The sequence below is a fragment of the Telopea speciosissima genome, chromosome 5 (assembly GCF_018873765.1).
Source record: "Telopea speciosissima isolate NSW1024214 ecotype Mountain lineage chromosome 5, Tspe_v1, whole genome shotgun sequence".
Classification (NCBI taxonomy): Eukaryota; Viridiplantae; Streptophyta; class Magnoliopsida; order Proteales; family Proteaceae; genus Telopea; species Telopea speciosissima.
In genome coordinates this window covers 24,128,618-24,272,796 of record NC_057920.1, presented here as the reverse complement: position 1 = coordinate 24,272,796, position 144,179 = coordinate 24,128,618, and the positions used below count along the sequence as shown (strand labels likewise).

Here is a 144,179-nt window from a genome sequence, read left to right as displayed (position 1 = left end):
TTACTTGGCTAGGCAGGGTTATAAGATGATTTTGGGTGAGAATATAAAATATAGGAAAGGAGAAAAATAAAGGTAAAATACAAGGGGAGGTAAGGAAATATACATGGAAGCTTTGGCTGCTTTGAAAGGGTTAGTACACATAATGTAAAGAAAATAAAAGCTACATCATGTGAAGCATACAAATGGTGACAATATCAAGGCTAAGATAGATATGATGAAACTATGGTGAATAAAAGAGGTGATGGGAATACAATAGAAAAATTAAGGTCCAGATTACATGCACGTTATGGAGGAAAATTAAGACATAGGAAAATGGAGAAACTCATAAACATATAACATGACACATGAATCATGACCGAATAGGAGAAATAAATCAAAATATCATGATGGCAGACATGCAAGACTTGAACTAAAAGGTGCATGAGAAAAGAGGAAAAGAAAGATATGAGACATATAAACGCATAAAAGATTCATTGTATGAATAAAGACATGGGGAGTCTTAGACTATAGGGGATTTGGGTCATGGATAGAAATAAACATGTAATAAAAAAACAACAAGAGTGTGTGTGATCACCATCTAAATAGATGGGATCACTCGCCACTAGGAGGTGCAAAATAAATAAGAGAATAACCGTCAAATCAAGCAAAAGCAAACGAAGAAATAAAGATTTACCTAGTTGGGGTAGTTCAAACCAGAAGAAGTAGAGGCTTCCCTTTGTGACTCAGGAGATTGGTACGTAGAGATAGTATCGCTGATAGTGATGGATTTTCTTATCTCTCTTTAGGCAACACTTCATTGTCAAGCACTGAAATTACCAAGTATTATAACTCTAAGCTATGAGCTTGAAGCCTGAAGTCTAAAGACCAAGTAGTGAACTCAAGAGGCAAATGCTATCGAGCAAGGGACTAAGGACTGAACATGGGCCAAAGACCAATTGAGTAGGGACCCTCCTCAATATGAGAAAAGATGTATTTATAGTTGTGGAGGGGTGTATGCACTCCCAAAGTCGTGCTAGGTTGCTAGGTTTGATCCGGATAGTCGGAGAGGAATCAAAATGGGTGTTTTTGCATCGACGGTAGGTGTTTGGTCAAAGTAATGGCCAATGGGATGAGAGAAAGTAGTTTGTTGATAAAGGGGGAGTATCTTGGGGCCTAAGGAAGCCAAAATATGCATCCAAGTTGCCAAAATTGGGCTTGGTTGTGAAAGGAATTGAAATCAAAGTTAAACATGGCAAGTTTGGGTTTCTCGAATTTGCATAGGGTTGACATTGAACTGGAGTCGAGTCGACATCGAACTGGAGTTGAGTCGACATCGAGGAGTGGTTAGGTCGACATCGAGTGGCTGTCGATGAACAGCTGTCGACATCGATGGAAGTAATTTGGGTGTTAGTGTGAATATTCTGAATGTCAATGTAGGATAGACAATAGAAAGGCTCTGTTCGATAGTCAATAGGGATGGGTCGATGTCGATTCGGGGTCTTTGAGTGTCGGCCCTGATTTTGATGTCGACGGGATGGATTCGGGCTGTTTGGGCCAGGCTGGTTCCAAGGGATCTAGGTCAAGGCTAGCCTTTCCAAGGGATCTTGGAGGGCTCTGAGGCTCTGATTTTTGCTCCGGCAAGGGGTTTAACGATCGATGGACGGATTTGGGCACTGCACACTTACGCTACATCTACAAATACATCGACTCTATACCTTGGTGGATGTTCATCATCGTCAAGGGAAACCCCTGGGGGGAAGGACAAAATGAGATGTCTACAATCATCTAATCCTTTTTCGTTGGGTTCTGCCCATGAAAATAGGCAAAACTAGCTTTTTGGGGTCTATCGGACTCGCCGATGCCATTTCAGATTGGCTTCCAGATTTTCCGATTACCGATCCAATAGTCTCTATTTCTATTTGAGAAAAATAAGCTTTATGGCTCTAGGGGCTAACGGAGGTCACCGGTACCTAGAGGATTCGTTTCTATACTCACCAGTTAACGATTTGATAGTCTCAACAATTAAAATAAAAACAAGCTTTTGGTTCCAGAGGCTAACGGAAGCCTCTGATAGCTCAATCCGGTCGCTGATTGGCTAATCAAACATTCTGCTTACAAATCTGGGTTTGTTCCACCCTGCGCGAAATCATCCAAACTTTGGGGATTTTGGGGGGTTTTCATTCCTAACTCCAAATCAAAGTCTTGCAGCTTGATTTAGGGTATATCTTCACTTCCTAGACTATCTACAATACATATATTCAAGAGATTCCTTTATATTTTACAAAAATTCATCCAACCCTTTCTTACCTTGAAGACCTCCTCCTTTTCAAATCCTAGGTCGAGTTCACCTTCGATTCTTCCGTCATCTTCTTCAATAGGGACTGAAATAGAGTAGGATATAAGCTAAATTATCCTATACATGTACTAAACAAAACTCTAAACCACTAGCTTAGAAACCAATAGGAATATGGTGATGATTTACCTACTCCTCCCATCTTTGAAATAATTGGAGATGAGGGATTCATTCTACTCCCTAGTGTGGTAGGGAGCTTTTCCCTTCCCAAATCTTGGCTCAAGATGCCATCCACCCCCATGATTCTTCCTTAAGCTAGGTTATTTCCTCCCTTTCTCCTTCTCTCCTACCAAATCCTTCCATCTTAATGACTCAATAATGAATCCATCTACTCCTCTAAACCTTAAATGACCAAGTCATTTGGTCAACATTGAACCGACCTAGCGGGTTACCCATGGTTCAATACCAACTTCACACTTACCCTTACCTAGACACATTGGGTATGGCAATACAATCTTATTAAAATACTCTTAACATTTAGGGTCTCCATAAGTTTCTTAAGAATGAGGTTCGATGTCTCACATGACCTTTTTTGCCGTCAATTGCAAGGGTTTGAAGAAGTTCTTTTGTCATTACTGCAACTTTGGTGCCAAGGGCATAAATGTGGTCCTTGATCACTGATCCTCCCTCGAAGAACTCTCTGTCAAGGATCTTTTCAGTCTTTTTGATCATTCCCCAACCACAGTTGTCGGACCAAGTGTCACTGCGTCCTCCCTTAAGACCATCTGCATTAAGGAGTTCGACAATGGCTGGTTCTTCGAACCTCTAATTATTAATTCCAAGAATCTCAGGACCTTGAAGATCATCGACTGCATTGGGGATTGGGATAACCTTTTCAAAGCCAAAGTAGAACAAGTTACTGGTCTGGTTAAGATCTATTCAGACAAACTCGAACTAAGAGACAAGGGCGATTGGATTGGTGACAAAGTCCTTACTGCCATCGCCAAAGGGTTCCTAACCTTATAGAGTTGGTTCTCTATGGTGTCAATCCTACTTATTTGAGTTTGGGCCTGCTCGTAGCCAATTGCAAGAATCTCGAGCTCTTAGAACTATGTTTGAGTGACTCGATTGGTGACGTTGAGATTTCATGCATTGCTTACTCAATGTGAAACATTGAAGAATCTCTATATCATGGGCTGCCCTGTCACAAATCATGGGATGGAAGTGCTTTCTCATGGCTTCCCTAATCTGGTCAAATTGGTTATTGAGGATTGTGGTGGAGTAACTTATGATGGTGTGGCTCGATTGAAGGCATGTCGGAGTTCATCTTCTGGCAATTTGGATATACTTTGTAATTAAGAACCAGTAGTTTTACATTGACGGATGAATTTTGTTTATCTATCATGCATGTTGGATTGATTATTATTGCTCATAATAGTATAATACCTTTGGAACACTTCTACACTACTAGTATTATTTCCGATTTTGTCATATGAAATTATTGGCTATGAGATTTTATTGGAGGATTATAAGAATGACCAATATTTTGGAAAAACTTGGGAAGCATGCCAAAATGAAAAGATTCATGATTTCTTTATGGATGGCTATTTATTCAAAATAAATAAACTTTTCCTACCTGTCCTGAAGGATCAAAATCATTTTTGAACTACATGGTTGTTGTGGTTTAGGAGTTCATTTTGGTAGGGACAAAACTGCATCATTAGTAAAAGACCGATATATTTTGCCTAACATAAATCATGAAGTGGAAAGGTTTGTTAAACAATGCATTGTTTTCTACCAAGCTAAAGGGAGAGTTCAAAGTCATGGACATTAACAACCTTAGCCTTTACCAGACTATCCTTGCCAATAGGATGTGAGAGGTATTCACATATCCTATTGTTAGTTATGGCTTGTCTAATTGCAGTGTAATTTCTCTTGCTTGATTAATGCCTTCATATATACATATTTGCATCTATAAATATATATGTGTGATTTTTTTGTCTTATTTATCTGAGTTTGACTTAATCAAGGTTATCTTCTATTGGTTTCTTGTGTGTAGGGATTAATCCATGGCCCGACAAAGAAGGAATGCTCCAGCAGCCTTACCGCTCCCACCCCCGGCCTTTAATGCCGAAAGGTTTATTTCAACAGAGGCCGAGGGCCTATACCATGAGCATTTCCATGACAGGAAGATTTTAGTGGAGAGGGATGCAGTGGTGGAAGAACTGGTTGCCTTTAAGGTGGATATTAGGTTCAACAGCTTAAGGTGGACCAGCGTGCTGACAAATCCTGAGTTCTACTACCCCACCCTTGTCAGAGAGTTTTACTCCAACCTAGTACTTATCTAAGAGGATGCAGACAGCCTTAGATTGACTTCCTTTGTGAAAGACGTGCCCATTGGCTTCAATGAAGTGGAGTTGGGGATACTTTTGAACATATCTTCAGAAGGAAACAAGGTGTATTATCCTTCTAGGAGTGATCCCAAAAAGGTTCTTGTCTTCGACTGACTGTCAGCTCCTGTATCAGACGCTTATAGATTATGTGTTTGATGATAGTGATGACCTCTCTAGATTTGGTCCTTCTTAGCGGGTCCTTACATACATCGCAAAGACAAAATTGGCCCCAGCTAGAGGATATAGCACCAAGTCTCCTCTGATGGCAGCATTACTAGCATACTCACTCTACATCGGCAAGCAGACTTGTCTCCCCTATGTCATTATCCAGCACATGGCACATGCAGTCACCAATCCTCGCCGAAAGAATTTGCCCTATGGAAGGCTGCTCACCTAGATTTTTCTTCATTATGGAATAGACCTCAACAATGTGACCCATTATGCAACCTCCGAGGAACCATTTGGGTTCAATGTATTGCAGCGGATGGGCATACCATATGATTCCTATAGTTTCGAGGAGCCGGTCAACTATGGAGGGGGTCGAAGAGCCCAAGGGATTGAAGATGATGATGTGGAGGTGGTGGGATCCAGGCAGCACACCACAGGGGCCACCATTGCAGAGGATGCAAGTGCAAATGTTGTTCTTGTTGCCATTAGGCGACTGAATTTGAGGATGACAGAGGGATTCACAGAAATCAAGGGATAGTTCTCCTCTTGTAATCAACGCCTTGAGAGGATGGAAAAAGAGCTTAATGACATCAATACCATCCTCTTCTATGGCAGGTACGAGAAGATAGATGACCGTGATGGCATAAAGAGCTAGCCCAGTTGCTTATGTTAAAATCAGAAGTTGTTTGATTTAGGATTTTTTTTTAAAGGTTTCTTTCTCTTTGAACATGTTGGAACTCTTTTCTTTTTCTTCCCCCCCCCTTCCCCCTTTTTTCTTTTTTTTTTTGATCAACTGAACTTTAAAAGCTTTGATGGTGGTTTGATGTTTATGTTTTGTTTGAAAGAAGGTGTAATTACCTCCAAGGGAGGGCCTGAATGTATGGACAGGAAATGTTTGAACTCATTGCATATATACATATATTTCCTTTCAATTTAGGTCCCTTTTGGATTGTTATGCTTATTTCCCTTTTGCGATGTCCATGTAATACTTCCTAGGGATATAACAATGTAATCCAACAGTTGACACCCGGACATGCACGTACCTCAAGTCCTAAATTTGTTATTTAATTTGTCTATTATTTTCTAGAGTTCATAGGTTGCACCCTAGTTAGTCTTCTCCCTATGTCTGCATATACTCATTTATGATCTTGAGATTTTTAATTAGAATCTATTTATAAGGAGTAAATCAAAAGTCTACGCTAGACTGCAGTTGGTGCAGAGCATCACGCTCTGATACCATGTTGTCACGCCCCCATCCCAATAAAGAATATATTACAAGAAAAGGGATGACTGAGATGACAAGTGTCATCCCAAAACTATAAGGATCACAGATATAGTGTCCCAATCCACAGTCTATACCCAATATCAAAAGCATGATAGTGTCAGAGTGCGTAAACCAACGAAATAATTCATTCAAAAAATGAATAGGGGTCAGTGGAAGCGTAAATCAATTTAAAATCGAATAATACAAGGTGTTCATTGGCTAATGATAGTGTATACAGTAATTACAACTTTCCTATACCATCAAGTAATTACTCCAAAAAGTATGCACGGAATTTGTACATGACTAATGATAAACATAAAATAAAAAGTAAGACTATGCCCCAAGGGCATCACCCTTGAATGCACATCAACATCCAAGTCCAGCCACTAGCTCCACTCGATTCGCATAAAAGGAGCACATCAAGAGATTACTTGCGTAACAACTAAAAAGAGGTTGCGCAACGAGGTTAGCTCCACAAGCTAGTGAAAGAGCAAAGGGGAATGCTCACACACACAAACAAACAATTTCTACAATTCATGATGCATGCACATGTTAGATTCATTTTCCACCAAGCGCATAATACTAAGTCAAGTATATGCTACTATGATAACTCGAGAGACAATGTGGGTCACTTGATTTATCGCCATAATGAAACCTCAGTTATCACAAGGGAGCCTACGCCAGTTGAAGCCACCAAGACCACCCAGTGGCAGACCCAGATAGCCATTAATACACATGACCTGGCCTTTCTCCCCCACAGGCAACAGGTGTTCTGACTACCCAACACATAAACCCTTGTTGGTAAGGGTCGTAGCTTAAGGAGACAAGAATCCTAACCACAGATATATTATATGCAAGTCCTATCGTCTTGAGAGGTATTCCAGGTGCATCAATGTCCCATTCCATCTAGTACCTGGGTACTAGGATGGCACAGCACATACAGGGCAGGATGATAGTCAATTATTTCATAAACATTTATGGGGTTCCGATACCGGTACTCCAGGCATCGTAACCCGATACAATAAAGAAGCAATTCACCCAAAACCCACTCACAGTAGTTCGGATCTCGCTCAATGTGTTCGGTAAGGATTACCTGTAAATACGCTCTCCTGTACGAGTTAGGCGGCCTAAAGATGCGAGAGCAAGTATTAGAAGGTGTGTGGAGGGGTCCCATGCTATCTCCCCTAGGTTAAAGTTGGGTTTTACACAAGACAACACGGACGGACTCACGTATGGAAGTAATAGGGTGAGTCCGTCCCTGGCTCCGTTCAGCCCAAAAGGTCAAAGTAAGAGAAATGGATTCATGGACGAAACCTCCTCATGAATCCGTTCGTGCATCTGTTCGATCCCTGAGACATTCCCAAGAGGGAACGGAACCACAGACGGAACCAGTAGGTGAATCCGTTCTTGGCTCCGCTCATGCCAGTCACCAAAATGTATTGGACGGATTTACGGACGGAACCACAACACTAGATCTATTCATTCATCCGTCAATGCTCTTTTCGAGACTTTTAAGGATTTTCCTCTCCATCTTGGAACCTGGAGTTCACATGGCCCTCAAGGTCATGGAGGTGAGTCATAGGCCTTCCTAGGGTCATTAGAACTTAGTCCCACCTCATGGGTTCAAGGTCACACACGGATTCAACTCCTTTGGTCCAAATATAAGATTTAGGGTTTGGAAAACCATAGAACAACAGCAATGGCTATAAATAGGCTGAGTGGAGCTAACATTAGGGGTAGGTCTTCATTAATAGAACCCCATTAAGGGCTAAGCTCCACCTTGAGTCCTAAATGGAACCTTAGGTCAACTCTTCCTTAGCAAAAATCTATTTAAACCCAAGAATAAATGGAGAAGGGGGAGATGTAGTAGGATGGAGGCATACCTAGGTGAGTGGAGCCCAAACCCCAGCTTCAGCCAGCCTTGAAGATCCACCTTCCACTCTCTCCTTCCTCCCTTTTTCTTATTTTCTTCTATCCTTGTCCGGACAGCAGGAGGGGAGGAGGTAGGACAACAAGACCTCTCTTCTTGCTTCCCCTTCCTTTTTCTTCCTTCCCCTCGCATTCCTCTTCCTTTCTTCTTCTCCTCCACGGTTTGGCTTGGAGGGGGAGAAATGGGAAATCTAAAGCTAAGCCCTCCTTTTATAAAAGTGGATTTCCACCAAATTATAGCCATGCCATCCTTTTTTCCAACACCGTTCTCTTTCAATAATTCTAATTCCCTTTATATCCCATACATTTGGTATTTACCCATAATACCTTTGGAAACTTCTGGTAAATTATAATTTTGCCATTCCTTCCTTTTTACTTACCCATAGCACCTTTGAAAAATTCTGGAATATTATGTTTTTGCCCTATTTCTTACATCATCTCTATTATGTCCACGTGTACTACACGTAAGGAGGGATTATGTACAATACACCTACAGATATTGCAGAACGCAGAACTTGCAGGAACATTGGTGCAAAACATAGAAGATTAGTTTTCTCCACCATTGCTATTGGGTATCCTTTGTTATTGGGTTGAGTTTGTCGTAAGGGGGAGATTGAAGTATTGAAGAGTATTGAAGATATTTGGTTGTTGCCTATTTGAGGACTTTTAGTTGGGTTGATATAGTATTTTTTCCGCTGCCTAATTTAGTTTGTTTTCGCTACTTGCTACTCTAGTTATTTCACTTCAAGATTCTAAGTCACTATGACAATCTGAGATTCATCACTGGATAGCTATTGAAGATCGTTGAAAGCTGCCTTTTTTGAAAAATATTCCAGTCCCGATTTGCTGATCATGTCTGTCCAAGTTTTGAAGATCTATTTTTTCAAGTTCTTGAAGGTTTATTTGGGAGCTCCATTCATATGTCAAGCTGGATTCTATTGCACCTTAGTTTTTTTTTCATTTTGTTCAAGTTGGGCATTAGTACCTTGCATGCGCCAACTTGAGGGGGAGTGTTAGCATGATTATGGAGTACCTTTTTTCTTTAGTTCAAGCTGAATTTTCTTTCTTTAATTCTTTGTATAATCCAGCTTGAGGGGGGAGTGCTGGAATATGTACTCTAGAATACCGTGGGGGTATTCTTGTCCTTTTGGGGTAGTTTTTTTGTTATTAAGTGTAAGTTGTCTATGTGAATTTTAGTCCCACATCGCCTATTTTAGTCTCTTGTAACTTTCCCCTCTATTATAAATAGAGGGGCTTACCTATCAATTAATACAAGCAATTATTCTCTCATTCTCTCTTTTCTAGCCCATGATTCTGCCAACAAAAAGAAATGGGCCTTAGGGCTTGTTTGCCTAGGTCTCCCAAAGTTAAGAATCCCTTTAATTCAAGTTGGGCCTTAGGGTTAGTTTGGTTAAGGTTCCAAGGTCCATTAGGTTCAATTAGTTAGGATATGTTTGGCTTAGCCTAAGGTCCTAAAAATGTATTTTAGTCTAGGGCTTGTTTGGCTCAAACCAATAAAAGAGAACCCTTATTTATTTTAGTTAAGTCTTGTGGGCCCACTTCATGGCCCAACAAATTAAGTGAGGGTAAGGGTGGGGGTCTATCTTGTCCGAGGACTTAGTCACTGTGTCTGGAATACGGGGACGTGGGTCCCACATGAGAAAACAATAAAAGGACAAGAAACAGCATGGATGGATCTACGAATGGAACCGATCTTGTGAGTCCGTTTGTGACTCCGTTGCTGCTGTAAGAGCTAAAAACACAAAGAAAGTTGCGGGGCTTTGACCCACACTTCCAGGACTTCGAAGGGGACCAGTATACCAAAATTTAGGGTTCAGGGCTTACTTCACGGTGTGGTTCAATCGTCCATCAAGGTGTGAATACAATCCTTGTGTTCGAGTCTTTCCTTCCCCCCCCCCCCTTGACTATTACAGTCCAAGGTCACAGGTGTTGACCATTGGCATTGTGGCAACACCCGTCAGTAAAAGTTCAATTTGACCTGGGATATTAGGGTGTATTTTGGGTACGGGTGTAACATGATTCCTCTCTTAAATATCTTTTCACACTAACCAGTTTCTTCCTCAAGATTTTCACCAAATTTTGAGGGAAGATAAAGCTGGTTTACCAATTTTTAGTATGTAAGTTATGTTAGCATCATTTTAGCGAGGTGGCTTTATGTTAACTCTAAGTGAGTGAGTGATCTTTCCTTTGGGTAGGGATAAGGCGGGTTATGTCTCCTCCCCCCCCCCTCCCCTTGTCTTTCATTTGTTTTACCGCATTTTAATAAAGTTTAGGGGCTTCCCCGAGTCCTAGAAAATCTTCGCGTAATATATATTCCCTCCCCCTTTATTTATTTTACAGCATTTTAATAAAGTTTAGGGGCTTCCCTGAGAGAGAGAGAGAGAGAGAGAGAGAGAGAGAGAGTTCTGCTGATTGCAGACATCCACAGATATAGTCTGTATATGATGGACTTCTTTCAAAATGTCTAAGGTATCTACGGTCAGCCGATGTTAATCACGGATGTCCATGCAAGAATCTATGGATTTAAAACATATTTTTGGTGAGTTTTAAAATAAAAAACATATATCATTAATTACTTTGTAACTTCTTTTTAGTAATCCTAAACTGGAGTTTAATCACCCTAGTTTGCTCTAATAGTTTTATTTAAAATTCCTAGAGACTTTAATATGCTCGATCAAGAAAGTTTGTTATGAACAATGATCTATAAACACTAAAAACTAAATGACTAAATCATTTATTATTTGAAAACTTCCCTCAAGAAATCTTAAACTAAAACTTAATCAATTTTATTTGCAATTAATGACTAGTTTGTAATTGCTAGAAACCTTTAAAATTCCCAACAAAGTTTTTTATGATAAGTAATCTAAATAAATGAAGAATGAATGTTTTCTAGAGTTCAATTTAGAAAGTTGAAAAGAACAATTGTATTACATATATATACTTGAAAAACGTGCAAGATGACAATCCTTGTTTTATTGTCCTCTTAGGCTATGTTTGGATGTCAATATAAAAAAAATTCAAAAAATTTTGAATTTGAGTAGAGAAACACATAAATCAATCATTGCATCATCATGATTTTTTCTTACAAGATAGTAAAATATTGTTGTTTCACATGTGTACTTGAAAAACATGCGACACAAATGCAGTTCTGAAAATACCATAATGGCAAATCACTTTCAAATAATTTTAAAAATCCACTTATACCCATAATTTAAAGAACTTTTAGAAATAAAACAAACACAATAAAGAGGAGACTACATATTTTAAGCACACCTACAGAGGTTTTATTCAAACAATCCCTTTAAAAAACAAGTTAAACCCTACTAAATCCTTTGTGGCCTGGGGTTGTGCAGCCATCGTGTTGCTTACAACTCCCAGATCACCACCTCAGCATAGATGCCCATCCAATGGTTGGGTATGGAGCTCCTCAAAAATGCCGCTCAAAATTCAAATTTGAAAGGAGCTTGATACCTCAATCCTCATAACTCTCTCTGGGGTTGTCTTATGAAACAGAAATACTTTTCCCACTACTATCATTCTTCATGCTTCTGTTCCATCAACGGCATCCTGGGGAGAAAGGCAAACAAATTAACAGATGCAGGTAGCCTCCAAACCAAGGATGCACATGAAGTAGAACTTTTTGGAATTTTAAAAGGATGGAGAAAGGCAAAGAAATTGAATATTAGGATCATGGAAGTATGGTGTTGCAGTAAAAACCTTTGTAATTTATTCAAACAAACAATCTCTCTATGCCTCCCTTGGAATCTTGTTGATAACTATATAGAACTAGCTGAAGAAACTGAAAATTTTACTTCTGTTATATTCAGATGTTGTAACGATAGAAGTTCCAACACTTCTATCCACTTATAATCTTTTTAGTTTTCTAATATATTTTTTCTTTCTCATTAAAAAAAAAAAAAAATTGCATCCTGTGGTTGAAAATCTATCATGTGTGCTCTTCCACTTTTGATGAAAGGATTATTCTTCCAGGTTGGGAATGGCCAAACTATACAACTGTGGCAGGACTACTAGATCTCAAACTTCCCTCCCTCTGCTGCCCCATTCCCCCTTCCACAAGATGCCCCCTCATTGGTCACACAGTTAATTGATCATTTCCCTCGATCCTAGAATTCAGTGTTAATTTTCACTGGTGGCCCCCAGATATCGCACAAGAGATTTTGGTGATTCCCCTTCCTTATTTTCCCAGGGATGATAGAATTGTTTGGTCTCCCACTGAGAATGGTAAATTTACGGTAGCGTTAGCCTACCGTTTTGTGATCCCAGATGATTGTCTTCCTCAACAGCATTGGTGGCTTAAATTGTGGCATGCTCCGATGGCTCTGAGAGGTCAAATTTTTATTTGAAAGTTAATTCATGAGAAAGTCCCCACTATAGACTTAACTCATTCTGAGGGGCCTAAATCCCTCCACAGTGTCATATTTTCAGGTAGCCTTCCTTTTCCATTAATCATTTAATTTTTTTCGTGCCCAATTACAAGAGACATATGGGAAAATGTGGGTTTACCCTTGTTCTCTGTATACTCTAACATCAAGGAAGTTGCAATCTCTATTCTGCAATATCTTAATTCATAAGTGACAAGACGCAAAGAGGGAGTATTCCTTCTAAACCTCCTGTGGGTCATGTGGACATCTTATCTGGACTAAATGTATAGACAAAAAGCTCTCACTTTATTTGCCATTATACACAGAGCTAAGGTCATTACGGAAGAGTTCATCCAAGTGTTTCCAACAGGCTTGAGGACAAGTCATAACTCTTTGATATCCTTAAAACCATCTCCTACATGTTATATAAAAATTAATATAGATGGTGCGAGTAAAGGTAATCCTAGTTTAGCAAGTATTTGTTAGGGTTTAGGGTTTAAGGACAAGGCTGCTTAGAGCAATGCACCCTACATATCAAGTTTGGAATAATGCAGGTTGCTGCCTCCAGCTAGTATTTATAGGAAAGACTAGGGTTTTTAGGTTAGATCGGTTGTATCCAGTGGGGCTCACCACACCCTGATTCCTTATTCAAGTAGACTTATATTAGGATATATTTTAGGGTTATAGAATATACCCTACAATCTCTTCATATGTTCTACATATAGTCAACACCAAGAATAGATAAACATTGTTCAAACGAAATATTGAATCAAATAAACAGAATGTTTAAAACTTTAACGATCACAAAGTAAACTTCAAGAAATGAAACCTTTGAGTTTTAGATTGAATCTAAACCCAAACATCTAGAAGTTCCACATGCGAGTGAACTAATTAAAAAATAAAAAGATCCTTGTAATCCTTAATGACTTTACGCATCAAGTAAGTCATCATCATCGAGATTCAGATGTAAACGTTCTCCTCCATCTTCGCCATCCTCTGTAATTTATCAAATATGAATTTCATAAGAAAAATGAATTCAATCATTTGCATAAAGATATAAAAGTATCTAGTTCAACAAGAAGAACTTAGTACAATTCATATAATGGCTGAAAATGAATCAAAATTCAACAATAAGCATTACTGTCAAGTTTCTATACAAGAACAAGACCCTATATTGTCTCTTTCATAAGGACCATATCATGTTTCCTTTTGGAATATTATAATCGTCATATCAATCACAGATGTTGTATCATCAAGTTTGGAATGACATATCATACTATGAAGGACTGCAAGTCAAGCATAATATCAACGAAACATATCAACATAATTTTCATATTTCTTTGTGGAATAACAAAATAAGGAAACGACATACAGAAATTTGCTACTCCATCCAATTTGGAATGGTTTCACAACCCTCCATACTTAGTAATCTTACCAAATAATCTGAAATATATAAATTATCACAAATGCTTATTATGGCTAGATGAGATTCGAATAATTCAAAATAACATAGGATTAGATTAAGACCTGCCTAAAAGGTCTTTAATCGCATTTCTCTCGCAGTTTTTAATATTCGATCTTTGTTCAATCCCTTTGTAAGAGCATCTGTCATATTATCCTTTGATTACACATCGATCAAAGTAATAATTTCGTGTTCTGTCAAATAATTTAGTTTGGCTTGTTTCAGCCTGATATGCCTCATCTGTCCATTAAAGAGTGAATTATTAATTATTGTTTTTATAGCTTGATTATCACAGAATATAAATAGAGAGTTTAACTTCAAACTTCTCAATGGAATATTCATAATCAGATCTTTGATCCATTCTGCTTCATCTCCTACAGAAGCTAGAGTAACAAGTTTTGATTCCATAGATGACAGAGCAATACAAGTCTATCTCTTGAATTTCTATGGAACAGCTGCTCCACCCAATGTAAAGACATATCCACTAGTAGATTTACTGTCTCTCAAATCTGAGCACAACGATGCATTAGAATATCCTTCCAAAAATTGGAGGATGTCCAGTATAGTGTAAGTGATCGAGCTGCATTTATATATGCATTTCTTGTTTAATTTAGCAGCTCTTGTCCAATAATTATGGTTTATTGCATTAAAATACTTGAATTATTGGTTATTACAGTGATATTGGAGTTTGTAGATATTTGATGCTAAAGGGGTCAGCTTGGGAATACATTATAGAAGAGGGGCTTGAGTATAATTTAGAAAGATGAAAGATTTAAAAGTCCTATTTATCTCTCCTTCCAATCATCACTTCATGATTATTCTCCATTATCTCTTTTTTTTTTTTTTAATTTTAAAACCCATCTCATTATCTCTTTCTCTCTCTCATCTCCATCTCATGCGTAAACCTCTCTCTCTCTCTCTCTCTTTTAGTTTCCTATTCCAACTCCATTATCTCTTTATTTTTCTTATTTTAAAAATCACCCCATCATCTCTCCATCTCTCATCCCCATCTCATACGTAAACCTCTCTCTCTCTCTCTCTCTCTCTCTTTTACTCTCCTATTCCAACTCGAATCTCCATTATCTCTTTATCTATGCTAATTTCTAAAACCCATCTCACTTATTCACGGAGAGAAAGGGACTGATTTAAAAACGGGGGGCAGAATACAGATTCATCATCATTCCCCCACCGAGAGCAAGAGAGGAGAGAGGGTCTTAGGGTTTCTACTTGGAGACGTTGAGATCACCATTGCTGTCGTTGCTGCCATGAAGATCGACTGTAGCTGTGCTTCCTTGATCGCCATGTGTAGCTAAATTCCCAACCTATTCTCAGGGAGATGAAACTCTGTGAAGTTAATTTATTTTATTTTCTTTGCACATTGACTATTTGATGTTAAGACTTCTGTAATTCTTTGATTTGGTTTAATGATGACATCTAGTTAAGATCTTTTGTTTCTATGATTCAATTGATTCGTTCAAATAGTGGTTTTCTTTTCCCATATGGTTATACTGAAGATAGGTTATAACTGAACGAACTAAGCGTGCTAAGCCTTGTAGCGAAGGATGATAGTACTCATTAAGATACCCTATATCTAGGAGGAACCCTATACTTTGTGGTGTCATTGGACTTGTAGCCGCAGTAAACCGTAATGTGCGAGATAGTGAATAAAATCAATCTAACAGAGTGAATTCGACCTGAGGATAGTTCTTCTCATCTTATCATTCATATTATTCTTTGTTTATCGTTGTTCTAGGTTCAATTTAATTTCTAGTTACCTTTAATTAGCTTAATTCCTTCTTTGCAATATTTCTTCCAGTTCCCCGTAGATCGACCCCTTACTTGCTACTTGCTAGATTAATTTAGGATTTTATTTTTGACCGATTAACGACACGATCAGTTAGGTGTACCTTAGAGTACCCTTAAGGTATCTCATGAGCCTCGTCAAAGCATCCCAATGCTCTTTGCCAGGATTACTAATGAATCGACTCAGCATGCCTACCGTAAAGACTGTCTGGTCTAGTACAACTCATTGCATACATGAGACTACCAATTAGTTTAACATAATCCAGCTGATTCATAGTTTCACCTGTATTAGGTTTCAACCATTGGTCATAGTCATAAGGTGTCTCAATTGGTTTGCAATCACTGTATCCCCATTTAGAACGTAGTTTCTCAATGTAATGAGTTTGGCTAAGAGCGATCCATTGCCTATTAAAACTTACTTTCATACCAAGAATGGTATCTACTACACCAAGATATTTCATGTCGAACTCTTTGGACAAGGTTGCTTTAATGTCACTCACTACAAAATGATCAGAACCAAGAATCAACATGTCATCCACATATAAGCAAATAATCGTAACCTTCTCAAAAGTAAAGACATTTATGCGAGTTACTGGTATACAAACCAAAGCTCTTTACTGCTCTATCAAAATTTTCATGCCACAATTTAAGTGTTTATTTAAGACAATATAGAGATTTGTTTAACTTACAAACTCTCTTTTCAACACCTTCCATGACAAACCCTTCAGGTTGGTTCATGTAGATTTCTTTCATTAGGTCTCAATTAAGGAATGTCATTTTCACATCTATTTGATGCACAACATAGTGCTCAATAGATGCCAAAGTAAGAAGAATCCTTATTGTAGCCAAGTGACAGGCCGGTGAGTAGATATCAAAACAATCTATCCCATTAACTTGAGTATAGCCCTTAGCTACTAAACGTGCTTTATATCTGGCTATAGATCCGTCAGGTTTAAGTTTCTTCTTCAAAACTCATTTACAGCCTATCATTTTAGACCCTTTAGGCAAATCAACGAGCTATCAGGTCTTATTATGCATTAAAGAGCTCATTTCTTCATTAATGGCCTCTTTCCATAATAGTGAGTCCCTAGATTTCATCGCTTCCTAAAAGTTGGAAGGATCAGCCTCTAAATGGTAAGTCACAAAATCCCTACCAAAATTCTTGGGTACTCGAACCCTAGTAGAAACACGTCTAGACTCTGATTCAGGGAGCATTGTGGGATGAGTGTCAGAAACAATTAGTTCAAATTCCAAAGGTGATTCTGTAACTATTCCTGTTAGACCTGGTAAGGTCATGCCTTTGTCTTTGAGAAATTTATCCTCAAAAAATACAGCATCCCTAGATTCTATCACCTCATTAGTTGAGAGATCCAAAAATCGATTTGCAGCACTATCTTCTATACATCCTAGAAACATACAAGTGTTGGTTCTAGTTCCCACCTTAGGTCCCCTAGGGTCTAGTATCCTTACATAAGCTATACAACCCCAAGTTTTAAGAGTGTCAAATCTACAGGGATGGTTATCCTAAATTTCATAAGGAGTAGAAGTCAACTTAGAGTGTAGTAACCTGTTTAGAATGTGATTGGCAGTCAACACTGCTTCTCCCCAATAACAAGTAGGCATGCCAGCTGTCAATAACATGGAGTTTAAAATTTTGGTCAACGTCCTATTCTTATGTCAGCTATGCCGTTTGATTGAGGCGAGTAAGGAGCAATAGTTTCAAGTATTATGCCCTGAGAGGCACAAAATTCCTTAAACTCTGACAATTTATATTCTCCTCCTTTATCACTTGTAAGTCTTTTAATCTTTAAGTTCAACTGATTTTCTCCTCTGTTCTTGAAATTTTTAAAATTTTCAAAAACTTCATCTTTCAATTTTAATAGATAAATATGATAATACCTAGAGAAATCGTCTATAAAAATGATTAAATACTTTCGAGCACCTCTTGTAGTGAAACTTTTAAAAACACAAAGGTCAGAATATATTAATTCAACAAGTTGTGTACTCCTAGAAACCGAACGGAAAGGTTTTTTAGTAATTTTGGTTTGAGTATACACTTTACATCTGTCAAATTTAATTGAAGTGTCTAATGGCAAATTATGAGTTTTAACTAGTTTGAGCAATTTCCTATACTTCACATGTCATAATCTACAATGTAGTGTTTTAGGATCAAGCAAATTTGAACTACCTTGATTAATTGTCTCATTTGCAAAACTTAATCTATATATGTCATTAACTAAATAAGCACAACCAAAATAATGAGAGTTAACAGGAAAAGTTACTCTACCACCATGAAAAGAAACACACATGTCAGCATCACATAATAGGCTAAATGCAATTAAATTCTTTCCAAAATCAGAAACTACTTTAACATCTTTTAAAATTAAAGTCTTACCTGAAGACAAGACCAGATTTGCAGTTCCTTTCTGAGTCACCTCCACTAATGCTCCATTGGCAACTGTAACCGTCTCTGCTACTTTGGCTTTCTCAATCAGCAAGTTCCTGTTGTTGCACACATGACAGATAGCTCCAGAATCCAACCACCAATTGAAGAAAATCTAGCCTTACCCTTTCTAACCATGGCAACAAAATTTGTAGGCTCAGTCTTATCTACCATCATGTGGACTTCTTTCTTTGGTGTATCAGAATCCCCCTTTGTAGGGTGTCTACACTCAGATGCATAGTGACCCTACTTACCACAGTTGTGGCACTTGCCCTTCTTTTTGAAAGTAGTCTTTGTTATGACACATGAAGATTTAAAATCGATCCATGGTCATCAAGACCATGGAACCGTGGTACAAAGAAGAACCACAATTCAAAATAAGTCAATGCTGACTCATGGCCTATCCTCTCCCAATGCTCAGCTTACACACAAAACACATGCTAATTTCCTAAATGGAAATAATTCAAAATACCAAGGAAAGAGAGCAGATATGTCTCCTATGTCTCCCCCTAATTATCAGCTCCAAGATTAAGGATTTTATTCTAATCCTATCCCTAAAAGAAATCCATCGGTTATGGCAAGAATGGATTTAAATAATGTAAGAATAAGTGAAGAAAGGTAGGTGAATACATTCTTCTCTCTCAAGTAGAGAATCCTTGGACGTAGGTGATTTACCACCGAACTTAGTAAAATCTTGTGTTCTTCTTGTCTGTCAACCTTTCTTCATGTCTTCTCCAAACCTTAACATGGCATCAAAAGCTCAGGCTGACAAGGGACCTTTTCCCACCCTCACCACCCTCAACAATCTTCTGACCATCAAACTCTCTGATTCAAACTACATGTTGTGGAAATCCCAGGTTGAATCACTGCTCACAAGCCTCGATCTCTTCTCCTTGGTCGATGGCACCACTCCATGTCCAGCGCAAATGACTCCTGCCACAGCCACTGCCCCTGATGTTCTGAATCCTGCATATACTACATGGAAACGCCAAGACACCATGCTGGTTTGTTGGCTCATTGCAACCCTGACCGAGCCTATCCATTCTCAAGTTGTGGGGTGCAAAATCTCCAATGAAATCTAGACTGCATTGGCTGTACTCTATTCCACTGCATCCACCTCTCAAATAATGCAACTGCGGTACCAGCTCCGCCAAACTAAGCGCGGGAATTCAACCATTCATCAATATCTCCTTGCTGTCAAAAGAATCATAGATCAATTGGCAGCGTATGGTAAGCCTCTAACTGATGAGGAATTGTGTTTACAAGTTTTAGAAGGGTTAGGCCCTGCTTATCAAGGGTTTATGACTGCAATCACAACCCAACAAACCCCATTACAATACAATGATCTTCGTGGCATGTTGTTGACCCAAGAAATTCATCTCAAAGATGATGAGACTCTGCCCAACTTGTTTGCTCCTAATGCTAATAATGCTACAAATAAGAACACCCGTGGTGGTTGTTCCAATTATCCCACTGCCAATCGTGGCCGAAATGGAGGACGAGGACGGTTTCAAGGTGGTCATTATCCACCTAATCGTCACCCATCCAGTCATTTTGGTGGTCAAACTTCTGGATCTCATTCCCATGCTAAGGATCGTGGTACAAATCCACCAACAGTTGAATGTCAAATTTGCAACAAAGTAGGGCATCGAGCCCTCGACTGCTACAATCGTTACAATCATGCTTATTCATAGTCCTATAACTCTCCACCAAGTGCAAACTATGCAGACTATAACTCTGGCCAGCAGCCTGACAATGTGTGGTATCCGGATTCTGGCGCATCAAATCACATAACTGCGGATCTGGAAAATCTTCACATAGCAGCCCCTTACAAGGGCAATGAGCAAGTTCAAATTGGAGATGGATCAGGTTTGTCCATTAAACACACTGGATCTTCCTTCCTTACTGATTCAAAAAGCAATAATTTCAAGTTTAAGGATATATTGCATGTCCCGCTGATCTCAAAAAATTTGTTGTCCGTGTCTCAGTTTACTATAGACAACAATGTTCTATTTGAATTTCACCCATCTTGTGTGTATGTGAAGGATCGGCAAACAGGGAAATGCCTGCTGCAGGGCCAAACTAGAGATGGCCTTTACCAAATAGTTTTTAATAAAAATGCATAGAATAAAGGACCGTCTGCACATCTTGGCGAACGGGCGTCAATAAATCAATGGCACCATTGAATGGGTCATCCAGCTCTTAGGATTGTTCGTTTTGCTTTAAATAAATTTCAACTACCTGTTACTTCTGATAAGAACTATGTGATTTGTGATGCTTGTCAACAAGGCAAAAGTCATAAACTGCCTTTTTCCCCATCCCCTACAATTCCTACTGCACCTCTTGAATTAATTTACTCGGATTTGTGGGGGCCTTCACCAATTACTTCTTTAGAGGGGCATCAATATTATATTAGCTTTGTTGATGATTTCAGTAAATATATCTGGTTATATCCACTTACTTTGAAGTCTGAAGCTCTAACTGTTTTTCAGAAATTCAAAACTCTGGTGGAGAACATGTTTAACCGAAAAATAAAAAGATTTCACAGTGATTGGGGCGACGAATTCTGGTCAATCTCCAAATACCTAACTGAAATGGGAATAGAGCATTGGCTTTCATGCCCTCATACCCATGAACGAAATGGGGCCGTGGAAAGAAGGCATGCATAGACATATTGTTGAGACGGGTCTGTCACTAATGGCACATAGCTCTGTCCCACGACATTTCTGGCACTATACATTCTCTACTGTTGTCTTTCTCATAAATAGAATGCCTACATCAGTTTTGCAAAATCCGTCACCTTTATTCAAATTGCATGGAATCCATCCTCAATACGATACCATGAGAACCTTTGGGTGTGCTTGCTACCCGCTATTAAGACCTTACAACCACAACAAATTGGAGTCTAGGTCTTTTATGCACGTTTTTCTCTGCTACAGCAGTCGACATCGGGGTTATATTTGCTATGATCAGAAGAGAAACCAACCTCTTATTTCTCGTCATGTTGTGTTTGATGAGACCAAATCCCCATTTAAACCTGTTCCACATTCATCTCCTACACCAAGCACCCCATCTATTTTAGGGCCACCTCCCATAATACAATGGATGCCACACCAACACCCATCAGCCCAACACCCTTCCGGCTCCACACCTTCAATGGGGGTACAACCAACTCCAGCTCAGTCCACCACCTCAACTCCTACCTCTACACCATCCATTGATCTCTATGTAGAGTTACCAACCCCATCTCCAGAAAGTCAAAATCCATCACCATCTACAGAAAATCAAACTTCCCACCACACACCTACTGAGACAGCATTGCTCCCTGCACCTCAACACCCAATGGTAACTCGCACCAGAGATGGCACTATTAGGCCAAAGATTTTTTCTGCAACTCAAAGTTCTGCAGATCCACATCTTGAACCAACCAGTTTTGGGGCTGCCAATAAGATCCCACACTGGCGTGAAGCTATGGCCAATGAATTTAATGCATTAATGCACAATGGAACTTGGATGCTTGTGCCCCTACGCAATGATATGAATGTGGTCAGTTGCAAATGGGTTTTTCACACAAAAAGAAAAGCCGATGGGTCACTTGACAGGTACAAGGCCCATTTGGTAGCGAAGGGATATAATCAACAAGAAGGGATTGATTACAATGAAACATTCAGTCCTATCATCAAACCACCAATAATTCGGTTGGTGCTTGCCATAGCTATTTCTAAGGGATGGCCAGTACGGCAACTTGATGTGCAAAATGTGTTTCTGCATGGTGATCTCAAAGAGGATGTCTATATGAAGCAGCCACCAGGCTTTATTGACCCTACATATCCAACCCATGTCTGCAAGCTGCGCAAGTCCTTATATGGTTTGAAACAAGCCCCGAGAGCATGGTTTGACAAGTTAAGTTCCTTCCTTTTGGAAAATGGATTCAGGGCTTCAAAGACTAACACCTCGGTCTTCATCTCAATACAGACAATGGGGACCATATATATCTTGATTTATGTGGATGACATAATCCTAAATGGGACTAGTGATGCCTTACTCCAACAATTTTTGCACAAAGTAGGCATGGCTTTTGCAATCAAAGACTTGGGGAGACTCAATTACTTCTTGGGCATCAACGTTGAATGGATGACTGATGGGATTGTCATGTGTCAAGAGCAATACATTTACAACCTTCTCCACCGTACAAAGATGTTAGACTATAAATCTGTTTCGACCCCAGCAGCCACTTCATCCACTCTCAGTCAATATGGTGGGGAACCCATGATGGATCCTACACAATATAGAAGTGTAGTGGGAGCACTGCAATACGCAACTCTCACAAGACCAGATATACAATATGTTGTCAATACATGCATAACCCCAGCACAACACATTGGATGGCTGTTAAGCGGATATTGAGATATCTCAAATCAACAATTTCCCATGGCATTAAAATTCACAGTAATGCAAAGATTGAACTATCAGCCTTTTCTGACGCTGATTGGGCAGGGAGTCCAGATGACAGAAAATCAACTAGTGGATATGCAATATTCCTTGGTAACAACATCATCTCTTCGAGCTCCAAGAAACAATCCACCATTGCAAGGTCCAGTACAGAGGCAGAGTATAAGGCATTAGCAAGTGCCACTGCAGAAGTGACTTGGCTCCAATCCTTGCTCAAAGAACTGCAAGTGTATTTACCACATGCCCCTACTCTATGGTGTGACAACATTGGGGCAACTTATCTAACTGCCAACTTGGTCTTTCATGTAAGGACGAAGCATGTGGAAATCGATTTCCACTTTGTTCGAGACAAAGTTGCTAAGGGAGATCTCACTGTCCGGTACATATCCACCAAAGATCAATTGGCTAATGTGTTTACCAAGCCTCTATCTTCTCAACGATCTGTGGCCATCATAAGCAATCTCAAAGTGGTCTCCAACTCCATGAGCTTGAGGGGGAGTGTTATGACACATGAAGATTCAAAATCGGTCCATGGTCATCAAGACCATGGAACCGTGGTACAAAGAGGAACCACAATTCAAAATAAGTCAATGCTGACTCACGGCCTATCCTCTCCCAATGCTCAACTTACACACAAAACACATGCTAATTTCCTAAATGGAAATAATTCAAAATACCAAGGAAAGAGAGCAGATATGTCTCCTATGTCTCCCCCTAATTATCAGCTCCAAGATTAAGGATTTTATTCTAATCCTATCCCTAAAATAAATCCATCGGTTATGGCAAGAATGGATTTAAATAATTTAAGAATAAGTGAAGAAAGGTAGGTGAATACATTCTTCTCTCTCAAGTAGAGAATCCTTGGACGTAGGTGATTTACCACCGAACTTCTTCTTGTCTCTCAACCTTTCTTCATGTCTTCTCCAAACCTTAACAGTCTTTTTGGCCTCCAACTGCTTTGGTTCACTTTTAGGTGGTTTGGATTTCTTAGGAAATTTCTTAGGATGTGTAACCATGTTAGCAGCTGACTATTGTTGTTTAACCATCTCCAAGTTATTCCTAGCTCTATTCTCATCTTCGATTCGAATGAATCGTTTAAGATCATCCAGCCCCACTTACACTTTCTTTCTATACATTTCAATTTTAAAAGAATGCCAAGTCAAAGGTAGTTTAAAAATAATAGCACAAACTAGGAATGCATTACAAACAGGTATTTTTTTCTAGGTTTAATTTAGACCGTAAATTCTCAAGATCAGTTACTTGAGGGAGGATTGCCTTGTCTTCCTGAAATTTGAAGTCCATGAACTTATCCACCAGGTGAGTTTTGGATAGTTCTTCCTCCTCCTTAAATTAAACATCTAAATTATCTCAGATCTCTTTTGCAGTTTCAAGTTTATTATAGGTCTCTATAAGTCTATCTAACAAGCAATTAAGTAAATAATCTTTACAAAAGTCTTCATCACTAACCCATTGAGATTCCTCAATATCAATACAGTCGTTAAAAGTATTCGTTACGGTATAGAATACATTTAGATATTTTAAACTAAACTGAGTCTTCCGTTTTCATACACTGAACTCAAATCCACTAAAGGTGTCCAATGTGATCATCTCAAACGGAACAGCATGTTTCTCCATCTCAACGATTGCTATATATTTTTATTAAAAAAAAATTTAAAGTGAGAGAAGAGGTGGAAGATACGACGGATCAATACAACTGTTCGGCGTTGGCGCTAGTCACTAGTGGCTACTGGTGCTGGTGGATAATCGCTGGTGATCGAAGCCAGAAGAGTGCAAACCTCTTTTAGTTTTCTGGTTTTTTTCTTTTTAACGATCAAATCAAAAGCTTTTGAGAAAAACAGACAAAATTCTTTTCAATTCAGAGCAATCAATGCTTTGAACTTTTTTATTTTATTTTAATTAAAAGCAATCAAAACAAACCAGAACGATGAGACTCGCTCGACACGAACACCGAAACGTCTTTGGCCTTTTTTACTTTTTTGAATTGAATCAAACGATGCGAGATGATCGAGACCAACATCGAAGCCGAAGCCAATTGTTCTTCTCCAGAGCCGATCATACAAACCAGAACTGCAACGTATGATCAAGGAAAAAAAACAAAAATTATTGTTTTAAGATTGTTAGGGTTTAGAATTTAAGCACAAGGTTGCTTAAAGCAATGCATCATATATATCAAGTTTGGAATAATGCAGGTTGCTGCCTTCAGTTAGTATTTATGAGAAAGACTAAGGTTTTTAAGTTAGATAGATTCTATTCAGTGGAACCCAGTACATCCTGATTTTTTATTCAAATAAACTTATATTGGAACATATTTTAAAGTTATAGAATATACCCAACAATATTGGAGGGGTGTGTAGAAATGCAGCTAGTCGGCCTATCTTTTGCTTTGTATTATGACTATTAGAACATCATTGTGGAAAGTAACAATCTGATAGGTGATTAATCTTCTCAATGGAAAAGCTCAATCTACTCCTTGGAAACTCTCCCATATTGTGACTGACCGGTAGCCCGATCCACTAAAGTTAACTTGGAATAATGGGCATGGGGATAAGATGGAATTATAGAACAGGTAGGAAACCACCGAAACCAAAACCAACAAACACTTTGACAACTGTTAGTAGGATATTTTTTTGGGATTGAATAATACAATAGAGCTAAAAAGACAATCGAGGATTTGAGGGTAAGGCTTGGGTTTTGGGTTGTGGACTTTGTGTTGGAGTTGGGCATTCTAAGTCCCATCAAAAGGTATCCCTTATTAGTTGTCACACTCCACATGGTTTACCCTTTTAAAGTGAGGGGATCAGTTGAACGGCCGAATGGGGCTGCAACAGGTGGTGATGGAGAGTTTTTAGAGGCCAGTCAACAGTGACGGGGAAGGCTTTTGGTTTAAGTGTGTCGCCGTCTCTCCTTTGGTCTCCTAACTCGGTAGCAAAGACTTGGTTTTCTATTCTAAACTAATAAAAATGTCTTCAATCTTTTATGTGGCCGTTCATTCATGGCTCGTTATCCGATGTTGGATCAGAAGAAACAATGCCTCTCTCTCTCTCTCTCTCTCTCTCTCTCTCTCTCTCTCGCTAAGTTTGTTATTGCACATGGCGAGGGTAACCTTTAGTTCATGCACCGAAAACAATTTGGGCCAACAAAAGTCCCACAGCATGACATGTATTCATTGAGTTTGGAAGTCCAAAATGGCTAGCTTTTTGTCTTTTGCGTAGTAAAAATCCAAATGTTTTTTTTTTAATGAAAAAGAACTATACAAATATTGTTTATGCTCTCTATTATTGGGAGCATTGAATGGAAAATTACTCATTATTTTCGTGAGGTTGATGTGATGGCTGCTGTTTTTTGCTAAATCAGCCGTCAAAGTTTGAAACTTCAAACTTAAGTTCTGACTGATTCTTGGCCATCGTTGGTTGATGAGGATCACAGATTTGTTGCTTAGGGAAGATCAAGATTCTGGTGGAGTTAGTTTGGCTTTTGTATTCTGTTATTTAACTCTAGGTTGCTTTTGATCCCTGTCGATGGTAATACCTTAGATGGGGTTTTCATTTGGCAGTTTTTGTTTGGTTTTCTGATTTTTTCCAGTTTTGATTGTATTCTATTTTTCTCTTTTGAGTATACACAACCTTTTAATGAAAAAAAGAGAGTTGAGAAGACCTACTTGAAGTAGCAAAGCCATGGGTTAGACTAGACTTAACATGTGATCTACTAACTTTTTATTTTTTATTTTTTTTGGGCAAATTTCACAGACACCCCCTATAATTATTTGAAATGGCAAGTATATCCTAAATTTTATAAAAATATCACAGATACCCTTACTTTATGACTTTATTTTAACTTAATCCATTTCTAACGACCTGCACAAGTAAGTCAGTGTTAACTCTTTTATAATGACAAAATTACCCTTACCACATGCTGAACTTCCCATAATACCCTTAAGATTAAAACCTCACATACAAATCAGTCTCTTCACCGTCTTGCCGTTGCCGTTGCCGTTGCCGTTGCCGTTGCCGTTGCCATTGCCGCTGATTGTTGCCACTGTCGTTGCCGCTGATCGCTGCCGCTGTCGTTGCTGCTGTTTGCTGCATCTTCTTCATCTTCTCTTACCCCTTTTATTTCTTCTCCCCACTGCTGAACCCACTGACCCACTTTCTCTTCCATTTTGTCTATTTGTTTTTCTGTTTCCTAAAATGCAAAATACCATCACCGGTCCCATTTTCTTCTCTAACACCCCATTTAAACCTCTTTTATTTCTTTATCTCTCCCACTCAACCAAACCCAAGGGGAAGAAGGACATCTTGGAGTACCATATTGATATGGTAGCCCCTGAATATAGACAGTATGATTACTTTAAATACAGAGAGATGTTGCTCATGGATATTTTGTTTCCACACGATTTCGTAGGCTGAAGATCAACTTGGTTGGGTGATCTAAACTTTATTCTCAACACTTAGCTGATCTCGTAGGCGTTGATATATTAGGTGGCTTAGATATCTTATCTAGTCTGGTTTGTTCTTGTAATCAACGTATCCTGGTTGGACCCGTGAATTATAGTTTTTCTATTGAGTACATTAGTTTTCTATTAACTTTCTGAATTCAATCATATGTTCTAAAAGGAAAAGTTTTGACATATTTAGCCCCATCTTCTCGCAGAGGCTGCAAAAGAGTGTCATATAATTCTGGATACAGTTGAATCTGCTTTACCCACTGGAATGCCTGAAGGTATTCCAACATCTGAAACCCTTTTCATTTTCTCTTTGATTGACGGCAGAAGAAGCAAGATCAGGGAAGAGGGCCCTGGGGCTTCTTCTTCTTCTTCTTTTTCCTCTTGCAACTCCACCCCACCCTGCTCTTTTAACCTTGTATGAAACGCAAGCTCTGAGTCTAAGATGAATAGTGAGACACAAAGAGAGAGAATAATGCTTGCTTGCTTGATGATGCAAAGTTGCAGAGGCTTTTTTTTTTTTTGGTCGAAAGTTGCAGAGGCTTAAGAAGTGAGGCAAAGAAAAGAAAGAGAGGAGAGGGGGGATTGGGGAAATACATGCAAAAGGAGAAAGAAGAAGAAGTTGGTAGCACTTCATGTCCTGCAAAAGCGTCTTATGTTCCTCCACACCTCCGTAACCACCCACCGGCCACCGTATTCAATGGCTCTTCTGTCAGTAATGATTGACCAAGTTTGATGCTGCTTTAGGTGGAAATCGTTGGGGAGGTCCAAGGTCTGATCTGGGACGGCCTGGCTACGGTGGCATTAACTTTGATGCCTATGAAGATATTCCGAAGGAGACCAGTGGGGATAATATGCCACCATGGAGTTCTCTGTTCTTCTTCTTTCTTCGTTATTTATTTTCTCTGTTCTCACTTTCCCTTACTTCCACCCGCTAAATTTTTGGATCCAAAACGAAGTAAGATCCGCTGAACAACAAAATGGAAGCTGATTTGGTAGCTCAGAAGTTATTTTGTGGATGAGTTGATGCAAGTAATCGTCGCTGGAGAAGAAATCGCCGGAGTTGATTGTCGACAGCTGGAGCTGGAGCAGTGATGGCCGCCCACGGTGGTTGTGCTCTCCTACGGTGCCTCAACGCGCTCCAGTGGAAAGAGAAATGTGGAAGATGATAGATTTCTAAGTAATTTTTAGGAAAATTTACTAAAAGGGTAAAATCGACATTGTCACTTTGGATGGTAACTCTTACTAAGAGGGTAAAATTGTCATTTTATCTTTTGGGGTAACCTTGCTTAACGTCAGGGGGAAGGTTGATATTTTTGCAAAATTTAGGATGTACTTGCCATTTCGAATAGCTATAGGGGGTGTCCGTGAAATTTGCCTTTTTTTTTTTTTTTTATGAAAGATCTACTAACTTTCTTAATAATTACAACACAAAAGTTTTCATGCACAGCAGTAGGGGTGTCAATTTCAGGCCTGGCCCGGCAAAACTGACAGAGCATGCTCGGTTAAAGCCCAGCTCGACCCAATTACTAAACGTGTCCGACATGTTTAATAATCGAGTGGTCTCGGTGTGGGGTTCTAGCCCGTCGGACGCCCGATCAAACCGACCGAATCTAGGCCCAACCTTGCCCGCCCGATTTTATATATATATATATATAGAAAATAAAAATCCTATAAATATCAAACCAATCTCCTGTTGTTACTCTATTGTTATTTATGAAAGGTTATGTTATATAATGGATAATAGTTTTATGTTTCAGATGTAAAACATATTTTCATTTTCTTGGTGAATACTACTTTCTGTTTATGCAAAATGTGATCATAATGCGACCATTATTTTGTCAATTCAACAGTTGTCATGAACGTGAACCAGCCTGACCAAGCGTGTATTCAAGCCCTTTGAATTGGACAATGCCTTTCCAAGAAGCCAAGACTATATATATAAGTCCGTCAAGGACCCAAGCCTAGGTCTTGGACCTAGAGAAATGAGACCAATTTTTGCTGCACCGTTTAGAGTCCGTTTAAAGACCAACTAGAGTTAAATAGACCCAAAACCCATTTAAGGTCCGATAAGAATACCCGATTATAGCCCGAACCCGTCTAGGCCCGGCTTGACTATTTAAACAATCAGACACGGTGCAGCCTACAAAACTGGTGAGGCCCGGCTAGGCCTGACAGAGCCCAACCGGTTGACACCCCTGCACGACCTGCATTAAATGCAGTCAAATTGGTATTCAATCTGAAATGCAATAGAAACCCTTGTCCCTTGTTTGATGGAATTGATGAGAGAATCTCCTGTGTACGAATACCTTCCCCTAATTACAAATTGAAGTTTAAATGTAAATGAATATCTGATAATAAGGTAAATAGAGACTAGGGTCAGTTCTTGGTTTGATCAGACTTTAACCACATATCCATTTGAACCAAGTCCGTCTAGATTTCTATACACTCATACCTTTCCCTGTTGCATATTTGATTCCTTGTTCAATTGTTTTCTTTTCAAGTCATGATCAATAATACATATAGTTCATTATTTCTAAAAGAAATAGAAAATATGGAAATCCTAATTCCTTTGTGTACTGCAAGAAACTACAATCGGAGATGATATGCTTTATGATCATCTACTGATTTTAGTTAATTAGTCGGATTAGCTTGACAAGGGTGAGTAGACAAAATTCAACAGTTGGGTGAAAGTGACATGAAATCCATCACAAAATATGAGACAATAAATGTGTTGGACCTAGAAGGTTCTAAATATAGGACATATATTTTGGACAAGAAAAACATTAATGTGGTTTATATATAAAAGGAGTCTTTACAAGCAGTAGCATCTGCATCACAAAGTTGCAAAGCCACTGAGAGGTACATGGCTACAGAACCGAAGACTCAATCGATAGGGCCGCCTTGGCCAAGTAATCCGCCACCGTATTGGAGGATCTTGAAACAAAAGAAAAGGTACAGGAAACAAAAGTCTTTTGCAAATATAATATGTCCTGGCATATGCTAAAAATTTCCTGTTCCACCTGTGAACCTACGCTTAATTGATTAATCAGTTTTTGACAATCTGATTCAACTATGACACAGGTAGATCCAATAGCAGCCGCCTGTAGAAGACCTGTCCGGATAGCATATGCTTCTCCTATAAGAGCTGATTCACATTGAATATTGCAAGAGTAAGCCGAGATAGGAGAGCAAGTCTCATTTCAAATAATAATACCTTTGCCCCCCCCCCCCCCCCGTTTTGTCTTACTATGCCAAGCAGCGTCACAGTTGATTTTAATTACATTTGGTGGAGGAGGAAACCATGCCGAGCTTGCAAGATTTTGATGAATTGTAGAGCCAGCCTTTGCATGTGAGTGAGTTTCCATAGTAGAAATGTGGCCTCCCAGAATTCTTTATGCGCCTTCTCTGCAGTGGTAGAAATATCTTCAGGAGACCAATTGTGTTTTTTGAAAATGAGATCACTTCTCGCTTTCGAAATATACCAAAAGATAAAAGATGCGAGAGAAAAACTTTTTTGTGCCAACTTTTTGTTCTCCTAATAAATGATATCCCAACATTTAAGCCAATCCTCAAACATGGATTGTCAAGTTGAGGAGTTAAATGATTCAATGAAGAGCCAAACCAAACAGCCCTAGAGAAAGGGCAAGATAAAAGGATATGATCCACCTATTCAATAGGATAACCACAGCGTAAACAAGATGGATTAATAGGCATTTTTCTCTTGAGAAGGCCTTCACCAGAAGCAATTTCATTAGCACAACTCTTCCAAAGAATCATTTTAATTTTTGGAAGAGCATGGGCATTCCATATTCTTTTCCAGTATTGGTCTTCCATTACTTGAATATTTGTTGCAGCTGTTGAGGAGGATGGGTTATTATGAAATTGTGTATCCCTGTGATTTGTAAGTATATGATACATGGATCATACAGAGAAAATACCTGATTTGGTGCCTCCCCAGATCAATTTATCTTCCTGTGGGTAAAGGCTGAGATGAATTTTGGGAATCTCTTTTATATTTGCAGGTAGAAAGAAAGCATTTAGAATATCCACTTTCCAAGATCTTGTATGATGATCTATAAGTTCAGATACCTTTTCCAATGGACAGTTGTATGGTCAGCTAGACCGAATTTTAAAATTTGTTGATGTAGGAATCCAATTATCTGTCCATATAGAAATATTTTGGTCATTACCCACAATCCAAAGTAGTCCAAGAGAAAGACATTTTCTTCCCTCAAGTATACTTCTCCATCCTCAGGACGGTTGGTAACCAATTTTAGCCTGCATAAAATCAACATTGAAAAAATAAGAGTTTTTCATTACTCTAGCCCATGGTGAATCTGGATAACACCATAGCCGCCATGCTGTCTTAGCCAGAAGTGCTTGATTATGAAGATGTGGATCTCTGAATCCAAGTCCCCCTTTTTGCTTGGATTTGCAAAGTCTTTCCCATGAGACCCAATGGATTTTATGAGTATCTGAGGAATCGTCCCAGAAGAAATTTGAGGTGGCCTGTTTAATATCATCTGTAACAGATTTAGGAATTTTAAAATGGGACTCTGCAAAATTTGTCATAGGAAGCACTGATGCTTTAATAAGCACCTGCTTTTTTGCCGTAGAAAGAAGAGATTTCTTCCAACCTTGAAGTTTAGAGAGTGTTCTTTCTTTAATATTCTGAAACAGCAATTTCTTAGTCATACCAAATTTGGTTGGTAAGCCCAAATATTTGGAGGAACCGTCTCCATATGGAATCTTTAAAACTCTAGAAAACCACCTTTTGAATTTATGATGAGTATTTGGGCTAAAAGTAATGCATGATTTTTTCAAATTAATTTGCTGCCCAGAAGCTGAACAGCATAAGTCTAAGCAAGATTTCCATGCCAATACTTCTTTAATATGTGCTCTTCCAAATAATAAACAGTCATCTGCAAATAACAGATGAGAAAATTGATCACCCCTCCTTTTAACACGGATTCCTTGGATTTCATCATTATGCACAGCCTTTTTGACTATGGCTGAGAGTGCTTGAGCACAAATAATAAAAATGGTCGGGGAGAGGGGGTCACCCTGTCGAATACCTCTGGTAGGAGATATTAGGCCACTTTCCGAACCATTAATCAACAAAGTGTAGGAGATAGAGGTGATACATGACATAACAAGATTAACCCAATTTGCAGAAAAGCCTAGTGCCAGAAGCATCTTTTCTATAAAAATCCAGTTGACTCTATCATATGCCTTGTGCATATCTAATTTAATGGCCATGAACTGAGAATGATGTTTGCTGATTCTATGTTTAATATAATGAAACAGTTCATGTGCAATAAGTATATTTGTCAAAGATATACCTGCCAGGGATAAAAACTGACTGAGATGCATCAATTATCGAGTCCAGCACTTTTTCGAGGCACAAAGCAATCAACTTTGTTATAATTTTCACCATCATCAAACATAAACTGATTGGGCGACACTGGTATGGAGAGTCTGCCTCCTTGGATTTAGGAATAAGGCATATGAGGGTTCGATTTAAGGCTTTAGAAAGATTTCCATTAATAAAGAAATCTTTAACAAAGTCAAATATATCTTCTTTTAAGAAAAGCCCAATATTTCTGAAAGAATTTGGGAGGAAAACAACCTGGCTATTTGAGTGGGGCCATAGAGAATAATGTTGCTTTCACTTCCTCTATTCCTCTATATCTGGGATCTGACATAGAGCAAGGTTCAACTCCTCAGTAATAAGAGGTTGAATCCCTTGAGTGACTTTTGAAATCGCCTCCATATTGATAGGATCAGCTGTATATAGGTCTTTAAAATAGCTGCATAACAACTGTGGAACATCACCTTAAGAAGAAGTTCACCGACCGTCAGGGTATTTCAATTTCAGAATTCTATTATGGTGTCGGCGTTTAATAGTGTCATCATATGAAAAAACTTGGAGTTGCGATCACCATCTTTAAGCCAATCAATTCTTGATTTCTGTTTCTAGAATAATTCATTATTATGATGTGCCTTCTCCAATTCCTTGAGGATTTCAGCTTCCTTAGATGTGGAGAAACTAGATTGAGATTGATTCACTGGTTCAACATTTAAATTAACCAGAACTTAACAATCAAGAAAATCATTTCATACTTTTTCCCGTTCTGAGTTTTCTTTTTGTCCAAGGAAGAAGTCTATTCTTCTTTGATCTGAATCGTCACTATACTGTCTACGTCCCTGTAACTTCCAATAAATATTTAGTTTCTACTGAGTTAATCCGCTAATTTGGCGTGTTGTTCCTGGGTTTTCCACCATTCTGGTGTGATCCAAACAAGGTTTGTTTGCTACTCTTCTAACATTATGTCTTCTTCCCAACGAGACAATCTTTCGCACCCTCTTCCTTCGTTGTCTGATCAACTGTCTCAACCGGCTGCTGTAATCCCCGAGGTACCCCATAAGGATGAAAAGGAGGTTTTTCTGGTGGATGACGTCTCCGACGAATCCCATACTCAATGTTTGGACCTTACCTTAGTGGGACAAATTATGGCGGGCAAACCATATCGACGCCAGGCTATTGATGAGGCACTGCTTAAAGCCTGGAATACAAGGTTTCCCGTTAACGTGGTCACTTATGCGAAGGACACGTACTTATTTCAATTTAAACATGGTTTAGATTTAAAGAATGTTCTCAATGAAGGGCCCTGGTTAGTCTCGAATAATCTTATCATTTTGGAAAAATGGCTTTCCACCGAGGATTGGAAGTTCACTCATACCCTGTTCTGGATTCAATTACATGAAGTCCCAGATGAATTGCTCACTCTGGATTTTGCTGAAAAAATAGCTCCTCGGTTTGGGTCACCAATGGCAGCCATGATTATCTCTTATATGAAAGGGGGTAACAGAGTTCAATATATCAGACTCAGGGTGATGCTTGATATTACTAAACCTCTTAAGCAGAACTTTAGGATTCAAAGGTGAGATGGGTCATGTCAGATGCTGATGATAAAGTATGAAAAGCTTCCCAAGCTTGTTCTGCTTTTTTTTGTGGAGTTATTGGGCATGATTATCAACGATGCACTCAACTATATGAGACTGAGCTTCATCACCGCAGTCTTCATGGTTGTGATATGATGCCACCGTGCCCAGCTTTCAATTGCCGGTATTATACTTCGGTTATCAGGGGAACCAACCCGGATAGTCGAATTTGTGAAAGAGCATCTATACAATATTTTCATCAGCTGATCACTCACCCCCCAGGTGCAAGGATACTGGCCGGAGATTGTGGCCTCTCCAATGGGTCCAACTTCGCCGCTGGTTGCTCCGGCGACAACTCCCACCACCATAGAGCCTTCTCGAACTTTTGAGCCGATTGATGATTCTCAGGTTTCACGAGTGGACTCCACAACAGCCATTCCATCGAGTCTAGATTATTCCTCAGCTGAGTCAGCACAATTCATGCATGTAACTTCTCAACCCTATCCTCCCATTTCCATGCAAAGCAGTCCTCGATCAATTCAACAGATTAATGACAACCCTATCTTTCCTCAACAAACCCCTCCCCTTTCTAACTTCAATCTTATCCAATCTCCAGAAATTTCTCACTCAATTTTGCAACTACTCCCTTTTCTCTCCAACGTTTCCATCTCTCATCCCACTACTTCCCTAATATCTCTTCCTAATCCAATAACTACACCCATTCCAACACAACCTCAATTGGTTCAACCACCTCCCATCAATCTTAATGACCCACCACCACCCAATGAATCTAATTCCAGCCCCACTCAACCCTTTTCTCCATATACAAATCCGAATCCCTCTTCGACCCTATTGTCACCTTTGTCCAAAAGACCACGCAGGGATTATGATACTGCTTCTGACCATGTTGCTGGCTCTACTTTGGCCCCTTCAGAACCGCATCTTAACTCTCCATCTATTCTATCTTACGATCCCAAGGTGGCTGAGGGTAAATCAGCCCCACGGGTCACAATGAAACTTTTAAGTTGGAATTGTCAAGGTTTGGGGAGCTCCTTGACAATTCAATCCTTAAAAAATCTCCTCAAAACTAAGAGACCCCATATTGCCTTTTTTATGGAAACTAGAAAAAATACTAAAAATCTGGATCCTTGGAAGAGATGGCTAGCCTCGCATGGTTCCTATATTGTTGATCCTATTAATTCAGCTGGCGGTCTGACATTATTCTGGTACAACGATGTCCAAATTGATATCCTTAATGCAACAGTGAATTATATTGATGCAAAGGTTTTCATTCCAGGATATCCCTCATTTTATCTGACTTGTGTTTATGGGGACCCAAGGAAACACCTTAGACATGTGGTGTGGAACTCTATATCATCATTATTTGGCTCTCAAAGGCATGATAGTTGGCTTATCGTTTGGGATTTTAACTCTTATCTTTCATGGACAGAGAAATCCAGAGGCAAGCAATCTCGACACAAAGATTGTGACATTTTTCAACAATTCATTAATGATTGCAATCTCATTGATTTGGGTTATCAGGGACCCCTTTACACATGGAGTAATAAGAGGAATGGATCTGATCTAATTAGGGTTCGATTGGATAGAGGCTTTGCTAATGCTAGCTGGATCCAAGACTTCCCTGGTTATGCGGTCTTCATTAAAGCAACGATTGGTTCGGATCATTCACCTCTTTGCATAGATACCTTTGGTTGTATCCCAAAAAAGGCGAGGCCTTTTAGATTCGAAGATATGTGGTTCACTCATCCAGATTGTGGGAAGGTGGCTCAGCAGGGATGGTGTTTTTTAGCTTCCGGATCCCCGGCACAACGTCTCTGTATCAAGCTTGCTAACTCTAAGAAGGTGTTCAAGAAATGGAATCGGGAATGCTTTGGTAATATCCATCTTCAAATTCAGAATTTAATTGAGGAATTGTCTGCTCTTCAATCTCAATCGAGTTTCTCCACATCTAAGGAAGCTGAAATCCTCAAGGAATTGGAGAAGGCACTTCATAATAATGAATTATTCTGGAAATAGAAATCAAGAATTGATTGGCTTAAAGATGGTGATCGCAACTCCAAGTTTTTTCATATGATGACTATTAAACGCCGACACCATAATAGAATTCTGAAATTGAAATATCTTGATGGTCGGTGGACTTCTTCTGAAGGTGATGTTCAACAGTTGTTATGCAGCTATTTTAAAGACCTATATACAGCTGATCCTATCAATATGGAGGCGATTTCAAAAGTCACTCAAGGGATTCAACCTCTTATTACTCAGGAGTTGAACCTTGCTCTATGTCAGATCCCAGATATAGAGGAAGTGAAAGCAACATTATTCTCTATGGCCCCACTCAAATCGCCAGGTATTGATGGTTTTCCTCCCAAATTCTTTCAGAAATATTGGGGCTTTCTTAAAGAAGATATATTTGATTTTGTGAAAGATTTCTTTATTAATGGAAATCTTTCTAAAGCCTTAAATCGAACCCTCATATGCTAATTCCTAAATCCAAGGAGGCAGACTCTCCAGACCAGTATCGCCCAATTAGTTTATGTTCGGTGATGGTGAAAATTATAACAAAGTTGATCGCTTTGCGCCTCGAAAAAGTGTTGGACTCGGTAATTGATACATCTCAGTCAGCTTTTATCCCTGGCAGGTATATCTCTGACAATATACTTATTGCACATGAACTGTTTCATTATATTACACATAGAACCAGCAAACATCATTCTCAGTTCATGGCCATTAAATTAAATATGCGCAAGGCATATGATAGAGTCAACTGGACTTTTATAGAAAAGATGCTTCTAGCACTAGGCTTTTCTGCAAATTGGGTTAATCTTGTTATGTCATGTAGCACCTCTGTCTCCTACACTTTGTTGATTAATGGTTCGGAAAGTGGCCTTATATCTCCTACCAGAGGTATTCGACAGGGTGACCCCCTCTCCCCGGCCATTTTTATTATTTGTGCTCAAGCACTCTCAGCCATAGTCAATAAGGCTATGCATAATGGTAATTTTCTCATCTGTTATTTGCAGATGACTGTTTATTATTTGGAAGAGCACATATTAAAGAAGTATTGGCATGGAAATCTTGCTTAGACTTATACTGTTCAGCTTCTGGGCAGCAAATTAATTTGAAAAAATCATGCATCGCTTTTAGCCCAAATACTCATCATAAATTCAAAAGGTGGTTTTCTAGAGTTTTAAATATTCCATATGGAGACGGTCCCTCCAAATATTTGGGCTTACCAACCGAATTTGGTATGACTAAGAAACTGTTGTTTCGGAATATTAAAGAAAGAACACTCTAAACTTCAAGGTTGGAAGAAATCTCTTCTTTCTACGGTAGGAAAGGAGGTGCTTATTAAAGCATCAGTGCTTCCTATGACAAATTTTGCAGGGTCCCATTTTAAAATTCCTAAATCTGTTACAGATGATATTAAACAGGCCACCTCAAATTTCTTCTGGGACGATTCCTCAGATACTCAAAAAATCCATTGGGTCTCATGGGAAAGACTTTGCAAATCCAAGCAAAAAGGGGGACTTGGATTCAGAGATCCACACCTTCATAATCAAACATTTTGGCTAAGACAGCATGGCGGCTATGGTGTTATCCAGATTCACCATGGGCTAGATTAATGAAAAACTCTTATTTTCCCAATGTTGATTTTATGCAGGATAAAATTGGATACCAACCGTCCTGGGGATGGAGAAGTATACTTGAGGGCGGAAAATGTCTTTCTCTTGGACTACTTTGGATTCTGGGTAATGGTCAGAATATTTCTATATGGACAGATAATTGGATTCCTATATCAGCAAATTTTAAATTCGGTCTAGCAGACCATACAACTGTCCATTGGAAAAGGTATATGAACTTATAGATCATCATACAAGATCTTGGAAAGTGGATATTCTAAATGCTTTCTTTCTACCTGTAGATATAAAAGAGATTCTCAAAATTCATCTCAGCCTTTACCCATAGGAAGATAAATTGATCTGGGGAGGCACCAAATCAGGTATTTTCTCTGTACGATCCATGTATCATATACTTACAAATCATAGGGATACACAATTTCATAATAAGCCATCATCCTCAATAGCTACAACAAATATTCATGTAATGGAAGACCAATGGAAAAGAATATGGAATGTCCATACTCTTCCAAAAATTAAAATGTTTCTTTGGAAGAGTTGTGCTAATGGAATTGCTTCTGGTGAAGGCCTTCTCAAGAGAAAAATACCTATTGATCCATCTTGTTTACGCTGTGGTTATCCTATTGAATCGGTAGATCATATCTTTTTATCTTGCCCTTTCTCTAGGGCTGTTTGGATTGGCTCTTCATTGAATCAATTAACTCCTCAACTTTACAATCCATGTTTGAGGGATTAGCTTAAATGTTGGGATATCATTTATCAGGAGAACAAAAAGTTGGCACAAAAAAGTTTTTCTCTTGCATCTTTTATCTTTTGGTATATTTGGAAAGCAAGAAATGATCTCATTTTCAAAAAACACAATTGGTCTCTTGAAGATATTTTTACCACTGCAGAGAAGGCGCATAAAGAATTCTGGGAGGCCACATTTTCTACTATGGAAACTCAGTCACATGCAAAGGCTGGCTCTACAATTCATCAAAATCTTGCAAGCTCGGCATGGTTTCCTCCTCCACCAAATGTAATTAAAATCAACTGTGATGTTGCTTGGCATAGTAAGACAAAACCCGGGGGGGGGGGGGCATAGGTATTATTATGAGAAATGAGACTGGCTCTCCTATCTCGGCTTACTCTTGCAATATTCAATGTGAATCAGCTCTTATAAGAGAAGCATATGCTATCCGGACGGGTCTTCTACAGGCGGCTGCTATTGGATCTACCTGTGTCATAGTTGAATCAGATTGTCAAAAACTGATTAATCAATTAAGCGCAGGTTCACAGGTGGAACAGGAAATTTTTAGCATATGCCAGGACATATTAAATTTGCAAAAGACTTTTGTTTCCTGTACCTTTTCTTTTGTTCCAAGATCCTCCAATACGGTGGCGGATTACTTGGCCAAGGCGACCCTATCGGTTGAGTCTCCGGTTCTGTGGCCATGTACCTCTCAGTGGCTTTTGCAAGTTTGTGATCCAGATGCTACTGCTTGTAAGGACTCCTTTTATGTATAAAATTTCTTTTGACCAAAAAAAAAAAAGTGATGTGTTTGGGTGTATTTATATGTTTGCTAATGTGTTAAGAGTTTGTTGTTACTCAAGTAATTGAGGTGGAACTATTGAAGGCAAAAATGACATATTGATTGGAAAAGAATTACTAAGGATCGACTTCTGCAAGCTAAAGACGGTCATCCGTGGTATTGAAAGATTGAAGAGCTGAAAGCTACATAAAATTGGACAATTTTTCAAGACAAAAAATTAGGATTTGAACTTAATTGGTTTTTTTATGTAATCCTATTGACTATGATCCACAAGATGAGAAAAGTCCAAATAAAATTACATCGAAATGATCTAAATGAACAAACCCAAGAAACTAGGTGGTTTTGACTTAGAAAAGTGTCTAAGTTACTGATCACAATCTTCCATGAGAAGTGATGGACGACCAAGCCTAAATGAGAAAATGAGAAAAATTCTAAGTCATCTATGACGAACAACCATGCTTAAAAAGAAAATGTTCGCAAAACGACTTAACGGTCTTCCGTGATGAGCTTCTGTCTATGTCTGAGAGCAATTAGACCAAGTCATCTAAGGACAGACGATCGTGTGGCCTTCTATGACCATCTTCTGTCTGAACCCGAGAATGATTATCTTGAGTCCTTGCAGCTATGGTTTTCCGAGATAACCATGCGGTCTTCCATGCGATAGAAATTAATGTTGTATGGCTAAACTTTGACTGAGTCTTAACTAAATATTAATGGACCACTTGGACTCGAACCACTTGTAATTCCTAAACATCTTCACTACTGTTGATGAACTCCAATAGCTGGCTTTTTCTTGATAATATATGTTGAATATTGGAAACCAAAATAATTTAATACTTTCAAAATAACTTGGAATGAAAGTGGACCTCCAACAACTAATTTTCCTTATAACTGTAAATATGATTCAAATCATTTGAATGAAAAACTTAGCTTGACTCTAACAGCTAGTTTTGTTGACCCCAATGACTAGTTTGTTGTTTATAAATAGGCTGAGTCATTTGATGTATCTATATATATACATATATATATGAATCAACACAAGCATACTACAAGCTTAATCAATCCATCATCTTGAGGAATTGTTGTGTATTGAGCTATAGTGTCTACATCAACTTGAAAAGGGGTTGTGAACAGAGCTGCATCGACTTCTACATCTTGAGAAGAGTTGTTTGGTGTTGATCATTTGAGCTAAAAAGGTGTACAGTAATAGGCTTGAAAGAAGGATCGAATTTACTGTAAATTGAGTTTGTGTAGTTCATCTTGCACTTCATGAATTTCAGAAAGGAAATCTTGGACCTATGTGGTGTGGATGGAAATACTTGGCCTATGTGACCTGGATAAGAAATCTTTAGCCTCTGTGGCTCGGGTCTTCATTCTGAGGGACTGTGATTGAATATATAAAGGTTTGATTCTTATCAGAAAGGAATCCATAGTGGAATAAATCCTTAGTCCCTGATCAAGGTAGTTGATATAAGATCATTAGGATCCAAACAACTCTAAATTGCTACTCTCTCTCTCTCTCTCTCTCTCTCTCTCTCTCTCTTGCAATTGTTTGTTTACATATTGTCCTTAATATTTGTTGTATAATTTGTGAAAAGAGTTATCATCCAATTCATATCCCTCCTCTTAGGTGTTGCAATTCGATCCTACAAAATGTTGGGAGTTTGGTATTCTTTAAATTAAATAAAAACTGAGTTCCTTTTCAAACTAGATAAAAATAATTATAGAACTCATGATTTAAACAATACACAAATCTAATTTCGAAAACTCACTATTGCTAAACAAATCTATAATCAAATTTTGAAATGAAGCTGCAACCAACCTTTCTACTCTTATTCCTAAAGAACTAGCTAGCCAAATCCTTTTTGAAATAAGGCAGCAGAAAAAAGAGATCCCAAAAGGACTCGATATGGCTATTACATAATGGTTACGAAGGGCCGATTTGGTAGCTAGTCAGCTCACCAGATTTAGAGAATGGACAGATTATTGATCATGAAATTTTGATTTGGGAAATTGTGTTCTCACAATATGACTGACAATACATTGAGGAAATAAAAAGAAACTAAAAGTGGTATATTCCAATTATTATTAAAATCCAAGAGCACAGATACAAAACTATAAGATTGGCTAACCAGAAAACGGGTAGGAATTTTAAAGTCTTCCAATGTAGGAATCGAAAGGTCAGACCAAATGTCAACATTGGGTCCTATACCTATCTTCTAGCAATGATATACAAAAACCCTAACATTGTCTTCTCTTAAGAGACTTACAGAAATCAGTGTTTCTGAAATATTTGATTTTTAGCATCTTGACCCATATAAGAGATGGATTATTCAAAATTCTCCATACAGTTTAAGGAGTAATGTTTTCTTATGAATCTCTACACCTTGTAATCCAAGACCTCTCATAAGTTTTGGTTTACATAATTGCTTCCAGAAAATATGAACCAATTTTCTTTTGTACTTATTGAGGTTGTCCCACATCGGTTGTAGTTGCTCAGACTATCAAGTATAAAAGTCACATGAGACCACCTTACTTTGAACCAATTGGTTTTCAGATGGAAGTTTAATATGATATCAGAGCGGGTATGTTGGGCCTCCATCGATGATGGGTCCTGCTCCAACCCCTAAGATAGAGCCCACAAGAAGGCTTGCACGTAAGGGGGAGTACTAATGTAATCCCCCTTTTTTTTCGGTAGAAAAGTAATCAATTGATTAACGGATTAAACTCAAGTCTTCTGCAACAACATCTACAGATAGACAAGAATCAGAATTGGGCCAAACAGTCCTGTCTGCAATAGACTGGGCCCTCCTGGCCAGGGAATCTGCTACAACATTAGCATCCCTTGGAACAAAGAAAAATTGGCAAACATCAAGGTATGTGGCAAGATGCCTAATATCATCAATAATTGGGCAGATGGATAAAGGCGGTTGCTTAGTGCTATCCTGGAGGTACACGACGAGCTCCCGATTATCACTCTCCACCATAACACAATAAGTGCCTTCCGATATGGCCTCCAGAAGTCCATCACGTACTACAATTGCTTCACCTTCAATAACACAACTGAACCTGTGGTGGCTTGAAACTGCAAGCTGAGGTTGCCCCAAATGATTGCGCAAAAGGAAACCAATTCCACCCCTCTCCTCACCTTGAACAAAACTTGCATCACAATTTAACTTGAAGAAGCCAAGAGGAGGAGGAGACTAGGCCTGGTGCGGTGGTGGAGGCACTAAAGTGACTGACCCACTAGCAGGGGGCAAATCTCAGTAGGAGGCCTATTGGCTGAGAAAAACTCGTGGCAAGCCATCTGAGCAGAGTCCAAAACTTCAATAGGGGTAGAGACTTTCCATCCAAACAGAAGATCATTTTATCAGCACCAGATAGCCCATGCAATAAAGGAGCATAGCGCAGTGAAACCCCTCGCAGTTTGCTTGTCCAGAGCTGAGAAAGAATGCCAATTCTGAACCCAATGATGAATCTTTGCCGCACCATCCATTGGAATAAGATTTGCAAGGCTGGAACCAAACCACACTACCTTCGCAAAAGGGCAGAAAAGTAAGATATGCTCAATGGTTTTGGGTGTTGCTCCACACTTGATGCATTGCTTATCCACTGGGATTTGTCTCACATTAAGAGCCGAGGCCGTCTGAACATGCCCTCCATAAGAAACTCTTGAGTTTCGGTAGAGTAGCGCAGCCCCAAATAGACTTCCACATCGATGAAGGAACATCCAGCTAGAGGTTCAAATTCGATGAAGAAGGTCTCCCCAACTCCTTGGTCATCCACTGGTTACAGAGAAGATGGTAAGCACTCTTGACACTAAAGCTCCCAACCTTTGAAGGCCCCCAAACCTGTCGATCATGTGTGGCAAAGAGACTAAGTTAGAGTTGATAAATGGCTTGCTTATCCTCTGGATGGATGTAACGGTTGATGATGGCCTCATCCCAACATCGATTGTTGTTATCAATGAGATTTGAGACTCGGCTAAAAGGACAGTCCTCCAGGGGCGGGTGTTGTAGCTTGTAGTTTGGTAGATTGGGTAACCAATTATCATTTCAAATATCAACATTTTCACCTGTGCCAGCCCTCCACAGTAGACCAGCCTTAAGCACCCGTCTCCCTTTCATAATACTCCTCCATGCCCACAATGGGTTTGCCCCCAACTTTGCCTCCATGAAATTATAGTGTGGGAAGTAGATAGCCTTAAAGAATTTGGCCCAGCAAGACCCTGGCTCATTCCAAATCTTTCATGCAACCACATCAGGAAAGTAAGGCTTTTTTGTGTAGAGAGGGTTCACGGAAGCCAAGTCCACCACTGTCCTTATCTGACCCATCTCCCCAGAAGAATCTGGTGACTTCTTTCCTGATGTGGTTGTGATGTGGAGCAGGAAGTTTAAAGTGTGAGCAGGAAGTTTATAGTTCGCTAAAGAGAAACCCACCAACTTCAATCGGGTCTCTTTACTTGCGTGAGACAAGAGCCTATTTTTCCAACCATTGAAATGCTTCCCTGACTTATTAGTAATATCATGAAACAGCTCAGCTTTAGAGGTACCAAAAATAGTAGGTAAGCCAAGGCACTTACTGGGACCCTTCCCATTGGGTATCTTGAGGACCCGTGAGAACCAGCGCCTAAATCAAACATGCACGTTTGGGCTGAAAGAAAGTGTAGACTTCTTGAGATTAATAGCTTGCCCACTTGCATTACAATAGACCTCTAGGCATTGTTTCAGCTGATAGACCTCCTCCAACTTCACTTGTGAGAACAGCAAATAGTCAGCCATGAAAAGAAGGTGTATAATAGGGGTCATGCAGGAACCTAGATACCCTTGATAAGACCAGATACCTCTGTCGATGAGATGACACTACTCAACGCCTGGGAGCATATGATAAAAAGGGTTGGGGACAAAGGGTCACCCTGTCGAATACCCCTTGAAGGTATAACACTACCATGAACTGCTCTATTAATAACAAGCCTATAAGTCACCGAACACAAACAGGCCATCACCATGTTCACCCAATGGCTAGAAAAACCAAAGCGGTGAAGAAGCCGTTCAATGAATTCCCACTCCACATGGTGATAAGCCTTCCGTATGTCCAGTCTAAGCGCCAGATACTTCTGTTTACCCTTCTTCTTCCGATTAATATAGTTGAAGACTTCATGTGCCACAAAAATATTATCGAAAATAGAACGGCCAGGGATGAATGCAGACTGAGCTGCTGAAACCAGGATTTCCAAGGCTTCTTTCAACCTATTCGCCATAATTTTAGAAATGATCTTGACTACGACAGCGCAGAGACTGATAGGCCTATATTGATCTGCACTTTTCGGGTTAGAGCACTTTGGTACAAGACATAAATAAGTGTCATTACAGTGTAATGGAAGAGTGCCAGAATTGAAGAAATTACAGAGAAAATCATAAACATCAGAATGGGTAAAGTTCCAAAATTTTTGAAAAAATACGGGGGGGAGTCCATTAGGACCTGGTGCTTTCAACGGTGCCATAGCTATGAGGGCTGCTTGCATCTCCTCAAGTGATGGAATGGCACATAGTGCCTCATTCACCTCAGGTGAGATCTGCGGCTGGATTGACTCTAATACAAGTTGAAGTGCGTCATGATCAATACCTTCAGACTGAAAAATATTGCTGTAATAGGCTTGCATGAGATCATAAACTTGTTCATCAGATTGTATCCACTCACCATCAGCCTTCCGAAGTCTGAGAATCCGATTCTGTCCTCTTCTTTGAATGGTGGATTGGTGGAAAAATCTTGTGTTTCTATCCCCTTGTTGAAGCCAGGTGACCCTAGACTTCTACCTCCAAAGTTCCTCTTCCTTTTCCAACTCCTCATTAAGCAACATAGAGAGTTCCTGCTCCTTACTATGGTAGCCATCAAAGATAGGTCCTCCTTGAAGATCTTCAAGCTCACCTTTCAGATTTTGGATTTTTGTTTGAACATGGCCGAATACTTCTTTATTCCAACGCATGAAAATAGGCTTGCATTTCTGCATCTTCTTAAAAAGAATAGGAGTATCATCAGTTGTAGGCACAGGGGCCCAAGCCGTCATCACAGTTTGCTTGCACTCAGGGTGACGGAACCAGATGGATTCGAACCTGAAAGGTCTCTGGCCCTTTAATTTCCCACCTTCAGTATCAATAATTAACGGATAATGATCTGAGTTTAAAGCTGCCCGAACCACAACAGCTGTATCAGGAAAGGTGGTCCTCCATGCATGGTTTGTGAGTGCTCTATCGAGCTTGATAAGAATATTAGCTCCCCCTTGCTACTTATTACTCCATGTGAATTGGGGCCCATGTGTGGGAAGATCAATAAGCTCACAAGACTCCACCATGCTTCTAAACTACGTAATCTCCCTAGCAGTAGGACGGTTTCCCCCTTCTTTCTCCTTTCATGAGAGAAAGGAATTAAAGTCTCCATGACAAATCCAGTCCGTATGCCTCCCCCTACCCAAATGAGTAACTTCAATCCAAAGCTGCTGCCTATTCTCTTTAATGGGGTCTCCATACACTAAGATTAAATAGAACTCTGTCCCATTATCAAGATGAACCATAGAGTTCACATAATGCCAGTTGGAGTGAAGAATCTCAATATTGATGTAGTGTTGCCAAATCAGAGCTAAGCCTCCTGATGCACCTTGGGAATCAACTGAAAAACAAGAATGCATACCCAATCGGCGCTGCATCTGCTCCATCTTATGTTGTCCACATTTTGTTTCAATTAAGAAGATAATGTCAGGCCTAACCATACGGGAGAGGTTGAGAAGTGATCGAATTGTCGGGGACCTCCTTGAGCCCCGACAATTCCAACTGATGATCTTCATTTGTCCCCATGGAGCTGCCTTTCCCCAGCTTCCATGGTTTTGGAGTCTAAAAAAGACACCGATTGTATAGGTGAAGAGTCCACATGATCATGATGATCCCCATCCATTGATTCCAGTCTTGGCTGCTTTTGTTTATCCTTGGGAGCTGGCGTGTCATGGGTAGGGTGCAGATTGGGTTAGGAGGCGATGGCTGTGGATACATGAGTTTTAGAGGTATCCATGTAGGTGGTGGCATGAGGTGGCAGAAGCAGGGGTGGAGATGGTAGAGGAGTGGGCTCAGGTAATGTGGGGGAGGGGATGTGAGACATGTGGGCCACAGGCGGGTGTTGGTTATGGTCACGCGGAAGGGGAGTGATGGGGTGTTGGTGAGGTGATAGGTTAATACCCGATATATGTGGAAGTAGTGCAACAAGAAGGTTTGTGATGTTAGGATTCTATAAAAGGTTGGTCACTTCTAGGTTATGGGGAGGAAATTCAGAGCCAGTCACAGGTGATGGGAGGTGATGAGGCATAGGCAGATAGTTACATGGAGATTTGGGTTGGTGGAGGCCATGAGTGGTGGGGTAAGTGGGAAGAAGGTGGGGTAGTTGCGTGCACAGACTGGATGCCAGGTGGACTAACCGTTAGGGCAGTTGATGGAACTGCCAGGAGAGAATGGCTTGCCTGCAGTTGGTCACCTCCAACGCCGGTGCCGGCAGGGGCCGATGGTAATTGCAAGGGCAAGGGAGGCTGAACATGCTAGTTTCCAGGGGTTGGTGCAGCATGTTGTCTCCCTGGTGATACCGGCACTGCTTGTATTTTCTCCAGTTGACGCTGGTCTGGAACAACTCCTTGCATATCATGGCCAATGTGGCTGCCTGGAAATTCTGGGCATTTTGAGGCCAAAAAACACCCATGTATCTTACAATGAAGGATCTCGGCATCGAACAGAGCGACACAGCGTTTGATTTCATGATCCACCATTCCACAGTGATAACAGAAGGTCTGCAACCTCTCATATTTGAGAGAGACTTTAGCTTGGGATCCCATCCTCCTCTTAATCTTCACTGAACTTCGGAGAGGCTTAGTGATATCAATACTGATACGACATCTAAGGAACTGCACCCTAACCCCAAATTGGACTCCCTGGAATATCATAACTTGACCAAGCATACCCACCTTTGCAGCAAGTTGTATGGCAATCTCCAAAGTCATAAGTTCCACATTTATGTGTGAAATCTTAGGGCCATAAAGCATGCCTTTTTATACTTGGAACGGAGCTACTCGAGGTTTTTATTTATGTTTTTAGATTTTAGGTGAATTCTTATGAAAATGGAGCAAATGATGCTAAGAAGCCATTTTTAAGCTATTTAGTGGTGTTTGGCAGTAGCCGGAAGCGCCCAGGAGTCGAGAAAATCAAGTTTGGATTGAGCACTAAAAGAATCACGCCAATTAGTTAAATTTGAATGTGATTACAGTGGGTCCTTTAGCATAATTTTGAGGTGTTAATAGCATGGATACGTAGTCTACCGAGTCAGCTTCGCAACGGTTCAAACGGCACTTGATTCCGAGTTGAAACGAAGAAATTACGGCCGTTTCCGTAACGACACGCGAAATGGTCTGTAGGGGTTTGTTTGTAATTATTGAAAATCGATTGGGGATAAATTAAAGCAGAAGTTCAGATTTGAGGGGCTTTAGTGCAATTATCAAAAGTTATCTTTCCTGTAAGCCGAAAGATTCCATTTGGAAGGCTCTGGAGCAGTCCAACTTCAACTTGAGATATCTTGGGCTCCTGAACTCCAAATTGGACAAAATTTGGGTCTATTTTGGGTGATTTTTCGCAAGGAATACAACAGTGAGGCCTATATAAGCATCCCATGCTCCACATTTTTTGAAGGACAGAATGGGGATTTGATTAATTCTTGAAAGGAGTCCTAGTCACCACTCTCTCTCTCTCTCCTCCACTTTTCAAGGGCACTTTTGGAATTGTACTATGGATAGATTTCTTTTGAAAAATATTCTCTCATCCATGGAAGGTTGGAAAGTCAAAGATGCCTTGATCTCATTACTTGGAGAAGACACCTACAAAGAAAAGGAAGCACAAGTATAGAATTAGAAAGTTATTTTTTGAAAAATAGAAGGTTTATGTAGCTAAGATTTTAATCTCTCCCACTTTTTATTTTTTTCTTTTTTCTTGGGGTTCAGGCTTTATTGAAAAGGAAGGAGAAGGGAATATTTCTCCTACCTCTTTCCTCTTCTCCCTTCTCGTCTCCTTCCCCCTATAAATACCACTTGCCTTTTAGGTTGTAACTAGTTAATTTTTAGTTAGTTCTAGTTCAATTTCAGTTCAATTAATTAGTGACATTTCTTCTTTTCTTCTTTTCTTCTTCTAGTTTTTGGTTTTCTAAGTTCTAGTTTGATTTCATGCTTTCAATTCCATGGTTGTAATGCTTTTGATTCATGCTTTAATTTTATGTCTTCAATATGATTGTAATAATTCTAGTTTAGTTTCAAGCTTTCTAATCTAGGCTTCTAAATTCTAGTGAGAAGATTTAGAAGACTTGAAAGAGGAAGTCATGGTAGGATTATTCAAGTGTTCAAGCTTCTTCAACTACATTCATACAAATTCTAATTAGTTCATACAATTCAACTTTGGTAGAAGGGAGTATCAATTTCTTATTTTTATTTTTGTGTTCTTCTTCTTCGTAACCTCTTAATTCTTCTAGTTTCTAATTTTTTCTTCTTATTTTCTACCTCTTTCTTCTTCTAGTAGTATTATTTTATTAGTATTTTCATATCCATTAATCCCTCCATTCTATTAGGAATTTTCATTCTCCATTATTTTTATTTTCATTTTCATTCTCTATCTCTCTAATTCAATCATGCTTTTAAGACTTTTATTTTTTATTATTATCATGCATTATGGTAGGATTTTAATTTAATTATTTTTGTTTTATTTTTTTTTCAGATTTGATAGCACCATTTCAAGTGTGATATCAACTTCAATCCGATTCAAGCTTCAATTAGTTAGTTCTATTTCTTTGATTTTTAGTTTTTGATTGCGTGGTTGTGACAATGTCCTCCAATTTCGTCAATCCGCGTTAACTACATAATAGGTTAGATGGATGTGTGCTAGGACGTAGATTCTTGTGAGTTAGGATCCGTTAGTTTAATTGCCGTTAGTTTAATTCAACAATTTAATTAATTTGGTTTACTTTGCATTGCATTAAAGTGATTAAAATATGGTGGCGTATATCTCCTTGAGTTCGACCCGTAGCTACGATTGATCCGTACGCTTGCGGTTATTATTTTGTGCAAACAGTACATTGTAAAACTGCACCCAAAAGTCCACCTGGTTGAAGGACCAGTCTTCCATGGGATTCCACTTCTCCAATATAATCAGGTTCCCCCCCCCCCACCAACCATGGTCCTTCAGTAAGCACATTAGAGACATCGATGGGATGCTGGAATTGAAACAGGAAACGATTCCCATGCAGTGGAACAACTGTTACTGGGTAGCGTAGATTCCATGCATTTGGTAAAGCCTCCGAGACTGCCTGCCGGCGATAAGGTTTACTTGGGATCACTTGACCGACAACAATATTCCCGATTATGGCTGAGGTTGGTGTCCAATGTATCGTCCAAAAGTAGGGAGTCATCGTCCTCATCCGACTCACCTTCTGAGGTTGCAGTAGGGGGTTGTCGATAAAGGGGTGTTGGAGGGTTTGGTGGTAGTGGGTGTGATGGTGATTCAGGTGGGCGAGGAGGGTTTGGAGCAAGAGAAGGAAGCGAGTTGGGCTGTGGGGTAGGCTTCGTCATGGAGGAGGAGCCTTCCATGGTGTGTTGCAGCAGCAGAGTGGGAAAGGAAGAACACGGCAATAACCGGAGAGGAGAGCACACACTAGGGCGGATTACTACAGAGTAGGCTTATGACTAAAAATTAAAAATTGCCAATGAAGGGTCAGACTCTGCGACTATGAGAAGAGAGAACAAAAGTTAACTAATTGTAACACAATTTGGTATTAAATTACACGGGCATAATTAACTTCACAATGCAATAGGTAATCCCCCTTAGTATGATCCACATAAAAAATGGTATGGAATTGACTTTAATTTTCTCCAAATCCAACCGATTTCTACAAGAATCACTTTCCTATTTTTGAGGGGAAAATTAGCTATTATTTTAGCATTTAAAAGCAAGCATTACCGTGTTGGAGAGCTTGCCAAGAATAGGAGATCTTCAATCCTATCTCCATTCTTACAAGTTAAGAGTCGAAATTACCTTGAAGTTTATCAATTCTCAAGCACTTAGACAAAGACACCTAGCTTGGACGAATTTCACAAGGAAGCCTAGCCGCCATCCATGCCACATAGACTGCCTTGGGATGAATATATATTTTATTTCATTTGTTTTTAGTATTTCATGTGTCTTGGACCACATCCACGAATTGGGTACATTGGCTAGTTATTTATCTATTTTCTTTCTTCTTTTTGTGATTTAATATGTAATTAATCTTAACCGTAGGATTTAATAGGCTTAGAAATTAGAATTAGGTTTTATTTTGGTTTCTTAAAAATGTAAAAACTATGCTCATTGAGAAGGTGAAAAATTGATTAATGAAATATTTCCGTTAAGTATTTTGGAACCTTGTAATGTTCTACCCCGTAACCCTGGAAAATTACGTTGCATTCTCGAAGAGTTGCAAACTTCCCGTTTCCTTGAAGAATCACGCTAAACACGTTGAAATGTCTTCTTGACTCTCCCGATCCGTATCTTCCAACGAGGGTGCAATAGGGTCTTTCAAAAGAATTATCTACACATTGAAAATATATATATATATAGAACCTAAAAAAAGAAATGTCAAACGGATTGGACGTACAATAAATATTCTCTAAGTGATTTGCAAAAACCTTTGCAATTTCGTTTGGGCTGGAGACCCAACACCCATTGGCAACCTTGATGCTCAAGATACAGTTTCTCCTATGATTCAGATTAGCTATCTATTAAAAGTATTCTTTATTGAATGAACAATAAACAGAGTATCTATTAAGATTTGGATGATTAGATCCAATACTGAACGCTGAAGGTTAACAATCCCACCCTTGCATGGTACATTGATCCAAATTAACCTTAAGGCAAAAGGTTTCGTGCACAGCCGTGCATGGTGCATGATCGTATCTACAACCATTGGATGGGATTAGAGACCATGTATTATATATAATCATGTTCATCTAACTGTTGAAAGGACTGCTGTGTACCATGCTAAGCTGTGTACGAAACCTCTCTCCTAATCTTAAATTTTAGAAGCATAAATAGTTTTTTTTGATAAACAAAAGCAGATATAGTTAAAAATGGTTTTTTACCTCTAAAATTTTCAAAATAAAAAAGGATTTCAATGAAATCACTAATCAAAGTCACCACTCCATCCAACAAACTAATGAACGAAAATAATTGAATAAAAAATAGATGATCTCACAGAATTATTTGAAGGGGTATAAAGACATAAAATAGTCCAATTAAAACTACAACAATGGTCATTAATATTTACTGTGATAAACGTATCATCATAGACTAGAATGTTTGCAGAGAATTCCAAATGATTACATCATGGTCGCAATCATTGAACCTTGCAAGTAGTGTTTTAATAAAGGAAAAATCTTGTTGTAACGAAGATTGGTGAAAAAATTGTAACCCTAAATCTTTTGCCTTTATAGTATAAAACCTTTTGTTTTTTTCCAGCAAGGGAATATTCTCTCATTTCACATGCATATTGCATACATGAAAAATGTTTAGCTTTTAATAATGACATTATGATAAGTCACTTTTAAAATAATTTTGAAAATTCTATTTTATCCTCACATTAAATTACTTCTGTGAATAAAACAAGGGGCAATGATACAACTTCTCATTTAACCATTTTCATGATAAAAAGATTCACCCTTTAGTAAATGCATAATACAACGCAACCATGTGTCGTGTATCCACTCCATCTGGTATCCACTATTACCGTTTTGGCCACATGTTCTCTGTGTCGGGGCCCGGCACAGGCTGCAGGGGAAATGGCCATCGTGCCCTCCTAAATGGCAGGCCCATGTGTCTGGGCACAAGGCTGTATTGCGGTACAGAGAAAATCAGCCCTACCTTTTTTTATAAAAAAAAAATTATCATAAAAACTAATCACAAAAAAAATTACGAGTTTGTGAACCACAAATATCAAGTTCTTATCAAGTTTTAATTTAGATATAAAAACAAAAAATTTTAAAGTAGTGTAAAGATCGAACAAAAGAGAAAATAGTTCCCATGGCCATTGGTATTCTTCTAGCTTCACCATCCACTTAACGTAGTCATAGCCCTCAGCCCACACGTCTACGATGTTGCATCACGGAGACAGCTCCTTGTAGTCCTTGTTGTAATCCCATTGATTATGAACTTTAGCTGGGAAAAGAAGACTCAAAATAAATGTTGGAAATGAACTAAGAACAAACTTGATTAAAACACAACATCCAACCTAGGAGAGCAAGGTTGTTCTCCAACCAAACAACCTAGTCTTAACCCTATTAACATTAATGTTGTGCAAGGCTAAACTCTTTGCTTGAGGAATATAACTAAATAGATAGCTTTTTACTATTTTCGTAGACTCCCAGAGCTTTACAAATCTAAGATCGTACTATAGCGGAAGTATTTTTACTAAAAAAGATACCACTCTTCTCAATTTATTTGTTGATCAAAGAGGTGTTCAAAAAGTTCCATAACTATACAAATGACATAGATATTATGCCTCGATGTCTCGCAAAAGATGAATGTATCATTAGCAAAAAAGAGATGTGGTGTCTCAAGAGCAATTCTTCCAACTTTAATACCTCTGAACAAACAAAGTTTCCGATAGACAATTAAAGATTGAGAAAACTCTTCCATGGCAATAATGAACAAGTATTGACTAAGGAGACACCTTGTCTAATACTTTTGGCTAGTTCAATAAACTCAAAATATCTCCAAAAGGTCTCTTTAAATTGCCTCATTGCAACCTATCTAGGCCTTGGACATATCCAATGTCAAGGCTAACCATCCTTGTTTTCCCTTATCATTGTTGAGATAGTAGAACACGAGCAATAATGATGTTGTCAGATGTTTGTCTTCTTTTGACAAAACCCGTCTGGCATGGAGATATAAAATTGTCAAGAAAAACCTTTTTAAGCCTATTTGCCTGCGAGCGCAATGATTTTATAGGAACCAATGCACAAGCTAATGGGTCTAAATTCTTCAATAATCATGGTTGTAGGCTTTTGAAGCACCATTGAAAGGAGAGTTTGGTTAATCCCAAAAGGTCAAGTATTGTGTACAAAGAAATTAGAGATTTAGGTTGTCCCTAACTCCTTTGAAGTGTGCGGCTCCGAGCGATGGACATTTTCTCGTAAAGTTGCCCGTGGACTGTATCAGAATCCCCCATGGCTCAATCTAAGGATTCAGCTAAGCAAAACTGCAATAGTTCTAACAGTCAAAATGGTGAACATGTACCATCACCTACCAAATCATCCTTCCACATAGCAAGTACCATACAAGAATTAACATATCCTCATGACCATGGGCTACTTGTCAAATGTATATGCGGGCCCACCCAAGCTTACGAGAAAAAGGCGTTTCATCGAAGCCCAGCCCAACGGAATTTGCAGCTTAGTAGACTAAATACACATTACCTTGGACATGAGGATGTCTATAGATTAGAACACCAATCCAAAGAAAAGTTTAAAACCACTCAGCAAATAGATCTGTGGATCTTATTCCCTTGATAGAATTAAGAGAATTGGAAAGGAAAAATGAACTGGTTTTCCCGGACGGACGTCAAGAAAGAATCTTCTTTATGAACACCAAGATGTGACACATGGCAATTAGATGTAACTGACATTTATGCATTGGTAAATGCCAAGGTCCCCCATTCACATGTCAAGTTTCATCGGAAACAGAGTTTGCGAAGTGATAAAACAAAGCATCAAAAAATTAGGAGGCTAGACTTAATACTTTTTAGAGTACCAATACGCATGCATGGACATACAGGAGGATACATATCAGTAAAGTGCGGTTATCTGCTAGAATTTTGCATTGAAATTTTACACGTGGTCAATCCAAACCACTCCCTCGATATCCAACAGTTAGATTTGCCATATCACTCTTCCATATGGCAAAACTAGGAATGCATGTAAAAGAGATTCTTTCTCAATGACCGTTTGAGAAAACTTTTGCAAAAAAAAAAAAAGGAGAAAGAACGCTATCTAGGCACGTATGGAGTGCTGCCCCTACGCCCAAACACAGGGCAGGTGATATGATTGCTGCACCCCATGGAAAGGTGGAAATTTCTAGTAGGTCTTAAATGACTTCTGATTTCACCTTACACACACATGAGAGAGAGATGAAAGTGAAAGAAGTAATGCAATATTAGGTTGAAGAATCAAGTGATTTAACATTTAATGGCATGTTGAAACTTTTACAACCTCCCATAGGAGTTCAGAACAAGGGCGGTTTTGAACCTCTCTTCCCCAAGACTCCACTATTTAGACGCAGGTCACACAGCTCCTCCAGAGAAAGTAAATAAAAAATAGAACTTGGAAATTTCAAACAAAAAAAATGGCTGAAGACAATGAAGAAATTAAAAATTAAAAAGAATTAAAGATCAATACAAATCACTGTTTTAATTTGGTAATTGAAACTTTCAACTTTAGAGAAGCCAGATATTAAAAACCAAGTAATAATTGGGTGTCTCAAGCCCACAGAAAGTGAAACTCAACAAGCCTTGCAGTTCACACTCCTAATATTCTATTTTCCATTGGAACCAAGATAAAAGCGTAACAGATAAGGATCAGGATAACCATCATTCAAATTCAAACTCCAAGTTGAATGAGTCATCGCATGCTGGAGTGTTCCTACCTTCTCAATTTTGGAAGCCCCACAAGCAGTATTTCACTGCTGCTGACGGACAAACTTTCTCAGTGGACCTTATTTCCAAAGGCCCTGTCCGTTTTAAGATTTTCCCTTCCCTTACCCTTAGCCATACTATTTTAGGTTCTTCCCTCCTTGGTCGTGATGCCCTCATAGGTTTTGACCTCATTTGCCGTCTACCCCATCTCCGATGGAGTATCCATGGCCTTAGCCACAAGAAGATTTTTCTCCCCTGGACCACTGTATCCAATTTATTACTAACAACTCCTATTGCAGATATCAAGCAGCAATTTCTCACTCAATGCAGCGCTGATTCTCACACTGAATTTCTTACTAAGTGTGATCATCCTCTCTGGCATAACCCCAAGTTCTTCATCAGGCTTCCCTTCAAGAAAAACGAAGATGCAATTCCGACCAAAGCTAGCCACTCTGGCATGAAGCCCGAACACCTCACCAGTGCTCGTCAGGAAGTTACCCTCTTACAGGCCCAAAACCTCATAGAGAAGACATCTTCTCCTTGGGCTTGTGAAGCATTTTATGTCAACAAGCGAGCTGAGCAAAAGCGAGGAAAACTCCGATTGGTGATCAATTATCAGCCCCTTAATGCTTTCTTGGCTGATGACAAGTTCCCTCTGCCTACACGGCCAGCACTCCTTCTACAGCTCTCCAAAGCTACGATCTTCAGTAAGTTCGACTTGAAGGCCGGTTTTTGGCAGCTTGGCATTCATCCTGATGATCGTGCCAAGACAGGTTTCTGTATTCCAGGTGGACATTTTCAGTGGACTGTTCTCCCTTTTGGTCTCAAAGTTACGCCCTCCTTATTTCAACAGGCTATGCTGCAAGTCTATGCGTCCATACAGGATCATGCTCTCATTTACATTGATGACATCCTTCTTCTTCTGCGTCGGCTTGGGAGTCGGAGCAGGGGGAGCTGGAGCAGGGTCATCAAGATCATCAACCTGCTCAAACCAGTCATCCGGGAGAGAGACTGGGATAGCAGTACACATGTCTGTCGGTCTGGGATAAGTGACCAGAGTGCGACCATCCACAAGAGGCTTGTAGACGGGATTGGTCGCCGTCAAGGGGGGAGTTGCAGCCGGGATATTATGTGTGGATTCATATACCGTGATCCATGATTCAGGAATTAACTTAAGGAGCTCTGCGTGGTCGATCTGTCTAGGAACATGAGTGATCGTAGGGATCCGATCTTCGCCGATCTGGACGAAGAGAGCTGCATCGTTGCTAGAGAATCCTGTGTTGAGATTCATGGCATGATTCTGAAGTCTGTAACAGATCTGGTAATGAAGAGTGGCTGCAATCGCCGTTTCTTTCTGTGGTGCACCAGTAAGCTGGATCAGGAACTGCCAGGCATCAGGAAGGTTGGGATCCTAGAGGGAGATATTGTAATTCGGATACATAGTATAGAAGACAGTGCCATCGTTCAGGGTGGTCTGAACATCGGTGATCGTGGCATGCGGAAAATTACGGAACCTTGTGTCAAGTAGGTTCAAACGCATCGCCACAGGGAGACCTTTCCGGCCATGGAAAGTGGTAGCAATCTTGACAGCACCCAGATGTAGGTGGGTATAGCCAAGATGGATCCATTGGCGGATCAGCTCAGGGCTGATATTAACCGAAAAATACTGCTCTCTTCCGCTGGCGGTGACCTGATTTTGAGAGAAAGGGGGAGCCTGGACATACTCTTTGAGACCCTGGGTCTTCTTGGGAGAGATGATTGTTCGGAGCTTCCGTGTCACAGAGGTAGAGGTCTAAGGAAAAATATCATAAGGATTGATGATGGGAAAGTTGGTAGGGTGAATCTGCTGTTCAGCTGGAGTATAGCTGAGTTCATACAGATAATCAACCTTGGATGCATGAGAGGTTTTAAGGGTAACCGGAGGGGCAGTTGGTGGAGTTAAACTCATTTTGTTGGTGAGGGGATGGCTTCTGTTCTGAAGAGATGCACTTGATACTTATCCGGATACGGGTTTTGTAGATCGGAAGAGTTAGGTCAGAAGATAGAGGAACAGTATCCCCATCACTGAGTCTAACCGGAGGTAATCTGAGCATGCCAGGATTTATAGTGGTCACTGCCAACAACCCACACCTTGCTCAAGGAACTTTTACCGATCAGAACAGTGAAGGAGACTGAAAACTATCAACCCCTGGTTTTCTGATGCAGAGGATCCGTCGGAGACAGCAACTACAGAGCATACTTAGGGACATGAAAAGATCATAACACCATATCCAAAATAAATAACAAGGAGCAGAGCCCCGAAGAACAGAAGACAAGAGAAAGTTTAGCAAGCCATTGGCTCTGATACCAAATTCAGAGTAGTAGTTCTATTACTTGCGGAAATTATTTTTTTACAAGAGAAGAGTAACCCTATAAATAGGCAAAATACAAACTTAACCATAGTAACATACTAACCATGGTAACAGACAAACTTAATCATGGTAACATACAAACTTAACCATGGTAACATACTAACCATAGTTATTACAACCAACCCACAAACTATAGTTACTTTAAGACTAAGTACAAACCAACCGACAAACTATAGTTACTTTAGGACAAAGTACAAACAAGATACTATGGAGCACTAATCGGTGTCGAGGCCGCTGTCACTGGAATAGGGGATGAACAGATCGAGAGCATGATCAACTTCAAATTCCAGGTGTTCGCTCAGGAGTCGGTGGATGACTGGGTGCTGAAGTTCGTTGTTGACTTCTCAGGCGGTACGGGTGCTTTGGAGAAGATAAGTAGGCAGAATAGCCGGGTCGACATGATTATGGGCGCACATAGTAGTCATGAAGGCAAACCATTTTTCCTTGTGGGCATCAGACTCATCTCGGTGGATGAAGAGATCCTCTTGACTAGTTCCATGGAGGAAGAAGATGGGATCATAGGCAACAAGATGGTGTTCGAGAATAGGAGGAGAAACCAGGTCATGATGGATGAAGTCAGGGGGTCTATGAAATATGTAGGTGACGAAGGGGAGATCATCAAGGGTAGAAAGCATGGATAGCCATTGAGGTATTGGAGCAAAAAGGCGGAGAAAATGGGCTAAGCATTGGGGCCTTTGGAGACGGAAATAGTAACTGCCAGTAGGGTTGGAGAAAACTGTGGAGACGGTGCTAAGGTAATGGTAGAGAGTGTGACGATTGAAGGTCAGCGCAATCCAATGGACTGCGAGGAGATGCCAAAAGAACACAACACATTCTTTGTCAAAAAGAGCTGGGTTAATGGTAAAAAGAATGAGAAAAGGATAATCTGGATGACAGACTACCTAGTCGTATTGGAGACCATTCTTGTGGACGATGGAAAATAGGACAGACTGGTAAGTGGAGATACTATTGGCTTGTAAGGTTCGAAGGGATATTTCACTGAATAGGGAAATAGGGAGAGTTGGGAGAAGGGTGAGTAATGGGTCTACTGGTGGTGGTGGAGCAGAGGAAGAAGATGCTCCTGTATGGACGCATAGACTTGCAGCATAGCCTGTTGAAATAAGGAGGGTGCAACTTTGAGACCAAAAGGGAGAACAGTCCACTGAAAATGTCCACCTGGAATACAGAAACCTGTCTTGGCACGATCATTAGGATGAATGCCAAGCTGCCAAAAATCGGCCTTTAAGTCGAACTTACTGAAGATCGTAGCTTTGGAGAGTTATAGAAGGAGTGTTGGCCGTGTAGGCAGAGGGAACTTGTCATCAGCCAAGAAAGCATTAAGGGGCTGATAATTGATCACCAATCGGAGTTTTCCTTGCTTTTGCTCAGCTCGCTTATTGACATAAAATGCTTCACAAGCCCAAGGAGAAGATGTCTTCTCTATGAGGTTTTGGGCCTGTAAGAGGGTAACTTCCTGACGAGCACTGGTGAGGTGTTCGGGCTTCATGCCAGAGTGGCTGGCTTTGGTCGGATTTGCATCTTTATTTTTCTTGAAGGGAAGCCTGATGAAGAACTTGGGGTTATGCCAGAGAGGATGATCACACTTAGTAAGAAATTCAGTGTGAGAATCAACGCTGCATTGAGTGAGAAATTGCTGCTTGATATCTGCAATAGGAGTTGTTAGTAATAAATTGGATACAGTGGTCCAGGGGAGAAAATTCTTCTTGTGGCTAAGGCCATGGATACTCCATCGGAGATGGGGAAGACGGCAAAGGAGGTCAAAACCTATGAGGGCATCACGACCAGGGAGGGAAGAACCTAAAACAGTATGGCTAAGGGTAAGGGAAGGGAAAATCTTAAAATGGACAGGGCCTTTGGAAATAAGGTCCACTGAGAAAGTTTGTCCGTCAGCAGCAGTGAAATACTGCTTGTGGGGCTTCCAAAATTGAGAAGGTAGGACATGGGGAGCTAAAATGGTCATAGAACATCCGGTGTCAAAATAATCGATTACTTTAACAGGGCGGTCCCATGTAGTGGGGGAAATGTACAGAGGAGCCTGGGGCAAGGGTGTTTTGGTAATTGCCAACAGGGATTGTGAAGAAGGAGGGGAAGATGTTTCTTGTGACACAACCGGGTAGATGGGGTCAAAACCATCAGACTCGGATCTGGGTGATGAGATTTTGGAGGAGTCGTCCCAATTTTCCAGAGCAAACAGTAAGTCAGGCGAAAAGTCATCATCTACGGAGTAGAGAGACTCAACATCTACCTCTGGATCATTTGTTATAGAGAACTGGGCAAGCATGTGCAAGAGCTTGGTCTTCTTTGTCTTGTCAGGACAATCCTTAACAAAATGGCCAGTCTTGCCACATGCATAACACTTAGTAGAGGTCTTTTGTCTGAACTTCTTTCTTTTGAAGTACTTGTATGGCTGATGTTTGGGCTGAGGCCATCGTTTAAAACGGTTGGACCTGTGAGTCCGGAAGTGAGGCTTTGCAGGATGAGAACGGACTTTGGAGAAATGAGATTTCTTCTTAGTGAGGCAAGAGCATGTGGATTCCTTGCACTTGATCTTGAGGTAAGAAGTGTCACATGCATCAGTGAGTTTGTGGGTGGTCTTTTCCCACTGTTTGAAGAACAGCTGCTGGTCACAGAGCTTCTACAGAGCGCTGAGAATTTCCTGGTAGAGGCGACCAACTGGGGCTTGGTCAATGCGAAGGCCAAGTTGCTGCAAAGATTTTACAGCATCTTTTCCCAAGGGATCTGGGAAAGAGTTGAGGAAGACCTGTTTCATGTTGGGATCATCCAATCCGCCAAGAATGTAGAAACGGTCAAGCATTCGAGTGTAATGCTTAGCAAGGTCAGCCTTCTAAAACGAGCAACACTTCATCTGGAAATATTCTTCACGGGCTTTGATGCGATTGTTTTCAATAGGGCCGATCATCTCATTATACAACTGGGCTATGAAAACATCGATAGGGATCTGTGTCCACTGAAGCTAGCGATAACCTCCAAGAGCCATGAACCATTCCCGTAAAGTACCATGGGTACGGGCGAGGAACTTAGTGAGAACAGTGTTATCTGTGGCTCCTTCATGCAACATCTCTGCAGTGAGCCAGGCATGAAACTCAGAGATCCGCTCAGGCCACTTATGGAATGGGAGGCCGTCAAAAGTGAATAACTACTTGGGATCCTGATTTGCAAAAGGGTGAGAACCAACCCTTTGAGGAAACTATGGGGGCTACTGCTGATGCTGTGGAGGTCGGGTGGAACCAATTTCACTGTCATCACTATGGATAACAGGCTCAATAACTCCTTCAGTAGGGTTTGATGTAGGAGGTGGATTTGTCTGAAAAACAGGTAGGGGATCCTGAGAAGAATCAGTATCGGAGTAGGAGGAGGCCGAGGAAACTTTGGAGAGGGATAAAACCGGGACAGGATGAGGGTGAGACAAAGTTAATTGGGTAAGGTAGGTACTAAGAGTATTTGGGTTTTCAGGGACAGGGACAACAGTATAAACGGAATCGAAGGAGGATGGTTTTGTCATGGGAGGAACCCAAGGGACGAAACCAGGGGGTCCTGGTAGGTGTCCGAAGAGGGGCTGAAAAGTGGGTTGAACAGTGGGTCTAGGTGTTGGTGTACTATAGGAGGGAAAAACAGGTTGAGGACTCAGAACAGGAGGAGAAGGTTGAAATCTTTTTATCTTGGAAGATTTTGCTTTGAGGGCTGCTAAATTTCTTTATTGGTCTTGCAATTCCTTAAACATGGCTGTAGGAAAGCTATGAGGAGCTGTATGAGTATGGTGAGTTGGGGCGGTGAAGGAATCGGAGAACAACGGGTAATTATAGGAAGGGAGACTGGATGGTAAGGGAGTCTGAGCCAGCCTGAGTTGGTCCTCCAAGTGTTTCTTTTCCTTTTCCCGACCAGAGATGAGGAAGGAGGCATAGGATGAGTCCTTCACAGTCATGGCAATAGTCATGAGCTCTTGATGGAGAGTTTTGATCCGTGTTTTGAGGTAACGGATGTCAACCTCGTTCTGCTGGAGAGCAAGAGTATGGTGCTCCTGGTAAGAAATCAGTTTGTGCAAATACTGATTCTGGACCAGAGCATTTTCTGCTTGCCAATTGAGTTGAGCCTCAACGGAGGAGTTGGATGCCATTTGAGCCAAATTATCAAGGATGGATGGAGGAGTGATCTTCCACTTATGGCGTCGATGGTCCGCATCCTCATAGTCAGCAGTAGGAGGGAAATTCCTGCTGATACCATCAGAGCCAGAAGCCATGAAACAGGGAATGGCCTGTTGAATCTCAGTCTGCCAGAGCATCATAGGGGGAGTAACTGGAGGAGGAGGTGATGCCGGAGAGAGGTCTAGTTTGTACTGAGGAGTAACAGGAGATGGCGGTCGAGGTGGTGAACAACAGTTCAACGAACAGGGCTTGCCAGAGCCGTAATCAACGATGAACTGGTAACGACCTCGATCTTCGCCAAGGGGGCCAACATTAGGGCAACCAGCCTGATAACGGAGCCATAAGGGATCTGGGTTTTTCTTCTTCTTCTGTGTCGGCTTGGGAGTCGGAGCAGGGGGAGCTGGAGCAGGGTCATCAAGATCATCAACCTGCTCAAACCAGTCGTCCGGGAGAGAGACTGGGATAGCAGTACACATGTCTGCCGGTCTGGGATAAGTGACCAGAGTGCGACCATCCTCAAGAGGCTTGTAGACGGGATTAGTCGCCATCAAGGGGGGAGTTGCAGCCGAGATATTATGTGTGGATTCATATGCCGTGATCCATGATTCAGGAATTAACTTGAGGAGCTCTGCGTGGTCGATCTGTCTAGGAACATGAGTGATCGTAGGGATCCGATCTTCGTCGATCTGGACGAAGAGAGCTGCATCGTTGCTAGAGAATCCTGTGTTGAGATTCATGGCATGATTCTAAAGTCTGTAACAGATCTGGTAATGAAGAGTGGTTGCAATCGCCGTTTCTTTCTGTGGTGCACCAGTAAGCTGGATCAGGAACTGCCAGGCATCAGGAAGGTTGGGATCCTGGAGGGAGATATTGTAATTCGGATACACAATTTAGAAGATGGTGCCTTCGTTCAGGGTGGTCTGAACATCGGTGATCATGGCATGCGGAAAATTACAGAACCTTGTGTCAAGTAGGTTCAAACACATCGCCACAGGGAGACCTTTCCGGCCATGGAAAGTGGTAGCAATCTTGACAGCACCCAGATGTAGGTGGGTATAGCCGAGATGGATCCATTGGCAGATCAGCTCAGGGCTGATATTAATCGAAAAATACTGCTCTCTTCCGCTGGCGGTGACCTAATTTTGAGAGAAAGGGGGAGCCTGGACATACTCTTTGAGACCCTGGGTCTTCTTGGGAGAGATGATTGTCCGGAGCTTCCGGGTCACAGAGGTAGAGGTCTAAGGAAAAATATCATAAGGATTGATGATGGGAAAGTTGGTAGGGTGAATCTACTGTTCAGCTGGAGTATAGCTGAGTTCATACAGATAATCAACCTTGGATGCATGAGAGGTTTTAAGGGTAACCGGAGGGGCAGTTGGTGGAGTTAAACTCATTTTGTTGGTGAGGGGATGGCTTCTGTTCTGAAGAGATGCACTTGATACTTATCCGGATACGGGTTTTGTAGATCGGAAGAGATAGGTCAGAAGATAGAGGAACAGTATCCCCATCACTGAGTCTAATCGGAGGTAATCCGAGCGTGCCGGGATTTATAATGGTCACTGCCAACAACCCACACCTTGCTCAAGGAACTTTTACCGATCGGAACAGTGAAGGAGACTGAAAACTATCAACCCCTGGTTTTCTGATGCAGAGGATCCGTCGGAGACGGTAACTGCAGAGCATACTTAGGGACATGAAAAGATCATAACACCATATCCAAAATAAATAACAAGGAGCAGAGCCCCGAAGAACAGAAGACAGGAGAAAGTTTAGCAAGCCATTGGCTCTGATACTGTAATCTGTTTTGTAAAATTCAAACACGTTGCTGACGGACAAACTTTCTCAATTGATAAGGAAGATTTTTATAAAATTCAAACTACGGTTGTAAAGAATAATTATAAATGTACATTCCTATCACAACAATAGCGATAAGGAAGATTCCCATTCAAACTAAACTTCTCACTTGGTATCATCCGCTAGTGACCAAGGTCATCGATCAAGATGAATTCTTCTCCAAACTCAACCACCACTCCTTCGCCATCTCTAAATCAACAGTTATCTCACCTATAAACATCATCTTCCTTCTTCCTATCAAACTTGACCGTTCCAACTATTTGTTGTGGAGGTTGCAATTCCTACCTTTGCTTCATGCCCACGACCTCTACGGGTACATTGACGGCACCAACATTAGCCCACCACAAACTTTACCTCCTTCTCCTACCTCTACCTCCATCACAGCCCCACCTCCAAATCTTGCTTATACGATTCGGCGCAAACAAGATCAAATCATACTTAGTTGGATAATATATTCCCTGACGGAGAGCGATCTTACGCAGATCGTCGGTCTCACCAGTTCTCATGCAGCCTGGAGTACACTCGAACACATCTACGCATCTCTATCACAGGCCCGCATAATGCAACTGAAAATATCAGCTACTCTAGCTGAAGAAAGGCACCCTTACCATGGTTGAATACCTTCAATGGGTAAAAGGGCTTGTTGACAACCTCGCCGCTGCTGCACACCCAGTTTCAGAACCAGATATCATCCTCAATATTCTTCAAGGGCTTGGCCTTGATTATGAGTCATTTGCGATGTCTGTCACCACTCGCATTGATCCAATCCCACTTGATGATTTCACTGGCCTTCTATTAAGCCAGGAAATCTTAAAGGATTAGTGCTCCTCCCATCTAGAACTACCCACGGTTGAGGCAAATGTTGCTGCAAGGGGTCAAATAATACATCAAATAGGGGACGTAATTATTCCCCAAATCATGGTCGCAGCAGAGGTTATTATACCAAAAACTATCGTGAACAAGGAAATTCATCCAACAATCAGCAACAAAGTCCTCCATTGCTGCCCACTCCAGGTGCCCCATGTCAGATTTGTCGTCGGACAAATCATACGGCTGCCACCTATTACAATAGGTTTAATCCTAACTATCAAACCAACTCTCAGCCTGCAAACAACGCATTTACTGAGGCCAACCTGGCAGCACCTATTGTTCCCTTTGGTTCTGCATGGTACCCAGACTTTAGAGCATCACACCATATCACATCTGATATGGGAAACATGACGATCAGCGCACCCTACAGTGGGTCCGACCAAGTGAGAGTTGGTAATGGGGCAGGTTTGCGAATCGCACACATTGGCACCTCTCATATTTCATCTACTTTTCATCCATTAACTTTGAAAAATGTGTTGCATGTTCCATCTATTACAAAAAATTTATTGTCTGTCAGTAAATTCACCGTTGATAATAATGTGGTTTTAGAATTTCATCCCAACTGTTGTTATGTGAAGGACTCACAAACGGGGACCATACTGCTCCAAGGAACAACTGAAGCAGGGCTTTATAGGCTCTCTAAGGCAGCTCCACAACCGATTAGCAATAAATCACTGCCTACTACTTATCTTGGCGAGAGAGTACCTAAGTCGATTTGGCATGATCGAATATGACACCCATCAATAAAGTGCATGGATCATCTCCTACACCGCTCCAATCTACCATTTCGGGCTTCTTCATCACCATCTATTTGTGTTTCCTGTCAGATGGGAAAGGCTCACAAGCTCCCATTTGAAGCTAATAAATCAACGGCAAAGTACCCCTTTCAATTGGTGCACTCTGATATCTAGGGCCCCTCTCCATCACCATCGGTTCAGGGATTCCAATATTATATCTCTTTCTTTGATGATTACAGTAGATTCACCTAGGTTTATCCAACTGTACGCCGTTCTAAGGCTTTCAACATCTTTATGCAATTTAATTGTCAAATTGAAAATATTTTCAATTCAAAGATCAAGGTTTTTCAATCTGACGGAGCACGAGAGTATCAATTCTTTGATGGATTTTTCAAACAAAAAGGAATTACTCACCAATATTCATGTCCCCATACGTCATAGCAAAATGGGAGGGCAGAGCAAAAGCACCGCCATATTGTAGAAACAGGGTTATCCCTTATGGCACGAGCTTAGGTTCCCTTAACATTCTGGCCTGCGGCTTTGGAGACAGCAGCATATTTGATAAATTGGCTACCGACGCCAGTTCTTCAAAATCGGTGTCCTTTTCAAGTTCTATTCGGCACTGAACCAAAGTATAATATGCTTCGCACCTTTGGTTGTGCATGCTACCAATGGTTGTGGCCATACAATAAGCACAAACTGCAATTCAGGACTACTCAATGTGTCTTCCTTGGCTACAACAGTAGTCATAAAGGATACAAATGTTTCGATCCTACAGTGGGGTATACATATATTTCCCAGCATGTGACGTTTGATGAGACCCTATTCCTATATGCTCTCAAGCAAGCCATCCAACCCCAATCGTCTATACCTACACCGGTCATTGTAACCAATGATAATATCATTCAAATTCCAATTGCAACTCAAGAGGCCATTCCAACCCCACCACCTTTCCAAATAGCCAATACCCCACCATCTCATTCATCTCCATCTCATTCACCTCCATCTCATTCCACACCTACTACAAATCCCATGTCTTCTAGTGAACCATTAAATTTGCCAGAACCATCACCTCTTAATAGCCATTCACCATAAAATGACCATGTGTGTCAGCCACCCGTTCCACAACCCATTCGCCATGTCTCTCATTCGATGGTCACTAGACTACAGTCTGGAGTCACCAAACCCGTGGAGAAATTAAATCTCATGGCGACAAAATATCCTCTTTACATGGTGTTGCTATCAGAATCTAATTCATTTGATGAAGAGCCGACTTCATTCACCACTGCATCAAAAGATCCTAAATGGAGAGGAGCAATGAGTGATGAATTCAACGCCTTAGGAATGGCACTTGGCAATTGGTACCTTACAAGCCTTTAATGAATTTGGTAGGCAATAAGTGGGTTTATCAAATAAAAAGGAACTCAGATGGGTCCATCAATTGTTTTAAAGTTCGTCTCGTGGCAAAAGGGTTTCATAAAAGAGAAAGTGTCGACTACTTCGACACAGTAAGTGTCGTAGTCAAACCAGCAAAAATACGAACCCTATTGTCTGTTGCAGTCTCCAATGGCTGGGTTCTACGCCAGTTAGACGTACAAAATGCATTTCTAAACGGCGATCTAGCTGAGCAAGTCTTCATGACACAGCCACAAGGCTTCATTGATCCGGCATACCCCACTCATGTGTCTCATCTACAACGTGCTTTTTACGGCTTAAAACAAGCCCCACGGGCCTGGTTCAATAGACTTAGCAATTATCTTCTCTCACTTGGTTTCAAACCATCTACGACAGACATTGCGTTATATGTTCATACTTGGAAGCACAATGTTATTTATCTCCTTGTGTACGTTGATGAAATAGTTGTGACAGACACAAGTTCATCGATGGTTCATGACCTTATTCATACTTTGGGCACAGAGTTTGCTACTAAGGACCTAGGAAATTTAAACTATTTCCTAGGGGTTGAGGTCCTACATACTTCACAAGGACTCCATATGTCACAAGCCAAGTACATGCTGGATCTGCTTCACAAGGCCCACATGGAAGGGGCCAAACCAATGCCCACGCCCACGTCAACGCTGCCTCTTATACCAGCGTCAGTCCATCATTTGAGGACACTACGTTGTATAGTAGTACAGTGGGTGCATTACAGTACTTGACACTCACTAGACCTGATATTGCATTCGCAATAAATAAGGTCTATCAGTTCATGCATAATCCAACAACGGACCATTGGGAAACAGTGAAAAGGATCCTTAGGTACTTAAAAGATATGGTGGATCTTGGCATTCAAATTCGGCCTTCAAATTCCATGACGTTAAATGCCTACAGTGATGCTGACTGGCAGGAAGTCCACATGACAGAAGGTCAACCAGTGGGTATTATGTCTATTTAGGTCCAACCTAGTTTCATGAAGCTCAAAGAAGCAACCAACTATGGCCAGATCTTCTACCGAATCAGAGTACAAAGGGGTTGCAAACGCTTTGGTAGAATTAATGTGGATACATCAATTGATGGTTGATCTAGGCTTCAAGCCTCAACCTCCGACGTTATACTGTGACAACATAGGCGCCACGCATCTGGCTGCCAATCCACTATTCCATGCACGCACAAAACATATTGAAATAGACTACCATTTTGTGCATGAACAGGTTGCAGGAAACAAGTTATCCATTCGGTATGTTCCAAGCTAGGACCAAATTGCAGATGTTCTAACAAAGGGACTAGCAGGACCTCATGTTCGAAATTTGAGAAACAAGCTTACTATTTGCAACCGCCCATTTTGCTTGAGGGGGAGTGTAACAGATAAGGATAAGGATAACCATCATTCAAATTCAAACTCCAAGTTGAACGAGTCATCGCATGTTGGAAATATCTCCAGCTCGTTGAGCAATACCGTTCCATGAAGATAGGAAGAGTTTGGGATAAACTCAAACATGTTGATTGTAATATATTTTGTAAAATTCAAACTACAGTTGTAAAGATCAATTATAAATATACACTCCTATCACAACAATAGTGATAAGGAAGATTCCCATTCAAACTAAACTTCTAACCAAAAGGAAAAACATGATAATCAATTCAAATAAAAGTGTATGTTACCAACATTTTTTGATATCAGTCATATGAGTTGAAGATACGCAAGCGTGCCAAAGTCATAAGGACTCAAAAGATAACTCAATGGATTGAATCTAACTTCTAATCAAGAGAATGTGAGATCTTTCCACTGCCTCGATTGGTCCAAAGACTTTTAATTGTAAAAAATTGCGATTCCAAGAAGAACTTTGAAATCAAATTGCTTACATGTAGTAACGTATCTATTGAAGTCTTTACAACTCGTCAACTCCAAACTGGTGAGGCTTACAACTTGATATTTAACTTACACTAACACTAAAACTACTCTAGGACCAAATTGGTCACTTACCAGTAAAAAATTTATTAGAGCCTTTACAACTCTGTCAACCACGAACTGTTGAAGCTTACAACTTGATGTTAATGGGTGTCTTTTGAAACACGGACCAAAAGACATATTATTGGAGTTGTTCACCAATAAGATCTAAATTTGAAAATCTACTTTTAAAATAAAAGAAAAGATAAAATGTAAAGATTGTTGTGTTGATCTGGAGATCCCTTCCTCTGTTGTTAAACTACTTTTTATAGCCATTCGTGGCAGTTCTGATGTTTTTTGGTAGTTACCAAGTAGTTACACAACTGCCCACTCCCTTGAAGTTTGGTTATAACTCCTCTTGCTGTCGTTCATCGTATGTTGATCATTCGTTGGTCATTGACCATTTTTCGATCATTGACTGACAATCGATCTTGACTAAAATAGGTTCGACCTATTGACCGAAATAGGGTATAAACAATGCCCCTCATAATCCCTTTGAATGGAGTTACAACTAACATGAGTTCAATGGGACTATGGACATGCTTTATATCAGTCTTATTTTGATCTTTTGAAGACAAAAATATTGGAATGCACTACATAAGTCTCAAGATAATTTTAGATCCTCAAAGTTTAAAGAGTTGGCATGAAGACTTTTCATCTATTGCAGTGCAGCCTATGTAGGCGGCTACATGTTGGATTGCACATTGGTCTTGTCTCCTTCCAATTTAATGCTAGAATCTTTCTTTTTTTTTTTGTAATAATTTATTTCTAGAATCAACAGACTTTTTTTTTAAAGTTCCCATTGAAATGGTTCAAAGCAACCTCAGCCAAACGATCCGTTCTCTCTACGTGTCGTCCTCTGTACCTAGCAGTACACCACACTGCCAGATATTCGAATTGGAGAGGATTTTTATCCCAATCAATTCTTCCCTTTCTCATCTTGATAGTGCTCACTTGTAGCTTGGAAACTTTGAGGATTAGAAGACTTGTTCCACACCAAATGTGCAGTTCTAGCAGCAACTTCTATCCTTGCATTATTCTTGTTGCATGTTTATGCGGTATATGTTCATAAATCATGGAAACAGACGAAGCAGCACTTACTTACCCTGCAACCATGCCAACCGTTTCTTACCTTTGAGAAATAAGAAAGTCTCTCTCTTTTTCTTTTTTTGGATAAAAAAGAAATTTATTGAAAGAAGCCTCTAGGGAGACGAGTACAACAAGCATCAAAGAAAAGGTTACAAAGCAAAAAATTAGGTGGGGAGATCCAAAATCTAAATTCAAAGGAGTTAACTCCAATGGAAACCAACATGTCTGCTGGCTGCTGTGAAGTTCCCCTCTCTGAAGGTGTGAGTGAATTGTACTTGCGTGAATTGATTTGCGAGGCTTAGACGATCTATTATAATGTGAGTGATTCACCAGGAATTGATTAATTAAGCCATTTGATGTTGTTAATGACCATGAGATGTCACTTTCAATAATTATCCTTTGAAATCCTTTCCTGAAAGTCTCTCTCAGGTTTTCCTTTTTTTTTCAAAAAGATCTAGAGCAGTAAAGTAGCGATTGTTAAGGATACATGTTAGACCCGCACCCGAGATCCTATTGTAATAATGTTATCTTATGCCACATAGATGGAGCTGACGTCTATGCCGGTGAGCTCTTTGCAATGGTCATCAAACTGACCCACAAGATCGTTGATCAATTCATGGGTTTTAACTATCGAGGACTGGTTCCTTGACCAAGAGAGGGGAAAGTTCATCGATGATGAATTCATGGATGACCCTCCAAGTACTTATCCCAAGAGCGAGGAATTTCGAAAGAAGCACCCGATGTCCTGTCACATTGATACTACGTGTCTTAGCGATGTAAGTGTTGAAGTTAGGAGACTCATTGGGATTTCGGAAGGCACACCATGATGGACAAGGGAATCATTTTTTTTTTTGGGTATGCTTCTAACCCTACACCCCTCTTTTTACTTTCCCTAGAAGTCTTTGAAGTACTGACCTAAGCCCAGAGCTTGTTTGAGGCTTAAAAAGGCCTTACAGCAGGGCCGGATTCCCACCCAGATTCTCTCATAGGAGAATCCGACCAAGGATCCAACCTTACGGTAGTTACTCTTTTGAGTCTTGGTTGATGGGCCCCACTTGCCTCGTGATCCGTGTGAGTGTGGGAGGTCCCCAAGTACTGTGGACCCCCTTCTAAGACCTATTTCCCTATGGTGAATTGGTGAGTGATTGTGGATGGGCCCACAAGGTCCAACCTAAGCTAAAATGGGTTTTTGGATTAGTTGACTTAGGAATAATAGATTTTGGGTTCTTGGTGCTAAGCCAAATAGGCCTTAGGGTATGACTTACCTTAAATAGGAACCTAGGGCCATCTATTGGCTCTTTTTCTTGTTCTTACCCAACAGAATCGTGGGAGGAAGAGAGAAAGAAGAAGAAGGAAGGAAGGAAGGAAGGAGAAGGAGGAGAAGAAGGGGGAGGCTGGTGTCTTGGAGGCTCTCCATCCTTCAGGTAAGGTCTTCACTCCCTCTTCCCTCTCTTTGGTTTTGGGTTTGGGAAATGACCTTGGGGTGGTTTGTGCTTAGAGTTTCATTTGGAACTTGATGGATGTTGGAGTTCTTGATGTTGGATCCATTTATAGATCTTTGTATCTTCCCTTGCATGATTTATGAGCCATGTATAGAGCTTAAGGTTATGTTCTCTCAAAACCTAAGTTTAGACCTTATGGAGGATCCAATACATGGAACCCTTCAAACCCTTGATGGGAATAGGTCCTTATGACCCTATTAAGCCCTAGGACACCTCCCCTTAACCTTTGAGACTTTAAAAGCACAGCATGGAAGAAATCTAAGGGTGAAAGCCTTTAAAATTTGGACTTGAACCTGGTCGGATTCTCAATCAAATTCTCTACAGGAGGATCCGATCAAGAATCTGGTATAGGTAGTACCCTACTTAAAACTTTGCTTTTGGTGGATTCTCACCCGGATTCTCTCCCAGGAGAATCCGACCAAGAATCCACCGTTGTTTTTTGAACCTACGCATAGGGGCAGCCTAGGAGGGACCTCTTGGGGCTTTCCCTTATTATTCTTAACACTTGTTCCCACCTCCGTAGGCTTCTACGCAACCTCAAGGCGATGGATTTTAACAGCTTTCGGCGGCGAACCTTATAATCGAATCGCGAACTAACAGTGAGTGGGTTTGGGTTTGATTTAATTTGAGAATGCTTTGCACTCTATCTATGCTTGTATGCCATCTTCCATGCATTTATCATTTTGCATAAAAACAACTATGATTGTGGATATATTGTGATGTGGAAGGTATGGATGTGGTGTTTGTTGGAATGTTTATAAGGGGATACGGTGTCGGGTATGCCGGTATCGGACCCCTATGATATGATATGGTTTACCTATCATGTGTCGTGTTGAGCTGGTACCCAGGTACTATATGGTATGGGACGTTGATGCACCCGGAATACCTCTCAACACGATAGTTTTGTATAGTACTGCGGTTAGGGTTATGTTCCCCTTGCTACGACCCTTACTAATAGGGGTTTAGGTGTTGGGTAACCAAGGCCCCTTGTGTGCCTGAGGAGGATACGAGGCCAGGTTAGAGATGACCATTAGTTATCGGGGTTTGCTTCTTGGTGGCGAGTGGCTTCAACCAGCGCAAGACCCAAAGTAACAATTGAGGTTGCATCGCAGTGATAAGATAAGTGATCCGTGATGTTTCCCAAGTTGTTGCAGTAGCAAAAACCTAGTGACTTAGACATGCTTGCTGGGTAGCTAATATTATTAATTAATTCATGCATCATGGAGTATGTGTAATTGTTTGTGTGTTCCCCATCCCCTCATTGGGCTCAGTGGAGCTTACCCCTCTTTGCACAACCTTTTTAGATGTGTTGTAGGTGATGTTGGTGGTGAGCCTTGAGGGTTCTTTCTATTGGATATGTTTTGCTCGGGGTTGCTGACTTGTAGTCGTTTGACTTCGGACTATGATGTTGAGTTAATGTTGATGATTGTGCCATAAGGCACTTGGATCGAGGATCTTATCTTTTGTTTCTTACAGTTTTCATCTTTTGCATTGTATACACTTTTGTAATCTTATTTACTGTTGTTTTAGTTTTTAGTTTATCTTTTGGGATAAAATGTAATATATATAGCTTTATCTATCACTTAGACTTTTGAACCCCTTTTATAATTGTAAATGCCTCTGCACTCTAAATTTCTACACTTGCTTATGGTAAATGTGTTTCCTTTCCACACTCTAATGTACAAGTGAGATTTTATTGAGTTGATTGTGATTCGAGCCACTGCATCGAGATCCTGGTGGTGTGGGATGACACATGTTGTCCTAGTCACACCCTATTTATTATATTTTATCCCTTCTTGGGATGGGGGTGTGACAATACATGTCTCTAATGTGTCCAACTGTCATGTATTTTATTATTTTCCTATTTAGGCCTTAGGGTTCCTTTTGTATCATATATATATATGCTCTTTGATTAGTGATATTCTCATTCGATTTTACTTTCCTACATGGTATCAATCTTGCCCTAATTGCTCTCATGAGTTCTTTTCCATGGCCGCTTTATCTCCCACTGTGATGAGCAGCATCTCAACTTTGCCTCATCTTGCCTCTTTGATTTATGCTTCAAATGTAACACCATATCTCCCTTTAAAGCTTGGATCTTCAAACTTTCTTCTCTGACACACTCAGTTCTTGCCGTTGTTGCAGGGTTATGATATATCTTGTTGGCAGATTTGCAACTATGAGGGCCATTTGGCTTCACAAAGCCTGTCGCGTTTCAATCATTCATTTCTTGGTATGGGATGCTTGTCTACCACTGTTTCCTCACAATTCTCACATCACTGGATACTTGATTCTGGTTCTAACCATCATAATACTGCAAATATGAGCAATCTTGCTTTGAGCACCCCATTCGTGGGATCTGGCCAAATAATTGTGTGAGATGGTAAAGGTTTGCCTATTACTTACACTGGTTCGACAGTTTTTCACTCTCCTACACACACCTTTGTACTTTTAGATATTTTGTGTATTCCTTCTATTCATTGGAACCTCTTATTTGTGAATAAATTCTATCATGATACAAATATTTATTTTGAGTTTCATCCTACGTTCTTCGTGATAAAGGATCAGAAGACAAAGTAGACTCTGTACCAAGGCCAGAGTAATAATGGTTTTTATGCGATTTCGTTGGTACCTACTATACCCCTTATTTCTCACTTGGAAGTTAAGGCTCCTATTAGTGAATGGCATAACAGACTTGGTCATCCATCTCAACCCTTGGTATGCAGTGTTACTAATACTTTTCATCTTCCTGCTTCAAGGTCTTCAACCATTGTTTGTGATGCCTACAATTGTTCCAAGAGTCATTGGTTACCTTTCACTTTTTCTTCTTCAATGAGCTCTACTCCCCTGGAACTACTACACTGTAATTTGTGGGGCCCTGGCCCTATGTCTTCTGTTGATAATTTTTGGTATTATATTGTGTTTGTTGATGTCTTTGGTCATTATACTTGGTTGTACCTTGTTTTGCATAATCTAATCTTCTTATAGTGTTTACTCGTTTTAAATTGCTGGTTGAAAAGTACCTTTCTCTTCCTATAAAATGTTTGCAAACTGATGGTGGTGGAGAATTAAAATTGGATCATTTCTTGGGTTCTCATGGAATCTCTAGATGAATTTCTTGTCCTCACACTCAAGAACAGAATGGTTGTCGAAAGGAAACATCGCCATGTTGTGGAGAGTGGTAATTTGCACTTCTATTTCACTCTCACATTCCATTATAATACTGGTCTCATGCATTTTTAACTATAGTCTACCTCATCAATAGGTTACCAACTGCTTTACTAGGGAAATATCAGTCCTTTTCAAAAGCTGTTCAATACTCCTCTCCGGTATACTTTTCTTAAGACTTTTGGTTGTTTATGTTATCCTTTGTTTCGTTCTTATGCCTATAGCATAGAGGATGGTGTTTCATAAAGAATAAGATGATGGATTTGGAGCATTTGATGGATGCAATAGAGAAGTGCATTTTTAGCATTGTGTGATCGGCGTATTCCTTTAAAACTTAAAGGAAAAAATTTATAAGTTAATCATACGATCAATTTTGGGCAATTAAAAAGCATCATGTAGACAAACTCAGTGTTGCGAAGATGGGGATCTTAAGATGGATGTGTGAAAAAACTAGGATGGATAAAATAAAGAATGACTATATTAGAGCTGATTTGAGAGTGGCTCCGATACATGATAAGCAACAAGAAAGTCATTTAAGGTGTCATGACCATGTTCAACAAAGGCTTTTGGATGTTTCAGTACGGAGGAATGATTTGATTTTGATTGAAGGAACTAAAAGAGCTAGGGATTGACTTAAAATCATCCTAGAAGAAGCAGTGAAGAAAGTCATGCATCTCAGGCCTTGTATAAAGTATGACTTTGAATAGAACTAATTGGAGTGCAAGGTTCCATGTAGGTGACCCCATTTAATGAGGCTAACTTTGGTTCACGCATGATAATATTCTCGTATGTGAACCTAAGCCGAGTCCCATTTAATTGGGATAAGACTGAGGCTCTCTTTGGTATCATTTGTATTTTTTATTTTTGCCTATTTAACAAAAATCATTTGTGAAAACCATTTTTGGTCAAAACATAAAAATCGTTTGGTAAACAATAGACATAATAGATTGTGTACTAAGAAATAGGTTTGGTATACCTATGTGCTAAATGATTTTTATAATGTCACTTGTCTAGTCACCGTAAGCCAAGTATTCGAAGAACCCAAACAACACATACACAACTGTTATCCCTGAGAAAACCATTGCGAGAACCCATGGAAATTTCCTTCGCTCACTCATCGACGACTCTAATGCCAAGGTCAAACCAAAACCTTCATAACAGAACACTGCAATGCCTCCGACGAATGGCAGCGTAGCTAGGCTTGTTATCATTTTTCTCTTAGAAAAACCATCGAACAATTGGAGGTCTTGCTTGACCACGATCGCCATGGCCAGAGTGTTACAGATATCGACAATGATACTAAACGGGGCGAGAGCAGATAGGGAACGAATCCAAGAAAGAGCGATTTTGATTGGGAGAAGAGGGAATATAAAGGAAGAGAAGCTGAGGTGATGGGTTTTGAATATAGATGACGACAAGTTATGGTCGATGAAGATCAGATAAGCTACAAAACCTCCGGATTGCAAGAGAACTATGAGGGACTCAGTGAGATACCGTCCTTTTTTTTCGAAGGCTCTGAAACCTAGATCGCCATATGTGTGTACTTTATCCGATTCATCTTCAGATGATGAAGAAGAAGCTAATTTGCCTCTGCACTGAATGAAGAGAAGCATACAGTAGTAAATGGAAATACTGGCGATGGTTACTCTGAGAGCTTCGGCAAGCCAACCTACGACCCTGAAAGCGTAAGGGAGGCCTACGACGCCGGTGCCAAAGATGACAACGATGATGTTTCCAAGGATGGTATAATGGAGGGCCAAATGGTGCTGTAATGGAGGGAGATCGGAGGCCGCAAAGAGTTGAGTTTAGGGTTGAAACAAGAAGAGAAGAGGGGTGAGAGATGAGAGATGAGACATGAGAGAGAGTGAGAAAGGAGGGTTTTGGGAAGTATTAATATATTTCGTAGCATTTTACATTTTAACCTCAAAAAAGAGTCGTTGCAAACATGTGCATATTTGAACTTTAAAGTGAGCGCATAAATAGCGAAAAACAGTTTTAGACGAAAAATCATAAATGACTCTTAACCTGTTTTTGGTTTTTTTATTTTTTCAATCCTTTTTAAATAGAAACAGACTCCATAAATGATACCCAAACGCAACTAAAAATATATTTTTGACCAAAAATAAAAAATACAAAGCATACCAAAGACGCCCTGAATTATTGTGGTTGCTCACACGTTTGTTCCGGTGCTGCTGAACGCATCAGCTTCTCCTTCTCATTTCAATGCATGCAGACGCGTGCAAACATTACTCTACGCCAACCACTGAGGTGATCACCCATGTGCTTAATCAAACAGAAGAGTGCACTGCACAGGGAAAGCAATAAAGAAACGGTCGTTTCCCCAATCCCCATCGGGGAAACAGAAACGAGATAATATTTTTCTTCCAGAAGGATGATAAGTGAGAATATAAAACAGTGTGGTCTATGGCCACATATGATGCATATGCCTGTCTACCGTTGGAGTATCTGATCAAAACAACATCTCGGGCATAAGATTCCAATCCTTGGGGTCTGTAGTTTGTAAAACTGTCGTCTTTAGTTTATCTATAATGTTCGTCTAAAGAAAGGAAAGAGCAGATCTTTCCTCTAAGAAATTAAAAAAAAAAGAAAAAAAGAGAGAGAAAATGCTACATTGGCATGTGTGATATGCTGTCCGTATACCTGACACAACGACGGCCATGGTTTTAGTGCACAGTATTGGAACGGGTATCGATCAACTCGAAAACCAATATGGTACCGACAAGGATCGAACTAATCAGACAATTTGCCCTTGACCATCCTTTAAAAATAGATTTTTGACCAATTTACCCCTTGTTCGTACCGTGTCATCGATACGGTATCGACACGGTATCATATTAGATAAGGTGCAAAACTGATATGGATTGCTCGATACAATCGATACGATACTGATACTTAGAACCATGATGACCAGCGAAATGACCCCCGCACCCTGAGAATTTTGCCTTTCCAAGGGATACTGTGGCCATTTTACCGACCATTGTGTCCGAGTGCAGGGTCGTCGGGCAGGACCATGCTGCTCAAACATGGTGTTATGCACAATGACCACCTTACCCCCACTCGGGCAAAGCATTTGGGCAGGGGTAAGGCGGACATTACACGTAGCACCGTGTCTGGGCAGTATAGTCCTACCAGGCAGCTCGGCAGTAGAGGATCCAAATTGACAGCCCACCGCATGAGCCCAAGAAACGTTGTTTCTAGAAAGAACAAAAAAAAAAAAAAAAAACTCACACCTCATGCAAGCTGAAAGTTTGAGATCTCTCCCCTGGACGTCGACCCATTCAAGAAAAAAGCAACCAGATTGACACCTTCTCTCTATAACACTAAAGACTAGAGAGAGATGCAAAGACCGAATTTGGATATTCTGTTCATCAAGTCATCCCAACGGCGATAAGTGTCAGTTGTTTAATTTAAAGTTGATCTCATTTTCGAAATTTCCCTTTTTAATAATGACGATGGTTCAGAAGTTCGGCATAACTGAATAAATTTATGCGAATATGCCTTCGAAGTGTTTGTTCTTCGTCGCTTATCGTGGCTTCGGTGGTTGAGTGTTCGTGTGGATTTTTAGCATTTCTAATGCCAGACTTCAATTAAATTCGTGAGATGGTTGCTGTTCGATGATATTGTGAGGTCCTTTCTGTAATTTGTTATTGGCAACGACGAACAGATGAATTTGGTGGACTGGTTGTTGGTATTTGATCCGTAACTCATTGTTTCGATCTTCGAATCGAATAGCTTCACAGTTTCTTGAGCAGAGAGATGTTAAGGTATTGAGATCTGCGTCGTTGAGAAAATCGAGTAGTGGAAGGATGTACGCGGTGGAGAGGCTGAGTAGTTACATCAGCCGCGGTGTTTATACGGTTGCTGGCCCTTTTCACCCTTTCGGAGGAGCTGTTGATATAATTGTTGTCCAACAACCTGATGGAAGCTTCAAATCATCGCCTTGGTATGTCAAATTTGGAAAGTTTCAAGGGGTATTGAAGACGAAGGAGCAGGTGGTTAGTATTATTGTTAATGGAGTCGAAGCCGAGTTTCATATGTACTTGAATCATAAAGGAGAAGCTTACTTCCTCGAGGAGTTGGACGGTGAAGAAGGGGACTCTGTTTTGTCTCCTCCATCTTCCTGTGATGAGATGGAGGAGCAGTCCCAGTCTGAGAATGGAAGGATTAAAAAGTCTAAAATTGATGATTTTGATGCTAATCAGCCAAGCACGGCCGCTCCAACTGATGAAGGGAAGGCAAAGGTTGTGACAAAGATGAGATCTCGTCGGTCTGGCATTTTGGGGCTGGTTTTCGGACAGAATTCTATAAAGGAAGACGGTAATAGGAGCGAAGGCAGCATCGTTCGTGCCGAACGGTCGGCTTCACTGGAACTTGCAGAGATTGCAGCTGACCTTTTGGAGCTGAAATGGTCTACCAATCTTCCAACTATTGTGCCTAGGATGGGCAATGCTTCTAAGTTCTCTGTGCCAGTTGATGAGGCTGATAAGGATTTGCAGGCTAATAACGAACAAAGCCCGGGCAGCCCGTCGCTTCGTGATAGCATTAGCAATAATTCTGATTTTTCTACTGCAAATGGTGAAACTGATCTCTGCAACAATAATGGGTCTGGTTTTAATAATCGAGAGAATCCTGATGATGTGATTAGTCCAACGGAGATACTTTTGACAACCCAGGAACAGGGCATGGAGATTTCCACATTAGAGATGTTTGATATGGACAGCCGGTGTGAGGTAATCTCTGAGGTATCAACAATTATCAACAAATCTTGGGCGGGGAATGCTGTTTCTGAGGAAAGGGCTGAAGGTTCAGTCTCCAAGACTAATCCAGATTTGGTCGAGATTGAACTGGGGCAGAGTACACACTCTGGTATAGAGCAGTCTTCTGATGGACTATCTACTATTTTAAGCACTGGTATTCTTCTGGAGGAAACTGGAAATCAAAACTCTAATTCCTACACATACATTGAAACGGCAGACGTCTCAACTGTTGGGATGAATTGCTCCTTTCAACAATCGACTGAAACTCTGGAATTTTATTCTGGCGGATGTGAGGAAGTAGAGCCTCATTCTCAAGTTTTATATCAGCCTACTGAGCTTATACCTGAGGTAACCCCACATCAAGATTCTAGAGTACTCACAATCAAAGAAAATATTACTGATACAGGAATTGTAGGAGATGGAGATTCCTCTAAGTTTCTTAACACTCGAACTGTTCATGAAAATGAGTTAACCTCAGATGACTCAATTGCAGAGTCCCTTGTATCACGCAATTTGCATGTGGCTACGTCTAATTCTGTTGAAACTGAGACATTAGAAGTTAATCACCAAGATACTGTAACTGAGGGCCTTTCTCAGAATGATAATTTGGAGACAGAACAAGTCAAGGTTTTGGAGAATGAATCCCAAGTAGCAGATCTTTCTTGTTCTCGTATAACTGAAAATTCAAAGTTGCTAGTTTCACTTAATGAAGAGGTTGGTGTCAATGAAATCCTTGATTTGCTTGAAGAAGCAGTGTCGCAAAGTATGGGCACCTCTTCTGATGTGAGCAGTTCAATTCTAGTCCAGTGTAAGGAAAATATTGGTTTAGATGATAAGACAAAAGAGCACTCTCCATCATTAGATTTTGTTTGTGATACTCAAAAACCACTTTTAAACTCTGTCCCTGTGAAGGAAAGCATTCCACCACCAGAAAGTTTGGAAGAAGATCAGCTTCTATTTGGTGACATTGATGGCCTTGATCCCATCGGTGTCCAACTTAAGGAATCAGTTTCTCAGGAATCCATAAAGATTGAATATCATCCATCTCTTACGTTGGATGGCATTGAAGATGTGCATGAAACAGTCGATATAAATCATGATTCATCTTCGTCTCGAGGCAAGCTTGCTGACATATACCCTGCTAGTAATTTTGAAGGTTTGATTGAGGAATCAGGGACTCAATCAAGTCCAATTAGAATTCCAAAACCTCATAAGGTTTCTGGAGAAAATGGTTTGCGGTTGCTGGAATCTTTACCCATTATACGGTCCCACATTGATAGTCTAGAAAAATCTGATGCTCATCACCCTCTAAGCCATTCTCTAGATTTAAATTCTGGGAATTTGAGGTTAGGGCTTCTTGTGCAAGATGTCTCGTCCTCTTTAAAGGCAGATGCAGACTCTGAACATAGCTTAGCACACAAGCATCCCAGAATATTGGATACTCAGGCCACTGCGGAACTCGAACGTGCATCAACCAGCAGTAACGTTGGTAAGAGAACTTTAGCTGTTTGCCTTTTCCACACTTCTTCTGTTTAGAGAAATTTTAAGAGAACTTTAACTGTTTGCCTTTTCCACACTTTTTACATGTAGAGAGATTTTAGAACTTTTTATACTGTGGGAACTCGTTTATATCCCATTTTTAATGCAGAAATATCTCTATGCAAGTACTTGCTCTATGTAGGAATGGGAACTGATGCTGCTTCTCAAGCATTTGATGCTGAAAAAGTGGATCTGGAGAAGTTCATTTCTCTGGGTTCTGCACCTATAAAAAATGATAGGCTTATTTTCAAAATTTGTGGTTGTTACTTCACATTGGATGCACCTGCACCCATTATTGTAGGAGTGGCTGCATTTGCATGTGAACAGGTCTTTGATCCAAAAGGCATGGCTGTTGACCTAGTTGAGAAAATACTTGTAGGGGAACCAGAAAGAGCGCTTGCTCGATCTGGTGGAAGCTGGAGACTCTGGCCTTTCCAGTTCGGAAAATCAAGAACCATGAACTCTGTGCGGCTGACTCTGGATGGCCCTAAAGATTCTAATGCTTCAGATTGTGCTGGTGATTTTATCAAGGATAAAAATGCACCCAAAACAAAGGTCACTAAAAAGAAGGTTAGAATAATCATTCCGACATCTGAACAGCTGGCATCCTTGAATCTGAAGGAAGGACAGAACATGATAGCCTTCACATTTTCAACTACAATGGTGGGGAGGCAGCAGGTTCTTTACAATTGATTGGTCCATTTGTAGTAGCATGACTAGCATCTTTGGCTAAATTTTTATTTACCATGCGATGTTCTGTATTTATGCTTAACTGAAAAGTTTTATTGAACAGGTGGATGCTAGAATTTATTTGTGGAAATGGAACACTCGTATAGTTGTCTCCGATGTTGATGGCACAATTACGAAGTAAGATCTTTCTAACTTGATCCGTTCAGCAGATTTATTGCACAAACCTTTTTGTAGCTTGTTCAAAATTGAAGGATCATATTTGGTAGTTCAACTTTCTTGCTTGTTACTATGCTTTAGTAATGGCAGCTCTATGAAACCTGGTTATATCAGTTGGCTGGTTATTCCTTTCTTTCTTGATGTTTACTCACTCCAAACGATACTGCTTTGGTTATTTTGAATGTTCATTGGTCTTGTGAACTTTCACCACTAAGCACTGGCATGATTAGCCCCAGGCATTAAAAAAAAATGAAATAGGAACATTGGCATTCTTATGACGGTCTTTTGTCAATTCTGAATAAAATGACTATCTCAGACACACAGTAAAATCTTTGTTGCAAGAGGCCTTTTGCTTATGTTACCTTTCCTTGGAATTTTCTGCTTTTTCTTTTTGGTTTTTTTTTTTTTTTTGGGGGGGGGGGTTGAAGGAAACACACACACAAAGACATGAACATGTGTGCACATTTAGGGAATCTAGTTAAGCGATAAAAGTTGAAGCTTCTGGATTTGCTAATGGTGATATTTACTCATTTACTGATCCCGTCTACAAAAGAGTTATCAAGGTGAAAAGCAACTCAAACATCCCCCCCCCCCCCTTTTCCTCCAAGCATCCCTCTTTTTGGAGTAACTGGTGCAGCCTAATCTGAATGGTAAGCTGTTTCACTACAATCCAACGGACTGGTTGAGCTGATCTGGTTCTTTCGATTCTCATTTTGTCATGTGGCTCAACTTGTCAACCTGATTCATGTGTCTACTATTTTGAAAATTTCAGCTGTTCTAGTCTGAGTTTAATAAATTTACAGAAAAGTGCTCACATATGCATGTTCTATTTAGTTGCATAGGGTGACAGTGAATCTAAACCAGAGGATCATGACATAAGAGACATGTGGTTGCCCTGTGCAGTTATGCCTTTCTTTGATACGCTTCAACAAGTACAAACCACCCGTCACTAGATAAGGCGGGCGGAATAAGCCATTTAACAACCAAAGGAGAAAGGAAAGGTAACGGGGAATTCTAATGCTATTTCAAGAACCTTTAGCCAAGCCATATGAAAAAGTGAAGATTTTCTGTTTCTGCTTGACGCTAGGACATCCCCTGGAAAGATGCATCCCTAATTAGACTGCAGCATTGTAGGATTGGTAACCATCTCTACTACTTTGGATAAGGCTTAGTTGGGTTGAATTGTATAAAATCTTTAGTTCATTAATTTTCCAACAAAACCAAGATTCTGCAATCTGACTAATGTAGAGCTAAGTCACAAGTGATCTTAACCCTAGGATTTCTTATACGAATAATTCAGAACACTTAACACCCAATTCCAGCAACAATACACAATAAAATCATACAATAATAGGTGAACTGTAGGGTATTTCAACCCTTACAACCCTCAGTTATACCCAACAGTACCTTAAGAAGAGGTCTAATCACAACAGGAGACAAAACAGCACAAGTTAAGGGCTATCGGTTGGGCTGTTCTAGGCTAAAAAACCAGAAAAACTCAATGGGTCTCAGAATTAGCAACTAGGCTGTTCTGATGGACTTGATATCACAGTCGAGGGGAGGGTAGTTACAATGGATCAACTCCTCAAAATTATAACCAACTCCAATCGCCATGGAAAGAGATCTCGATTTCGCAAGAAACCGAGTTAAGTAGGGAGTTTAAAAGTTCTTGGTTTCGACCAGTTTTGACTGAGATATCTCGGTTTCAGTCGAAACTGGTCGAAACCAGCTGAACCAACCCATACCGGCTTATATGAAGTAACAAGTTTTGATCGCAACTTGCTATTTCTCACAAGTTTCGATCAAAACTCATTCTGTCTCGGTGGTTTCGACACAGGGAGTGACATTTTGGCTCAAAAGTGTGGATTTCTTCGCATTTCTCTTAATCCAGTGTTTGCACCTCTCTTCTCAAAGGTAATAAGTGTTCTCTACCCAAAAATCAAATCTTTTGTACATCATGATATTGGCTTCGAGAGCGTCGGATCAGTATCATATGTTGGGTATGGACTGTATGGTGGATATGCTGATGGACCATCCTTCAAAAGCACTGGTTCATTTGGATATAGGAGTGGTCATGATATATCTACTGCTACATATGGATATGGGGATGGTTCAGGTGTTGGGTCATCCTTTGTCGACAGTATCTTCGAGTATCCATCCCAGCCATGCATGTCGGCTCCAACTTCTTACAGTCACGGTGAGCCCTTCCGTAGGTTGGGATATCTTATACAAGTTGATGATTGGGCTTATAGATGGGCAGTTATGGACTATCAGAACAATTGGGCCCAAAGCATGTATATGTGGTACATTCAGAGGAACGACTCCGAAATATTCAGTGGTACGCAGCCCGTGGATTAGACCCACCAAGAAACTTTGCATGGAATTGAGCGAGTGTTGAGCACCTTAATGTTTTATTTGGATAACATGTATTATTTAGTATTCTTGTACTTTAACTTTATGTGAACTAAGTATTTATAATACCATGTTTCGTGTATCCTTCAGTGTACACTAGTAAACTTGGCTCAATAACCACAAGTACTGTTTTGAGTGGTTTTTTTTTTTGTTTGTTTTGTGAAAATAGTTCATGCATTGTGTTTAGAATGTCAAAAATAGACTGTACACAAAAAATCAGACCTAAAAAACCATTTTTGGGCCTCGAAACTACAGTCTCGAGTTGGCTGGGAAAAAGTACCAGGTTTTGACCATATCTCGGTTTCTGGCTGGTCGAAACCCGAGATTTTGAACCTTGCAATCGCTAGATGCCGAGAAACCAAGATGTCTCAACTAGAAACTAAAGATCAGAATTAGTAACTAACTGAGATAGACAAACCTAACCATTGGATTAGCACCAAATTACCAGCGAAGGGGAAGGATGAGATGTTGATTGATTCCCCAAAGTATTGGTTGTAGTTGTTGGTTGGACATGTAGATCTTGATACTCGAAATTGCTGAAGTTAAAAAAAAAAAAAAAAAACTCAGATCAGTAAGAACCGCAGGTGGTCTTCTTGAAGCCCCAAGCCGAATCCATGGAGAAACGATATTTTAATGATCAACAGAAGCTAAGGAACCTTCGATTTAGTCTCAGCTATGAAGAGAATTCTCAGAACAGTAAATAGAAGTAGGGCATTGAGTTGGGGAATAGGAAGGAGAGATAGGATAGTGGTTCGAGTCTCTTACTCTCACCTCATTGTTTCACACAGCCATTAGCAAAAGCTATGAACTTCATCTTCATTAAATCATGGGGAGGACCCAATAGATCCATTACATATAAAGTGGCTGTAGCCATCAATAAAAAAGGAAATATAATGTAATAGAAAGTCTTGAACAGCAAGTAAGACTAAGATTCTAGCTATTACGTAAAACAGGAAAGTATCTAATAGCAATATTGCAACAATAAAGATCTTAATAGAATCCCCACAATCTGGTTTTGAGTGAACCTGTAACACCCAGCTGTATGGGCTTGCCCAAAGGCCCACGAACCTGGTCCACTTAATTAATGTTATGGACCTGGCCCCTTAGTTTCCTGCAGCTATATTTCTGGCCCAGGAGCCTGTCTACATCATCGATAAGTTATTAAAAGCGTTACTGTATTATGGTTCAAGTTGGTTCCCACATGGGCCAGTGTAATGAAGTTTAGTCAGTGACAGGTCTTCTACGTTGAGCTTGGGGGCCCAAACGGGTATGTATATTTGGTGGCCATGCCATACTCCGCTGTATACAAAGTTTACAGCTCATATTCTTTGATACATTGTGATAGGAATTTTTTTTTTGGGTGCTTACAAAAAGATGTTACCATTTTTTAATACTGAAATAATTCAAGTAAAACTTGCTTGCTTTTGCAATTTGAAGTAGGTTTATTGGACTAAAGCTTGATGTACAGGAAAAGGTTCATGTGGGGGATTTTCTGGACCCATTGGACCTTATTGACCATTTGTTAGAAATCCATGTAGTTGCCCACTTCCCCACCCCCCAACCCTTCTTTGATAGATGTAGACTTGTAGTTGCATACTTTGTTTTCTGGACTTTTGCTGTGGGAACACTTTTCCCTGCCATGGAGATATGTGAAGTGGTTCTTATTGTTTTAAAAGAACAGTTAGAAGCATGTCTTTTGCATGTGGATTTTTAAATTTATTGGAGACCATGTGCTTTGCACATGACATGGAATGGCGAATTTTGTTTTTTTTTTTTTCCGGTAAAAAAGTGATTTTAATTGTATGTTGTATTTTATTATAATTATGCTACTTGAGGGAAACTTTGAGACTAATGAAGTTTTTTTGCTATCAAATTAAGAACTAAATTTGACCTCCTAAATGGTATCATTCCACAAGTGGTGGCATTTCTAAATATTGACCCAACAATATGCTAGAGATGGCAAATGAAAATGAGGAAACATTTTTTTTTGGGTGAATAATGAGGACACATTTTATTATACCATTAGAAATTATTTCTTTTATAAAATGTATTACTCGAGAACCAAATCTGACCTAAATGGTATCATTCTGATGAAAGAACGAGAGACTCTCAAACCTGCAAGAGAAAGAGGGATGTGCGCGTGCGAGAGAGAGAGAGTGTGTGTCAATTAGACCACCACACCTCCTATTTATTAAATTCATCAGTCATTACATATAGAAAACCCTAATTCCCTAAAAGTGCAAAACTGCCCCTGACATAAACATCTCCAAAAAATTCGGGGATCGCCTGTGTTGGGGATAAGTGAACAATACTTCCCCTGCTAATAACACCAACACATTCCACAATCAATGTCATTTTTGGTTAATTGACTTAACACTATAGGGGGATAAACATCCTATTTAGTAAAATGAATATGTGGAAAACCAGTATATAGAAGATTTGGGACCAGCTATTAAACCCATTACGAAGGGAATAAATATTTGAAGTACATTTGTTGCATAGTTGACACAATGGTTGTTAGCTCTTGCAGTGAAGTTCTGTTTTGCATAAAATTACTTTTTATCCTTGAGATTGAATCACGTTTTCTCTATGTGCTTTCACCTGAGAGTAAAAAATGGTTCTCTTTGGAAAAATGCAAGTTTCTAAAGACCTCAATTATTTTACTCACAAGTCATAACTGCAATGTTCTTGTTGATATCTCTCATTCCTTTTTGAATTGTATCCTTAGTGCAGATCAGATGTTCTTGGACAGTTCATGCCTTTGGTTGGGAAAGATTGGTCACAGACAGGTGTTGCACATCTATTCTCAGCGATTAAGGTCTCTTCCATCTTATCATTATGTGCTTCCTAATTTTCCCAAATATTCTGAACCTTTAAAACTCCCCTTCTTTTCTCAGTAACAAAAGAAAATCTTTAAAATTTAAGATCAGCAACATCTCCTTGCCCGTAACATTGTCCACTAAGATTATTTTAACCATTTTAAGATTCTTTTTCTCTATATTGAAAGATAATGTAAAATCTCTTAGTATGCCAATGTATTTGGTTAGTACCAAGATACTGGGTATGTTTTGTTAATCTGATGTTGTTCTTATGCATTGCAGGAAAATGGCTATCAGTTGCTTTTCCTTAGTGCTCGTGCAATTTCTCAGGCGTATCTCACAAGGCAGTTCCTGGTCAACCTTAAGCAGGTGAGGTATAAATTTAAGAAATTGGGGACTTCCTATTACATTCATTGATTTTTTTTTCCAATACAAGGATCCATCTCTCTCTCTCTACTAGCATCACTGTCTTCTTGCATTTGCAGGATGGGAAAGCTCTACCTGATGGGCCAGTTGTAATTTCCCCTGATGGACTCTTTCCTTCCCTCTTCCGAGAGGGTAAGCACTATACCTGACATTTTTCTCCCTCCTCTAACTGAAGCTTTGAAAGTATTTTGTAACTAATCATGCCAATTGATGAGGGTGGGCCTTGGTGCAATGGTAAGGTTGCTCCATTGTGACCAATTGGTCATGGGTTCGAATTTGGAAACAGCCTCTCTGTGAAAGCAAGGGTAAGGCTGCGTACATTATGACTCTCCCCAGGCCCCTCAGTGGCAGGAGCCTCATGCACTGTACATGCCCTTTATCATGCCAATTGATCTGAAAAGAGTTCTTACTGAATCATCAAAATTTTATAAGAAACCCCTTGGTTGACCATTTGTGAAGAGAAATCTACTGCATCCTGGACATAGTAAACCTGAATAGGAGCATCATAGGTCATTAATCCTGTTGTAGGATCATGCAGTATGAACATGCTACATCCAGGTTTTGTAAGCTATGTGCAATTGTATCTCCAATGGTGTAAAATTTCAAAACTAAGTTGTATATCCAAGCACCTCAAATGCTTAAGCATGCCACCATTTAATAGCATGCCTGCCGATGTGGTACATGTGAATGCATTGATATTGTTTTTGGGGCCGTCTTTCAGAGCATAGAAATACGAAAGACAGGGTACTGGACCCTGTTAACTGCCTGGTCATTCTTTACTAATTCGATGGCTGTTCCTGTCCAGATACCTTGAATTTAAAATTTCTAACTATTTCAATCTTTTTTTTTTGGTTGAGGATTAGCCATCAGGAGGGTTCAGTTGGGTAATGGCCTTACCCTTACCCTTTATGGGGTTGGGGACAGGCCTTTTGTATTATCCTGTATGGCCAAGTAAGGTTTTGCACTTAGGGTAAGGATAAAAAATACCTTCACTAGGTGGGTAAAAGCGCAAGGTTGTAAAACCTCAACACTGCTCATTTAACAGTTTGGGTTGGGGGGATTTTGAATGAGCTGTGAGTCTAAGAGTATTTGGGTAATCTAAATGGGATTGGTTATGGGTATCTGGGCTGGTCTTACATTCCCTGCTTATCTGTTTGGAAAGGAACAACTACGAAATTTCAGATACACTGATGCAGGGGCAGTGTAAGGCCCAAGGAATAAAGGCTTGACCACCATCAAACCTAGCAATATTAGGCTCCATACACTGCTGCTCCATGATAGTGACACGTTTAGTAAGTTGTGTCGTCATCTCTATGAGGTGATTGAACTTACCATCATCGTTAAAGGCCTGGGAGGGTAGTGGATTGATTACTGCTGGTCATAGATTTGATACCAAATGCTGATGTCATGGGGTAATAATTTCATATTGATCCGAATCATCTCATACGCTCCCATTGTTATTAAGATTCTGGCTAGAAGCATACATGTACTGTAATGTGCTTCTCCGGGGATATTCGGTAACCATAATTATAAGGGTATAATCGATGTTTTGACAGCCTAGGCAGCAACAACATAATGGATCCAGTCAATCAATATAGATTGATCCGAAATCTGATTCAAATCCAATATAGCACCTATGGATACATAAGAAATGTATTGAATTGTTTCTTTTTAATGAATATCACAACATCGAATATGGATTTCTAAGTCAGAGCTAGGCTGAAACAAATCAACATTAGCAAACCTATAATAACAGAATTGCAGTAATCCAATACACTGCAGAAACTTTGAATAAATAGAACTGTAAAACGATGAACCTGATGAAGGTGAAATTAAGATATCTTAGAGAGCCTATGGGGTTGCCTAAGTGGTAAAAAAATCGAGGAAAGGTAATGGTTGGATGGTGAGAAACTAACATAGACAGAAAATAGAAAGTTACAAAAACAGAAACATAGTAAGTCGAGAAAACTAATATAACTCACTAACCAGCCATCCGATGGAGTAATGGACACAATATTATGTCTAATGGAGTAGGGATGGAGGAGAGTAATATAGTTTAATATTAGCCCAAACTGAAGTTTAAGCTATGTTGCTGTCCAACAGTAGGTAACAGACATAAACAGTGCTGGAAATAGACTAATGAAATAGGAAAGAACTCAATGACAGTGTTAGAAATTAAGTAAGAACAAAGAAGAAGGTTAGAAGTCACCTAGGGATGCCCATGGTAGGAATATAAGGGCTGGAATGCTTGCTAGGACAGTGTATGACAGAGAAGAAAACTCAATAACGAATGGAGAAAAGACGAAAAGGATATGACCAATAGGTATCACCACCTATGGCCTATGGTTGGGCATCACCACCCTCCCTCCAAGCTTCACCTCCTTGGTTGCCACTTGCTTCACCACAAGGGCTGTGACTGATGCACTAAAGTTCACCACTCTCATAGAGCAAGAAGAAGCTTCAATCAAAATCGTGGGAACCTTCTCCCTCTTCTCTTTTATTTATAAAAGCTAAAGGCATTACAAGAAATAGAAACTCTTAACATGGACAGAAAATAAAAGAGAAAATACAACTTAGCTTAAGTCTTAATGGGCTAAGTAGCTTATTGCATAAATATAAACTTCTAAATACTTGTCCTCCAAGCAATTAACTAGTCATTCACTTGGGCCCACAGAATCCTAAACAAAATACAACATAACAAAGCTTTACAAAATACAAAGCTGGCAGCAGGCTCTTTATGGGCTTAAGTGATGACTTAAGTAAATGGGCCTGATATGGGCTTAAGTGACTTAATATGACACATATGTGGCCAAACCAGGCTGAAATAAAAGACTTAAGAACCCAATCATGAGGCTGTTTAAAGGCTGCTAAAACAGCTAGTTGTGGGCTAGTTGGGCTGGCTCCTTCTCTTATGTAGCTGGTCTTGCACTGGATCAAAAGTTAAACCTAAAGAAAAGTGGCAGAAATACAAAGATTAACCATGAGCCACTGGTCTTGTCACACACACACACCATTAAACTTACGGTTCCAGTATAGAATGTCAACCAATAACCTTCAGATTAAAGTCAGAATTTGCTAAATTAAGGTTGTAGCTAGGTTTCTCCTATGTCCACATAGTATCTTTTTTATGAAATTTGATGAAGTCAATTCAGATGAATCTGGACATATTTTGACTGCTGTTAATGTGTTTTTATTACTTCAAAAGCATGCCCTGAGAGAAATTCTCTTCGTCTGTATTTTCCACAGTAATTAGAAGAGCTCCTCATGAATTTAAGATTGCATGCTTGGAGGTAAGTTTTCTATATATATAACCTGTGTGTGTGTTTATGTCATTTGATTTAAGATTTTGCAGTACCTGTAGTAGAGGAATCAAGTCTTTGGGTGCTTATAATTGTTAGGAATCTACTTTTTTTTTTAATTAATTGGTTAGTAAATGTACTTATTAATGTATTGATAAGTAGATGTATGTTTGTGTGTGTGAGAGAAAGAGAGAGAGAGATGGCATAATCGTATGGGTCCCAAATTTTGTGGACAGATAGCCCCAAGTTCCCTTGCTCACATGCCAAGTTTCAGTCCAGATGGAGTTCACCAAGTTGCAAATTGAAGCATTGAAACATTCAGGACTATGGAGAGGGTGCATGGACTACTGAGGGAATCTATGGACATACATGGGAGGGTATGTGGTTGAATTTGAGCTGAAGTTTGACACATGGCCATCCAGACGTTCCCCTGTCTATCCAAGGTTGGCATTACCACATCGTCCTGCCACATGGCAGCGCTGAGGCCGACCATGGACAAGCTTGTCTATACTGGCTGTGTAATGGGTATTGTGCGTTATTATATGCAAAAGATTTCTTAATTAGCTCCCTGATCCTGATTTCTGAAGGCATCTCTCTGCTTTTGCCTTCTACGTTAACTGCAGTACTTGTTACGAATCAAAATCTCTGTCCATCTTCCTGTCTATCTCCCTTTCCTGCAAATTCTTCCTCGATATGTTTCTTGCTCTTGGGGCCCTCCCTATAGGAGTACATCTCAACAAAAGTGATGATCCATCTCAAGAATTTTTGTTCTTTTACAAACACTGATTGCTTTTATTGTAGATACAGACCCGATTAGCACATAACATATCCATAGGTTTGTCATTTGAAAAATCTAAGTCCTTTGTAAGCCTTCAATCAAATCAGGCAACATGCAGTATAATCCATAGCTCAGTATTTTGCTTCAGCACTTGATCTTGTAAATGTAGGACCGAATGCAACCCAAAAGGGGGGTTGAATTGGGTTGTGATCATTTTAAACAAAATATGACAAACACCCATAAACAATCCAATCATCACACAACAACAACAAACTCAGCCTTATCCCAACTTTATGGGGTCGGCTACATGGATCCAAGCAAAACAAAGTAGGGAAAACAGAGTTCTAACTATATATATATTTGAAAAAAAAAAAATGGGGAGGGGGGGGTGAAGAGATGAAAAAGAAAAAGGACAAACAAATGAAGATGGGAAATAAAAAGAAAAATGAATGATGAAAGATAAAGTGCCATGGAAGATGTTGTCCAGTGCGTAAGATAAAGTGTGCAAGAAAGAGATTGAAGGAGATATATACACACATATATAAATATATATATAGAGAGAGAGACAAGAATGCACACAAACCAATTTTAGAGTGGTTCGAACCCAAAGGATCCTATATCCACTACCTTGATCACGGACCAAGGATTTAATCCACTATGGATCCCTTTCTAGTAGGAATCAAGCCCTTCTACACTCAATCACAGTCCCTCGGATTAACGACCCGAGCCACACAGGCTAAGGATTTCCTTACCTAGGCCACACAGGCCAAGGATTTCCACTTGGATCACACAGGCCAAGGATTTCCTTTCTCAAGTACAAAGGGACAAGATGAGCTACACAAGCTCACTTTACAACAATATGGCTACTTCTTTCAAGCTTGAAACTATACACACTTTATAACTCAGTTAATCAGCACAAGATGCTCTCCTTGAGATGTAGAACTCGATGCAACTCTTGTTCACAACCCTTTCAAGATGATGTAGACATTTTACCTTAGTTCACAACAACTTCTCAAGATAATGTAGACGAATTAGCTCAAATCACAGCTCTTCTCAAGATGATGTATCAATATATCTCCTTGTATGCTTGTGTTTATTATTAATTCTTGACACCAAATGACTCCATCTATTTATAGACAACAAACTAGCTATTAGAGTCAAGCTAAGTTTTCCATTCAAATGGTTTTGAATCATCCTTGTATTTCCTAGGAAAACTAACTGTTGGAGATCCACTTCTATTCAAAGTTTGTTGGAAGTATTTAAATCATTTTAGTCTCCAATATTCAACATGTATTTACCAAGAAAAACTAGTTGTTGGAGCTCCTCAACATCAATGAAGATGTTTAGGAATCTCACACAAGTGGTTCATTAATAACAAGTCAAAACTCAATCCAAGCTTAACCACGCAGCATTAAATTCTATTGCACGGAAAATAGCACGGTTATCACTAAAGACCGTGACTCAAGACTAATACTCTCAGGTTCAGACAAAAATTGGTCATGGAAGACCTCCAATCATCCGTCCTGAGATTATTTAGTAGAATAGCTCTCGGACATACGCAGAAGCTTCTCACGGAAGACTGTTAGGTACTTCCGTGGATCATTCTTTTTAAGCATGGTTGTCCGTCCGTGGTGACTTAGAATTTTCTTCAATTCCTCATTTAGGCACAGTTGTCCGTCACTTCTCATGGAAGACCGTGATGACATTTTTCTAAGTCAAAACCACCTAGTTTCTTGGGTTTTCCTTTTAGGTCCTTTTGATGTCATTTTCTTTGGGCTTTTCACATCTTGTGGATCATGTACATTAGGATTACAAAGATAAATCATTTAGGATTAATTCTAATAATTTGTCTTGGAAGATTCTCCAGCTTGATGTAGCTTTCAGCTCTTCAATCTTTCAACACCAAGGATGGGTGACTTCAGCTCAAGGAAATCCGTCCTCAACAGTTCATCTTTCAATCAACATGTCATCTTTGTCTTCAATGATTCCACCTCAAATTCTTGGGTAACATAAATCTCTTAGCACTTTAAACACATGTTAGTACACCCAAACACACATCAAACAATGGTTTTCATATCCAAAACTCATATCATATAATTAGGACCTTTTAGATTCAACAGTAAAGATGAAGACTAGTTTTGTAGTTTCTCTGATGTATTTTTGTGTACAAGTGTTGTATCATATACCCTCAAGTATAAGGATATTTTTGTACTTGGTTTAATGTACAGCTTACCTATAAATATAATCTCGTTTGGGTGAATCGGTCAAGGAGATCACCCTCCAAATCAGAATTTCGTATTTTGGTTTCCAAGTCTTAGTTATGATCTTACTGACAATGTATCAGATCCGATTGCTGTGTATCTCGATTCTCTGATCATCTCCGGCATTGATTGTCTTTGAGCTACGATTCACTGCTGCAGCCCCTTGCACCTTTGTTAACACACTCCTACGCTGACCCAGCCGTTTTTGTTGGCTACATCTTACCACTGCAACACCGTGCATCTGCGACACTGTTCTTCTGCTCCTTTGCTAGTCGTCACACCCCCTGCCCGTGAGCTTTTTGCTTCTTTTATCAGTGTTTGTGAAACCCCCACCTCTTATCTATGAGCCCCCATCTGACGCCACCCTCAATTGGTGTCCATGTTGTCTAATTTATCTAGGAATATTATGCTGGTTTTATGACTTTATGGAGTGATATAAATATGCTCATATGGGAACAAGCTTATCTGATTGTTGTGTTGGTACTCTACAAAAGATGCACGTTAAGAGAAAGGTTATGCATTTTCTTATGAAATTGCGTGTAGACTAAGAAGTTGTTCGAGCTAACATCCTCAATAGGGGTACTCTCCCTAACATGGATTTGGTTCTAAGGGAATTGCTTTGGGAAGAAACTCAGATTATTACACAGACTGCACTTGCTAGGAAGAAGGATGGCGTTGTGTTCTTCTCCAACAAGTCCAAATCTAAGTCTTCCTCCTGATTTTTTTCCATGTACAATGTTATGAAGTAAGATGGCCGGTCATACTACTTATCACTGTAAGAAGCGGAGTTTTTTTATTTACTTTAAGAAAGATGGCCATATTATCTTTGAGCGTAGGGAAACCTCCGAAAAATGGTACCTCTGGTCAATTAAGGATGTCAACGGATATTCGAAAATCCGTATTCAATCTGCGTTCATTTATGTTTAGGAGAATCTGAATCCGTCCGAAAACTAATTGGATACGAATATGATAATCCCCCTATCCGATCGATTCTTATCCGATTCGTTTAGCAATCCGACGGTAATAAAATGTCTGAAATATATCTTTGTGTCCATCTATCCGATTAAATTACATTATTGGATTTTGTTTTCATATTTTTATAATTTTATAAGTTAAGATAATGTGATTCTTTTTCTATATTTTCTATTGGTTTGTATATATTGTTTTATGCACTGTGATACATGGAATCAGATATCTATAAACATAAATACAAGCTCTCTTCCACATGCTGCTATGTATGTGTGTTTGTAGGCTATAATTTTGAACGAAAAGGATTTATCTTTTATGATCCATCTCTTCGTTGCTTAAGTATTTCTCTTCATGTTGTTTTTATGGAGCATATTTTCTATTATACTCTGTTAACACAGACACCAAGAAACACGAAGAAAACAAAAACAGAGCAAAGATGACACAGAGATTTAACGTGGTTCACACACCAATATGATGTGCTACATCCACGGGCGAAGCTGTATATGATTCACTATGTGATGGAAGAATATACAATGGAGATCTCTCAAGAACACCCAAAGGTCGCAGCAAGAACTCTCCCCAGAAAACACTAACTCGAAACCCCCCCAAATCTTACTTTTTCTCTTTCTTACACAACAAGACAATGAAACCGAGAAATAATCCTCCAAGTCGGGTCAATCTATCGAGCCGCCATCACAAACCTCCGCTACCATCACGGACCTCACAAAATTTCCCTTTCAGGTCGCCACCAAAAACGTCAGAGTGGGGAAAACTTCGAAACGGGTACAAGAATTCGTGACACACATAACATACTCATATTATGGCTTCCCCTATTTCATCAGTTTCTTTCCTTCCTCTACCTCTCTTCGTGTGTATCAACGCCGACGTCAACAGATGCCTCCAACTGCTCTACTCCTGAGGTAATTTCTACCTCTTCTTCCTAACTAATATTTCTTCATTTGTTGTTCTTTTTGTGGGAGCTATGATTTCTTCTTCTAATCCTATTTTGCATCGTTCCACCAGGGTTTCTAACCCTTCTCATTGGTATGGATTTTCAGCTACTTTTCTGCAGATTTGCTATCTTCTCTAGATCCTTTCACATCATTTGCTCTGTTTTTGCTCCGTTGGATCCTGTTATTTCTTTTTTCTTATCTCTAGATTCTGTTTCTATTCCAAAATAATACCAACAGGGCCATCGTATTTCTTGTTGGCAAGAGGTTATGGATTCTAAACTTCAGGCTTTGTTAGAAAATGGCACTTTGGATCTTGTGCCTACGCTCCCGAATACTCCGATCATCAAGTGTCATTGGGTATATTCTATTAAGTTCAAATCTGATGGTCCCATTGATAGGTATAAAGCTCGCTTGGCCACTCATGGAGTTAAACAAGAAGATGGTATTGATTACTCTGTGACTTTGGCATCTATGCAAAGATGGCGACTGTTCGTGTAATCTTAGCTCTTTCTACTGTCCGTCAATGGCCTATTTTTCAAATAGATGTAAAGAATGCTTTCTTCATGGTAATTTGAAGGAAACTGTATATATGTGGCCCTCTCCTGGACTATCTCATGATCGCTCTATATAAACTATAGATATCTCTATATGGTTTGAAACAAGCTCCTAGGGCTTGGTTTGAACGTTTTTAGGAAGTGATTCTTCATACTAGTTTTACTCAGACTTACCGTGATTACTCATTGTTCTTCATTCTTCTCCTAAAGGTATGTTGTTTCTCTTGTTATATGTGGATAGGGCTGTAAACGGCTCGGATTCGGCTCGGATTCACTACTATCCGAATCCGAATCCGAATCCGAATCCGTTTAATGAATGCACTATCCGAATCCGATCCGATATCCGACGGATATTTAAAAAGCATTACCGTATCCGAATCCGAGAGTTTATCGGATATCCAGATACTATCCGATCCGATAAACTCTCCGATTAGTGAATATTATACTCATGGATTTCCGACTCCGATTACCGATTTCCGATTTCCGATTTCCGATTTCCGACTCCGATTACCTGTTTTATTAAACTGCTGCCTATTCTTAGAAAGGTAGTGTTTTGTTCTTTAAATTGGATTATCATTAATAGATGGAAAAATAGTGGATAGATTGATTTTGTTATCTTCAAATCAAACCTCAAATTGAAGTTTTTTACACCATTGTCATTTGAAGACTATACCTATGGTAAATAGCACCAAATGTAGGTAATAAAGCTCAAAATGACAATCGTGTAGATTGAACCTGTGATTTTCAAATCAAACCCCAAAATGAAGCTCTTCATGTGTTCAACAAATCCTTAAGCATGAGTTCAAAGTAAAAAAACTAGCAAAACCTTGTTCAAAGACAAACACCATAGTATTTTGCAATTCTAAACTAAACTACCGAAAATAAACTATTACACTAATACCCTTGTAAATAAGATTTCACATTTGAATACTCTACAAGCTTGCCATTAGTTTGTGCTTCAAGCAACGAAGCTCCATTGATAACAACTCCAACCAATGAAAATTGGAAGCCGTCTGCCTGCAATAAAAATATGACAAGCCTTAGCAAATGATCTTATCTACTTAATTCACAATCTATTAATAAACTTTTATTAAATGGTAAGAGCAATATCTATAAGTTACTTCGAGAAATGAGCCCATTGATTCTTAGTAGCAACCCATCACCACAATAAGTCACCTCAATGTTTGGGTTGTGAGCTTTGTGTTTGTGCTCCATCTACACGAGTACTTTCCCCCCCCCCCCCCCCTTTCTCATTCTTTTTATTTGGACTTGTCTCCTCATTCAAAATGACATTATCACTCCTCTTATCATTAGTACTAGATGGAGCAACACCACTGCCAGGTGTAGTAGCTGATGCAGTACTACAATGAAGATCATTCTTTTCTAATCTCTACAGTTAGACAATTATCAAGTGTCAACAAATAATTAAAAAAAAATAGTAGCATTGTCAAATATCTACTACAAATACACATATTAGAACATAATTACAAAACTAAAACTCTAAAACCGAAATATTCAACCAAATATATCTTCAAAACCAATATTAACCCACGACTACTTTTAGAAATTTGACAAGGAAAGTAGCCTACCTCTTAGAGAAACCCACACTCCCACTTTCTTGGGCACTTCTTGCTCCTTGCTCAAGTCTTCCAAAACTCAATCTTGAATCAAGATTATTCAACCTAAAAACAAATGAGGGAAGAGAGAAAAATTAAACAGGATGTACTTGGGATCTCTAGAGAAAATTCATGTCTCTCACATGGATTTAAACATGTACCTATGCTTCAATTAGCAATTACTCAAAAAATTCACAGGGCTCAAGAATGGTAAAAAATGCACATAAACAAATAGCAAAGCCTTCTTGAGGTAAGTTGAATAAATTACTAAATGTGGATAACTTAATTGCAAGATATCATCTCATTAAATGTACATGAGTGATATTCGAGGGAGACCACAATAATTCCGGATAAAGGCAGCCATCTAAAAAGAGACTAACATCAACTTATCACTCAATTGACCAAGACTCGGAGAAAAAGAAAATGTAAATAATAATGCACATCAAGAGATAGAAGATAGTCAAAATGTAAATAATTATCACTCTCAATGGACCTTACTGTCCACATCAGTCAGTCCCGTACACTACTGTGTATCATGGTAATTCATGGTCACTTCTTCAATGTTTGAAGAAAAACTTGAAAGTCAAAAGATAGAAGATAGATCGCAAGAAGAAAAATAACTGCACTTCAGTAAATAATGTATTCAAAAAAAATTCCAAACAGGAATTTGCAAATAGAAAGGTCATCTAAAACAATGGAAGATTAAATCTTATTATCTTCTACTGTGTTTACATTTGTATAGACCACTCTAATGGAGAGACCTATTTTTTTCTTGGGATCAAAGATGGAATTCATAATTAAATATACATGGATTCTAATCTGATGGATAGAAATTAACTAGGCCTCAGCTTGAGTCAGTATTCTCTCTCAAGCGTGCATGGACAAGCATGATATGAGCTATGTGGGTAAGATGATTGGTTACATATATCTTTATATCGATCTATATATACATGCATTCAATCAAACCAAAAAGAAGAAGAAGAAAAGAATCTGTATATAGATGCATTATATAAATGTAAACCCAAATAGAAGCAGACAAGTTAATTTGTGTCCCTTGTCCGGAAGCATTTATGAAGTGTGTAATTCTTCTGGCGTCTCCAAGTCAAGTCCCCGCTCCAACATCACACATGATGCCACACAATCTTTCTCTCCAACTCTCCCTTCCCTCCTCATTTTCTTTAAAAAAAAACCCCACCCCACTTTATCTTCACCGTCCATTAACCATCTATTGCCATTACCCCTTCTCTCACTCACGGGCTTTCCCTATATAAGGGACACCCAACGCTCTTCTTCTCTTCTGAGGGGCTGAGGGTGTCTTCAGTTTTTAAGGAAAACTCTCTGCTACATATCTATCTATCAATATGGAGAAGTGCAGATCATACCCAGAGTACTCCTCGTCTTATAGTGGAATTGGGTTTGGGTTTGAGGATCGATCCAAGTCCTACAACTTCAATGGTCCTACCAATAAGGATAATGGATTCACCACATCGAGCGACCCAGAGCAGCGTAAGAAGCGTGTGGCCTCTTACAAGTTACAAGTTACAACGTTCTCACCATGGAAGGTAAGCTCAAGTCCTCTGTTCGTAGCAGCTTCAAGTGGATCAAAACCAAGTTCACTCTAATGGAGAGACCTATTAAATCATCTATAGCAGCCCCATCTGAGACATCTCCCCAACCCCTCCCCCCTCTCGACTCCAACAGTTCGACCAGTGAAAAGAAAAAAACAGGAAAAAGAGCAAAGAGAAGAGATCGAGCAGAGACAGAACCAACAAAGAGATAAGGAAGAAGAAGAATACCTAATTGGTCCAAAGCGAGAGTCGAGAGGGTTGTGCGAGTGGCCGAGTGCCGTTGCCGGTGCCGTCAAGAGTGACTGAGTGAGTAACCTTGAAGCTTGAGGGTTGATTGCTGAGTGCCGGCGCCGCTGAGAGCTTGAGAATCGAGAGTGAAAGAGGGAGGAAGAGATTCAAGAGAATAAGGATTTTGGGATTTCACGATTAGGTTAAGAGTTAGGATGATTTGATATTACAAAAATAACCTTGAGCCCTTGATATGACAAAAATAACCTTATAAAAACACTAATAATAAGGGTAATATAGTAATATTAATATATTTTTATAACAAATATTAAATAATCATAATTTATAATCGGATAACAAATTATCCGACTCCGAATAGGAATATCCGAATCCGAATCCGAATCCGATTAGCTTTCGGACAGAGTCGGATATTTTCCGGAAACCAAAATTCCGGATTCGGAACCTCCTAAATGGATTCGAACTCGGATCGGATTCGGATTTTCGGCTATCCATTTACAACCGTATATGTGGATGATATTCTTATCACTCGAGATGATACTGAGGCTATTACTACACTGAAATCTATCCTGAGTTATTCCTTCAAAATGAAGGATTTGTTAGAGTGTGTGTAGTAAAGGTATTTTAGGAACTAGTTTGTTAACTAGTTGCCTTATATTGTAATTTCCCTTTTTTACCTTTTACCTCAATAGGGAGGTGTATGTAATTTCTTTCATAATTCATATTATTAATGAAGTAATATAAGTGTGGACGAGACATCACTCCAACATACAACATTCCACCATCTTCTCTGTTCTCCTTGTTCTTGTGCATTCTTTAACTTCCAACTGGATTTGGGTTTTATTATATATTTCCTTAGACTAGAGGTTCACTACTCTAATCGTGGTTACTCGGTTAATGAACAAAAAGATGTCTTAGATCTGATTAAACTGACCAACTTGACTGATGATAAGAAGATTGATACTTCTATGGAAGTTAATGTTAAATATTCTAAGTGTTATAATATGGGTACAAGGGTATATTTGTATATTAGGTTTTAGTTGGTGTTACCCCAAGGGTATAATTGTAACTTGTACTTCATAAGCTCTGTTATAAATAAAGAGGGCTTATGTCTCATTGACATAAGTTCAATTCCCCAAAATCCATCATGGTATCAGAGCAGAGCAACGACATTGGGAGTCGAACCCTAATGAAGCCCTAGAGCCACCGCCGCCTTCTGCCACCGTCTCTCTCCTTCTCGATTTCAGCACCACCACCCAGTGCCGCCCTCTCTCTCTCTTTCTCTCCCTCGGCCTCTCGTTTTCTACGCCACCATACTCCCCCCCCCCCCCGTCTTCCCCTCTCTCTTGGTTTTTTTCTGTAAGCCTCTACCTCCGCCGCTAGCCCCCGCTACCGCCTTGTTCTCCTTTCCTCTTTTCCTTTGGTGGTGATTTTTTTCCCACCAAGGGCTCCTTGCATCCTTATGATCTAAATCTCCGTTTTAGTTTTTTAAAGATTTTCATGTGGTAGGATCTCTTTGTTACCCATATCTCTGTGATCAACAACCATGTTGGAGATGTCGACTGCATCTACTAGATAGGAAGGAGTAGTCTTACAGCATGACCGCAACTTTCATTCATTCCCTATGAGCTTCGTCAAGCTCGATGGGAGCAACTACCTGATGTGGTCTCGATCTTGTTCTCTTACTGTGGGTTCCCGTGGTATGTCTGGCCACCTTACAGGGAATTTTGTCAAGCCTGATGCCGCTGGTCCTGCTCAAATTAAATGGGATACTAACAATTTCCTTGTTATGTTGTATCTCCTCAACTCTATGGATCCTATCATTGCCCAGGGATATCTTCTCCTTGACATCAGGATTTTGTCAAGCCTGATGCTGCTGGTCCTACTCAAATTAAATGGGATACTAACAATTTCCTTGTTATATTGTATCTCCTCAACTCTATGGATCCTACCATTTCCCAGGGATATCTTCTCCTTGACACTGTTGCGGGGCTGCAAAGGAAACCTATTCCCAAGTTGGTAATGATGCACAATGCTATGAAATAAGGAAGAAGGTCAATAATCTACAACAGAAAGAGTTATTATTGTCCTACCATATTACACTACCATGCGAGGTATGTGGCAAATGTTAGACTTTTATGGGCGTTTTCTGCCACCTGCAATACAGACACTGTTGCTCTCAGATAGTGGGAAGATAAGCTCTGTGTTTATGACTTTCTTGCTGGCCTAAACATGGAGTTCGACCAGATTAGGGCTCATGTCCTTAATAGGGATCCTTTCCTTACTATTGAGCAGGCTTATACTATGGTACACTCTGAGGACAGCCGCCGTACTGCTATGGTCCATCCTGTGCCCATGGAACATTTAGTTCTGGAGCTTTTGGAGTATCGGTCAAGTACCTAACATTTGGTATCAGAGCAAGGAATTATCTGTATCCCATTTGTCCCATCAGATAGTCAATTAGCTGACGTATATTTACCAAGGGACTGAGTACTAAGAATTTTGTTTCTATTGTTAGCAAGTTGGGCATGATTGATATCTATGCACCCACTTGAGGGGGAGTGTTGTAATATGGGTACAAGGGCATTTGTCTATTGAATTATTTATCCACCCATGTCCCCCTTTGGATAGTCCTCCGTGTTAGAGCTCCTGTATGATATACATAATGTTTCCTCCCTTTCCTACAAGGTCGGCCTTTTAGAGGAAGCGGTTCCAACATTGTCCATTAGGGTTTAGTTGGTGTTGCCCTAAGGGTATAATTGTAACTTGTAATTCATAAGTTCTATTATAAATAAAGAGGGCTTGTGTCTTATTGACATAAGTTCAATTCCCCAAAATCCATCACTAAGCAAGTTGGAGATCCTCTTTCTGATCCTACTACATTTCAACAGCTCGTGGGAAGCCTTATTTATCTTATTATGAAGCAAGCGAAGAAAACTACAGGGGTGGTCCTAGACCAGGTCGACTGTAGGGTGATTGTAGACGAGGCCTTTCTTCGTATGCTTCTTTTTCGCCAGGTTTTGTATGATTTGTTGTGGATTGGATGATGGAAAAACCAGCAAGCAGCGAGCTCCGCTTTTGACCCATCCTGATATTGCTTATATTGTCCATATTGTCAGACAGTTTGTTTCATCGCCTTGTCAGTTGCACCTCACTGCTGCTCATCATATTATTTGCTATTTGTGAGGTATACCAACAGAAGGTTTGTTTTTTTCATCTTCCTCTTCACTTCAGGTGTGTTCCTATGCTGACCCTGATTGGGTTTGTTGTTTGGACACTCGACACTCTACTTCCGGCTGGTATGCTTTCTTGGTGTCTCCCTTATTTGTTGGAAATCTAAGAAGCAACATGCACTTTCCACGTCTTTTGCTTTTGGGCTGAATAGCGTTCCATGTCATTGGTTTGTAGTGAGATTGTTTGGCTTCATGGGTTGTTCCATTACTTATCTATTTCCTTTTTGGAGCCTACACCTCTCTATGCTGATAATTCTGGCGGCATTCTCATTGCTTCAATCCAGAATTTCATGAGCTCACAGAGCACATTGAGGTTGATTGTCACTTCAATCCGTGAGAAATATCCTCAAATCTCATTTCTCTTCCCTGCATAGCTTCTACTCATCAGACTGCTGACATTTTTACCAAAGCTATGTGTTCTGCTTGCCATCACTATCTTGTAATCAAACTTATGTTGTCCACCCAACATCAGTTTGAGGGGGGGTGTAAAGATGAGGTTTGTTTTGTAGTTTCTCTGATGATTTTTTGTGTACAAGTGTTTTATCCTATACCCTCTAGGATAAGGGTATTTTTGTACTTGTATAATGTACAACTTACCTATAAACATAATCTCTTTTTGGATGAATCGATCAAGGAGCTAACTCTCCAAATCAGAATTTTGTGTGTTGGTTTCCTAGTCTGAGTTCTGATCTTACTTACAATCTCACCACTGTGCTACTTACTGAGGCACTTGTTTGTTGTATGTGTACACATTGTACTACTGAGTGCACTAGCTGTATGTCCAAGTATAGCACTCCCCGAAGGGGTTGGCTCAGTTGGCAAGGACCAACACCTCACAATTAAAAGGTCGTGAGTTCAACTCTCCTTGGGGCCTACCTATCCAAAAAAAAAAAAGTTTAGGACTCCTGTTTGTCTGTAGATTGCTTTTCCCTAGTATGTTTGTATTATGCCGCCAACAGTTGTATGGTATCTCTCTCTGCCCCCTCTCTGTCTGTCTAACTACACAATTGGAAGGTAGTGTGATAAATTATTAACATTGAAAATGAAATTTGTATTTCCAGAAAACAAGTTTGATTTTAATGATCAGCTTTTTAAATTTCCAGAATATCAGGGCATTATTTCCTCCAGATTGCAATCCATTCTATGCTGGCTTTGGAAACAGATATACTGATGAGATCAGCTATCTTAAGGTTGGAATTCCCAAAGGCAAAATCTTCACCATTAATCCTAAGGTAATTTTTCTCAATGCCCTTAATGCTAAGTGAAACAGATGTTGATGAGGGAGAAGCTCTTAACCATCCTAACTTCTCTTAATGGTGGAGTTTTCAGGGTCAGATTGCTGTAAACCATTGGGTTGACACAAAGTCATACACATCTCTTCATACACTTGTGAATGGAATGTTTCCAGCCAAGTCCTCCGCTGAACAGGTCTAATTTGAAACTTGTACTGTGTATGCATTTACTGTTCTGCGTCCTTTCAACAATGATAGTAATATGATTTCAAGTGAAGATTGACAAGGAGCAGGAAATTCTGCTGGCTAATTGGTTTCTGTCTGAAAATAGAAATATCTTTAAAGGAAGTAAACACACCCCCAAGACTGGATTACAAGCTCTTAGGAAAGAAATGTGGACCAGTTTTGGTTGAGAAGAAACTCGGCTGAGACTCGGTCCCATCTTTTCAGACATGAATAACAGAAAGAAGGGTGATGCACCCTTTGGTTATAGCTTTCCTGCTCCTGTTTGTACTGCAGTATGTTGGATCTGTTTTTGAATCTGGTCATCCAACTTTGTCTTTTCCTCAGCTCTACAAATCAGATAAATTAGAAATATGTCCTCAAATTTTTTGGCCTAATTTAAATTTATATGGACTGATGCTCATATCATGTGTGAGTCCAGGATTTCTACTCATGGTATTACTGAAAAATAAAACTTAAATCCTTAAAAAGCTTTACATAATGTTGCTCTTAATTTAAAACTAACACTTGTCTAGTGTTTGACACCAGGAGGACTTCAATTCATGGAATTACTGGAAAATGCCTCTTCCAAAAATCAATGTTTAAAGATTCTGAAGAGAATTACTGGTTTCTTGCCGGACAGAAGGATGTCAGCATTTTGATTCCAGAATTCAGACTGGTAGGTTTCCCGTTTTCTAGGTTCCTGCAACTGCTTCAATCTGAAGATCAAGTAGTCATTATTTTCTGCCATTTATAATGGAGAGACTTTACATCTCAAGCCTACCAAGTTACCATTTTTCGCAAGAAACTGAAAATAACAAAAGGCCTTTCCACACCATAGCATCTTTCAATACCAGCCAACTAAAACACACACACACACACACACACATATATATTTATATATGCCAAATGTTCTCTGTGCAGCAGCGTAGACTGCACCTAGATACATGAGGGTGGGCGAAATGACCACCCTGCCCCCCTGAATGGGCAGCCCATGTGTCTGGGCATAGCTTGCGCTGCTGCACAGAGAACTTCCGCCCATATATATATATATATATATATATATATATATATATATATAGTTGTATTTAGAACTTGAAACCTTCATTTAATCGCATCTTGTCTTATTCCCAAAAGTTTTTTAAGTTAGGTGTATAAAAGGGATTTCAAAAATAATTGAATGTGAATTATCATTATACATGTGCAATGACAGTCTTTACCCTCATTGGAAAAAATACTAGTGTTATAATAGAAGGGTAAAAAAATAAGGTTACAAATCGATCGACATCTTAGGGGTGTCAATAAGAAAATCCCATAACTGTGTGTGTGGGCTATACTTATTTTTCTGGAAATCTGAATATACTTCACTGCAGGGAATATTCACTTACTAACTTCGCCACTTACAGGAAAATTTTCACTTGTAAACTGCTTCAAACAGAAAACTGCCTTTTCCTTATAAATTCAGTGATTTGCTTATTTTACATCTTTGGGCAAATAAAGCCCTGGTTAAGTAACTTGAGTGTCTCCTTCATTTTGCATTAGAACCAGTGGGTTGAAATCTGTGATTGGAGAGTAGATTTTACTCTTCATTGGAACCATTTGACAACGAAAGGAACCTTGAAGAATGAAATTTGAAATTTTGACTTCGAATGAGGACCTCATACTCTTTTTTCCATGTGATTTATATTGGCATTGTTATGATTAATTCTTTAGGAAGATACTTCTTGTCATGATTAGTCACTTGACACTGCTAACAGTCGTGGGATTATGTGCAGCCAAACTTTTAATAGAGAGGTGGCAACAGAGGCGAACTCGAGCGATTATTTGTGCTTGGGTTTGTTGATAGTTGGTGGCAGAAAATGTTGTACAGAATAGTTTCTGTTAGATACTTAGATGGGTTCAAGGGTATTCTCAACTAGGTTAGTCAAATTTATAAAGCTGTGTTCATGCAACCCCATGAACACTGTAAGCATTGATGGGTAAGCTTATTAAAAATGAATGGGCATATATACTTGTATCATTGTTTCTACATGCAAAAGCAATTTGTCACCTCATATGTACCAACATATGCTTATTGTTCAAGTTATTATATTCATTTATTCACTTTACATTGATATCGGTATTGTGAGTGGTCCATGTAACTCAGCTTGGACGGGTGAAAATCTACTTTGTTATCAATATATAATTTATTTGAAAGTACCGAACATGTAGAGTCCAAAATTTTCAAATCAATTATATTCTTAATTATTTGTTAAATCTTTGTAGACTCAATAATTGTTAAATATTGCAGCAAAAACTTATTTCGACAGAATTCTAAACCAAAACTAAATCAGTTTGAAATTTTTTTAAATTTTTAGGGTTAGCAAATAATTCACAATGAAATGAATAATTAAGCCCAAAATTTTGGATTTTAAACTTTATCCTTATGAATAATTCACATATAATTTAGAATGAATGGTTAATCTCCATTGTGATTGATATGACATGCAAGGGAAGTAGCCAATTTCAGCCCAAAACTCAGAATACAAAAGGTCCCAGCAATGCTAAAAGTTGGATTGATTGATCCAATAACAAATGTTACAGACCAATGCTGGTTTACATCCATTCATCCTTATTACCATGGAACAGAAAACCTTGAGCTAGTAGATAATATCGCAACTACATAATGCGACAGTGTTGTGGAAGCAATGGATCGGAAGAATCAAGATACACTCTATTAGGTGTGCAACCGAGCAAAACAAACACATGCAACCTCGTTTGTGGAAGCTATGGATCAGAAGAGTCAAGATACAATCTTCTAGGTGTGCAACCGAGCAAAACAAACACAAGAACAAAAGAAATCACAAGGGAAAGCTACAGTTTTTTAGATTGTGGTGAAACTCTTCTAGGTTTCAAGGGTTTAATACACTCAGGGTGTTTGCTCGAAGCAAATTCAATTCTTCTATTTCATTAACCATTATAATGAACAAAGCTTTTACAATTTATAAGAAAAACTAAACCCTATTTCTAATCTCTAAGCCTATTAAATCCTACGGGTCACATTTCATAGAGAAAATGAGTCTAATCAAAGAGACTTTTTTTTTGTTGAAGATCAAGGAGATCTTTACCAAGGTAGGTTCCTTGGTACAATATATCTCTACTTTATTTCCTGAAAATAAAATCTCTTAAAAACTGAACCGGTCAAGATCTCTTTCCTTATTTATTATTGGGAAGCTTCAAGGCCAAATCCTCCAAATCTTCTCTGCTTGCTGAAAATAGAACAAGTCCATGATCTCCTTCAACTACCACTTGTTCATCTTTCCAAATCAAAAATTAGAATATAGGTCAGCTTCAAAAACGGAGAAATTCTTCCTTTAATCAACCTTCCAAAAAATAAGAATGGGAAAAGATCTTTTGTTGTTAGCATTCCATCTTGGTTGTTCAAGCTAAGATTACCTTCCAAATACAAAAGCTGGAAATATTGTCATTTACATAGACCAAAGATATGGAAGAATCCTTGATGGGCTTTCTAATTTCAAAATAGGAAGGTTAATGATATCCATAGATCTTCCTATATTGTATAATCCCTATGGTCAATATAATAAAAATGGAAAGATCTCCTGCAACCGTGCAATTGGTTGGTGCTCATAGAAGGACGGAAGCCAGATGAGTTCCTGACTCATCCACAGTTGGTGCAGGAGGGGCTAGACATGCTGAACCGAGTTGGTGATGTGGCAGCTCGGTCTGGCTGGGTCTTTGGGCTCGGTTGGGCTGATTTTTTAGGACCTGCCGAGCTGGTCCATCCATGGTCATGTCATTGATGGATATTGACTCGGACAAAATTTTACTGCTACACTTGTAGCAGGAACAAGGCTGGCAGCCAAGGAAATAGGATCTTAAAGGGTATTTTAGGAAATTCAAAAACCTAGGAGGGTATTTGTGAACCCAAAGGGGAAGTGAATTATTCCATTTCCTTGGCTCCTTGTAGCAGGAAATAGGGTAGCAGGAAACATTCCTATTTCCTGCTACAAGTGTAACAGCAATGGAGTGAATCCTGCATCCTGCATTGAAACAAACAAAAATTTTCTGTTGCAGTAGAAACATATAACCCAAAATTCCGATCACTCATTCTTGCCAGAAGAATTGGGAGTTCCACTGGTTCGTGCCTCCGACAACACGGGCAGGAAGGTACTAATGTTAATGTGAAAGGATAGGTTCAGTTGCAGAAATTGATAATTTAAGATCAAATAAGAAAATTTCATTAAAACTGAGAGTAGCAGTTACATTGACATTGTTGTAGAAAGAAAACCTTTAGATCGATGCCAAATGGTTTCAATCTTCCATTCTAGTCTCTATCCTGTATTAAGTTAACAACCATGTTTACCAAAGGAATTGTGCCTTTAGTCATATAATCTATGCTAGAAGTAATATATAGAGGCATTAGATAAATAAGAAATCCCAAAACCTATAAGCTCAGGAAAAAACAATCTAGATGAAAAGTATCCGTGCCAGTAATATGGTTCTACATTAAAAAATTCATCAAAAGACCTCCTTGTGCCTTGTAAATCAAGCTGAAGCAAAAGTTCCATACCCAAACAGAAGAATTCCCTCTGTCCCCTCCTCTCTATTGGCCATAAATCTTTCCAAACGTTCTCAGACAATTCATCTCCTGAAAGCCGCCTTCTTTCATAACTAAGGTACTTAACTATCGAATCTGCAACTACTGGAGCAGCTGCAAGAGTTCTTGCCAACATATAACCATTTGAAGGATGAACCATACCAGCAGTTCCACCTATTCCTATAACTCTCTGGGGAAACATAGGAAGTGTTCCACCCATTGGAGTAACACATCTCTCATCTTCTTCAATTCTTTTCACTTTTATACCTAAACCTCTCAACCTAGCCACCATTCTTTCTTGTATATCTTTCATTGGTACTCCAGGTCTAGCAACAATAGAAGTCTCTTCTAGAAAAATCCTGTGTGATGATGAGAAGGGAATTGCATACAGAAATGTAGGAACCTTACTGTTCTTTTCTCTCAGTTCTTTGTTGTTGTTTAGATGTGAATCTCTGCAATCTAATAAAACCATTCTATCCAAATCATAGGGGTGTTCTTCAACCTCTGCTAAGATCCCATAAGCCACTTGGAACCCAGGATTATACGGCTTATCGTATTGAACAAGACACCTCGAGAACCCGGTGGCATCAAGGACTAGAGTTGCTTGGACAGTGACACCATCGTTGCAAAACAAAAAAGATTTAAATTTCTGATGAATCACCATATTAACTTTGGCTTGATGAAATTTGACACCATTTGATATGCACTTTTGCATCATTTTCGATTTCAGAAACTTCCTATTAACTCTACCGTAAGGTCTAGCCAGATATTTATGTGTCTGATCATCGATGAACACAGCAGAAGCAGACCAGGTTGTGTCGAGGCTGTCAAGAAGATCCATGGCTTCAAACTCGTCGACCCAGACATAGTTGTTAGGCCAGATCAATTTTGGAGATGGATCAATTAAACAAACAGAAAGGCCTGCTTTAGAGACTTGTTGTGCAACAGAAAGTCCTGCTGGACCTCCACCAACAACTGCAAGATCAAGAACCAGATTCTTTGATGATGATGGTTCATACATGGGGAGCTCAAAATCAAGATTCTCTTTTTGGGTTTCTGGAACAAGTTGGAAGATGGATTTACTACGGGCTTTAACACAACCAATATTCCTCCATAACATCCGATGATGAGAGCTGTTGGAACCAAATCTGCACTGGTGTTGACCCTTTGAAGTGCATAGAAGATTGCGTGTTATTAACAGATCAATACTAGCCATGGAAAGAAATCTGAGATGGATCACAGAAATCTCGAAAAATCAAAAGAGGGTATCAAGAGAGAATCTCACGTAAACAGTAGCTGGGTTGAGGTTATAGACTTGTAGCCTTCTCGATGGAATCTGGAGATGTTAATTTATTTGAAAAAGTGGATAACCACCAACTGATTTTTGTAATTATGGGTCTTTTTAAACTCTTTCTTTTTGGCTAATTGTGTCTTTGTCACCGCTCTAGACACATGGGTTTCAACTAACAGCTTCTTTAAATATATATATATATATATATATATATATATATATATATATATATATATATATATATATATATATATATATTTCTAATGTAACAGTTGGTAGTTGGTGGGGTTAATCTAATAGGAGAGTCGATCCCTTAAGATCTTCAAAGTATAAACTCAATTGTTTTCAAAACAGGTCGCAGCGCTAGAGCACTGCCATTACTTTAAAATGTTAGCAGTACTCCATCAATCTGAACCATTGAATTACTATCATTTAATTTGAAACGTTTATTTTATTAAACACATTACCTGTTCTTCAAAAAAATTACTTAAAATTATATATCCCTCCCCTGTTCTTTGCCCTAATTACACATTCCTCCCCTTGGTTTTTTCACCTTACATTTTGACCCTTTATGGCTGACGGTGTTAGGGTGCTGTTAGTTAATGATTTAAAAAGACAATATTACCCTTGTTCTAAAACATCAAAAGTAGAATTACAATGATACCCTTTTCATCACCTTCAACCTTAAAACACCCATTATTTTCTTCCTCCACAGCCAGCACCACCACCACCACCACTGCCGCCTCCTCCTCCACCGCCAAAGAAGGAAACAAAATCAGTCGTAAAAGACGCCGATCGTTCCGACTTCCGACGGGTTGATGATCTCTAATTTCGAGAATTTGAAATGCACAACAAATTCAAGTTTTTCCGTGAAATTCTGCTTTAAACTAAAGGGAAAAAAAAAGAAGGAAAAAGTCTCATTTAATTCTTAAATTCTTACTACAGGAATGAGCAAAATAATTAGTTGTAATTCATGTTCATAATCTGATTGCATAGGTTTCAGATTCAACTTTTTTGCCTACATTTTAGTTTCTCAGTTGGGACTCAAATCTTTTCATTTTTCTTTTTCCGATTTTTTTCCCTGCTTTTTCTCATTTCAGCTTGGAACTCAAGAAACATCCATTAGTGGTTCTCATAATTCAGAGCCTGCTGCTTCTGAAAATGACTCTGTGAAGGATTCACTACAAGTTGTCCATGCTCCATTCGCAACCTGAACAGTGTTTGCACTTTGCAAGTGTCCTCTGGAAAAAAAACCCTAGCTCCCTCAATCTTCTTCTTTTCTCTTTCCTTTCTCATCTTCATTTTTTTCACCGCAACCTTCCTAAGTTCCAAGGCAGCATCAGCTATAGAGTAGTATTTCTGCATCTGAAGGAGAAGAGATCCATGGGAGGCCCATCTCGCCATCAGAAATTACTCCTCCATCTCTTCACAATTCTTGAGTTTCAGATAATGACAGAGGAGAGATCAGATATAAGATCTCCAGAGTCCGTGAGATCTTCACCCTGTACTCCAGAGTGGATTTTACCATTAACTTCATGAATCTGAATCCATTGAAGTGGATTTTGGTGGGTTCCATTTGCAGAAAAGGGGTTGCGGGAGAAGAAGGGAGGAGGGTAAAATGGTCTATTCACATGGACCAAGGGTTAGTTTGGGATTAAATCAAAAGGGTAAATGGGTCATCTCACAATGACCCAGGGTTAGTTTGGACATTATCAAAAAACTAATTATACTATGAGGAGGGATGTGTAATTAAGGCAAAGTACCGGGGACGAGGATGTAATTTTTCCAAAAAAAGAAAAAGAAAGAGATGAAAAGTTCACCGGCTATATGGGTAAAGAACAGGTAATGTGTTTAATAAAATGTACGATTCAGATTAAATGATAATAATTCAACGGTTGAGATTGATGGAGTACTGCTAACATCACTTTATAATGGCAGTGCTCAAGCGCTGCTACCGCTTGCCCATTTTGAAAATGGAAACCCAAAGATCCCAATGCTCAATTCCATACATTGGTCCCCCCCCCCTCCCCTCGTATGGGAGTCATCAAAATCAATGTAGATGGAGCAAGTCTCGATAATTACGGCCCTGTAGGGATTGGTGGTGTAGGGAGAGATCAGCTCGGAAATTTCATCTTTGGCTTTTCGGTTGGAATTGGTGAAGCTCACTCGGCTGTTACGGAGGCCCTTTCTGTGAGACAAGCCATGATCATAGTTGTCTTGAGAGGTTACCAAAATATTATTATTGAAAGTGATAACTTAATGCTTATCAACAGTCGTAAAAGGGTAAATCACTCTATTCCTTGACGCAACCATCATCTGATGACCTGAATGCAACATGCTAGCATCTCGTATTCAGCAAATCTAGCTCCTTCACTCATACTCTAAGGGAGGGCAACTTTGTCGCAAATGCTTTGGCTGCGGTTGGTGTTCATTCAAGTGGCTTAACTATTTGGGTTACGCCACCTCCCTTTTTGTTGTTTAATTTACTTTTTGATGCTTGTTGTACTTACCTCCCTAGAGTCGATCCCTTGACCTCTTGAGGGCATACACTCCAACCGGCAAGCCACCAACCAACCGACCAAACGGTTGTTTGCAATGGGTTGATGACTACCGATACATTTGAGTTGATATGTTCCAACATCCAACATCTTCATTATTTAATTAAGAAACTCTAATCTAAAAAAAATGGGTGAGCACGCCTAGGTATCTACCTAGGGGGCAGAGGCGTCATCTCACGATGTCCTGTGAGAGGACGTTGGAAACACCACCAAGTAGAGATCTTTTACCATATATATATATAGGGAAATTTACGTCTACCACCCTAGGAGCTTCAAACAATAAGGTCTACCACCCCTAGAATTTCAAAAATTACTTCTATACCCTTGAGTACTAACTCTGTTAGTTTGGGAAGGAAATGACAAATTTGCCTTTGTCCTCTTCTTCTTCCCTTATTTCTACTCACCACTTGTGAGGACAATGACATGGCGGGGGATCGCCACGTGTCCTCCACCTTGAATCCTCTCTTTTCGTGGGGAGGAGAGAGAGAGAGGAAAGAAGAGGATGAAATGTATATGTTGGGAGTCACCACCTAGAGGAAGGTCTAGGACCCAAAAATTGTAATATAATGACTCTCATGCTACGCCCTTTTGGGAACAAATGGTCCGTTGATCTGGGAACGGGTCAAGTTACGGTCCAGGGAAGGTATTAGGCACCTCAGTCTGTTCGAACTTGTCGATTTTTCTATTGCTAGGCAAAATTGGATCATAACATGCTTTTAAGCAAGAAATAAAGTACAAGAGACTTGTTGTGCAACAGAAAGTCCTGCAGGACCTCCACCAACAACTGCAAGGTCAAGAATTAGATTCTTTGATGATGATGATGGTTCATACATGGGAAGCTCGAACTCAAGATTCTCTTTTTTGGGTTTCTGGAACAAGTTGGAAGATGGATTTACTACGGGCTTTAACACAACCATTCCTCCATAACATATGATGATGAGAGTTGTTGGAACCAAATCTGAACTGGTGTTGGCCCTTTGAAGTGCATAGAAGATGATTGAGTTTTTCTACAAATCCACCATAAAGTACTAGTGGGTGAAGCAATTCAAGCTTATTGTGTGTTATTAAAATATCAATACTATGGTCCATGGAAAGAAATCTTGTAAAATCAAAAGTGGGTATCAGAAATCTCACACAAACAGTAGCTGGGATTTGAGGTTCTAGCCTTCTGAACTGAATGAATCTGGCAATGGATTTCAGGGGAAGGGATAATAATAGTACGATGTTAATTATTTGAAAAAGTGGATCCACCAATAAGTTTTAGTTATGGGTCTTTTTAAACTTTATCTATTTGAAAAAGTGGATCCACCAACTGACATTTTAAAAATGGGTCTTTTTACATTTTGTCCGGCACTTGTAGAATAAATCTACGAAGGTGGCGAAATTGTCGTGCTATCCTCTATTTTTCTTGATGATATTTTTTCCCTGGCCAAATCAATTAAGTTGCCGTCTCCTCCTCTAGACGATCAGTGTTATTGGAATTTAACCCCTTCAGAGAAATTTTTTGTCCTTTCGACCTCGGAGGATATTAGAAGACGGAATCCAAGGGTTGCCTGGTATGGCATGATTTGTAATACATCCCTTTTTCCTCGATACTCTTGCTTTGCTTGGAGATTTGTGAATGGAAAATTTTCAACCAAAGAGATTTTTAGATTGAAAGGTGTGCAGGCTATTTCTCGACACAGACTTTGTCTTAATGCCTCTAAGTTGACTCACCACCTGTTTTTTTAATGTAATTATTCAAAAGAGGTTTGGTATGGCTTTCTAGATTTTTTCGGTATTCAATGGCATTCCCCCAATTCGTTTAAAGAGCTCATTTTATGGTGGAAGATGATGAGCACATTTATGTGTGAAATCTTAGGGTCATAAAGCATGCATTTTTTTACTTGGAACGGAGCTACTTGAGGTTTTTTTTTTTTGTGTTTTCATGTTTTAGGTGAATTCTTGTGAAAATTGAACAAATGATGCTAAGAAAATATTTTTAAGCTGTTTAGTGGTGTTTGGCAGTAGCCGAAAGCGTCCAGGAGTCGAGAAAATCAAGTTTGGATTGAGCACTGAAAGAATCAAACTAATCAGTCAAATTTGAACATGAGTACAGTGGTGCCCTTAGCATAATTTTGAGGTGTCAATAGTATGGATGCGTAGCCCATCGAGTCAGCTTCGCAACGGTTCAAACGATACTTGATTCTGAGTTGAAACGAAGAAGTTACGGCCGTTTCGGTAACGACGCGCGAAAATGGCATGCTGGGGTTTGTTTATAATTATTGAAAATCGATCGGGGACAAAGTAAAATAGAAGTTCGGATTCGAGAGGCTTTAGCACAATTATCAGAAGTTATCTATTCTGTGCTCTGGAGCAATCCAACTTCAACTTGAGATATCTTGGGCTCCCGAACTCCAAATTGGACAAAATTTGGGTCTATTTTGGGTGATTTTCGCAAGGAATGCAATAGTGAGGCCTATATAAGCACTCCATGCTCCACGTTTTTTGAGGGACAAAATAGGTATTTTATTTATTGTGAGTGGAATCCTAGTCGTCACCCTTCTTCTCTGTCTCCTCCAACTTTCCAAGGGCACTTTTGGAATTCTACTTTGGATAGATTTCTTTTGAAAAATATTCACTCATCCATGAAAAGTTGAAAAGTCAAAGATGCATTGATCTCATTGTTTGGAGAAGACACCTACAAAGAAAAGGAAGCACAAGTTTAGAATTAGAAAGTTACTTTTTGAAAAATAGAAGATTTATGTAGCTAGGATTTTTATCTCTTAGTTTCTATTTTTCTCTTTTTTCTTGGGATTCAAGTAATGTAAAGAAGGCAAGAGAAGAGATATATTCTCTTCTCTTAAGGAATATTTCTCCTACTTCTTCCCTCTTCTCTCTTTTCCCTTCTCCTCTCCTTCCCCCTATAAATACCCCTTGCCCTTTGGGTTGTAACTAGTTAAATTTTAGTTAGTTTTTAGTTCAGTTTTTAGTTAGTTTCTAGTTCAATTTTAATTTAGTTTTTAGTGTAATTTTTAGTTCAATTAATTAGTGAAATTTCTTCTTCTCTTCTTCTAGTTTTTGGCTTTCTAAGTTCTAGTTTGATTTCATGCTTTCAATTTCATGGTTGTAATGCTTTTGGTTCATGCTTTAATTTTATATCTTCAATATGGTTGTAATAATTCTAGTTTAGTTTCAAGCTTTCTAGTCTAAGTTCCTAAGTTGATGACAAGACTTGGGGATTTAGAAGAGGAAGCCATGTAAGGTTTGTTCAAGTATTCAACCTCTTCAATTACATTCATGCAAGCAATTTCAGTCTGTGTCAAGCACATTCAGGTTTTTACTCTAAACTCTTAATCTCATTCTCCCTCTCTTCTATCTCATTCTCTCTTCTTCTATTTCATTCTCCTTCTTCTTCTTTTGTTTTTTTTTTTTTGTCGTTGTGGTGTGTGACTGCAATTTATCCCTTCCAATCTGCGTTAGTTTGATAGGTTAGATGGATATATGTTAGGACGTCAATTTAATTCGTTAGATGCTTGTGAGTTAGGACACGTTAATTTGTTAGTTTAATTAGTTTAATTTAACACTTTAATTTGGTTCACTTTGCATTACTTTAAAGTGAGTAAAATAGGGTGGCGTATATCTCCTTGAGTTTGACCCGTAGCTACGATTGATCCGTACGCTTGCGGTTGTTATTTTATGCAAACAGAAGAGAAAAGCCAAGGTGAGCACCATGTCTGATGCTTGGTTAATTGGTGTGATTTTGATTCCCTATGTTCTCTGTCTAGAACGAAACCATAGAAAGTTTGATGGAAAATCTCGATACGTTGGCCACACCCTCAATATGACTTTAAGTCTGTTTAGGGATCGTGCCATTTCTTTCACTACTCCAATTAGCAATTCCCAAAGCTTGATCTGTGCAGGAAGGCTGAATATTCCTATTATCTCTAAACCGCTTCAAGTTATCAGGGAGGTTTCTTGGTGTAGACCACCTAGGGGGTGGACAAAGGCAACCCAGGTAGAGCTGGTGCGGATGGAATTATCAGAGATGACCAATGTGGCATTATTTCAGCCTTTAGTTTGTTCATTGGAATTAAAACAAATTATGTTGCTGAATTTGAGGAGGTTTTGCAAGGAATTGGAAGGCCCAAACAGTTGGGGATATCAAAGTTATGAATCGAATGTGATTCGATGGCGGTTAGCAGTGTTGTTCCATCCAAATCCATCCCATGGTTCATTATACAAGAGTGGATTGCACTAGAATCATTCTTAAATCATATCTCCTGGAAAATTTCTCATTGCTTTAGGAAAGCCAATCCGATAGCAGATTACCTTGCGAAGATTGCAGCAAAAAGAGGAGTATCTTCTCAGGTGGTAATTAGCTTTTCTCCCTTTTACCAAAAATAAAAAAATAAAAAAATTTAGCTTCCCTCCCTCTGTTAGGGATGCTTTATCTAATGATTCTATGGGTCAGGCGAGATATCGATTCTATTAGGTTGAGGTGATCCCTCTGATTTTATTTTCTGTAGGGTCCTTCTTCCCCTATCTCTTGTTTCCTTGTAAACGTCTGAGAATGCCTGGACGTTAAAAACTTGTATTTTTTCTTTTATCAATTAAAATCTTGCTAACCTTTAGCAAAAAAAAAAAGGTTTGTACATGATAGACACATGCATTTCAACTAACAACATCTTTAATTAAGAAGCTTGAAAAATAATGTATTTATATATATTTCAACTACCAACATCTTCATTATATAATTAAGAAACTCTAATCGGAAAAAAAAAAATGCAAATACAGTCTTTATTTTTCAACTTTTTAATTTAATATGTTTTAGTATGTAGAAATGATGGCTAACGGCAACTACGGATGACATATTATGATTTTATTTTACATCAACTTGTATTGTAAATGAGGAGATAAAATACTTATCTGAACCACAGATAATCCCAGTTGATCACATTGATGATTAACAACAAATATCGTATCACAAATCTAAAAATACATAGTGAAACTTAAGGAATCAGTGGGGTTGAGTCTTGCTAACGAAAACTTTCCTTAGAACTGTTGACGTCCCCTATGATGCAAACTGGGTTTTTGCAAATCAGCCTTTAAGATAAAATAACCCCATAGGCCTTTACAGTAGTCGTTGCACTCGCTTACTAAGCCACGTCGGAACATTTCAGATTTGTGCTCAATTAACCAAACAAAATTGAAGTTGGGATTGTATAATAATTGTTAAGGAAATGGATAATACCTTCTCTATATATATATATAAGAGGAAGGCACTACCAAGGGTATCTTCAAAAGACACTCCTAATCAATAAGTCTTTTCCCACAAGACATGTTTGATGACCATTCAAAAAAGTCTTCCAATAGTCATGCCTATTGATCATTTAAGTGGCTATTTAGGAAAAGGCACAACCCTCTAATATTTGAAATCATCTATTTTAATTTATATAAAATCTAACATTTTTTGATCTCATAGATCTAGAAAATTATCCTTATAATAAAAGGGGGCAGGGAGGTTAATTATTACACAGAGGGAGGAGAGAGATGGACACAAGGTCCAAAAGTGTAGTGTATGCTCCTGTCTGAGAGCATACACTACGGAGACAGGAAACACTCAATCACAACCCCCTTGATTGTTAAGAATGCAATCACTATTGTGGAAAAGGATAATATTTCTATTAGAGTGTGATATACTTATACAAAAGAATAGGAAAGAAATAAACCACATTACCATTGTGACTTATGTGGGCCAATGGCCACTCTAAGTCTCGTTGCTTCAAGAAACATGGATATTCTCCAAAGCAATCTTCCAAGGTTGCCACTTCCTCCCCATCAATGCACACTACTAACTCTCTCACGGCAACTGTTGCGGCTCCGATCACTGCGCCATCCTTCACCACCGAACAATACCATCAAATCTCGGATACTACATGCTTTCTATGCTCCATGGTGTCAGATACTACATGCTTTCAAATCATTTCCATGCTTCATGTGATGGGTGGTACCAAAATCAATGACCTAGATGGGAGAGTTGCAACCATTACCTACGGTATTTTCCAATGGTGTAACATTACTAGATTAGAGCATGGAAATGATTTGATGGTATTTTTTGGTAGTGAAGGATGGCGTAGTCATCGAAGCTGCAGCAGTTGCCACAAGAGAGTGAGCAGTGTGTGTTGATAGAGAGGAAGCGACAGCCTTGGAAGAGTGCTTTGGAGGATATCCATGTTTCTTGAAGTAGCTAGACTCAGAGTGGCCATTGACTCCACAAAATTTACAATGGTAATGTGGCTTAGGTTTATCATATTTGGAGCCAAAGCGACCACCAACAGCAGTAAGGGAAAATTGATGAAGCGAAGAATCTGGTGTGGTAAGAATAAACCATTGATGTTCCTCTTGAAGAAAAAGGGAATAGGCACTGTTGATGGTCGGTAACGGATCCATTAAGTCCGAATGGAAGAATATGAGTCGTTGAGACCCATCAAAAATTCCAATAAGTAATCCCGTTGGAGGAGATTGGAATGATGTCGAAGAATGCCACAAGTGTAGTCGGGGTAGGACCTATATGAAGCGAGCTCATCCCAAAAACCTTTGATGATGGTGTAATAATACGCCAAAGAGGATGTGCCTTGACAGTGATTGCACGACTGACCTCCAAAATCCGTGGGGCATTCTTTTGGGAGAAACTGTCATGAAGATCAACCCAAACATCATGAGCCGTGGGTGCATATAAAACACTGTGATCAATGTCGGTAGCAAGGGTATTGACGAGCCATGAGAGGATCATGATATTGCATCGAGTCCATTAATGGAGATTAGGAGAAGCAACATCTGGTTTGGGAATGGAACCATCAATCAAGCCAAGCTTATGTTTTGCCTCAATAGCTATGTGCATTGCATGACTCCAAGTGGGATAGTTGTCACCGCGCAAGGGCTGCGTAACAAGAATAGCACCAGGATTATCCGAATGGTGGAGAAAGTATGGAGAAATGCAATCGAGACCGAGGGAAGTACAATATGAAGCCTGTTACTCTTAGGTAAAGGACCATTAGGTCACCCGCTAGAGGAGTTCAATATGAAGACCATTACTCTTAGGTAAGGGACCAGTTACTCTTAGGTAAAGGACCATTTGGATCACCTGCCAGAGGAGTACAATATGAAGCCTGTTACTCTTAGGTAAAGGATGCCCCATAAATTTGTAAATGGCTATCAAGAAATGATCAGATAAGGGGGATGGCCCACATTCGGGAAAATAAGCGTAAAGCCAGGCTTGTAAAAGCCAAAAGGGGCCTCCTCCTAATGGCAAGTCAGTTTTGACCAATTCATTACACCCCCGGTCAAGGGATGAAAATACAAAGGCCGCAAGATTGACAGGCTGATCTTCGGCCAAGGCGTTGGCCAGACGTAGAAAAGTCTTGGGAGCCATGTTAGCACAAGTACAAATCAAGAAACGACAAATCCAATAAAGAAGAAAGATAGCATACTCTTCTTTTGTGACTTCACCACTAATACGTCGGTAATTAGGGAGATGAGACGCATATCCCACTTTCTTGGAAAATTCAATCCCATGATCTTCAAAGGACACTAGGGACTCACTATGAAATTCTTCTCTACCTGATCAAAGCCCAAGAAACTCCCCAATGTCCAATAGGGTTGGACTCATTGCACCAAAACAAAAAATAGAAAGTATTGGATGCTTGAGACCAGAAGCATAAGGCCACAGACAGGAGAGCCTTGTTAGCATTAACTAGGGTCTTGGATAGATTGATGGCTTCGACTATACCAAGCTTTCACCAAGAATCCATTTTATATTCTGCCATTCTGTCGACCCAGGCATTCTAGGCTTGCTAGTATGTAGGCCAAAAATGAGAAAAGGGTCGAGGCAATCTATTTGGGAATGATGGGATGCTTGCAGAGAATAGCTTGGGCTCACTCACTAGCAGAGAAGTAATAAACTGCACATTTGCAGGAGATAGAATGTGTGGGCCTACAACAAAGTGAGAATGCGACGGAGTAAGGGTTTCATATTTGACAAAGTCACCAGGAAGAGAACCTCTTTCTTTCTTTGATTGAAGTCAGAAAGAAGCTGACTTTCTGTAGGAAGAGAAGGAGTTGTCAAAGGTGTTGAATCAATGGTTATCAAAAGAAACATGGGCAGAGTTCATCTCAGCCCTCGCCTCTGACCCTATGAAAGGGTGTTGGGAACTTTCAGCCATTGGAGTAGAATGAAGAAAAGAAAATGAAGGAGAAGAAAAATACACCATAAAAGAGGAAGATAATCTTCTATAATTGTTGGTATTTCTTTATTTAAACCAGTGCTTGAAAGTTTCAAAGTGACTCAATCCCTAAGAAATTGGGAGTGCCGCCAAATTGAAGGAAAGTAGCAAGGAAGCATTAATATGTACATTACCTTCACCTGCAATTGTCAACTCAAACGTCATTCCATACGTTTCTTTGTTTTTGAAAAATGAAATAATGTAAAGGAAGGAAAAGATTCAAAAAGCCGACTACACTATCCAATATGGTCTGAGATGAAAATTTAACCAACGGTCTAGGGCGTTGTTGCAACTTCATAAGGAATTTTTAAGCATCGTCCTTAGAAATTGCAAGGGGCATTGTTTACACCCTAAAATTACCAATGGGCTAATAACGCAAGACCGACCATTCAAGACCGATTGAGCTTGAATTGTTTAGGATTGGTCGGTAAGGTGGGCTTTTCACAGAGGAGGAACATGGATGAAACCGAAGCAGTTATAACCATGGTACAAGATTTTGCGATATTTTGGCGATATATTGATTAATTTTGGATATTTCGACATGTCCGAGACGAAATGTCTAGGCGAAATGAAGAAGTATTAAATATCGTCAAAATTTTGGGCCATTTCGGCATGTTTCAGTGATATACCAAAATATCGCCGAAATGTTACAAACCCCCCCCCCCCCCACGTGACTCATTAAAGGGCCTTTATAAAACCCATATTTCATCGCTAACGGTCGATATTTCGACCAAGAGGTGGGCAGAGGCTCTATTTGGGTGCTTTTTCTTGTTTTCCACTCTTCTAACTTGGATTCTAAGCATCTTCCACCTTCTTCATCTTTGTCGACGGATCATCGTCGAAAACACGTTAGAAACACCTCCTAGTAAGATTGTGAAGGATTTTTCACTGTTTAAGGTAATTTTTTTCCTCTAAAACTATTTTTTTGAAAATACTATATTCAAGAGTTGTTGGATGGAGATGATATTAATATATAGTTAAACACCGAAGGCCGATCTAAAACCTCACGGTGTCAAAAATTTTTTCCATATGTATTTTATTTTTTAAATTTTTTTATTTAAAAAATTGATTTTTTTACAACAAAAATAGTTATAAATTAGGGGTAATATAAATTGGATGGGGTTCAATTAAATATATGTTAGACACCAGTGGCCGATCTATGGCTTCACGATGCCAAAAATATTTTTCTGCCCATAAATAATTATTTTTATTTTTAGAAATTAAAAAATAAATAAATAAATAAATAAAGAAAAATATTATGTTTTGGTTTAAAAAATCATGAAAAAATATGAAAGTAATTTCTACATGTTTTTGAAATGCATTAGATATATATTATACTTAATCATTTCGGTTTTGTTGTGTTAGGTCAATATTTATATGAAAATTATTTGTAAAAAATTGTTTTTGTAAAATCACCTAGAGGGGGGGTGAATAGGTGATGCTAGTATAAAATAAAATCTTTTGCGAAAATATTGAGTTATTAACAAAACTTAAAGTATTTGCACAAATAATACACAGATTTTACATTCATCCAAAAAAAAAGCACACACACACACACAGATTTTATAGTGGTTCGGTCAAAACTTGCCTACATCCACTCCTCTCACCTTAGAGAGAATTTCACTAAAAATAATCTTGAGAAAGAGCAAGAGAACTCGTACAAATCTTGATTCCGAACAAGAGGACTCAACACTACTCTTGATTCCGAGCAAGAGGACTCAACCAATCTTGATTTCGAGCAAGATGACTCAATTAAAACATAAAGTAAAATCTACTAAGAAAAGGGTTACCTCAACCTTAGTAGGAGTGTATCCTACCTTCCACCCTTTGAGCTTGAAGCTAGATGAGGTAGAGGAGCTTAAGTGTGTGAGCTAGTGATGACTAGATGCTTGAGATCTATGAATGCTCACTTGAGGCTATCGTACTTATTGCTTGTAATGAAGTCTCTTAATGATAGTGATTAGTATTAATTAGAGCTTAAATAAATGCCTATTTATAGGATAGGCAGCTCAAATTAATTAGGAATCTGTCTTAGGATCGGATTCATAAGACAGAGCTAATCCTGTATGCCGTTTTCCAATCCGGTATGTCAGATCACCAAATTTATTAAAATATAGCCTTTGAATCAATGGTCAAGTCCCAACGGTCATAAATGAATTCGGTATGCTGGATCAAGGTCTATAAAGACATCTTCGATCCGGTATGTCGGATTCAAATCTGAAGCATTCCATTTGCTCTCTGTGACTTATGTCTGTGGGATTAATAGGAATCGGTATGCCGTTTTCAGATTCGGTATACCGAATCAGCAGTTTTGTTTGAATACTGCAAGTCCTTTAAAGGGCTGATATGGGGTGACATCCAATTGGCATGGGCACATGGAATTGGGTTATTTTTAACCTCCTAAGGTCTTTCTTCATGTATGCATGCGTGTGTGTGTGCGATACATTGATTTAGACCTTAATACATCTTTTACAACTTTATTACAATTCCAACACTTCAAAAGTACTTCAAGTCTTGGGTGCTTCATGTCTTAGGTACTTCATAGCTTAGCTTGAGCGCTTGTGTATATAGACTCTTGAAGTTAGGTGCTCCCCCTCACTTGTTGCCATGCTCTTGTAAAGGGCGTCTTATGCATCTAGAATAAGAGTTAGTACACAAAGGTTTATTTGTTATCATCAAAACCATAAAGGAGTGTGTGAGGTCCTTTCCTCAACAATCTCTTCCTTTTTAATGATGATAAATAATTTATCAAAGTACGAAAAATAACATAATCTTGCACAAAAGTAAATCCAAAATGCATATCATAATTGAAATTGTAAATAAAGGAGTACAAAAACTATCACGATTACTACATCCATTTTCCACTTTTTCTCCCCCTTTGACATTATCAAAAAGTGTGACCAATAAAATTATGGGGCTTTGGGATTAGGTGGATCTTAAGAAGACATCCCGGGAAAAGGTGGAATAGAGCTAGACTCTCCGGGGTAGGGTGCCCGAAAAGATGGTCGAGAGCCTTGGGATGTAAAACCTTGAGGTGGAGCGGCTTGGGGAGTGGCTCCCGGAGTGTCAAGAGATAGAAAGCCAAGGTTAAAAGACAAGGTTTGGACCACGGTGAGAATCTGATCTTGTCTAGAGTTCATCGATTCAAAGCTTGTTTTGAATTCTTGATGCAATGAAACCACATCTTATTGGAGTTGTTGTTGTCCCATTTCAAGGTTAATCACCCTTGTGTTGGTTTCTTCCATGTATTCCTCCAAGTTGGAAACCCAAGTTTGAAAAACTTCGGGTGCCCAAGGTTGTTGACAAGGTTGTCTCGTTGACTGTCGTTCTCCTTCATTACCCGAGTCACCTTCCTCATATTCTTCATGAAAGTTTGGAATGTTGATGGTGTGAAAGGAATTCCAAGTGATAGGAAGGAAGGAACTAGTAGATTCCATCTCACGATCAAGGTCAATGTCAAAAGCCTTAAAGATATAGGTGAGATGGCGACCGTAAGGAAGATTTGTGGACGTCCTTGGATGTGCAATGGTCTCTATGTACCACATGATGAAGTAGGGAAGACACAAGGGAGTAGTGGTGTTGACATAATAGGTAAGATAAGCTTGAGGGGTCAAGCACTTACTGTTATACCCATACCTCGGGAGTATAATTAATTATTATTTTTTTCCCGTGACGTGTGGTTACCGCTACTATATATGCTGGTGAGCTGTTCTCACTAGTGGTCAAACCCAGCTACAAAATTATTGACCACAGTACGGATTTGCCTGTAGAGAAAACTATCGGGGTCATGGGGGACAAATTATGACGGCTAAGAAGTAAGTTCTAGCCTTTAATTTTATTTATTTATCCTTTTTCTCGATACCCTCGAAGTACGGGCCAAGGTTTGAACCGCCCGGGCTATTTTAGTTGGATAGAAAATATTTTATTGGTGGGTCCCACTTACCTCACAAAACATGTGAAGAACTTAAGTCATATCATGTGAATCCATCTTTTAATTAGGCTCTTTCCTAATTATAACCAGTGGGCAGGCCCATTTAGTTTAAGAGGCCCATTGGACTCAAGTGGCCATTTAACTTAATGGCCTATTTAACTCTATTTGACCCAAGGATGGGTTATTCCTTTCCTAATTCCCAAATAAAATCATGGGTCGACCCATTTAGCTCTTGACCCATTTAACTTAAAGGACCCAAGACCCATTTTCTATAAATAAGACTAAAGGGGGAGAGAGCATTCATTTATCTTTACTTCTCCCATCTAACCTAAATAGTGGAGGAGAGAAAGAGGAGTGAAAGAGGAAGGAGAAAAGGAGGAGGAAGGTGGAGAAGCTTGGTTGGAGGTTGTGACCCCACTTCTTGGAGCCATAAACGTGGAGCTCTCCTATTCTTGGGGTAGGTAAGCCATTAAATCCTACACCTCTTCCTTTATTTTGGGTTTTAAGGTTTAGGAAAATGAGAGAGACTTGACCTAGGGTTCTTTTGGAACCCACGGAATCGATGGAACCTCTAAGCCTAGGCTATGGTGGAGTTATTTAACTCCATTACAAGCTCTAAGCCTAAGCAATCTCTTTCCATTTGAGAAATCTAGGGTTTCTACCTTATTGTGCCTTGGATTAGGTTCTTCTTGGGTTTCCTCTTGAATCCCTCGGATTGAATGGACCTAATGAGGCCTTAGAACCCTAATGGGCATAGGAAGGAGCTTTCTTGGTGTTTCTATGCTTTTAAACTACTTGGAAATGGAACCCTTGGAAGGGGGTCCCTTGGATTTTGGACCTGCAGGTGTGAGGTTTTACATGTGGCTTAAGACCTGCAAGAAACCACCCTGAAATTACCTCCCTGAGAAGGCCCCTGGAAAGCTAGGATTTATGTGCGGTTTCACTTCCTGAGACAAACCACTTGTGCAACCGCACTTGACTGAGACTGTTCTGAGCCCCTGGTTTTCTAGAATTTACCTGTGGTTTCAGGAATTGGGCATGAGACCACCCATAAAACCACCCTATCTCTAAAATCTTATACTTAAAAGAATTAAGAGAGACCTTTTGGGGATCCGTCCCTTTACTTATTTAACCCTATTCTTACTCTTTGTCTAGGTTTAAAACTCCCATCTTGTGTCATATTACTTAATCATGGCGACAACTATAACTTTGGGACATAACTTATATTGTGAGTGGGTTTGGTTTGTTTGGGCTTGCTATTATTATTAATTTCATATGTACCGTGCTATTAGTATATTTTATTAAACATGATTATACATTTTGCATACTTTATTAAATGATTGATATGATGATGTTGTGGTTGCTTTCCATTTTTTATTGGGTTACGGTGTCGGTGAATGTCGGTGTTGAAACCCCAGAATACATATATAATACCTTTGATTGAATGTCATATTGAACTGTATGCGCCATGCCATGCTGGTACCCGGGTACTAAACCAGATGAAAAGTTGATGAGCCTAGATTACCTCTCGGGACGATAGGACTTACATGTAGTATAACTGCGGCTAAGGCTTTGCACCCTTATGCTACGACCCTTATCAACAGGGGTTTAGGTGTTGGGTAACCAGAACTCCGGATTCTGTGGAGGTGGGAGAGGCCAGTCATGGTAGCAATGGTTCTTGAGGCTTGCCACTGGGATGTTTTGGTGGCATTGTCCGGCATAGGCTCCCTAGTGACAATTGAGGTTCATTATGGCGATAAGTTAAGTGACCCACGGTATTTCCCGAGTTATCACAGTAACATATACCTCTGACTTAGTTGTGTGATAGGTGGAAAAATAGAATTAACATGTGCATGCATCATTGGATTATGTGAATTGTGTGTTTGTACATCCCCATCCCCTCACTGGCTCAGTGGAGCTAACCCCCTCGTGTACACACTTTTTAGATCATGATGCAGGTACGGAGGAGCCAAAAATTGTGTTTAAGGAACATGGCGACGGGTGTTCTTGTGACGGTTGTGCCTACGACATGAGGATACTTGGGACTTGGTCCCTTTTCTGATTATTTTAGTGTTTAAAGCCTATGTATAAACATTTACAGTTATATCCTTGTTGATAGTTATTAGATGGTCTTGGGAAATGTATTAATTACAGTATTTATCATTTACCGTTTGAACATCTTGTAATTATTTAATTTTATAAGCTTCCGCAAAACTACTGATCTTTTGGAATGTAATATTTCCTTTTCGCACTCTGATATTATATTGCTTTAATATTGATTATGACTGTGCGTTGGGACACTGTGTCAGTGATCCTGGCAGTTTAATGGGATGACACGCGTCATCCTAATCACCCCTTGTATTGTATTATATTACTTGTCGGGGATGGGGGGCGTGACACTTACTCCGATCTCCTCCTCTAGGGATGAAATTATGTTGGATGATGTACGAAATGACGTGAGGGATGAGCTTGAAGCGGGCAATAGGAACCGATTCCTCATCTCCATGATATTCTTCGAGGATGTTGGAGTACACTTCCTTATGATCTATGAGGTCTGGAAAGGAAGAACTCTTGGGAGTCCAAAAGAGGCAAGGGCCTTCACTAGAGATTTGGAAGAAGCTAGCAAGGTCATCAATGGAGATGTCCATTTGGATGCCTTTCACAAAGGTATTAATCTTCAAATCCCGTTCCATCCCGCTAAACCGAAGGTTGTTGTAGAAGTATTTTACAAAATTTGGTTAGCACGGTTCCGAAAGGTGAAGGAAAGAATCCCAACCAATATCCTTGAATTATTCTTCAAGGTGCAAGCTGTGGAAAGAGAAAACATCCACATCTCTTCCTTCTTCAATTTTTCTATCACAGAAGAGAGGCCAAATTTCATGGCATTTGTTGTTAGGAAAGAGTCTACTTGCACTAGCTCTCACTGCCGAAGAACCTCCATGAATTGGTGTAAATTGACCTCCATGTCAACCTCTTTTTGGAGGTGGAGCTTCTTGAGGCATCGGTTGCTTCCCTTTTCGACTCATGTTGGATGGGTAGAGAGAGAGATTTGAGAAAGATATGTGAAAGTGAATGATTAGGAGTGTTTAGCACAAGGGGAGAGATGTGTGAGTGAAATAATGTGAAAACATGAGAAAACAGTGACCTTTATATAGGCCAAGTTTAGTCTCAAATGGCTAGAAAACGGCCAGAAAACTGTCAGAAAAAAGCGATTCGACATACCGAATCAGATCCGGCGTACGCCGTTTCCTCTCGGGAAGCTTATAACTGATGGAGAGTTATAAAACGGTATACCGTTTCCAGATTCGGTATGCCGAACGAGTTTTTCAGTACATTTCACAGTTTTTAAGAGTAACAAAGATGCAATTAATCATTCAAAGGGGTTACATATTCCAAGTTCTCTTCTTAGCATACAAAATCTTTCCTCACTCAGGAGTTTTGTAAAAATATGTGCGAGTTGCTTCTCGGTCTCTATAAAGTCAAGTCTGATTTCACCTCTTTGAGTTGTATCACGTAAGAAGTGATGGTGGATATCAATGTGTTTTGCTCTTGAGTGTAAAATCGGGTTTTTGCTAAAATTTATAGCACTCGTATCATCACATCGGATGGAGGAAATGTCAAACTTTATTCCAAAGGCTTGGAGAGTTTGCCTCATCCATAACACTTGTGCACAACACCGACTGGCTGCGATGTATTCAGCCTTAGTGGTTGACAAAGCCACAGAATTTTGTTTCTTGCTAAACCACGAAACCAAACACGATCCAAGGAAGTGACAAGTCCCACTTGTACTCTTCCAATCAACATGACATCTGGCAAAGTCGGCGTCGGAGAAGCTTATTAGGTCAAAGTCATGGTTTAAAGGGTACCAAAGATCCATATGCTTGGGGTTCCTTTCAAGTATTTGAAAATTCTTTTGACAGCACTTAAATGGGATTGCATAGGTTTGGCTTGAAACCTAGCACAAGCACAGACACTGAACATTATGTCAGGTCTACTGGCTGATAAGTAAAGCAAACTACCAATCATTCCTCTATATTTAGTAGGGCTAGTAGGTGTACCATCTTCATCCATGGACATTTTCATAGATGTACTCATAGGAGTACTAGATAATTTTTGTCCATTAATGTCAAACTTTTTCAAAAGTTCTTTAAGATACTTAGTTTGACTTATGAAGATACCATTTGGGGTTTGTTTTATTTGAAGTCCTAAAAAGAAATTCAATTCACCCATAAGACTCATTTCAAATTCATTTCTCATTGTTTGATTGAATTCAAGACAAAGTGCATCATTAGTAGATCCAAAAATTATGTCATCTACATAGATTGGAACAATAATGAGATCATTCCTTTTATGCTTAACAAATAAAATTATGTCAATCTTCCCCATTAAATAACCATTGTCAAGAAGAAACTTACTCAATCGATCATACCAAGCTCTTGGAGCCTGTTTCAAACCATACAGTGCTTTCTTAAGTTTACAGACGTGGTTTGGATGCTTTGTATCCTCAAATCTGGGGGGTTGAATAACATGTACTTCTTCATTTATGAAACCATTCAAAAATGCACTTTTAACATCCATTTGATGCAACTTAAAGGTTTTATGACATGCAAAAGCAAGTAATATACGAATGGATTCAAGTTTAGCTACAGGAGCATAAGTTTCATCAAAGTCAATACCTTCTTGTTGGTTGTAGCCTTGAGCAACCAACTTAGCTTTGTTTCTTGTTATATTTCCATCTTCATCAAGCTTGTTTCTAAATACCTATTTTGTTCCAATTATCTTGGTGTTCAAGGGTTTTGGCACTAATTCCCAAACTTGATTTCTTTCAAATTGATTTAGCTCTTCTTGCATAGCAGTTATCCAATTACTATCCAATAAGGCTTCTTTTATATTTTTAGGTTCAATGGTAGAGATATAGGCTACATTTGAACAAATATTTTGAATTTTACTTCTAGTTTGTATGCATTTCTCTAAGTTTCCAATAACAAGGTCAAGAGGGTGATCTTTGACAATTCTTATTTCCTTTAGGAGTTGATGTTCATTAGGTTCTTCTATAGATATGTTTTCAATTCTGTTTCTTATTTCAAGTACTTCTTCATCTTCTTCTTCTAAGTCTTTATATTTTTCTTTGGTCATAGATTCATCAAATTTAACATTCATAGACTCTTCCACAACTAGAGTTCTCTTATTGAATACTCTATAAGTTCGACTATTTGTGGAATAGCCTAGGAATATACCATCATCGGTCTTTTCTTCAAATTTTCCTAAGTTGTCTTTTGTGTTTAAAATAAAACAAGCATAACCAAAAACTTTAAAGTAATCAACTTTAGGAAGTTTATTATGAAAGAGTTCATAGGGAGTTTTCAAAAGAATAGGTCTTATTAAAACTCGGTTCAACACATAACATGCCGTATGAACGGTTTCGGCCCAAAGATATTTTAGCAAAAAGTACTCATTGATTATTGTCCTTACGGTTTATTGGATTGTTCTATTTTTCTTTTCAACCACACCATTTGATTGTTGTGTTCTAGAAGCCGAAAAGTTATGAGTTATACCTTGTTTTCTACAGAAGTCTCCAAATTCATCACCTTGGTCACTTTTGATAGAGGTGATCAAGTAACCCTTCTGATTTTGTATTCTCTTACAAAGAGATATAAATTCCTCAAATGCATCATTTTTATGCTTGAGAAAGAGGGTCCAAGTGAATCTAGAGTAGTCATCTATTATAACAAAGGTATATTTCTTTCTTCCTAAGCTTGTGGTTTGGATAGATCCAAATAAGTTAAGGTGGAGTAGTTCCAAAGGTCTAGAAGTAACAACTAAGTTTATGGCATTGTGAGATACTTTTGTTAATTTATTCCTTTGATATGCACCACACACATGATGTTTGTCAAAGCTTAACTTAAGGAGATTTCTCACCAAATTCTTTGTAGAGAGAGATTAAATTAACTTAGAGTTTATATGCCCTAACTTTCTATGCCATAAGATAGCATTATCAACTTTAGATATAAGGCATGCATTATGAGAATCTAAGTTAAATAAGCAAGTATAAACATTATTTTTCCTACATCCTTCAAGGATCACATAATTTTCATGATCTCTAACCATACATTTAGAGGCATCAAAAAAATTGACAAAATATCCAATGTTGCATAATTGACTTATACTAAGTAGATTATACTTTAGGTTATCAACCAAACTAACATTAAAGATTACTGTACCTCCAAATTTGATTGAGTCATTTTCAATGATTCTTCCTTTACTGTTGTCTCCAAAGGATACCCATCCTCCTTTTTGCTTCTTGAGTTCGAAGAATAGCTTTGGGTTAGATGTCATATGCTTTGAGCAATCACTTTCAATGTACCATTCCATGTTGCTCTTATGCACCTACAAAATAGCAATGCGTAATAAAATTTTGGTCCTCATTTCATGTTGGGTCCGTCAAGGTTAGTATCATGCATTTCTCTTGGTCTCCAAACCATTTGGTTTCCATTTACCTTTTGGTTGCCATATCAATTGTTGTATGATTGGGGGTTCCAAGGTCTTTGATTTTGGGTTACCTTATGTGGTCTTTGCATTTTGGGAGGGTTCCCAAGTCTTTGCACCTTTGGAGGATCTCTCTAATATTGATCATAATAAGGTCTTCTAGGTTTGTAGTACGCTTGATTCGTATTCTTTGATCTCATATACTGATTTCTCCATCAAGTATCATGACAATCCAAATTAAATGCCCATTTTTATTGCAGTTATTGCATACAACATTCTGGGATGTTTCTGATATTTGAATCTTACTTTTGGGATTGGGTTTCTTCACTTGAGGACTTTTCTTCTTAAAATAACATTCCTCAAGAGAGTGTCCTTTCTTTCTACAATAGTTACAGTATTTATTTTTCTTTGCTCCCTTGCTTACTATCTTACTTGAACTTGGCTTTTGGGTTTGTTTTGAATTGTTATCCAAGCCATACCCTAATCCTTTCTTGTTGAAAGATACTTTTGATGAAGGTCCAAGTAAGATTTCAAGGTTCTTTTTGCCATTTGTGAACGATTCTAAGGCTTTAGACAGATTTTCTTTTTCTCCTCCAAGTTATCTACTTGCGAGGATAAGGTCATGATTTGGTCTTTGAGAGAATCAATCTCTTTTAAGAGATGTCTCTTGGTGGTTGTCAATTCTATGCTATTTTGATAGAGTTCCTCAAAGGCTTCTTCTAATTCTAAATTATTATTAAGAGATGGAGGTATGGGAGTTACCTCAACTTGGTCTTCCTCATCTTCAAGAGCCATGAGAGCTAGATTAGTTTGCTCTGTTTCTTAAGATTCCTCATCTTCTTTCTCTTCATCACTTGAATCAAATGTGTGCTCGGTTTTGTATGTCTTTTTATATTTCTTTATCATTGGACAATCTCCTTTGAAGTGTCCTGGTTTCTTATATTCAAAACAAACAATATCTCTTGAAGAGAAATCAGTATTATCATTGGAAATACCCTTACCTTTTTGGTCTTTAGAGAATCTGCTCTTGTTGAATGAGGTTTTACCCTTGATCTTCAGGAACCTTGAAAACTTCTTTGAGAGATATGCAACCTCATCATCAGAGAGTTCATCTTCATTGTCACTAATTTCGTAACATGATTTGAAAGTCACGGCCTTCTTCTTAGACTCTTTTGGTTCATCTTCTTTGGCATCTTACTTGAGTTTCATTTCATGAGTTTGAAAGGATCCTAATAATTCATCAAGACTTAATTTCTCTATATCTTTTGACTCCTTGATGGCTGTAGATTTGGGTCTCCATTCTTTTGAAAGGGATCTTAAGATTTTTCTCACATTTTCTCCATTTGTATAGACTTTACCTAATCCTTTCAACTTATTGACAATGTTGGTGAATCTAGTGAACATAGCATAAATATTTTTATCATTTTTCATTTTAAACAATTCATATTCATTCACTAACATATCAATCTTAGACTGTTTAACTTCAATAGTTCCTTCATAAATAACAATAAGTTTGTCAAACATTTCTTTTGCAGAATCACACATACAAGTTTTATTAAATTCTTTTTCTCCCAAAGCACATTGAATATAGCTAATTGCTACATAGTTAAGTTGGACTTTTGCTTTTTCAACGATAGTCAATTCTTATTTGGGTTTGCATATGACATTCGATCTATTTTCAATGACCTCCCATGCATCAATATTATTAGCACACACAAAATTTTTGAAGTAATTTTTCCAGTAGAAAAACCCTTCTCTTTCAAAGAAAGGTGGTCTGGTAATGTTGTATCCTTCAATCTTTCGATTTATAGAGGATCCCATGAATTTTTGACTCTTAATAAGATTAAAATAATAATCAAGGTCTTGAGCTCTCACTCTGATACCAAATATAAAATCACTTAGAGGGGGGGTGAATAGGTGATGCTAGGATAAAATAAAATCTTTTGTGAAAATATTGAGTTATTAACAAAACTTAAAGTATTTGCACAAATAACACACAGATTTTATAATGGTTCAGCCAAAACTTGCCTACATCCATTCCTCTCACCTTAGAGAGAATTTCACTAAAAATAATCTTGAGAAAGAGCAAGAGAACTCATACAAATCTTGATTCTGAGCAAGAGGACTCAACACTACTCTTGATTCCGAGCAAGAGGACTCAACAAATCCTGATTCCGAGTAAGAGGACTCAATTAAAACATAAAGTAAAATCTACTAAGAAAATGGTTACCTCAACCTCAGTAGGAGTGTATGCTACCTTCCACCCTTGGAGCTTGAATTTAGATGAGGTAGAGGAGCTTAAGTGTGTGAGCTTGTGATGATTAGATGCTTGAGATCTATGAAAGCTCACTTGAGGCTATCGTACTTAGAGCTTGTAGTGGAGTCTCTTAATGATGATGATTAGTATTAATTAGAGCTTAAACAAGTGCCTATTTATAGGCTAGGCAGCTCAAATTAATTAGGAATCTGTCTTAAGATCGGATTCATAAGAAAGAGCTAATCCGGTATGCCGTTTCCCAATCCAGTATGCCAAATCACCAAATTTCTTAAAATATAGCATTTGACTCAACGGTCAAGTCCCAACGGTCATAAATGAATTCGATATGCTGGATCAAGGTCTGTAAATACATCTTTGATCCGATATGCCGGATTCAAATTCGGAGCATTCCGTTTGCTCTCTGTGACTTATGTCTGTGGGATTAATGGGATTCAGTATGCTATTTTCAGATCCGGTATACTGAATCAACAGTTTTGTTTGAATACTGCAAGTCTTTTAAAGGACTGATATGGGGTGACATCCGATTGGTATGGGCACATGGAATTGGGTTATTTTTAACCTCCTAAAGTCTTTCTTCATGTATGCATGTGTGTGTGTGTGTGTGTGTGTGTGCGATACATTGATTTAGACCTTAATATCTTTTACAACTTTATTACAATTCCAACACTTCAAAAGTACTTCAAGTCTTGGGTGCTTCATGTCTTGGGTACTTCATAGCTTAGCTTGAGTGCTTGTGTATATAGACTCTTGAAGTTAGGTGCTCCCCCTCACTTGTTGACATGCTCTTGTAAAGGGCTTCATATGCATCTAGAACAAGAGTTAGTACACAACGGTTTATTTGTTATCATCAAAACCATAAAGAAGTGTGTGAGGTCCTTTTCTCAACAGTTTTTAATTATGAGAAAAATATAAGGGTTAGGGGAGAATATTAAATAGCTATACAATTGGTTTAGTATTCTCAAAATCTCAATTGAAGTGCTTCTACATTAAGTTTTTAATCATTTGTTTTACTTAGATTACAGTAAACAAACATTATTATGGCGGATCGTGAAAGACAAAGTGCGAAAAGAAAGCAGAAAGTAGGGGAAAGTAGTCAACATAGGCAGTAGAGGGAGCAGAGAGAGCAGACGCCAGCCGAGCAACCTATGGGTGACATTGCATGGTTATATGGCACTCCAATTGATGGGGATAAGAGAAAATCACAATGTAACTATTGTCACATAAAATTTTTGGGAGGTGGGTCTAGTAGACTTAAACAACATTTGACTGGAGGATCTACAGATGTTGTAAGTTGTCATATGGTCCCTACTCAAGTAGCTAGGTAAGTTGGTGACAGTTTGAGGAGAAAGAATAAGAGGAAGGCTGACAAGTAGAGGGTAAGGGAACAACTTGAGGCAGTGAGGAGTTCAATGGGAGGAGGAGAAAGAGAATACCATGATGATGATGGTGATGACTCTAATGATGATGAAAGTGATGACCCCATCTATGTGCCTGATGATATACAAACACCACAAGAGGCTAGGGACTTTCGACGGTCTATTTCAAGGAGTAAAGTTAGTTTTCAAGATGATCAGCAGAGACAGAGAGTAGGGGGTAGTGGAGGAGCTGGCACATCTAGAGGTTCTAGAGTCAGTGGGTTGTTAAATCTTTTTAAAAGATCATAAAGTATAAAGGCAGCTCCAACACCTCTATCAGTACCAGTACCACCATCAGCATCAAATCCTAAACTGCATAGGAAGAAGGGAAGCCCTCAACCAAAAATCAAAGGAGCATGGAAGAATATAAAGGGCTTAGTGAAAGAGTCAATAGCTAAGTGGATGCTATACCATACCATCCCAGCAAACACCGCACAAGGACCTCATTATGATACCATGATTGATACAATTGCAGAGGCTGGCCTAGGGTTCAATGGGCCCACCCCATATGAGGTAATGAATGTTTATTTACCTCAATAGAAATCTAAGATTTATGAGTACATTGGTGAAATGAGGAGTATGTGGGAGACATATGGGGTGACTATAATGGCAGATGGTTGGATTGGGCCTATAAGAAAATCCATCATCAATTTTATGGTCTATTGTGATGGGAGGATAGTTTTCCTCAAATCTATGGATGCATCCAAAGACATAAAGGATGCAAAATACATTTACAGATTGTTGAAGAAAGTGATTGAAAAAGATGTAGGAATAGAGAACGATGTTTAGATTGTAACGGATAACGGAAGCAACTTTAAGAAGGCCTGTGAGAAGATGATGAATAATAGTAAGTACCGGCTCTTCTGGATTCCTTGTGCGGCCCATTGCATTGATCTAATGTTGGAGGATATGGGAAAGTTAAAGTTGGCAAAGACTGTGGTGGAAAGTTAAAGACAAATCATCAACTTTGTATACAACCATTCCTTTGCACTAAATCTATTGAGGAAAAAATGTGGGGGTGACTTGGTGTGAGGCCGGGCATTACTAGATTCGCCACAAACTACATTGCCCTCAAAAGCTTTGAGACAAAGAAGGTTGGGCTGAGATCTATGTTTTCTTCTCAGGAATGGTTTGGATAGAAGGGTTCAAATACCACAAATGGGAGGGAAGTAAAGGCAACCATGTCCTCTGAGGAATTCTGGACAAAGCTAGGCAAAATGGTGAAAGTTTTGGAGCCAGTAATTAAAGTTCTATATATAGCAGACTCCGCTCTCAAGGGCCCCACCATGCCAGCCCTATATGCTGTCATTGACTTGATGAACGATAGTGTCTATAATGTGGCTCCTCGTAATAGCAAGCACTTCTTAGATATTATCAATGCTCACTGGGAGAATCAACTTATGCATCCACTGCATAAGGTTGGTGAGTAATTTTGTTTATGTAACTAATTCATATCTTAGTTATATTACTAATTACCTATGCATTTGACAATATCTCATTTCTATGTCGATTTTCAGCATCCTACTTGAACCCCAAGTATTAATATAATAATAGGCTTGGGTTGGATAGTCAAGTTATTGATGCTGTGAAACAAGTAGTAAAAAAGTTGGAGCCAGATGGTAGACTACAATCTATATGCAACAACGAGGTGAGTCTTATACTTCATTTGAAATATAATTAGTAAGTAGTAATTAGTTAATGAGTCGTTATTAATTTTTCACATAGGTATAGATGAAGATTTTTTAGGGATGCATTGGGGAATTTTGGAACCGATGCTGAAGTACAAGGTAGAGCACGCAGTGATGCTAGTATTCATTTCAATATCTTATTCTTTTAAATTACATATGTATTAAAAGTTGAAAGTTGTGAAAATTTTTACGTGTCTTTTTTTGTTGTAAACTTGTAATACCATGATCTTTTGATGTGGATCCTTACATGCAAGGCTGAAAAGCTATATACATTCACCCAATATTGCTCCCTATACCTTTTGATCAGGGACAAACCATGTGCATTTCAAGATCTAGAGCCACATTGCTTAAATGACTTCAAAATTCAGATTTGTGTAACAGCAAACATCATCCAATAAGTTAGGGGATTTGGTTGTAATCAACCTATTTTAGTGATACATTATGTTTTTCCCTTTCTTTCCTACCTATTTTGGCTTTTGGTTTGAGGTGTATGTCCTCAAACCTCAAATTCGAGCTCTACAGCACCTATCGGATGCAAAAGCTGCCCCCTGCGGTCGTTCGGTCCTTGTGTGCATGTCCATCCGATCCCTCCCTGCTGAACTCTGTTTTGCTGATTAGGGTCTGGGCTTCTTGGGGTTTAACCATTTAGTCTCTTAAGCTAATAAACACTATTTTTCTTAGAGATTAACACTATGGCGAGAACTCACGAGGGTTGACTTCAGGAATTATTTGAGGGTACTCTCACATATTTGAAGGTGAGTGGGATGTGATTTTTTTTTATGGAGTGTTTATTTATTTTATATTATGTATGAAGCATATGTTGAAACATGCATCATGTATGATATAATTCATATATTTACATTGGCATAATGATCTTTGGTTTGATAGTAAAAATCATTGAATGTGATTATGATTTAGAGATGAGCATGGCATGGTTATGCATAGAAAATCATTTATGTTGATCATTGTATGAGGGGTTGGTATGGCTTTGTATGGGCATCGATCATACCTTCAATCATACGCATTACATCATGATTAGAATGCATGTGGCTAGAACGTACCCTATACTACACCCCTTACCAACAAGGGGAAAGGTGTTGGTAACCGATAGTGATACCGACGTAATGGTGTACTATTCTTAAACTCAGATGGCAGACGGAGTTGCCCGTAACTAAGGGAGAGCTTGGGTTAACATAGGGGGTTTGTCGGGCAAGACGTTCATGTTTCTGGCAGGCTTCCATTGCAATAAAAGTTATTGTAGTATATAATCTTATCATGAGACTTAGGCATTGTTGATGATGTTAATATCGAATCATGCATAAATCATGGACTATATGTGTGATTCCACTCATTGGGCTCAGTTTACCTCATTCCTCGATATATCTCTCTTTTAGACATGACAGGTAGCATTGTGATGATGGAAGTTGATCCTTCATCTCAACTTGATGTCGAACAAGGGGCGTACACTGGAGGAGCTAAGCAGGATGAGCACGGTGATGCATGTGCCTATGTCAGTTGTGCCTTCAGTGGCTATGGTTTGATGAAGTTTGGCATTGGTTTATGTTTTGATCAGTTTTTTAAACTACTTTTTGTGTATTTAATCTTTTTGAATATTATGTATACAAGGATGACTGTAAAGTTCGAACAACTGTATGGTATATAGATTCTACTATTATCACATAGAACTCTTTTAATGATGTTTATATTATAGTATTGATCCTCCGCTGCATTACTCTGATTCTCTTAATGATTACTTTGATTATTAACTGTGAGGTAGACCACAGAACTAAAATCCTGGTGGTTTTGGAACATCAATAGACATTCAGTCACATAACCCGGGTTAGTTTCGGGTGGGGTGTGACAACATGGTATCAGAGCAAAGTTCTTTGAACCTCCCTCACAGTTAGCAGGATCTTCAGGTTTACTGATCCATAAGTAAACCTCTTTTAGGATTAAAAGCCTTAAAGAAAATAAAAGATAGTAGGTAATAAAGACAGACTAGAAAGCTGCTTAGAGCAATGATAAAGCCGATAAGAGTAATAAGTTAATTACAACTGTTACATCACATAACCATGTTAACAAAATTACAGCTGTAATTACAAAGAGAATTGAAAATACATGTACTTAAACTTGAACATAAATTTAAAAGTTTCTAAGATAAATAAGAAAAGTTGCATCATGGTTTCATTGGCTTGGTGCTGGTGGTGCTACTGGTGCTGAAGAGAAAGAAGGTCAGGGCGGTGGACGCACACGTCTCAACATAAAAGTTTCAACAGCCTGCATTGGCCCATCCATACAAGAGACTTTACTCAATAGATTGCCCAACTTTTGTTTTACTTCTTTGAAACTTGACTCAAGCATGCTAGCTAGTCTACCCAATCCATTTCCTCTCTTTGAAGTAGATGCTCCAACTGAGGTAGAAGGTCCAACAAGATCAGTCAGAATTGTAGGAATGGTAGGCTGAACCTCAGTCTCCTCATCCTCAGAACTGTTGTCCTCATTACTTCTTCCTTGGTTTCCCATAGGCACCTCACTAACAACAGGTACAACTCCTGGGGGTCTGCTTAGAGCTGCTAAGTAACCCTCATCATTAGAGGCAACAATACTTCTCATCCTTATCCTGATAACAGTGGTTTGGCCAATGGGAACATCATTCAATCCCTTGGCTTCCTCCCCATCGAACTCAACATCAAAGTAAGAAAATATAGTAGACAATAACCTACTACAAGGCAGGTTCCCACCCTCAGGGTAATCTGCATGGAAGGCCAATGTTCTCATAAGAACATAGGTTAAGCAGATCCGATACCTGACATAAACTCCAAAGGACATGTAAGCAGCCAGGATTGAGACTTGTATCCAATGTCCACCCTTGGGCACAATATTATGCCATACTATCCTCGAAATCATCCTAGCAGAAGGACCATAATCTGTTTCCTCCATCTGTCTCTGTAATCCATATAATAGCGTTGCAAAGACCATATCATACACCTTGGGACTAAAAAAAAAAAAGTAAATAAAAGACAACAAAATGGAGTAAAAGAGTGTAAAGAAGGTTAAATTGGAGTTTTTGTCAAATAAGAACTTCAAAGAACAAGAAACATGAATGGATTGTTTAATATACATAATGGAATAAAAATAAATAAATAAACAAACACAAATAATTATACAAGTGTTATATACACAGAAATTTATACAAACACATGGTATATATAATCTAGGGTTTGTTCAAATGTGATTTTTTGAATAAGAAATCGATAATGGATATAGTATGCATTAATTAAGAGACAACAAACAATGTAAAAACATAAAGGAAACATGTAAATCAAGCATATTTAAAGAATACAACACAAAACTTAGGAAAATAGAGAAAAACCTAGGTCACAAGTAAAGAAGAACAAAAAAATTTGGATGCTTTAAAATGTTGTCAGTCCTGAGACCGGATGACTAGAGCCATTGAAGGTAGATCTAAAAAGAGCATGAGTGAAATTGGTTTTTGATTCGAGCATTCGGAGGAGTAGTGGATAATCACTGATCGTCCAGTGTGATCCTCTGAAGGTTATAAAACCTTACAGCTTAAATTGTGTTGAACATCTGAGACCATCATGTATAATCACTTTACATACATTTGTTATGCAGCTAAATAGTACCAGAATACTCCATTTTACATGTATGGTACTAAACGCTAGAATTCCATTTCAGAAATCAAAATAGTGCAAAGATCTGCTCGTTTGGGTGAAAATCAATCCTCTAGGAGACAAAATGCACCAGTACATATGGCTCAAGATGTTATTGCTATCATGGGAGACATGATGACAGATTTTCAACAACAGTAAGAACTATTCATGAGCAACACAATTGCTACGATGCAACAACAACAACAACATTTCATGGCTTGCATGAACACACAATTTCAAGCTGCGCAACGGGCACAGGCCATACTAGATACTTCTTTTGTATCTGATACACCACCTACACCCGATAAATCTATGAAAGATGGACAAGGAGATGATGGTGTAGCACAACAAGGGTCTAGGAAGAGACCTATGACCTCTTAGGAATTTGGAGAATCTGGTAAGACTTATAAAGGACCCTATCCTGATTCGACTCCGATACGGTTTAATAGACGGAATGTAAACCAGCCTAGTCAATCGGTACAGTTCACAACTACACCTCAGTCATCTAGGCCGAACATTCATTGTCATGCCTGCAACCAACTGGGGCATAAATCCAGAACTTATTTGATTCGTAGACCGAAGTATGTGTCGTATCTGTAGGTCATCTATCCCGAGCAGTCGCGATAGGATAGTAGGTCCTAAGGAAATCCTTCGCCCTGGTCATAGGGAATATAGAGACATCATCGGGTGCTATGGCAGGTACCTTACCTAATTCACTAAAGTTTATGCATACATTGTTCTCCTTACATTGCTAGCATGACATTAAGATAAATCTCACCATGGTAAGTACCTTAAGTATCTCATTATCTAAATACCATCCTCATATTACATTATTGATGTATGAACCTAATACTCAATTTAGTTGTTCACCATTGTTAGTAGAAATCTCATTTTATGTAATCCAGCGGTTGGTGAGAAACTCTTTGAAGAACGTATCACATAGTCTAGTTGTTAGTGGGGAAACTCTTCCATTTTGTTGCACCTCAATGATTGGAAATTTGGAATTCTAAACATTGGTCCTAAATACTTATTGGATGACTGCTCGAGTTTGGACCTTAGCCCCACACATCTCGTGGGAGTACCATTCTTAAGAGTTGTTGGTAACACTACAGATGTGCCGAGATTGACTTGGTGTGTGGATCTAGTCCATAGACCTTGTCCAGTAGAAAATCCCAGATTTGTATCTAAATTTTTAAAGAAATTATGGGAGGCTTTAGGCACGTAGTTGAATCTCTATTCAGCTGTCCATCCACGAACCAAAAAATTGTTGGAAAAGACAATCCAAGTCAGATACAAGAGGGTATGATTTATGTTAAATAGTTGGGAGTGAGTAACATAATGGATATTATTAGAGGGTGGATCAAGCTAGCTCAATCCAAGCAGAAGATCAACATAAAATTTGAGTTAGAATAACTTAGAGTTTGAAGTAAATGTAAGGGAGGTATCCATTCGGGTTGCACAACCAAGGAAGCAATCACTCCTAACAGGAAAGATCTTAAGAATGTGAGTTAAGATGCAGTTGAAGTAACCTCAACTGTTCGGCCTATCTAGCATGTCAAATTTCGAGGACGAAATTCTTATAAGGTGGGGGGAATATTACATCCGTGCCGAAATTGGGTCTAAATAATTAATATTTTATTGTAGGACCCACAGAAGCTTCCACTGGCACTGGTGGTGTGTTGGCTATGTTGACTGATGGCTACGAGGTGAGTGTTTGACCCTATAGTAAGTGTCTTCTCATCCATCCTATCCAATACAACACGATCCAGTAAAGTTGCAGGACTATCATTTTGCTTTAACAATATTTTACTCTATAGGACCTACATACCCCTGTTGTAATTTGGTTATCGGTATACCATTACGGTCGAGTTTCCACCTACATTCTGAAATGATCAATTGAGTCATGCCCATGGGCCCCACCTGGGCCTATCAGCCATTTAATTCATTTTAATCCTTCTAAGGCCAACCAAATAGACCCTAATAGGTTATGTGTTTAATTCTTATAAGGCCAGCCAAACAAGCCTTAATAAGGCTTATGTCTTTAAATAGAACATGAGCTTCTTAGCTCATTCTTTTATTCTCAAACACCAAACCGTAGAGCAGAAGAAGAAGGACCTAAGAGTGTCATTTGAAGACTTGTTGCTGCCACCAAAGCTAAGTATGGTTGCAACCTTCAAAGTCTCTTTCCTTTTTGCTATTTTCTTGAGCTGTTGGCTTGAATGCCATGATCTTTTGGTGTGGATCCTTACATGCAAGGCTGGAAACCTATATACATTCACCCAATGGCTCCCTATACCTTTTGATCAGGGACAAACCATGTGCATGTCAAGATTTGGAGCCACGTTACTTAAATGACTTCAAAACTCAGATTTGGGAATGTTAGCCTTGTAGTAAATATCATCCAATAAGTTGGGGGTTTTGGTTGTAATCAACCTATTTTAGTGTTACATTATGTTTTCTCCTTTCTTTCTCGTGTATTTTGGCTTTTGGTTCGAGGTGTATGTTCTCAAACCTCAAATTCAAACTCTGCAGCACCTATCGGATGCAGAGCTACCCCCCTGCGGTCGTCCGATCCATGTGTGCATGTCCATCCAGTCCCTCCCTGCTGAACTCTATTTTTTTTATTAGGGTTTGGGCTTCTTGGGGTATAACCATTTAGTCTCTTAAGCTAATAAACACTATTTTTCTTAGAGGTTAATACTATGGTGACTTCGGGAATTGTTTGTGAGTACTCTCATATATTTGAAGGTGAGTGGAAAGTGATTTCTTTTTACAGAGTGTTTATTCATTTTATATTATATATGAAGTATATGTTGAAACATGCATCATGTATGATATAATTCATATATTTACATTGGCATAATGATCTTTGGTTTGATAGTGAGAAGCATTGAATGTGATTGTGATTTAGAGATGAGCATGGCATGGTTATGCATAGAAAATCATTTATGTTAATCATTGTATGAGGGTTGGTATGGCTTTGTATGGACATCAATTATACCTTCAATCATGCGCATTACATCATGATTAGTGTCACACCCCCATCCCCAGATTAGGGTAATGTGATGGGAATACCCCTGTATTCCACACCGAATTACATGATCGATACTTTGCTATGTCATGTACATCACCCGAGTTCTTATTTAAGAAATAAGAACAAAAATCAGAATCGCAGCAGAATTAAATAAAGATAATAAATCCAAATACTGTAAGAATTCTAGATGATACTATAATTACATAAGTAGCAATTTTGTTCCAATCCATCGATTTATCATCACATATATCAAGTACTAAATACCCAAGTAAGGGAGGTAGCAATGTTTCAAGGGTTATCGGTTATAGTCATCCATAATATTATCCAATAAGAGTGAAGTAAAGTTCAAGTCATAGGGCCCCTAGCCCGGATTACAATGCTTCGTGAGCACACTCTTCACAAAGGTACTCAGATGCCGACTCCATCTTTGACTGGACTCCCCAAGCCTTGTAGTCCTCGCCACCAGGGTACGCCGAGTCAACCCCCGCTGGATCCTCTATCCCTATATCCACATCTAAAAACAAAGATTCCCTATGGATGAGCTTATACAAGCCCAGCGAGCGATCAAACCATACACAATCATACAATAATAGATACACCATCAATGCATACTAAAGTATTCACATCACATATGATGCATGAATGCTTTTGTTCATTTTTCCCCTAGCAACAAGATTCTAAGTCAGGGAAAGTACTATAATAACACAAGTAGTATTGTCGACAACTATACCATAAAATGGATGGCATTAATGGTGCCATAAAATGCATGGTATTCCGACCATGTCAACCTCATGCTACAGTGAAAACTTGCAAGACTGGACTCCCTCACTAAGTTGTCCGCAAGACCCCAAAACAAACCCCGTCTTGGTGTCTAGCCCAAAATACGGTCAGTGACTTCTCGATGGGCTATCGCAAAATACGATCGGGACCCATGGGTGTGCCCTACACCTAAACCCCTATCAGTAAGGGTCGTAGAATTGGGTAAATTATATCCTAACCAGCATACAACTATTGTAATGCATATATATAT

General features: G+C 39.3%; 1 protein-coding gene and 2 pseudogenes across 8 annotated transcripts; 1 reads left to right on the top strand and 2 right to left on the bottom strand.

Annotated features, from left to right (window-relative positions):
• Positions 1-75,105: 75,105 nt before the first annotated feature.
• Positions 75,106-76,474, bottom strand: LOC122662890 (annotated as a pseudogene).
• A 1,275-nt stretch (positions 76,475-77,749) lies between these two features.
• Positions 77,750-106,022, top strand: LOC122662275 (phosphatidate phosphatase PAH2-like). 8 transcript variants are annotated; one of them, XM_043857861.1, is made up of 12 exons: positions 77,750-78,635; positions 78,672-80,389; positions 80,819-81,117; positions 81,233-81,306; positions 86,486-86,575; positions 86,859-86,945; positions 87,037-87,134; positions 90,249-90,292; positions 103,583-103,711; positions 103,809-103,907; positions 104,483-104,612; positions 105,709-106,020. In XM_043857861.1, the coding sequence occupies exons 1-11, from the start codon at positions 77,950-77,952 to the stop codon at positions 104,537-104,539; spliced, it is 3,381 nt and encodes a 1,126-aa protein (XP_043713796.1). In that variant the 5' UTR covers positions 77,750-77,949; the 3' UTR covers positions 104,540-104,612; positions 105,709-106,020. The 8 variants fall into 8 exon arrangements, with proteins under 8 accessions (XP_043713796.1, XP_043713794.1, XP_043713795.1 ...); XM_043857859.1 differs by having other exon boundaries at positions 77,750-80,389; XM_043857860.1 differs by having other exon boundaries at positions 77,750-80,389; positions 86,491-86,575; positions 87,062-87,134; positions 105,709-106,019.
• A 2,235-nt stretch (positions 106,023-108,257) lies between these two features.
• Positions 108,258-109,717, bottom strand: LOC122662277 (annotated as a pseudogene).
• Positions 109,718-144,179: the final 34,462 nt, after the last annotated feature.

Excerpts from the sequence above, each read along its gene's own strand:
- LOC122662275 (XM_043857859.1), top strand. The coding sequence starts at position 77,950 with ATGTACGCGGTGGAGAGGCTGAGTAGTTACATCAGCCGCGGTGTTTAT. Across the intron at positions 80,390-80,818 it reads ATCAACCAGCAGTAACGTTG|GGGAACCAGAAAGAGCGCTT; the intron begins GTAAGAGAACTT and ends AAATACTTGTAG. Across the intron at positions 86,946-87,036 it reads TCCTGGTCAACCTTAAGCAG|CATCACTGTCTTCTTGCATT; the intron begins GTGAGGTATAAA and ends TCTCTCTACTAG.